General features: G+C 46.5%; 1 pseudogene; it reads right to left on the bottom strand.

Moving 5' to 3' along the window:
• Positions 1-16,034: 16,034 nt before the first annotated feature.
• On the bottom strand, positions 16,035-85,158 carry LOC135554434 (palmitoyltransferase ZDHHC1-like; annotated as a pseudogene).
• Positions 85,159-130,367: the final 45,209 nt, after the last annotated feature.

Genomic DNA, 130,367 nt, shown 5'->3' with positions numbered 1-130,367 from the left:
CAGACAGGATCATTATATTACAACTCTACCACCCAGACAGGATCAACCACCCAGACAGGATCATTATATTACAACTCTACCACCCAGACAGGATCAACCACCCAGACAGGATCATTATATTACAACTCTACCACCCAGACAGGATCAACCACCCAGACAGGATCATTATATTACAACTCTACCACCCAGACAGGATCAACCACCCAGACAGGATCATTATATTACAACTCTACCACCCAGACAGGATCATATTACAACTCTACCACAGACAGGATCATTATATTACAACTCTACCACCCAGACAGGATCATTATATTACAACTCTACCACCCAGACAGGATCATTATATTACAACTCTACCACCCAGACAGGATCATTATATTACAACTCTACCACCCAGACAGGATCATTATATTACAACTCTACCACCCAGACAGGATCATTATATTACAACTCTACCACCCAGACAGGATCATTATATTACATCTACCACCCAGACAGGATCATTATATTACAACTCTACCACCCAGACAGGATCATTATATTACCACCCAGACAGGATCATTATATTACAACTCTACCACCCAGACAGGATCATTATATTACAACTCTACCACCCAGACAGGATCATTATATTACAACTCTACCACCCAGACAGGATCATTTATATTACAACTCTACCACCCAGACAGGATTATATTACAACTCTACCACCCAGACAGGATCAATATTACAACTCTACCACCCAGACAGGATCATTATATTACAACTCTACCACCCAGACAGGATCATTATATTACAACTCTACCACCCAGACAGGATCATTATATTACCACCACAGACAGGATCATTATATTACAACTCTACACCCAGACAGGATCATTATATTACAACTCTACCACCCAGACAGGATCATTATATTACAACTCACCCAGACAGGATCATTATATTACAACTCTACCACCCAGACAGGATCATTATATTACAACTCTACCACCCAGACACCACCCAGACAGGATCATTATATTACAACTCTACCACCCAGACAGGATCATTATCATTATATTACAACTCTACCACCCAGACTGGATCATTATATTACAACTCTACCACCCAGACAGGATCATTATATTACAACTCTACCACCCAGACAGGATCAACCACCCAGACAGGATCATTATATTACAACTCTACCACCCAGACAGGATCATTATATTACAACTCTACCACCCAGACAGGATCATTATATTACAACTCTACCACCCAGACAGGATCATACAACACCCAGACAGGATCATTATATTACAATCTACCACCCAGACAGGATCATTATATTACAACTCTACCACCCAGACCATCCCAGACAGGATCATTATATTACAACTCTACCACCCAGACAGGATCATTATATTACAACTCTACCACCCAGACAGGATCATTATATTACAACTCTACAGGATCAACCACCCAGACAGGATCATTATATTACAACTCTACCACCCAGACAGGATCATTATATTCATTATATTACACAACTCTACCACCCAGACAGGATCATTATATTACAACTCTACCACCCAGACAGGATCAACCACCCAGACAGGATCATTATATTACAACTCTACCACCCAGACAGGATCATTATATTACAACTCTACCACCCAGACAGGATCATTATATTACAACTCTACCACCCAGACAGGATCAACCACCCAGACAGGATCATTATATTACAACTCTACCACCCAGACAGGATCATTATATTACAACTCTACCACCCAGACAGGATCATTATATTACAACTCTACCACCCAGACAGGATCTACCACCCAGACAGGATCATTATATTACAACTCTACCACCCAGACAGGATCAACCACCCAGACAGGATCATTATATTACAACTCTACCACCCAGACAGGATCATTATATTACAACTCTACCACCCAGACAGGATCAACCACCCAGACAGGATCATTATATTACAACTCTACCACCCAGACAGGATCAACCACCCAGACAGGATCATTATATTACAACTCTACCACCCAGACAGGATCATTATATTACAACTCTACCACCCAGACAGGATCATTATATTACAACTCTACCACCCAGACAGGATCAACCACCCAGACAGGATCATTATATTACAACTCTACCATCATTATATTACAACTCTACCACCCAGACAGGATCATTATATTACAACTCTACCACCCAGACAGGATCAACCACCCAGGATCATTATATTACAACTCTACCACCCAGACAGGATCATTATATTACAACACCCACCCAGACAGGATCATTATATTACAACTCTACCACCCAGACAGGATCATTATATTACCACCACCCAGACAGGATCATTATATTACAACTCTACCACCCAGACAGGATCATTATATTACAACTCTACCACCCAGACAGGATCATTATATTACAACTCTACCACCCAGACAGGATCAACCACCCAGACAGGATCAACCACCCAGACAGGATCATTATATTACAACTCTACCACCCAGACAGGATCAACCACCCAGACAGGATCATTATATTACAACTCTACCACCCAGACAGGATCATTATATTACAACTCTACCACCCAGACAGGATCATTATATTACAACTCTACCACCCAGACAGGATCATTATATTACAACTCTACCACCCAGACAGGATCATTATATTACAACTCTACCACCCAGACAGGATCATTATATTACAACTCTACCACCCAGACAGGATCAACCACCCAGACAGGATCATTATATTACAACTCTACCACCCAGACAGGATCATTATATTACAACTCTACCACAGACAGGATCATTATATTACAACTCTACCACCCAGACAGGATCATTATATTACAACTCTACCACCCAGACAGGATCATTATATTACAACTCTACCACCCAGACAGGATCATTATATTACAACTCTACCACCCAGACAGGATCAACCACCCAGACAGGATCATTATATTACAACTCTACCACCCAGACAGGATCAACCACCCAGACAGGATCATTATATTACAACTCTACCACCCAGACAGGATCATTATATTACAACTCTACCACCCAGACAGGATCATTATATTACAACTCTACCACCCAGACAGGATCATTATATTACAACTCTACCACCCAGACAGGATCAACCACCCAGACAGGATCATTATATTACAACTCTACCACCCAGACAGGATCATTATATTACAACTCTACCACCCAGACAGGATCATTATATTACAACTCTACCACCCAGACAGGATCATTATATTACAACTCTACCACCCAGACAGGATCATTATATTACAACTCTACCACCCAGACAGACAGGATCATTATATTACAACTCTACCACCCAGACAGGATCATTATATTACAACTCTACCACCCAGACAGGATCATTATATTACAACTCTACCACCCAGACAGGATCATTATATTACAACTCTACCACCCAGACAGGATCATTATATTACAACTCTACCACCCAGACAGGATCATTATATTACAACTCTACCACCCAGACAGGATCAACCACACAGACAGGATCATTATATTACAACTCTACCACCCAGACAGGATCATTATATTACAACTCTACCACCCAGACAGGATCAACCACCCAGACAGGATCATTATATTACAACTCTACCACCCAGACAGGATCATCATATATTACAACTCTACCACCCAGACAGGATCATTATATTACAACTCTACCACCCAGACAGGATCATTATATTACAACTCAACCACCCAGACAGGATCATTATATTACAACTCTACCACCCAGACAGGATCAACCACCCAGACAGGATCATTATATTACAACTCTACCACCCAGACAGGCTCATTATATTACAACTCTACCACCCAGACAGGATCATTATATTACAACTCTACCACCCAGACAGGATCATTATATTACAACTCTACCACCCAGACAGGATCATCATATTACAACTCTACCACCCAGACAGGATCATTATATTACAACTCTACCACCCAGACAGGATCATTATATTACAACTCTACCACCCAGACAGGATCATTATATTACAACTCTACCACCCAGACAGGATCATTATATTACAACTCTACCACCCAGACAGGATCATTATATTACAACTCTACCACCCAGACAGGATCATTATATTACAACTCTACCACCCAGACAGGATCAACCACCCAGACAGGATCATTATATTACAACTCTACCACCCAGACAGGATCATTATATTACAACTCTACCACCCAGACAGGATCAACCACCCAGACAGGATCATTATATTACAACTCTACCACCCAGACAGGATCATTATATTACAACTCTACCACCCAGACAGGATCATTATATTACAACTCTACCACCCAGACAGGATCAACCACCCAGACAGGATCATTATATTACAACTCTACCACCCAGACAGGATCATTATATTACAACTCTACCACCCAGACAGGATCAACCACCACCCAGACAGGATCATTATATTACAACTCTACCACCCAGACATGATCATTATATTACCACCCAGACAGGATCTACCACCCAGACAGGATCATTATATTACAACTCTACCACCCAGACAGGATCATTATATTACAACTCTACCACCCAGACTCATTATATTACAACTCTACCACCCAGATCATTATATTACAACTCTACCACCCAGACAGGATCAACCACCCAGACAGGATCATTATATTACAACTCTACCACCCAGACAGGATCATTATATATACAACTCTACCACCCAGACAGGGATCATTATATTACAACTCTCTACCACCCAGACAGGATCATTATATTACAACTCTACCACCCAGACAGGATCATTATATTACAACTCTACCACCCAGACAGGATCATTATATTACAACTCTACCACCCAGACAGGATCATTATATTACAACTCTACCACCCAGACAGGATCATTATATTACAACTCTACCACCCAGACAGGATCACAACACCCAGACAGGATCATTATATTACAACTCTACCACCCAGACAGGATCATTATATTACAACTCTACCACCCAGACAGGATATTAACTCTACCACCCAGACAGGATCATTATATTACAACTCTACCACCCAGACAGGATCATTATATTACAACTCCACCACCCAGACAGGATCATTATATTACAACTCTACCACCCAGACAGGATCATTATATTACAACTCTACCACCCAGACAGACAGATCATTATATTACAACTCTACCACCCAGACAGGATCATTATATTACAACTCAACCACCCAGACAGGATCATTATATTACAACTCTACCACCCAGACAGGATCAACCACCCAGACAGGATCATTATATTACAACTCCACCACCCAGACAGGATCATTATATTACAACTCTACCACCCAGACAGGATCAACCACCACCCAGACAGGATCATTATATTACTTACACTACCACCCAGACAGGATCATTATATTACAACTCTACCACCCAGACAGGAGAAATCATTATATTACAACTCCCACCCAGTAGTGGATCATTATATTACAACTCTACCACCCAGACAGGATCATTATATTACAACTCTACCACCCAGACTACACCCCAGACAGGATCATTATATTACAACTCTACCACCCAGACAGGATCCAACTCTACCACCCAGACAGGATCATTATATTACAACTCTACCACCCAGACAGGATCAGACAGGATATTATATTACAACTCTACCACCCAGACAGGATCATTATATTACATCTACCACCCAGACAGATCAATCCTGACCCAGACAGGATCATTATATTACAACTCTACCACCCAGACAGGATCATTATATTACAACTGACAGGACAGTAGTGTACACTACCACCCAGACAGGATCATCAACAGACCCAGACAGGAAATCCTGACTACACCACCCAGACAGTGTTATATTACAACTCTACCACCCAGACAGAATTATATTACAACTCTACCACCCAGACTCACCACCCAGTAGTGTACACTACCATCCAGACAGGATCAAATTACCTCTACCACCCAGACTACAGTAGTGTACACTACATCCAGAGAGAAATCCTACTACACCCAGACAGGATCATTATACACTACTTCCAGACAGTAGTGTACACTACATCCAGAGAAATCCTGACTACAGTAGTGTACACTACATCCAGAGAGAAATCCTGACTACAGTAGTGTACACTACATCCAGAGAGAAATCAACTCTACATCCAGACAAATCTACAGTAGTGTACACTACATCCAGAGAGAAATCCTGACTACAGTAGTGTACACTACAACTCCAGAGAGAAATCCTGACTACAGTAGTGTACACTACATCCAGAGAGAAATCCTGACTACAGTAGTGTACACTACATCCAGAGAGAAATCCTGACTACAGTAGTGTACACTACATCCAGAGAGAAATCCTGACTACAGTACCACTTCCAGAGAGAAATCCTGACTACAGTAGTGTACACTACATCCAGAGAGAAATCCTGACTACAGTAGTGTACACTACATCCAGAGAGAAATCCTGCCTACAGTAGTGTACACTACATCCAGAGAGAAATCCTGACTACAGTAGTGTACACTACTTCCAGAGAGAAATCCTGACTACAGTAGTGTACACTACAGAGAGAAATCCTAGTGTACACTACTTCCAGAGAGAAATCCTGACAACTACAGTAGTGTACACTACTTCCAGAGAGAAATCCTGACTACAGTAGTGTACACTACATCCAGAGAGAAATCCTGACAACTACAGTAGTGTACACTACATCCAGAGAGAAATCCTGACTACAGTAGTGTACACTACTTCCAGAGAGAAATCCTGCCTACAGTAGTGTACACTACTTCCAGAGAGAAATCCTGACTACAGTAGTGTACACTACATCCAGAGAGAAATCCTGACTACAGTAGTGTACACTACATCCAGAGAGAAATCCTGACTACAGTAGTGTACACTACTTCCAGAGAGAAATCCTGCCTACAGTAGTGTACACTACTTCCAGAGAGAAATCCTGCCTACAGTAGTGTACACTACTTCCAGAGAGAAATCCTGACAACTACAGTAGTGTACACTACATCCAGAGAGAAATCCTGACTACAGTAGTGTACACTACATCCAGAGAGAAATCCTGACTACAGTAGTGTACACTACTCCAGAGAGAAATCCTGACTACAGTAGTGTACACTACTTCCAGAGAGAAATCCTGCCTACAGTAGTGTACACTACTTCCAGAGAGAATGTTGCCTACAGTAGTGTACACTACATCCAGAGAGAAATCCTGCCTACAGTAGTGTACACTACTTCCAGAGAGAAATCCTGACAACTACAGTAGTGTACACTACATCCAGAGAGAAATCCTGACTACAGTAGTGTACACTACATCCAGAGAGAAATCCTGCCTACAGTAGTGTACACTACATCCAGAGAGAAATCCTGACTACAGTAGTGTACACTACATCCAGAGAGAAATCCTGACTACAGTAGTGTACACTACATCCAGAGAGAAATCCTGACTACAGTAGTGTACACTACATCCAGAGAGAAATCCTGCCTACAGTAGTGTACACTACTTCCAGAGAGAAATCCTGACTACAGTAGTGTACACTACATCCAGAGAGAAATCCTGACTACAGTAGTGTACACTACATCCAGAGAGAAATCCTGACTACAGTAGTGTACACTACTTCCAGAGAGAAATCCTGCCTACAGTAGTGTACACTACATCCAGAGAGAAATCCTGCCTACAGTAGTGTACACTACTTCCAGAGAGAAATCCTGACTACAGTAGTGTACACTACATCCAGAGAGAAATCCTGACTACAGTAGTGTACACTACTTCCAGAGAGAAATCCTGCCTACAGTAGTGTACACTACATCCAGAGAGAAATCCTGACTACAGTAGTGTACACTACATCCAGAGAGAAATCCTGCCTACAGTAGTGTACACTACTTCCAGAGAGAAATCCTGACAACTACAGTAGTGTACACTACATCCAGAGAGAAATCCTGCCTACAGTAGTGTACACTACTTCCAGAGAGAAATCCTGCCTACAGTAGTGTACACTACATCCAGAGAGAAATCCTGACTACAGTAGTGTACACTACATCCAGAGAGAAATCCTGACCTGACTACAGTAGTGTACACTACTTCCAGAGAGAAATCCTGACTACAGTAGTGTACACTACATCCAGAGAGAAATCCTGCCTACAGTAGTGTACACTACATCCAGAGAGAAATCCTGACTACAGTAGTGTACACTACATCCAGAGAGAAATCCTGACAACTACAGTAGTGTACACTACTTCCAGAGAGAAATCCTGCCTACAGTAGTGTACACTACATCCAGAGAGAAATCCTGCCTACAGTAGTGTACACTACTTCCAGAGAGAAATCCTGCCTACAGTAGTGTACACTACATCCAGAGAGAAATCCTGACTACAGTAGTGTACACTACATCCAGAGAGAAATCCTGACAACTACAGTAGTGTACACTACTTCCAGAGAGAAATCCTGCCTACAGTAGTGTACACTACATCCAGAGAGAAATCCTGACTACAGTAGTGTACACTACATCCAGAGAGAAATCCTGACTACAGTAGTGTACACTACATCCAGAGAGAAATCCTGACTACAGTAGTGTACACTACATCCAGAGAGAAATCCTGCCTACAGTAGTGTACACTACATCCAGAGAGAAATCCTGACTACAGTAGTGTACACTACATCCAGAGAGAAATCCTGACTACAGTAGTGTACACTACTTCCAGAGAGAAATCCTGCCTACAGTAGTGTACACTACATCCAGAGAGACTACAGTAGTGTACACTACATCCAGAGAGAAATCCTGACTACAGTAGTGTACACTACATCCAGAGAGAAATCCTGACTACAGTAGTGTACACTACATCCAGAGAGAAATCCTGACTACAGTAGTGTACACTACATCCAGAGAGAAATCCTGACTACAGTAGTGTACACTACATCCAGAGAGAAATCCTGACTACAGTAGTGTACACTACATCCAGAGAGAAATCCTGACTACAGTAGTGTACACTACATCCAGAGAGAAATCCTGACTACAGTAGTGTACACTACATCCAGAGAGAAACTACATCCAGAGAGAAATCCTGCCTACAGTAGTGTACACTACTTCCAGAGAGAAATCCTGACTACAGTAGTGTACACTACATCCAGAGAGAAATCCTGCCTACAGTAGTGTACACTACTTCCAGAGAGAAATCCTGACAACTACAGTAGTGTACACTACTTCCAGAGAGAAATCCTGCCTACAGTAGTGTACACTACATCCAGAGAGAAATCCTGCCTACAGTAGTGTACACTACATCCAGAGAGAAATCCTGACTACAGTAGTGTACACTACTTCCAGAGAGAATGTTGCCTACAGTAGTGTACACTACATCCAGAGAGAAATCCTGCCTACAGTAGTGTACACTACATCCAGAGAGAAATCCTGCCTACAGTAGTGTACACTACTTCCAGAGAGAAATCCTGACTACAGTAGTGTACACTACATCCAGAGAGAAATCCTGACTACAGTAGTGTACACTACATCCAGAGAGAAATCCTGACAACTACAGTAGTGTACACTACTTCCAGAGAGAAATCCTGACAACTACAGTAGTGTACACTACTTCCAGAGAGAAATCCTGACAACTACAGTAGTGTACACTACTTCCAGAGAGAAATCCTGACTACAGTAGTGTACACTACATCCAGAGAGAAATCCTGCCTACAGTAGTGTACACTACTTCCAGAGAGAAATCCTGCCTACAGTAGTGTACACTACATCCAGAGAGAAATCCTGACTACAGTAGTGTACACTACTTCCAGAGAGAAATCCTGACTACAGTAGTGTACACTACTTCCAGAGAGAAATCCTGCCTACAGTAGTGTACACTACATCCAGAGAGAAATCCTGACTACAGTAGTGTACACTACATCCAGAGAGAAATCCTGACTACAGTAGTGTACACTACATCCAGAGAGAAATCCTGACTACAGTAGTGTACACTACTTCCAGAGAGAAATCCTGACAACTACAGTAGTGTACACTACATCCAGAGAGAAATCCTGACTACAGTAGTGTACACTACATCCAGAGAGAAATCCTGCCTACAGTAGTGTACACTACATCCAGAGAGAAATCCTGCCTACAGTAGTGTACACTACATCCAGAGAGAAATCCTGACTACAGTAGTGTACACTACTTCCAGAGAGAAATCCTGCCTACAGTAGTGTACACTACATCCAGAGAGAAATCCTGACTACAGTAGTGTACACTACATCCAGAGAGAAATCCTGCCTACAGTAGTGTACACTACTTCCAGAGAGAAATCCTGACTAAAGTAGTGTACACTACTTCCAGAGAGAAATCCTGCCTACAGTAGTGTACACTACTTCCAGAGAGAAATCCTGACAACAGTAGTGTACACTACTTCCAGAGAGAATGTTGCCTACAGTAGTGTACACTACTTCCAGAGAGAAATCCTGCCTACAGTAGTGTACACTACATCCAGAGAGAAATCCTGCCTACAGTAGTGTACACTACTTCCAGAGAGAAATCCTGCCTACAGTAGTGTACACTACTTCCAGAGAGAAATCCTGACTACAGTAGTGTACACTACTTCCAGAGAGAAATCCTGACTACAGTAGTGTACACTACTTCCAGAGAGAAATCCTGACTACAGTAGTGTACACTACTTCCAGAGAGAAATCCTGACAACAGTAGTGTACACTACTTCCAGAGAGAATGTTGCCTACAGTAGTGTACACTACTTCCAGAGAGAAATCCTGCCTACAGTAGTGTACACTACATCCAGAGAGAAATCCTGCCTACAGTAGTGTACACTACTTCCAGAGAGAATGTTGCCTACAGTAGTGTACACTACTTCCAGAGAGAAATCCTGCCTACAGTAGTGTACACTACATCCAGAGAGACTGTTGCCTACAGTAGTGTACACTACTTCCAGAGAGAATGTTGCCTACAGTAGTGTACACTACTTCCAGAGAGAAATCCTGCCTACAGTAGTGTACACTACTTCCAGAGAGAAATCCTGCCTACAGTAGTGTACACTACTTCCAGAGAGAAATCCTGCCTACAGTAGTGTACACTACATCCAGAGAGAAATCCTGCCTACAGTAGTGTACACTACGTCCAGAGAGAAATCCTGACTACAGTAGTGTACACTACATCCAGAGAGAAATCCTGCCTACAGTAGTGTACACTACTTCCAGAGAGAATGTTGCCTACAGTAGTGTACACTACATCCAGAGAGAAATCCTGCCTACAGTAGTGTACACTACTTCCAGAGAGAAATCCTGACTACAGTAGTGTACACTACATCCAGAGAGAAATCCTGACTACAGTAGTGTACACTACATCCAGAGAGAAATCCTGCCTACAGTAGTGTACACTACATCCAGAGAGAAATCCTGACTACAGTAGTGTACACTACTTCCAGAGAGAAATCCTGCCTACAGTAGTGTACACTACATCCAGAGAGAAATCCTGCCTACAGTAGTGTACACTACTTCCAGAGAGAAATCCTGACTACAGTAGTGTACACTACATCCAGAGAGAAATCCTGACTACAGTAGTGTACACTACATCCAGAGAGAAATCCTGCCTACAGTAGTGTACACTACATCCAGAGAGAAATCCTGCCTACAGTAGTGTACACTACTTCCAGAGAGAAATCCTGACTACAGTAGTGTACACTACATCCAGAGAGAAATCCTGACTACAGTAGTGTACACTACATCCAGAGAGAAATCCTGCCTACAGTAGTGTACACTACATCCAGAGAGAAATCCTGACTACAGTAGTGTACACTACTTCCAGAGAGAAATCCTGCCTACAGTAGTGTACACTACATCCAGAGAGAAATCCTGCCTACAGTAGTGTACACTACTTCCAGAGAGAATGTTGCCTACAGTAGTGTACACTACATCCAGAGAGAAATCCTGACTACAGTAGTGTACACTACATCCAGAGAGAAATCCTGCCTACAGTAGTGTACACTACTTCCAGAGAGAATGTTGCCTACAGTAGTGTACACTACATCCAGAGAGAAATCCTGCCTACAGTAGTGTACACTACTTCCAGAGAGAAATCCTGCCTACAGTAGTGTACACTACATCCAGAGAGAAATCCTGCCTACAGTAGTGTACACTACATCCAGAGAGAAATCCTGCCTACAGTAGTGTACACTACGTCCAGAGAGAAATCCTGACTACAGTAGTGTACACTACATCCAGAGAGAAATCCTGCCTACAGTAGTGTACACTACTTCCAGAGAGAATGTTGCCTACAGTAGTGTACACTACATCCAGAGAGAAATCCTGCCTACAGTAGTGTACACTACTTCCAGAGAGAAATCCTGCCTACAGTAGTGTACACTACTTCCAGAGAGAAATCCTGCCTACAGTAGTGTACACTACATCCAGAGAGAAATCCTGCCTACAGTAGTGTACACTACTTCCAGAGAGAATGTTGCCTACAGTAGTGTACACTACATCCAGAGAGAAATCCTGACTACAGTAGTGTACACTACATCCAGAGAGAAATCCTGCCTACAGTAGTGTACACTACTTCCAGAGAGAATGTTGCCTACAGTAGTGTACACTACATCCAGAGAGAAATCCTGACTACAGTAGTGTACACTACTTCTAGAGAGAAATCCTGCCTACAGTAGTGTACACTACATCCAGAGAGAAATCCTGCCTACAGTAGTGTACACTACTTCCAGAGAGAATGTTGCCTACAGTAGTGTACACTACATCCAGAGAGAAATCCTGCCTACAGTAGTGTACACTACTTCCAGAGAGAAATCCTGCCTACAGTAGTGTACACTACATCCAGAGAGAAATCCTGCCTACAGTAGTGTACACTACTTCCAGAGAGAAATCCTTACTACAGTAGTGTACACTACATCCAGAGAGACTGTTGCCTTTCAGAACTAAAGAAACGCCAGTTGACGAGGCGCCGTTCCTTCCAGTTGCCACATTAAAGCAGTAGATTACAGGAGAATAGAATGAGGAGTGACTCTGTCTGTGTCCCAAAACGGACAAACATATTCCCTACATAGTGCACTACTTTAGCATGGGCCCTGTTCATATGGAGAGACGTTTGGGATGCACATCCCTCCCTCTCCTGTCGACACATTCGGCCACATGCTTCCCCTCTGTCGGGGTCGGGCATTGATTGACACTGTTGTGATGTCGTAGTGTTCCGTTGCCGAGGTAACCCCCTCGGCTTCCCGCTGGGGGGGGGGGGCAGGGTGACTGTGCAGCAGGAGCCAGCAACCAGTTACCCCAACACAACAATATACACGCTGTAAATAGATAGCACAGCAACGAGCAGGAAGGAAGAGAGAGAGAGGGAGGGAGGAAGAGAGAGAGAGGGAGGGAGGAAGAGAGAGGGAGGGAGGGAGAGGGAGGGAGAGAGAGAGAGGGAGGAAGAGAGAGAGAGAGAGGGAGGAAGAGAGGGAGAAAGTGAGAAGGGTAGTGTGTACGGCCCAGTACATCACTGGGGTCAAGCTTCCTGCCATCCAGGACCTCTATTCCAGGCGGTGTCAGAGGAAGGCCCTAAAAATGATCACAGACTCCAGCCACCCCAGTCATAGACTGTTCTCTCTGCTAGCGCACAGAAAGCGGTACCAGAGCACCAAGTCTCGGTCCAAGAGGCTTCTGAACAACTTCCCCAATCCACAAGACTCCTGAACATCTAGTCAAATGGCTACCCAGACTATTTGCATTGCCCCCCCCCCCTCTTTTACACCACTGCTACTCTGTTGTCATCTATGCATAGTCACTTTAATAACTCTACCTACATGTACATATTACCTCGAGGTCTACTACACCTGTTGTATTCAGCATTTCACTGTAAGGTCTACTACACCTGTTGTATTCAGCATTTCAAGGTGAGGTCTACTACACCAGTTGTATTCAGCATTTCACTGTAAGGTCTACTACACCTGTTGTATTCAGCATTTCACTGTGAGGTCTACTATACCTGTTGTATTCATCATTTCACTGTAAGGTCTACTACACCTGTTGTATTCAGCATTTCACTGTGAGGTCTACTACACCTGTTGTATTCAGCATTTCACTGTGAGGTCTACTACACCTGTTGTATTCAGCATTTCACTGTGAGGTCTACTACACCTGTTGTATTCAGCATTTCACTGTAAGGTCTACTACACCTGTTGTACTCAGCATTTCACTGTGAGGTCTACTACACCTGTTGTACTCATCATTTCACTGTGAGGTCTACTACACCTGTTGTATTCAGCATTTCACTGTGAGGTCTACTACACCTGTTGTATTCAGCATTTCACTGTGAGGTCTACTACACCTGTTGTATTCAGCATTTCACTGTGAGGTCTACTACACCTGTTGTATTCAGCATTTCACTGTAAAGTCTACTACACCTGTTGTATTCAGCATTTCACTGTAAGGTCTACTACACCTGTTGTATTCAGCATTTCACTGTGAGGTCTACTACACCTGTTGTATTCAGCATTTCACTGTAAGGTCTACTACACCTGTTGTATTCAGCATTTCACTGTGAGGTCTACTACACCTGTTGTATTCAGCATTTCACTGTGAGGTCTACTACACCTGTTGTATTCAGCATTTCACTGTGAGGTCTACTACACCTGTTGTATTAATCATTTCACTGTGAGGTCTACTACACCTGTTGTATTCAGCATTTCACTGTAAGGTCTACTACACCTGTTGTATTCAGCATTTCACTGTGAGGTCTACTACACCTGTTGTATTCAGCATTTCACTGTAAGGTCTACTACACCTGTTGTATTCATCATTTCACTGTGAGGTCTACTACACCTGTTGTATTCATCATTTCACTGTGAGGTCTACCTACACCTGTTGTATTCAGCATTTCACTGTGAGGTCTACTACACCTGTTGTATTCAGCATTTCACTGTGAGGTCTACTACACCTGTTGTATTCAGCATTTCACTGTGAGGTCTACTACACCTGTTGTATTCAGCATTTCACTGTGAGGTCTACTACACCTGTTGTATTCAGCATTTCACTGTGAGGTCTACTACACCTGTTGTATTCAGCACATGTGACTAATAACATCTGATTTGAGGAGTGGGGAGACAAAGAAAAAAGGGGGAAGTACGTTGTTTAATTACTATCAAATAACCTATAATGTCCGTTCTCAGAACGTTGTTTAATTACTATCAAATAACCCATAATGTCCGTTCTCAGAACGTTGTTTAATTACTATCAAATAACCTATAATGTCCGTTCTCAGAACGTTGTTTAATTACTATCAAATAACCCATAATGTCCGTTCTCAGAACGTTGTTTAATTACTATCAAATAACCCATAATGTCCGTTCTCAGAACGTTGTTTAATTACTATCAAATAACCTATAATGTCCGTTCTCAGAACGTTGTTTAATTACTATCAAATAACCTATAATGTCCGTTCTCAGAACGTTGCTTAATTACTATCAAATAACCCATAATGTCCGTTCTCAGAACGTTGTTTAATTACTATCAAATAACCTATAATGTCCGTTCTCAGAACGTTGTTTAATTACTATCAAATAACCTATAATGTCCGTTCTCAGAACGTTGCTTAATTACTATCAAATAACCCATAATGTCCGTTCTCAGAACGTTGTTTAATTACTATCAAATAACCCATAATGTCCGTTCTCAGAACGTTGTTTAATTACTATCAAATAACCTATAATGTCCGTTCTCAGAACGTTAATCTTTCAGGGAACCCTAGTAAAATATTCTCATTACCTCCATGAAACCTACAAATGTACATTTCCAGAACCAGAACCGGGAGAAATGTTCACTTCCGTTCTCAGAACATTTAAAAAAACGTTCCGTTTTACCCGGTCAGGGAACGTATGGAATCGTTCCCAGGACTTCCAAGGAACAACATGTGCTAGCTGGGTTGTCTGTTCACACTTATCAGATCAAATCACAATCAATAGTGGCTAATATTTATTAACAAGATACAAATTGTCAAATAACATTGAGTAAGGCACAGATCTTCAAATGTCATCCTTACAGATCATGAACCATTCGGACACAGTAAAAATGCTGAATAATTATAGCCGACGTCACTGTGGAAAAGGGGGTCAATTGGATGTTGATATGAGTTTCAGTTTGCTTCCATACAGTGGTGGGAAACACTATCCATGTAGTGAGTAACCAGGCAGACAGACAGGCAGGCAGACAGACAGACAGGCATACATAGGCAGACAGGCACACAGACAGACATGCATACAGGCAGACAGACAGACAGGCATACAGACAGACAGGCATACAGACAGACAGGCATACACAGACAGACAGGCATACAGACAGGCATACAGACAGGCATACAGACAGACAGACAGACAGGCATACACAGGCAGTCAGGCATACAGACAGACAGGCATACACAGGCATACAGACAGACAGGCATACAGACAGGCAAACAGACAGGAATATAGACAGGCAGGCAAACACAGGCAAACAGACAGACAAGCAGACAGGCAAACAGACAGACAGACAGCAATAGACAGGCAGGCAAACAGACAGGCAGACAAAAAGACTATCAAACTGTTCTGGTGGACATCCCTGCACTCTGTGGCATTGTGTTGTGTGACAGAACTGCACATTGTAGAGTGGCCTTTTATAGTCCCCAGCACAAGGTGCACCTGTGTAATGTTTAATCAGTTTCTTCATATGCCACACCTGTCAGGTGGATAGATTCTCTTGGCAAAGAAGAAATGCTCATTAACAGGGCTGTAAACACATTTGTGCACAATATTTGAGAGAAATGAGCTTTTTGTGCGTATGAAACATTTCTGGGACCTTTTATTTATTTTATAAACACTTTACATGTCGCGTTGATATTTTCAGTATAAATGGAATTCAAATAATTGAACCGATGTCATCAATTAGCAGGCAGACAGACAGACAGACGGTCACCATAGCAGTCAGACAGGACAGACAGACGGTCACCATAGCAGTCAGACAGGACAGACAGACGGTCACCATAGCAGTCAGACAGGACAGACAGTCACCATAGCAGTCAGACAGACAGGCAGACAGACGGTCACCATAGCAGTCAGACAGACAGGACAGACAGTCACCATAGCAGTCAGACAGACAGACAGTCAGTCACCATAGCAGACAGTCAGACAGACAGTCAGACAGACAGACAGACAGTCAGACAGTCAGACAGACAGTCAGACAGACAGTCAGACAGTCAACATAGCAGACAGACAGTCAGACAGTCAGACAGACAGTCACCATAGCAGACAGTCAGACAGGTAAGCAATAACAATAAACAAACTAAAAGATTCAGGTAGAAAACACACCAACACGATAAATGGTGTCTCCATGAAAAAGGTTACCAGGTAACATTAGTTTCCAAAGAGTCGACCTGGGAAGGCAGAACGTTAAGGTTCCTTCCCTCCAGTATAAACCACCAGGGATTCTTCATTCAGGAAGGAATTACAACAAGTAGAATCAAACTAAAAGCTGTGTGTTTTATGATAAAGGATATGTGATTATTAACCAGAAGACGTGAACACAGGTAACACTTAGCATTGTGGGGATTATAATCATATAGGGCGCATTACAAATGGAACCCTATGAGCTAAGGGCTCTGGTCTAAAGTAGTGTACTATATAGGGAACAGGGTGCCATTCGGCCCTGGTCTAAAGTAGTGCACTACATAGGGAACAGGGTTCCATAAGGCTCTGGTCTAAAGTAGTACACTACATAGGGAACAGGGTGCCATAGGGCTCTGGTCTAAAGTAGTGCACTACATAGGGAACAGGGTGCCATAGGGCTCTGGTCTAAAGTAGTGCACTACATAGGGAACAGGGTGCCATTGGGCTCTGGTCTAAAGTAGTGCACTACATAGGGAACAGGGTTCCATAAGGCTCTGGTCTAAAGTAGTACACTACATAGGGAACAGGGTGCCATAGGGCTCTGGTCTAAAGTAGTGCACTACATAGGGAACAGGGTGCCATTGGGCTCTGGTCTAAAGTAGTGCACTACATAGGGAACAGGGTGCCATAGGGCTCTGGTCTAAAGTAGTGCACTACATAGGGAACAGGGTGCCATTGGGCCCTGGTCTAAAGTAGTGCACTACATAGGGAACAGGGTGCCATTGGGCCCTGGTCTAAAGTAGTACACTACATATGGAACAGGGTGCCATTGGGCCCTGGTCTAAAGTAGTGTACAATATAGGGAACAGGGTGCCATTGGGCTCTGGTCTAAAGTAGTGCACTACATAGGGAACAGGGTGCCATTGGGCCCTGGTCTAAAGTAGTGTACTATATAGGGAACAGGGTGCCATTGGGCCCTGGTCTAAAGTAGTGTACAATATAGGGAACAGGGTGCCATTGGGCCCTGGTCTAAAGTAGTGTACTATATAGGGAACAGGGTGCCATTGGGCCCTGGTCTAAAGTAGTGTACAATATAGGGAACAGGGTGCCATTGGGCTCTGGTCTAAAGTAGTGCACTACATAGGGAACAGGGTGCCATTGGGCCCTGGTCTAAAGTAGTGTACTATATAGGGAACAGGGTGCCATAGGGCTCTGGTCTAAAGTAGTGCACTACATAGGGAACAGGGTGCCATTGGGCCCTGGTCTAAAGTAGTGTACTATATAGGGAACAGGGTGCCATTGGGCCCTGGTCTAAAGTAGTGTACAATATAGGGAACAGGGTGCCATTGGGCCCTGGTCTAAAGTAGTGCACTATATATAGGGAACAGGGTGCCATTGGGTCCTGGTCTAAAGTAGTGCACTATATATAGGGAACAGGGTGCCATTGGGCCGTGGTCTAAAGAAGTGCACTACATAGGGAACAGGGTGCCATTGGGGATGTAATCATAGTTGAAAAGTGGAGACTGTGGTATCAAGGCTCTTCCAGGCAGAACAGACAGTCAGACAGACAGTCAGTCAGTCAGTCAGAGAGACAATCAGTCAGAGAGACAGTCAGTCAGTCAGAGAGACAGTCAGTCAGTCAGAGAGTCAGTCAGTCAGTCAGTCAGTCAGAGAGTCAGTCAGTCAGTCAGTCAGTCAGTCAGTCAGAGAGTCAGTCAGTCAGTCAGTCAGTCAGTCAGTCAGTCAGTCAGAGAGTCAGTCAGTCAGTCCGTCAGAGTCAGTCAGTCAGTCAGTCAGTCAGTCAGTCAGTGAGTCAGACAGTCCATTCTGTTCTGCTGAGTTATTTAGTTTCATAGGTTGTATCGACACAACGCTACATCAGGGATTGTCTCTCTCTATCAAAAGCAGTGTATCCTAGTCATCAAGGTAACAATGTGACAGTCAGACAGACAATCAGCCAGCCAGCCAGCTAGTCAGCCAGCCAGCCAGCCAGCTACACAGCCAGCTAGTCAGCCAGCCAGCCAGTTACACAGCCAGCTAGTCAGCCAGTTACACAGCCAGCTAGTCATCCAGCCAGCTAGTCAGCTAGTCAGCCAGTTACACAGCCAGCGAGTCAGCCAGTCAGCCAGCCAGCCAGTTACACAGCCAGCGAGTCAGCCAGTCAGCCAGTTACACAGCCAGCGAGTCAGCCAGCCAGCCAGCCAGTTACACAGCCAGCCAGCCAGCCAGTCATCCAGCCAGTCATCCAGCCAGCTAGTCAGCCAGCCAGCCAGCCAGCTAGTTAGCCAGCCAGCCAGTTACACAGCCAGCACGTCAGCCAGCTAGTCAGCCAGTTACACAGCCAGCTAGTCAGCCAGCCAGCTAGTCAGCCAGCCAACCAGCCAGCCAGTCAGGCAGCCAACCAGTCAGACAGCCAGCCAGCCCAGGGTGCAGTGGTCCATCCTGGGGGAGCTAGTCTACGCCATTGGGGTGCCTGCCCTGGAGCTATGGTTGGAGCTGGACCCAGGACCAGGCTGCTCCAGGCCTCTCCTACTGGCCTGTCTGCTGCTGTGTTTGTTGTCCCGGTGCGGGGCTCCTCCCCCCGGCTGTCCACTACTCCTACTGACGTAGACCGTAGGAGGCTGGGTGGCCATCTCAAACCTCTGCTCCCCCCCTCCCCCTGTCCTGCTGCTGTGTGCGGAGGACTTCCTCTTGGTCCGGGGCTGGGGCGAGGGATGGGGTCGGGCTGCAGGCAGCAGTAGAGAGCGTTGAGAAGACGACCGAGACGCTGCAGTCCTACCCGCGGACGTTCCTGCCGCGGCGGAGGTGCCCAGTCGTGCCAACGCCACGGGGATCTCCTCCAGGGACTCTGCAGAGTCAGAGTGATACTCAGCAGGGGGCCCGGAGGGCAGCACGGGGTCAGGTTGGAGACCAGGCTGTAGGGAGCTAGTGGGGGGCTGGGAGGCCCGCAGGGGGAAGGAGAGGTGCTGGCTCAGGGAGCTGGACAGGTGGGACACGGACGTGGGGACTGGAGTTACACTGCAGGAGTCTACTGGAGAACAGGACAGGAGGACGACAGAGAGGAGGAGGACAGAGAGGAGAGGAGGAGGACAGAGAGGAGAGGAGGAGGACAGCAGGGGAGAGGAGGAGGACAGAGGAGGAGGACAGAGAGGAGAGGAGGAGGACAGCAGAGGAGAGGAGGAGGACAGCAGAGGAGAAGAGAAAAGAGGACAGAGAGGAGTAGAGGTGAGAGGAGGAGGACAGAGAGGAGGAGGACAGCAGAGAAGAGAAAAGAGGACAGAGAGGAGGAGAGGTGAGAGGAGGAGGACAGAGAGGAGGAGGACAGCAGAGGAGAAGAGAAAAGAGGACAGAGAGGAGGAGAGGTGAGAGGAGGAGGACAGAGAGGAGAAGAGGGGAGAGGAGGAGGACAGAGAGGAGAAGAGGGGAGAGGAGGAGGACAGCAGAGGAGAAGAGAAAAGAGGACAGAGAGGAGTAGAGGAGAGGACAGCAGAGGAGAAGAGGGGAGAGGAGGAGGACAGAGAGGAGAAGAGGACAGCAGAGGAGAAGAGAAAAGAGGACAGAGAGGAGTAGAGGAGAGGACAGCAGAGGAGAAGAGGGGAGAGGAGGAGGACAGAGAGGAGAAGAGAAAAGAGGACAGAGACGAGTAGAGAGGAGAGGACAGCAGAGGAGAAGAGGGGAGAGGAGGACAGAGGAGAGGAGGACAGCAGAGGAGAAGAGAAAAGAGGACAGAGAGGAGTAGAGAGGAGAGGACAGCAGAGGAGGACAGGAAAGGGACAGACATTCACATCACAGAGCTGCTACTCAATATACATGAGCATAGAAATAGAATCAATAGAACAGGTCTCCAACCTCTCACCATGGCGATTTGTGGGTACACTAAAAATGTCTGTCCATTATGACATCATTGACTTGAAAGAGGAAGCCTGTTCTATTCCTTCTAGTTCTGTAGTATGACCTCGTTATAATGTCTTAGAATGGTGGACAATTCTATGCATTGAGAGAGACGACATACTAAGCCGTGTCACAAGACATTATAAAGGCTCATACATGCTTATAACACGTTCTAAAGCATTCCTTTTAACAACACAGGCTTTGTGTTTACCAACAGATACACTCATGTCACTTCAAGTAGCAGAGGACTGACTAATGCTATATCAGCATGTCAAGTAGCAGAGGACTGACTAATGCTATATCAGCATGTCAAGTAGCAGAGGACTGACTAATGCTATATCAGCATGTCAAGTAGCAGAGGACTAATGCTATATCAGCATGTCAAGTAGCAGAGGACTGACTAATGCTATATCAGCATGTCAAGTAGCAGAGGACTAATGCTATATCAGCATGTCAAGTAGCAGAGGACTGACTAATGTTATATCAGCATGTCAAGTAGCAGAGGACTAATGCTATATCAGCATGTCAAGTAGAGGACTGACTAGTGTTATATCAGCATGTCAAGTAGCAGAGGACTGACTAATGCTATATCAGCATGTCAAGTAGCAGAGGACTGAATAATGTTATATCAGCATGTCAAGTAGGAGAGGACTAATGCTAGATCAGCATGTCAAGTAGCAGAGGACTGACTAATGCTATATCAGCATGTCAAGTAGCAGAGGACTGACTAATGCTATATCAGCATGTCAAGTAGCAGAGGACTGACTAATGCTATATCAGCATGTCAAGTAGCAGAGACTGACTAATGTTATATCAGCATGTCAAGTAGAGGAGGACTAATGCTATATCAGCATGTCAAGTAGCAGAGACTGACTAATGTTATATCAGCACGTCAAGTAGCAGAGACTGACTAATGTTATATCAGCATGTCAAGTAGAGGAGGACTAATGTTATATCAGCATGTCAAGTAGCAGAGGACTGACTAATGTTATATCAGCATGTCAAGTAGCAGAGACTGACTAATGTTATATCAGCATGTCAAGTAGAGGACTAATGCTATATCAGCACGTCAAGTAGCAGAGACTGACTAATGTTATATCAGCATGTCAAGTAGAGGAGGACTAATGTTATATCAGCATGTCTAGTAGCAGAGGACTGACTAATGCTATATCAGCATGTCAAGTAGAGGAGGACTAATGTTATATCAGCATGTCAAGTAGCAGAGGACTGACTAATGCTACATCAGCATGTCAAGTAGAGGAATGACTAATGTTATATCGGCACGTCAAGTAGCAGAGGACTGACTAATGCTATATCAGCATGTCAAGTAGCAGAGGACTGACTAATGTTATATCAGCATGTCAAGTAGCAGAGGACTAATGTTAAATCAGCATGTCAAGTAGCAGAGGACTGACTAATGCTATATCAGCATGTCAAGTAGCAGAGGACTGACTAATGTTATATCAGCATGTCAAGTAGAGGAGGACTGACTAATGTTATATCAGCATGTCAAGTAGCAGAGGACTGACTAATGTTATATCAGCATGTCAAGTAGCAGAGGACTGACTAATGCTATATCAGCATGTCAAGTAGCAGAGGACTGACTAATGCTATATCAGCATGTCAAGTAGAGGAGGACTGACTAATGTTATATCAGCATGTCAAGTAGAGGAGGACTGACTAATGTTATATCAGCATGTCAAGTAGCAGAGGACTGACTAATGCTATATCAGCATGTCAAGTAGCAGAGGACTAATGTTATATCAGCATGGCAAGTAGCAGAGGACTGACTAATGCTATATCAGCATGTCAAGTAGCAGAGGACTGACTAATGCTATATCAGCATGTCAAGTAGCAGAGGACTGACTAATGCCATATCAGCATGTCAAGTAGCAGAGGACTAATGTTATATCAGCATGTCAAGTAGCAGAGGACTGACTAATGCTATATCAGCATGTCAAGTAGCAGAGGACTGACTAATGCTATATCAGCATGTCAAGTAGCAGAGGACTAATGTTATATCAGCACGTCAAGTAGCAGAGGACTGACTAATGCTATATCAGCATGTCAAGTAGCAGAGGACTGACTAATGTTATATCAGCATGTCAAGTAGAGGACTGACTAATGCTATATCAGCATGTCAAGTAGCAGAGGACTGACTAGTGTTATATCAGCATGTCAAGTAGCAGAGGACTGACTAATGCTATATCAGCATGTCAAGTAGCAGAGGACTGACTAGTGTTATATCAGCATGTCAAGTAGCAGAGGACTGACTAATGTTATATCAGCATGTCAAGTAGCAGAGGACTGACTAATGCTATATCAGCATGTCAAGTAGCAGAGACTGACTAATGTTTGATAATTTTTTTATTATGCAAACTAGATTTCTGCTGGGACACGGACATCGACCTTAGGGGGGTAAGGTTAGGGGGGGTAAGGTTACAATTAGGGTTATGTTTAGGTTTACGGGTTAGGGTTATGTTTACGGTTAGAGGTTAGGGTTATGGTTAGGTTTACGGTTAGAGGTTAGGGTTATGGGTTATGTTTACGGTTAGAGGTTAGGGTTATGGGTTAGGTTTACGGTTAGAGGTTAGGGTTATGGGTTAGGTTTACGGTTAGAGGTTAGGGTTATGGGTTAGGTTTACGGTTAGAGGTTAGGTTTATGGGTTAGGTTTACGGTTAGAGGTTAGGGTTATGGGTTAGGTTTACGGTTAGAGGTTAGGGTTATGGGTTAGGTTTACGGTTAGAGGTTAGGGTTATGGGTTAGGTTTACGGTTAGGGTTATGGGTTAGGTTTACGGTTAGAGGTTAGGGTTATGGGTTAGCTTTACGGTTAGAGGTTAGGGTTATGGGTTAGGTTTACGGTTAGAGGTTAGGGTTATGGGTTAGGTTTACGGTTAGAGGTTAGGGTTAGGTTTACGGTTAGAGGTTAGGGTTATGGGTTAGGTTTACGGTTAGAGGTTAGGGTTATGGGTTAGGTTTACGATTAGAGGTTAGGGTTATGGTTAGGTTTACGGTTAGAGGTTAGGGTTATGGTTAGGTTTACGGTTAGAGGTTAGGGTTATGGGTTAGGTTTACGGTTAGAGGTTAGGGTTATGGGTTAGGTTTACGGTTAGAGGTTAGGGTTAGGGTTAGGTTTATGGTTAGAGGTTAGGGTTATGGGTTAGGTTTACAGTTAGAGGTTAGGGTTAGGTTTACGGTTAGAGGTTAGGGTTATGGGTTAGGTTTACGGTTAGAGGTTAGGGTTATGGGTTAGGTTTACGGTTAGGTTTACGGTTAGGTTTACGGTTAGAGGTTAGGGTTATGGGTTAGGTTTACGGTTAGAGGTTAGGGTTATGGGTTAGGTTTACGGTTAGAGGTTAGGGTTATGGGTTAGGTTTACGGTTAGAGGTTAGGGTTATGGGTTATGTTTACGGTTAGGGTTATGGGTTAGGTTTACGGTTAGAGGTTAGGTTTGACTGGGTTATGGGGCGGCAGGGTAGCCTAGTGGTTAGAGCGTTGGACTAGTAACCGAAAGGTTGCAAGTTCGAATCCCCGAGCTGACAAGGTACAAATCTGTCGTTCTGCCCCTGAACAGGCAGTTAACCCACTGTTCCTAGGCCGTCATTGTAAATAAGAATTTGTTCTTTACTGACTTGCCTAGTAAAATAAAGGTACAATAAATAAAAAACGTTACGGTTAGGGTTAGAGGTTAGGGTTATGGCAAGAGTTAGGTTATGTTTAGGATTACGATTAGAGGTTAGGGTTATGTTTAGGATTACGATTAGAGGTTAGGGTTATGTTTAGGATTACGATTAGAGGTTAGGGTTATGTTTAGGATTACGATTAGAGGTTAGGGTTAGGTTTAGGATTACGATTAGAGGTTAGGGTTATGTTTAGGATTACGATTAGAGGTTAGGGTTATGTTTAGGATTACGATTAGAGGTTAGGGTTATGTTTAGGATTACGATTAGAGGTTATGGTTATGTTTAGGATTACGATTAGAGGTTAGGGTTATGTTTAGGATTACGATTAGAGGTTAGGGTTATGTTTAGGATTACGATTAGAGGTTAGGGTTATGTTTAGGATTACGATTAGAGGTTATGGTTAGGTTTAGGATTACGATTAGAGGTTAGGGTTAGGTTTACGGTTATGGTTAGGTTTACGGTTATGGGTTATGGTTAGGTTAGAGGTTAGGGTTAGGTTTACGGTGGGAGGTTAGGTGTGTGTGGTTCTGTAGTGTTGAAGGTCGGGGCTTTGTGTGTGTGTGGTCTCACCAGGTTCTGTAGTGTTGAAGGCCAGGGCTTTGTGTGTGTGGTCTCACCAGGTTCTGTAGTGTTGAAGTCTGGGGCTTTGTGCGTGTGTGGTTCTGTAATGTTGAAGGCCAGGGTTTTGTGTGTGTGTGGTTCTGTAGTGTTGAAGGCCGGGGCTTTGTGTGTGTGTGGTTCTGTAATGTTGAAGGCCAGGGTTTTGTGTGTGTGTGTGGTTCTGTAGTGTTGAAGGCTGGGGCTTTGTGTGTGTGGTCTCACCAGGTTCTGTAGTGTTGAAGTCTGGGGCTTTGTGCGTGTGTGGTTCTGTAATGTTGAAGGCCAGGGTTTTGTGTGTGTGTGGTTCTGTAGTGTTGAAGGCCGGGGCTTTGTGTGTGTGTGGTTCTGTAATGTTGAAGGCCAGGGTTTTGTGTGTGTGTGTGGTTCTGTAGTGTTGAAGGCTGGGGCTTTGTGTGTGTGGTCTCACCAGGTTCTGTAGTGTTGAAGGCCAGGGCTTTGTGTGTGTGGTCTCACCAGGTTCTGTAGTGTTGAAGGCCGGGTCTCTGTTGCTGCTGGTCTCAGTGGAACGGTCGTTGATCACCTCCGCTGGCACTTTGTGGACTTTCTTCTTTTTCTTCTGCAAACACACAGAGACCAGAAAGCATCATTCAACACACAGAGACCAGGAAGCATCATTCAACACACAGAGACCAGGAAGCATCATTCAACACACAGAGACCAGGAAGCATCATTCAACACACAGAGACCAGGAAGCATCATTCAACACACAGAGACCAGGAAGCATCATTCAACACACAGAGACCAGGAAGCATCATTCAACACACAGAGACCAGGAAGCATCTTTCAACACACAGAGACCAGGAAGCATCATTCAACACACAGAGACCAGGAAGCATCAGTCAACACACAGAGACCAGGAAGCATCATTCAACACACAGAGACCAGGAAGCATCATTCAACACACAGAGACCAGGAAGCATCATTCAACACACAGAGACCAGGAAGCATCATTCAACACACAGAGACCAGGAAGCATCATTCAACACACAGAGACCAGGAAGCATCATTCAACACACAGAGACCAGGAAGCATCATTCAACACACAGAGACCAGGAAGCATCATTCAACACACAGAGACCAGGAAGCATCATTCAACACACAGAGACCAGGAAGCGTCATTCAACACACAGAGACCAGGAAGCGTCATTCAACACACAGAGACCAGGAAGCGTCATTCAACACACAGAGACCAGGAAGCATCATTCAACACACAGAGACCAGGAAGCATCATTCAACACACAGAGACCAGGAAGCATCATTCAACACACAGAGACCAGGAAGCATCATTCAACACACAGAGACCAGGAAGCATCATTCAACACACAGAGACCAGGAAGCATCATTCAACACACAGAGACCAGGAAGCATCATTCAACACACAGAGACCAGGAAGCATCATTCAACACACAGAGACCAGGAAGCATCATTCAACACACAGAGACCAGGAAGCATCATTCAACACACAGAGACCAGGAAGCATCATTCAACACACAGAGACCAGGAAGCATCATTCAACACACAGAGACCAGGAAGCGTCATTCAACACACACATGGTTCACATGAAGGTCAGAATGAAGGTTATAGCTTTGGTTCCATGATTGCCTTCATTTCTTACCCTTGTTTATGTGTTCTCTCACACATGTGTGTGTGTGTGTGTGTGTGTGTGTGTGTGTGTGTGTGTGTGTGTGTGTGTGTTTGTACCTGGATGTGTTTCCGCGGTGCAGCTCTGTGCTCAGTAGAGACGGTGGGTAACTGCTCCTCTTCGACCATCCTGCTGGATGAACTATGAACTCTGCCGTTGCCATAGTACCTGACCCGCAACACACAACACAGACACGAAGTTACAACACCCACTACAACAGTCACCTCTCACTGTGCCTTAGTTACAACACCCACTACAACAGTCCCCTCTCACTGTGCCTTAGTTACAACACCCACTACAACGGTCCCCTCCCCTCTCACTGTGCCTTAGTTACAACACCCACTACAACAGTCCCCTCTCACTGTGCCTTAGTTACAACACCCACTACAACAGTCCCCTCTCACTGTGCCTTAGTTACAACACCCACTACAACAGTCCCCTCTCACTGTGCCTTAGTTACAACACCCACTACAACAGTCCCCTCTCACTGTGCCTTAGTTACAACACCCACTACAACAGTCCCCTCTCACTGTGCCTTAGTTACAAAACCCACTACAACAGTCACCTCTCACCTCGCCTTAGTTACAACACCCACTACAACAGTCCCCTCCCCTCTCACTGTGCCTTAGTTACAACACCCACTACAACAGTCCCCTCTCACTGTGCCTTAGTTACAACACCCACTACAACAGTCCCCTCCCCTCTCACTGTGCCTTAGTTACAACACCCACTACAACAGTCCCCTCCCCTCTCACTGTGCCTTAGTTACAACACCCACTACAACAGTCCCCTCTCACTGTGCCTTAGTTACAACACCCACTACAACAGTCCCCTCCCCTCTCACTGTGCCTTAGTTACAACACCCACTACAACAGTCCCCTCCCCTCTCACGGCCAACTGTGCCAAGGACAGAGACAACGTAAAAGCCCGGGCGTGTTAGCAGTTTGACAACAGGCTTTTAATGTAGATTTGGCCCGTTTTAAGCGAACAAATTGGCCAATCCTATTCTAAAATGTCTGCCTGGTCCCATGTGCCAAAACCTTTTGCCTCCAGCCAGGGTTGGCCAGTAGTAACTCTGTCAGGGACCCCTCTGAGTCTGTTGTTCTGTTAGTTGTGGCTGGCTGGTCTTTGTTTAGTCCATTTTTGAAGACTGTGCTAGCTGCACCTTCCCAGCTTTTAGAGCTTTTAATGTCGCTAGCTAAGTGACTGGAGCACAGCTCCTACAAGGCAAAACAGGAATGTTGTGGTTAAAGCGCTCAGGTTCCCATTCTGTTAGCGTAGCGGTGGTAGGAACACATTCTGTTAGCGTAGCAGCGGTAGGAACACAGCACATTCTGTTAGCGTAGCAGCGGTAGGAACACATTCTGTTAGCGTAGCGGTGGTAGGAACACATTCTGTTAGCGTAGCAGCGGTAGGAACACAACACATTCTGTTAGCGTAGCAGCGGTAGGAACACATTCTGTTAGCGTAGCGGTGGTAGGAACACATTCTGTTAGCGTAGCAGCGGTAGGAACACAACACATTCTGTTAGCGTAGCAGCGGTAGGAACACATTCTGTTAGCGTAGCGGTGGTAGGAACACATTCTGTTAGCGTAGCAGCGGTAGGAACACAACACATTCTGTTAGCGTAGCAGCGGTAGGAACACAACACATTCTGTTAGCGTAGCAGCGGTAGGAACACAACACATTCTGTTAGCGTAGCAGCGGTAGGAACACAACACATTCTGTTAGCGTAGCAGCGGTAGGAACACATTCTGTTAGCGTAGCAGCGGTAGGAACACAACACATTCTGTTAGCGTAGCAGCGGTAGGAACACAACACATTCTGTTAGCGTAGCAGCGGTAGGAACACAACACATTCTGTTAGCGTAGCAGCGGTAGGAACACAACACATTCTGTTAGCATAGCAGCGGTAGGAACAAAAACATTCTGAGACAGAGAGAGAGATATTATGGAACTGTCAAACAACACTAATTGTATTAGTCACCATGACACATCACCCAAACCTCATACAGCCTGTTCTGTTGTCTGTCTCACTAGTGTAGGTCCAAGCCTCATAAAACCAGTTCTGTTGTCTCTCTCACTAGTGTAGGTCCAAACCTCATAAAACCAGTTCTGTTGTCTCTCTCACTAGTGTCGGTCCAAGCCTCATAAAACCAGTTCTGTTGTCTCTCCCACTCTCTCTTAACCAGTTCAGTCCAAACCTCATACAACCTGTTCTGTTGTCTCTCTCACTAGTGTCGGTCCAATCCTCATTTAACCAGTTCTGTTGTCTGTCTCACTAGTGTAGGTCAAAACCTCATTTAACCAGTTCAGTCCAAACCTCATTTAACCAGATGTTGTCTCTCGCACGAGTGTAGGTCCAAACCTCATTTAACCAGTTCTGTTGTCTCTCTCACTAGTGTAGGTCCAAACCTCATTTAACCAGTTCTGTTGTCTCTCTCACTAGTGTAGGTCCAAACCTCATAAAACCAGTTCTGTTGTAGGACCATGCCCCAGGACTACCTGACATGATGACTCCTTGCTGTCCCCAGTACACCTGGCCGTGCTGCTGCTCCAGTTTCAACTGTTCTGCCTTATTATTATTCGACCATGCTGGTCATTTATGAACATTTGAACATCTTGGCCATGTTCTGTTATAATCTCTACCCGGCACAGCCAGAAGAGGACTGGCCACCCCACATAGCCTGGTTCCTCTCTAGGTTTCTTCCTAGGTTTTGGCCTTTATAGGGAGTTTTTCCTAACCACCGTGCTTCTACACCTGCATTGCTTGCTGTTTGGGGTTTTAGGCTGGGTTTCTGTACAGCACTTTGAGATATCAGCTGATGTACGAAGGGCTATATAAATAAATTTGATTTGATTTGGATGAAACTCCCAGCAGCCAGTTAAAGGAGGATTTTACCATTCAGCACCGCCACTAGTGTTGCCACATTCTGGTAACTTTCCACAAATTCTCAGGTTTTCTAGAAATCGCTGTCAGGAGGGAATACGCAGGAAATTCAGGAGTCCTCCACGCAGGAAAACCAGCAGGGGAATTATGGTAAATTTTGCAACTTTAACCACAAGAGAACAGAATAACAACTCACTCTAGCCCCCCCCGCGCTGCAGTCATGGTGGTAGGATCCTCCACCTCCATCTCAGGGTTGGTATAGCCCAGAGTCCCCGAGTAGCTTACATCCTGAGAGGGAGAAAGAGAGAGAGGTAGGGAGAGTTAGAGAAGGAGAGAGAAAGAGAGAGAGAGGTAGGGAAAGTTAAAGAGGAGAGAGAGAGAGAGAAAGAGAGGTAGGGAGAAGGAGAGAGAGAAAGAGGTAGGGAGAGAGGGGTAGGGAGAAGGAGAGAGAGAAAGAGGTAGGGAGAGAGGGGTAGGGAGAAGGAGAGAGAGAAAGAGGTAGAGAGAGGTAGGGAGAAGGAGAGAGAGAAAGAGGTAGAGAGAGGGGTAGGGAGAAGGAGAGAGAGAAAGAGGTAGAGAGAGGTAGGGAGAGTTAGAGAAGGAGAGAGAAAGAGAGAGAGAGGTAGGGAAAGTTAAAGAGGAGAGAGAGAGAGAGAGAGAGAGAGAGAGAGAGAGAGAGAGAGAGAAAGAGAGAAAGAGAGGTAGGGAGAAGGAGAGAGAGAAAGAGGTAGGGAGAGAGGGGTAGGGAGAAGGAGAGAGAGAAAGAGGTAGGGAGAGAGGGGTAGGGAGAAGGAGAGAGAGAAAGAGGTAGAGAGAGGTAGGGAGAAGGAGAGAGAGAAAGAGGTAGAGAGAGGGGTAGGGAGAAGGAGAGAGAGAAAGAGGTAGAGAGAGGTAGGGAGAAGGAGAGAGAGAAAGAGGTAGAGAGAGGGGTAGGGAGAAGGAGAGAGAGAAAGAGGTAGAAAGAGGGGTAGGGAGAAGAAGAGAGAGAGAAGGAGAGAGAGAGAGGTAGGGAGAAGAAGAGAGAGAGAGGTAGGGAGAAGAAGGGAGAGAGAATGAGAGAGAGAGAGAGAGAGAGGTAGAGAGAGAGGTAGGGAGAAGAAGAGAGAGAGATGGAGAGAGAGAGGGGTAGTGATGGAACAGAGAGAGAGAAAGAGGTAGAGAGAGGTAGGGAGAAGGAGAGAGAGAAGGAGAGACAGCACCCTGTAGAGATGAAACAGAGAGAGAGGACGGAGAGAGAGAGAGGGTAGGGAGAAAGAGAGAAGCACCCTGTAGTGATGGAGAGAGGGAGAGGTAGGGAGAGTTAAAGAGAGAGAGGGGGAGAGAGAGAGAGAGAAAGTGAGAGAGGGATTATGGAGTGAAATGGCTAAATGAGGGCATCACTGACTGGACAGAGTACAGGAGGAATTGAAGAGACCTGAGCCAGTCCAGATGGAACAGACAGACAGCACCCTGTAGTGATGGAACAGACAGACAGCACCCTGTAGTGATGGAACAGACAGACAGCACCCTGTAGTGATGGAACAGACAGACAGACAGACAGACAGCACCCTGTAGTGATGGAACAGACAGACAGACAGACAGCACCCTGTAGTGATGGAACAGACAGACAGACAGACAGACAGACAGCACCCTGTAGTGATGGAACAGACAGACAGACAGCACCCTGTAGTGATGGAACAGACAGACAGACAGACAGCACCCTGTAGTGATGGAACAGACAGACAGACAGACAGACAGCACCCTGTAGTGATGGAACAGACAGACAGACAGACAGCACCCTGTAGTGATGGAACAGACAGACAGACAGACAGACAGCACCCTGTAGTGATGGAACAGACAGACAGCACCCTGTAGTGATGGAACAGACAGACAGCACCCTGTAGTGATGGAACAGACAGACAGCACCCTGTAGTGATCAGACAGAGAGACAGACTTGCTCTGGTACCTACCAGTGTAGAACCAGAGTCTGGTCAGGGTACGAACTTGTTCTGGTAACTACCAGTGTAGAACCAGAGTCTGGTCAGGGTACTAACTTGTTCTGGTAACTACCAGTGTAGAACCAGAGTCTGGTCAGGGTACTAACTTGTTCTGGTAACTACCAGTGTAGAACCAGTCAGGGTACTAACTTGTTCTGGTAACTACCAGTGTAGAACCAGAGTCTGGTCAGGGTACGAACTTGTTCTGGTAACTACCAGTGTAGAACCAGAGTCTGGTCAGGGTACTAACTTGTTCTGGTAACTACCAGTGTAGAACCAGAGTCTGGTCAGGGTACTAACTTGTTCTGGTAACTACCAGTGTAGAACCAGTCAGGGTACTAACTTGTTCTGGTAACTACCAGTGTAGAACCAGGCAGGGTACTAACTTGTTCTGGTAACTACCAGTGTAGAACCAGAGTCTGGTCAGGGTACTAACTTGTTCTGGTAACTACCAGTGTAGAACCAGAGTCTGGTCAGGGTACTAACTTGTTCTGGTAACTACCAGTGTAGAACCAGGCAGGGTACTAACTTGTTCTGGTAACTACCAGTGTAGAACCAGGCAGGGTACTAACTTGTTCTGGTAACTACCAGTGTAGAACCAGAGTCTGGTCAGGGTACTAACTTGTTCTGGTAACTACCAGTGTAGAACCAGTCTGGTCAGGGTACTAACTTGTTCTGGTAACTACCAGTGTAGAACCAGAGTCTGGTCCGGATTAGTATTAGTAAGTGCTACTAGAAGGGAGTTGGTATCAGCTTGTGTTCAGCTTGTGTCAGGAACAGGGTCTGTCTGGCAGGGTGAGGTTTCAGTGAGGTGGTTAGAGTCTGGGTGAGGTGAGGTTTCAGTGAGATGGTTAGAGTCTGGTTGAGGTTTCAGTGAGATGGTTGGAGTCTGGGTGAGGTTTCAGTGAGGTGGTTAGAGTCTGGGTGAGGTTTCAGTGAGGTGGTTAGAGTCTGGTTGAGGTTTCAGTGAGGTGGTTAGAGTCTGGGTGAGGTTTCAGTGAGATGGTTGGAGTCTGGTTGAGGTTTCAGTGAGGTGGTTAGAGTCTGGGTGAGGTTTCAGTGAGATGGTTGGAGTCTGGGTGAGGTGAGGTTTCAGTGAGATGGTTAGGGTCTGGGTGAGGTTTCAGTGAGTTGGTTAGAGTCTGGTTGAGGTTTCAGTGAGGTGGTTAGAGTCTGGGTGAGGTTTCAGTGAGGTGGTTGGAGTCTGGTTGAGGTTTCAGTGAGGTGGTTAGAGTCTGGGTGAGGTTTCAGTGAGGTGGTTAGAGTCTGGGTGAGGTGAGGTTTCAGTGAGATGGTTAGGGTCTGGGTGAGGTTTCAGTGAGTTGGTTAGAGTCTGGGTGAGGTTTCAGTGAGATGGTTGGAGTCTGGGTGAGGTGAGGTTTCAGTGAGATGGTTAGGGTCTGGGTGAGATTTCAGTGAGGTGGTTAGAGTCTGGGTGAGGTTTCAGTGAGATGGTTGGAGTCTGGGTGAGGTTTCAGTGAGGTGGTTGGAGTCTGGGTGAGGTTTCAGTGAGATGGTTGGAGTCTGGGTGAGATTTCAGTGAGGTGGTTAGAGTCTGGCAGGGTGAGGTTTCAGTGAGGTGGTTGGATGTCAGAAGGTGAATTCACCAATTTGTAAGTCGCTCTGGATAAGAGCGTCTGCTAAATGACTTAAATGTTAAATGTTAGAGTCTGGTTGAGGTTTCAGTGAGGTGGTTAGAATCTGGGTGAGGTTTCAGTGAGATGGTTAGAGTCTGGGTGAGATTTCAGTGAGGTGGTTAGAGTCTGGGTGAGATGAGGTTTCAGTAAGATGGTTAGAATCTGGGTGAGGTTTCAGTGAGGTGGTTAGAGTCTGGCAGGGTGAGGTTTCAGTGAGGTGGTTAGAGTCTGGTTGAGGTTTCAGTGAGGTGGTTAGAGTCTGGGTGAGATGAGGTTTCAGTAAGATGGTTAGAATCTGGGTGAGGTTTCAGTGAGGTGGTTAGAGTCTGGCAGGGTGAGGTTTCAGTGAGGTGGTTAGAGTCTGGTTGAGGTTTCAGTGAGGTGGTTAGAATCTGGGTGAGGTTTCAGTGAGATGGTTAGAGTCTGGGTGAGGTGAGGTTTCAGTGAGATGGTTGGAGTCTGGGTGAGGTTTCAGTGAGATGGTTGAAGTCTGGGTGAGGTGAGGTTTCAGTGAGGTGGTTAGAGTCTGGGTGAGATTTCAGTGAGGTGGTTAGAGTCTGGGTGAGGTTTCAGTGAGGTGGTTAGAGTCTGGGTGAGGTGAGGTTTCAGTGAGATGGTTGGAGTCTGGGTGAGGTTTCAGTGAGGTGGTTGGAGTCTGGGTGAGGTTTCAGTGAGATGGTTAGAGTTTGGGTGAGATTTCAGTGAGATGGTTAGAGTCTGGGTGAGGTGAGGTTTCAGTGAGGTGGTTAGAGTCTGGGTGAGGTTTCAGTGAGATGGTTAGAGTCTGGGTGAGGTGAGGTTTCAGTGAGATGGTTAGAGTCTGGGTGAGGTTTCAGTGAGATGGTTAGAGTCTGGGTGAGGTTTCAGTGAGATGGTTAGAGTCTGGGTGAGGTTTCAGTGAGGTGGTTAGAGTCTGGGTGAGGTGAGGTTTCAGTGAGGTGGTTAGAGTCTGGGTGAGGTTTCAGTGAGATGGTTAGAGTCTGGGTGAGGTTTCAGTGAGGTGGTTAGAGTCTGGGTGAGGTGAGGTTTCAGTGAGGTGGTTAGAGTCTGGGTGATGTTTCAGTGAGATGGTAAGAGTCTGGGTGAGGTTTCAGTGAGCCTCAGGGCTCAGCTTAGTATTGGTTATGAGGAATCCTTGTGGTTTTGTCAGCCTGCTGTGAGTTATAGGAGAGCACTGTGTTTTATAAGGTGGGTTATAGTTTGGTTAGATAGAGAGCGTATGTCCCAAATGGCACCCTATTCCCTATATAGTGGTACTACTTTAGACCAGAGCCCTATTCCCTATATAGTGGTACTACTGTAGACCAGAGCCCTATTCCCTATATAGTGGTACTACTTAAGACCAGAGCCCTATTCCCTATATAGTGGTACTACTTTAGACCAGAGCCCTATTCCCTATATAGTGGTACTACTATAGACCAGAGCCCTATTCCCTATATAGTGGTACTACTATAGACCAGAGCCCTATTCCCTATATAGTGGTACTACTATAGACCAGAGCCCTATATATTGGTACTACTATAGACCAGAGCCCTATTCCCTATATAGTGGTACTCCTATAGACTAGAGCCCTATTCCCTATATAGTGGTACTACTTTAGACCAGAGCCCTATTCCCTATATAGTGGTACTACTTTAGACCAGAGCCCTATTCCCTATATAGTGGTACTACTATAGACCAGAACCCTATTCCCTATATAGTGCACTACGTTAGACCAGTGCCTTATTCCCTATATAGGGCACTACTTTCAACCAGAGCCTTATTCCCTATATAGGGCACTACTTTCAACTAGAGCCTTATTCCCTATATAGTGGCACTACTTTCAACCAGAGCCCTATTCCCTATATAGTGGCACTACTTTCAACCAGAGCCCTATTCCCTATATAGTGGCACTACTTTCAACCAGAGCCCTATTCCCTATATAGGGCACTACTTTCAACCAGAGCCCATGTGGACTGGGCCAGGGCCAGAGCTGGGGTTTGACGGGACTACTGTGTGTGTGTGTGTGTGTGTGTGCTGCACGGCGGGGTTCTTTGTGAGTGTGCCAGGTGCAGCTGGTGGGTCGATGTCCGTCCCGTCAGCTGCTGGGTTTTGGTCACAGCCAGACAACCCAGGCCAAACCTAACAGAGCGTCACCATGGTTACCCAAACCCAGCATGCAGCCCAGACTGGGAGAGCAGCCAACGATCACAGGGCAGGGAGGTGTGTGTGTGTGTGTGTGTGTGTGTGTGTGTGTGTGTGTACCTGGATGTGTTTCCGCGGTGCAGCTCTGTGCTCTGTGAGTATTCATTTGACGTCGTGATTGTGGACGGGTGTGTCTGTGTGAAGCCAGGGTCAGTAACTATCAGGACAGGTGAAAAGCCAGAGTCAGTAACTATATCAGGACAGGTGTGAAGCCAGAGTCAGTAACTATCAGGACAGGTGTGAAGCCAGAGTCAGTAACTGTCAGGACAGGTGAGAGCCAGGGTCAGTAACTATCAGGACAGGTGTGAAGCCAGAGTCAGTAACTATATCAGGACAGGTGTAAAGTCAGAGTCAGTAACTATATCAGGACAGGTGTGAAGCCAGAGTCAGTAACTATCAGGACAGGTGAGAGCCAGGGTCAGTAACTATCAGGACAGGTGTGAAGCCAGAGTCAGTAACTACCAGGACAGGTGTGAAGCCAGAGTCAGTAACTATCAGGACAGGTGTGAAGCCAGAGTCAGTAACTATCAGGACAGGTGTGAAGCCAGAGTCAGTAATTATATCAGGACAGGTGTGAAGCCAGAGTCAGTAACTGTCAGGACAGGTGTGAAGCCAGAGTCAGTAACTGTCAGGACAGGTGTGAAGCCAGAGTCAGTAACTACCAGGACAGGTGTGAAGCCAGGGTCAGTAACTATATCAGGACAGGTGGGTGGCAGTGTCAGTAATTATATCAGGACAGGTGAGAGCCAGGGTCAGTAACTGTCAGGACAGGTGAGAGCCGGGGTCAGTAACTGTCAGGACAGGTGAGAGGCAGGGTCAGTAATTATATCAGGACAGGTAAGAGGCAGGGTCTGTAACTGTCAGGACAGGTGAGAGCCAGGGTCAGTAACTGTCAGGACAGGTATGAAGCCAGGGTCAGTAACTGTCAGGACAGGTGAGAGCCAGGGTCTGACGTGTTCTGACCCACCAGGGCTGTCCACGTTGTGGGTCCCAAGTCCTTTCCACCAAAGTGGATAACCTATGATGTATTCACGGCCACACCTCGTCTTGACAAGAGACTGGCAAGTGTCTTCAATGCCATTTTCAACCTCTCCCAGACCCAGTCTGTAATACCAACATGTTTCAAGCTGACCACCATAGTCTCTGTGCCCAAGAACACCAAGGTAACCTGCCTAAATGACTACCGACCCGTAGCACTCAAGTCTGTAGCCATGAAATGCTTTGAAATGCTACTCATGGCTCACATCAACACCATTATCCCAGAAACCCTAGATCCACTCCAATTTGCATACCGCCCAAATAGATCCACAGATGATGCAATCTCTATTGCACTCCACACTGCCCTTTCACACCTGGACAAAAGGAACACCTATGTGAGAATGCTATTCATTGACTACAGCTCAGCGTTCAACACCATAGTGCCCTCAAAGCTCATCACTAAGGTAAGGACCCTGGGATTAAACACCTCCCTCTACAACTAGATCCTGGATTTTCTGACGGGCTGCCCCCAGGTGGTGAGGGTAGGTAACAACACATCCACCACGCTGATCCTCAACACAGGGGCCCCTCAGGGGTGTGTGCTCCGTCCCCTCCTGTACTCCCTGTTCACTCATGAATGCACGGCCAGGCACGACTCCAACACCATCATTAAGTCTGCCGACACACGATGAGACAGCCTATAGGGTCGGAGGTCAGAGACCTGGCCGTCAGAGACCTGTCCTAGTGGTGTAGTCAGCCGAGGGAGGTCAGTATGTACCACTGTCCTAGTGGTGTAGTCAGCCGAGGGAGGTCAGTATGTACCACTGTCCTAGTGGTGTAGTCAGCCCAGGGAGGTCAGTATGTACCACTGTCCTAGTGGTGTAGTCAGCCTGGGGAGGTCTGTTTGTACCACTGTCCTGGTGGTGTAGTCAGCCCAGGGAGGTCAGTATGTACCACTGTCCTGGTGGTGTATTCAGCCCGGGGAGGTCAGTATGTACCACTGTCCTAGTGGTGTAGTCAGCCGAGGGGGCCGAGGGAGGCCAGTATGTACCACTGTCCTGGTGGTGTAGTCAGCCCAGGGAGGTCAGTATGTACCACTGTCCTAGTGGTGTAGTCAGCCCGGGGAGGTCAGTATGTACCACTGTCCTAGTGGTGTAGTCAGCCCAGGGAGGTCAGTATGTACCACTGTCCTAGTGGTGTAGTCAGCCCAGGGAGGTCAGTATGTACCACTGTCCTAGTGGTGTAGTCAGCCGAGAGGCCGAGGGAGGTCAGTATGTACCACTGTCCTAGTGGTGTAGTCAGCCGAGGGAGGTCAGTATGTACCACTGTCCTAGTGGTGTAGTCAGCCCAGGGAGGTCAGTATGTACCACTGTCCTAGTGGTGTAGTCAGCCTGGGGAGGTCAGTATGTACCACTGTCCTAGTGGTGTAGTCAGCCCAGGGAGGTCAGTATGTACCACTGTCCTAGTGGTGTAGTCAGCCGAGGGAGGTCAGTATGTACCACTGTCCTAGTGGTGTAGTCAGCCCAGGGAGGTCAGTATGTACCACTGTCCTAGTGGTGTAGTCAGCCCAGGGAGGTCAGTATGTACCACTGTCCTAGTGGTGTAGTCAGCCGAGGGAGGTCAGTATGTACCACTGTCCTAGTGGTGTAGTCAGCCCAGGGAGGTCAGTATGTACCACTGTCCTAGTGGTGTAGTCAGCCCAGGGAGGTCAGTATGTACCACTGTCCTAGTGGTGTAGTCAGCCCAGGGAGGTCAGTATGTACCACTGTCCTAGTGGTGTAGTCAGCCCAGGGAGGTCAGTATGTACTACTGTCCTAGTGGTGTAGTCAGCCGGGAGGCCGAGGGAGGTCAGTATGTACCACTGTCCTAGTGGTGTAGTCAGCCCAGGGAGGTCAGTACGTACCACTGTCCTGGTGGTGTAGTCAGCCGAGGGAGGTCAGTATGTACCACTGTCCTAGTGCTGTAGACCCTCCAGAGGAACGCTTTAAATCACCCACAATACAACACTCAGGTCGCCATGGGTTACCGTGCACAAGCTGTAAGGTCTGTGGCCGTGGCTGGGCGACCTCCCGGCGTGTGTGTGTGTGATGATCAGTTCCCTGGCGTGTCACATGGGCTGAGGTGTGTGTGTGTGTGTGTGATCAGTTCCCTGGCGTGTCACATGGGCTGAGGTGTGTGTGTGTGTGTGTGTGTGTGTGACGATCTGTTCCCTGGCGTGTCACATGGGCTGAGGGCGAGCGTTGGCTGTAAGGTGAGTGTGTTGCATGCTCTCTCTCTCTCTCTCTCTCTCTCTCTCTCTAAGAACGATAGATACCGTGTCCCCTTTAATAGTTGTCACCAAATCTGTTCCGCCCACGAGGCGTCAGAGAGTTCAGAGACATTATGTTCATCCCCAAATGGCACCCTATTCCCTACGTAGTGGACTAGTTCTGACCTAGAGCCCTATGAGTAGTGCACTAGTACTGACCTGGAGCCCTATGAGTAGTGCACTAGTTCTGACCTGGAGCCCTATGAGTAGTGCACTAGTTCTGACCTAGAGCCCTATGAGTAGTGCACTAGTTCTGACCTGGAGCCTTATGAGTAGTGCACTAGTTCTGACCTAGAGCCCTATGAGTAGTGCACTAGTTCTGACCTAGAGCCCTATGAGTAGGGCACTAGTTCTGACCTAGAGCCCTATGAGTAGTGCACTAGTTCTGACCTAGAGCCTTATGAGTAGTGCACTAGTTCTGACCTAGAGCCCTATGAGTAGTGCACTATATAGGGGAATAAGGGTGCCATTGGGGACTACTCTGTGTTTGAATGGACGTGATCATTAGTAACTGATGTCACTATGATACGCAGCATGTTTACAAAACACACCAAGGGCACTGGGCGAGAGGAGATGATGACATTACCACATGAATGCAGCGCCTGTGTGTTTGGGAGAGGGGGAGTGTGTGAACATATGAGAGAGAGAGAGAGAGACAGAGAGACAGAGAGACAGAGAGACAGAGAGACAGAGAGACAGAGAGACAGAGAGACAGAGAGACAGAGAGACAGACAGACAGACAGACAGACAGACAGACAGACAGACAGACAGACAGACAGACAGACAGACAGACAGACAGACAGACAGACAGACAGACAGACAGAGAGAGCAAGAGACAGACAGAAAGAGAGACAGACAGACAGAGCGAGAGACAGAGAGAGAGAACATGTGAGACAGAGAGGGTGTGCTCTGAAGTGTTTGTGTTCGAAGGAAACAGGTGGAAGCCAACACAAAGAAGCAGGACAGAAATCTGAGAGTGGAGGGGTGTGTGTGTGGACACTGACACCACAGAGATTAATAGCTAATAAAGCAACATCATCGTTTTCTATTTTGGTGAGTCTGGTCTGAGGTAGAACAGACAGTTAGTGAGTCTGGTCTGAGGTAGAACGGACAGTTAGTGAGTCTGGTCTGAGGTAGAACAGACAGTTAGTGAGTCTGGTCTGAGGTAGAACAGACAGTTAGTGAGTCTGGTCTGAGGTAGAACAGACAGTTAGTGAGTCTGGTCTGAGGTAGAACAGACAGTTAGTGAGTCTGGTCTGAGGTAGAACAGACAGTTAGTGAGTCTGGTCTGAGGTAGAACAGACAGTTAGTGAGTCTGGTCTGAGGTAGAACAGACAGTTAGTGAGTCTGGTCTGAGGTAGAACAGACAGTTAGTGAGTCTGGTCTGAGGTAGAACAGACAGTTAGTGAGTCTGGACAGACAGAACGGACAGTTAGTGAGTCTGGACAGACAGAACGGACAGTTAGTGAGTCTGGACAGACAGAACGGACAGTTAGTGAGTCTGGACAGACAGAACGGACAGTTAGTGAGTCTGGACAGACAGAACAGACAGTTAGTGAGTCTGGTCTGAGGTAGAACAGACAGTTAGTGAGTCTGGTCTGAGGTAGAACAGACAGTTAGTGAGTCTGGTCTGAGGTAGAACAGACAGTTAGTGAGTCTGGTCTGAGGTAGAACAGACAGTTAGTGAGTCTGGTCTGAGGTAGAACAGACAGTTAGTGAGTCTGGTCTGAGGTAGAACAGACAGTTAGTGAGTCTGGTCTGAGGTAGAACACAGTTAGTGAGTCTGGTCTGAGGTAGAACAGACAGTGAGTCTGGTCTGAGGTAGAACGGACAGTTAGTGAGTCTGGTCTGAGGTAGAACAGACAGTTAGTGAGTCTGGTCTGAGGTAGAACGGACAGTTAGTGAGTCTGGTCTGAGGTAGAACGGACAGTTAGTGAGTCTGGTCTGAGGTAGAACGGACAGTTAGTGAGTCTGGTCTGAGGTAGAACAGACAGTTAGTGAGTCTGGTCTGTAGTAGAACGGACAGTTAGTGAGTCTGGTCTGAGGTAGAACAGACAGTTAGTGAGTCTGGTCTGTGGTAGAACGGACAGGTGTCCAGAGACTGAGGTAGTCATTATGTACCTTGGTATCTAGAGACTGAGGTAGTCATTATGTACCTTGGTATCTAGAGACTGAGGTAGTCATTATGTACCTTGGTATCTAGAGAATGAGGTAGTCATTATGTACCTTGGTATCTAGAGACTGAGGTAGTCATTATGTACCTTGGTATCTAGAGACTGGGGTAGTCATTATGTACCTTGGTATCTAGAGACTGAGGTAGTCATTATGTACCTTGGTATCTAGAGACTGAGGTATCTAGAGACTGAGGTAGTCATTATGTACATATAGTGCATATAAATGGCCCCTCCCATTTCCCTGGGCCAGCGTACCTTGATGAGGTAGGATGGTAGGAAAGAGACATTGTTTAGTGCATATAAGTGGCCCCTCCCATTTCCCTGGGCCAGCGTACCTTGATGAGGTAGGATGGTAGGAAAGAGACATTGTTTAGTGCATATAAATGGCCCCTCCCATTTCCCTGGACCAGCGTACCTTGATGAGGTTGGATTTAGGAGGCGCTGCTTGGGTCCCCTGCACTCCTTTACTGATGTCTCTGGGCTCCTGGCGATGCCTCTGTCTGACAATGTACTCATACGTATTCAGACGGTTCCACACTGTAAACGGAGAGAGAGGAGGGTTAGCGACACACACACACACACACACACACACACACACACACACACACACACCTGAATCTCATGAAATCTTACATCAAGGATCATCAACTAGATTCAGCTACAATATGTTTTTCTTTTCTTGTGTGGACGGTCGGAGGCCAGACCATAAGACCAATTCATTTGTCGATTACAAAATGACGCAAAAATCCCAAACAGATTTTATATTTAATAAAAACATAATGATTTCAAATGTTGATTACATTGATACAGAATCACATCTTTCTGTTTATGAGTGGAATTACTTGGGAACAGATTTACTAAATTAAAATCATTGAGGTGAATTATTTTATTTATTATTATTATTATTATTATTATTTATACATCTTTTATGTCCAAAAACAGCTTATTATTTTTATGGCTCAGAAAAACATTTGGCGGGTCAAATAAAATCACCCCCGTGCTGAATCTTCTGCCAGTTGACATCTCAGCCTTCCATCATCAACGAAAGGAAGCTGCCTTTCTCTCTCTATGGACACAGTAGCAGGCTACAACACAGTGGACAGACATCCCTCCTACGCCCCCTTGTGGAACCTCTCTACATTACAGGCCTGGATTCTAAAAGCACATGTGGGACCACTGATCTGGGATCAGGTTCCCGCTCCAATTAGGGCTCTTTCTTTACACCTTGTTGTACTGTGACAGGGCCAATTAGGGCTCATTGTTCCCACTGTGTTGTACTGTGATGGGGCCAATTAGGGCTCGTTGTTCCCACTGTGTTGTACTGTGATGGGGCCAATTAGGGCTTGTTGTTCCCACTGTGTTGTACTGTGGCGGGGCCAATTAGGGCTCGTTGTTCCCACTGTGTTGTACTGTGATGGGGCCAATTAGGGCTCGTTGTTCCCACTGTGTTGTACTGTGATGGGGCCAATTAGGGCTTGTTGTTCCCACTGTGTTGTACTGTGATGGGGCCAATTAGGGCTCGTTGTTCCCACTGTGTTGTACTGTGACAGGGCCAATTAGGGCTCGTTGTTCCCACTGTGTTGTACTGTGATGGGGCCAATTAGGGCTCGTTGTTCCCACTGTGTTGTACTGTGATGGGGCCAATTAGGGCTCGTTGTTCCCACTGTGTTGTACTGTGATGGGGCCAATTAGGGCTCGTTGTTCCCACTGTGTTGTACTGTGACAGGGCCAATTAGGGCTCGTTGTTCCCACTGTGTTGTACTGTGACAGGGCCAATTAGGGCTCGTTGTTCCCACTGTGTTGTACTGTGACAGGGCCAATTAGGGCTCGTTGTTCACACTGTGTTGTACTGTGATGGGGCCAATTAGGGCTCGTTGTTCCCACTGTGTTGTACTGTGACAGGGCCAATTAGGGCTCATTGTTCCCACTGTGTTGTACTGTGACAGGGCCAATTAGTTCATTGTCATCGTGTGGAACAGGAGGCCCCAGTATATTTACACTGAGTATACAAAACATTAAGAACACCTGCTCTTTCCATGATGTAGACTGACCAGGTGATTACAGGTGAAAGATATGATCCCTTATTGATGTCACCTGTTTGTTAAATCCACTTCTATCAGTGTAGATGAATGGGAGGAGTCAGGTTAAAGAAGGACTTTAAAGCTTTGAGACAATTGAGACATGGATTGTGTATGTGTGCCAATCAGAGACAAAATATTGAAGTGCTTTTGAACAGGGTATGGTAGTAGGTGTCAGGTGCACTGGTTTGAGTGTGTCAAGAACTGCAACGCTGCTGGGTTTTTCATACTAAATAGTTTCCCGTGTGCATCAGGAATGGTCCACCACCCAAAGGACATCCAGCCTTCTGGTGCCCAAGGTAACCAGAGCAGCCAAATCCTATTTGACACACACACGCGCACACACGCGCACGCGCACACACACACACAGACACACACACACACACACACACACACACACACACAGACACACAGACACACAGACACACACACACAAACACACACACACACACACACACAAACACACACACAGCAGAGCCTCCACCGATTTGGCCTTCTTCTACCTTCTATCCTACCAAGTCCATGCTGGGACGCGTTTGTGTGTGTGTGTGTGTGTGTGAGAGAGAGAGATAATACAAGCCAGTGTTGTAACATGATGTGATTACTTAGTAGTGGGATGCTTTCTAAGCCCATGTTTTGATGTTGTGAGCTGGTTGTATTCACTGGGGCTAATGCTGTTGTTGCTATGGAGCTGGTTGTATTCACTGGGGCTAATGCTGCTGTTACTATGGAGCTGGTTGTATTCACTGTGGCTAATGCTGCTGTTGCTATGTAGCTTGTTGTATTCACTGTGGCTAATGCTGCTGTTGCTATGGAGCTGGTTGTATTCACTGGGGCTAATGCTGCTGTTACTATGGAGCTGGTTGTATTCACTGGGGCTAATGCTGCTGTTGCTATGGAGCTGGTTGTATTCACTGGGGCTAATGCTGCTGTTACTATGGAGCTGGTTGTATTCACTGGGGCTAATGCTGCTGTTGCTATGGAGCTGGTTGTATTCACTGGGGCTAATGCTGCTGTTACTATGGAGCTGGTTGTTTTCACTGGGGCTAATGCTGCTGTTGCTATGGAGCTGGTTGTATTCACTGTGGCTAATGCTGCTGTTGCTATGGAGCTTGTTGTATTATTCACTGGGGCTAATGCTGCTGTTGCTATGGAGCTTGTTGCATTATTCACTGGGGCTAATGCTGCTGTTGCTATGGAGCTTGTTGTATTCACTGGGGCTAATGCTGCTGTTGCTATGGAGGCACACAGCAGGAGATACAGATCAGAATAGAAGCCTAGACATTTACAGGCATGAATATTTCCCCACAGCATTGACTCTGTATCGTACACACTAAGAGAGGTAAATATTGTTATTTTTTATTTTACCTTTATTTAACATGGCAAGTCAGTTAAGAATAAATTCTTATTTTCAATGACGGCCTTTCGGGGAACAGTTGGTTGACTGCCTTGTTCAGGGGCAGAATGACAGATTTTTACCTTGTCAGCTCAGGGATTCGATCCAACAACCTTTCAGTTACTAGTCCAATGCTCAAACCACTAGGCTACCTGCCGCACCTCCCCTCTAACCACTAGGCTACCTGCCGCCCCTCCACTCTAACCACTAGGCTACCTGCCGCCCCTCCACTCTAACCACTAGTCTACCCTGCCTCCCCTCCACTCTAACCACTAGTCTACCCTGCCGCCCCTCCACTCTAACCACTAGTCTACCCTAAACATTAGATATAAACCCTTAGTTGGGAGGTAAACATTAGATATAAACCCTTAGTTGGTAGGTAAACATTAGATATAAACCCTTAGTTGGGAGGTAAACATTAGATATAAACCCTTAGTTGGTAGGTAAACATTAGATATAAACCCTTAGTTGGTAGGTCAACATTAGATATAAACCCTTAGTTGGTAGGTCAACATTAGATATAAACCCTTAGTTGGGAGGTAAACGTTAGATATAAACCCTTAGTTGGTAGGTAAACATTAGATATAAACCCTTAGTTGGTAGGTAAACATTAGATATAAACCTTAGTTGGGAGGTAAACATTAGATATAAACCCTTAGTTGGGAGGTGAACATTAGATATAAACCCTTAGTTGGTAGGTAAACATTAGATATAAACCCTTAGTTGGTAGGTAAACATTAGATATAAACCCTTAGTTGGTAGGTCAACATTAGATATAAACCCTTAGTTGGTAGGTCAACATTAGATATAAACCCTTAGTTGGTAGGTCAACATTAGATATAAACCCTTAGTTGGTAGATAAACATTAGATATAAACCCTTAGTTGGTAGGTAAACATTAGATATAAACCCTTAGTTGGTAGGTAAACATTAGATATAAACCCTTAGTTGGTAGGTAAACATTAGATATAAACCCTTAGTTGGTAGGTCAACATTAGATATAAACCCTTAGTTGGGAGGTAAACATTAGATATAAACCCTTAGTTGGTAGGTAAACATTAGATATAAACCCTTAGTTGGTAGGTAAACATTAGATATAAACCCTTAGTTGGTAGGTAAACGTTAGATATAAACCCTTAGTTGGGAGGTAAACATTAGATATAAACCCTTAGTTGGGAGGTAAACATTAGATATAAACCCTTAGTTGGGAGGTAAACATTAGATATAAACCCTTAGTTGGTAGGTAAACATTAGATATAAACCCTTAGTTGGTAGGTCAACATTAGATATAAACCCTTAGTTGGTAGGTCAACATTAGATATAAACCCTTAGTTGGTAGGTAAACATTAGATATAAACCCTTAGTTGGTAGGTAAACGTTAGATATAAACCCTTAGTTGGTAGGTGAACATTAGATATAAATGCCCCAGCAGACAGACGGGTTTTAAACTCACTGGAGGTAAACCCTTAGTTGGTAGGTCAACATTAGATATAAACCCTTAGTTGGTAGGTCAACATTAGATATAAACCCTTAGTTGGTAGGTCAACATTAGATATAAACCCTTAGTTGGTAGGTAAACATTAGATATAAACCCTTAGTTGGTAGGTAAACATTAGATATAAACCCTTAGTTGGTAGGTCAACATTAGATATAAACCCTTAGTTGGTAGGTAAACATTAGATATAAACCCTTAGTTGGTAGGTCAACATTAGATATAAACCCTTAGTTGGTAGGTCAACATTAGATATAAACCCTTAGTTGGGAGGTAAACATTAGATATAAACCCTTAGTTGGTAGGTAAACGTTAGATATAAATGTGAGTTATTGGACTGCCCAAAGTGAGCCAGCTAGATAGACTTAATGAGGTACAGTGTACGTGTGGAAACAGAGTAGATGCCCCAGCAGACAGACAGGTGTTTAAACTCACTGAGGTAGAAGTGGAAACAGAGCAGATGCCCCAGCAGACAGACAGGTGTTTAAACTCACTGAGGTAGAAGTGGAAACAGAGTAGATGCCCCAGCAGACAGACAGGTGTTTAAACTCACTGAGGTAGAAGTGGAAGCAGAGTAGATGCCCCAGCAGACAGATAGGTGTTTAAACTCACTGAGGTAGAAGTGGAAGCAGAGTAGATGCCCCAGCAGACAGACAGGTGTTTAAACTCACTGAGGTAGAAGTGGAAGCAGAATAGATGCCCCAGCAGACAGACAGGTGTTTAAACTCACTGAGGTAGAAGTGGAAGCAGAGCAGATGCCCCAGCAGACAGACGGGTGTTTAAACTCACTGAGGTAGAAGTGGAAACAGAATAGATGCCCCAGCAGACAGACGGGTGTTTAAACTCACTGAGGTAGAAGTGGAAGCAGAGCAGATGCCCCAGCAGACAGACAGGTGTTTAAACTCACTGAGGTAGAAGTGGAAGCAGAGTAGATGCCCCAGCAGCAGACCAGAGAGCAGGCCCAGGGCGATGGTGAGGCCAGCCAGGGCAGGGATGGCTGGGCCTGCTGTGGAGACCGGAGCCACGGGCAGGAAAACAAACCACACCACCGTCTCATTCTTCACTGTGAGGGGGGGGGGGACAAGGACATCAGAACAGAATTCAGGAGGGGACACATATAGTAAAATATTTCTCTTTCTCTCTCTAATAATAACGTTGAATGATTGATAGATTGATTGATTGATTTACCCTGGAAGTGTTTATCAGTGCGTAGCTTTGAGGGATCCAAGAAGAACTCGATGAAGATGTAACTGGCGATGACCACCACCAGGCATATACCCAGCAGAGCAGAGATCACACTGTTCAGGAAGAGCCTGGGGTAGAGAGAGAGGTTAGGGTACATGAACACAGAGATCACACTGTTCAGGAAGAGCCTGGGGTAGAGAGGGAGGTTAGGGTACATGAATACAGAGATCACACTGTTCATGAAGAGCCTGGGGTAGAGAGAGAGGTTAGGGTACATGAACACAGAGATCACACTGTTCAGGAAGAGCCTGGGGTAGAGAGAGGATAGGTTAGGGTACATGAACACATCACACTGTTCATGAAGAGCCTGGGGTAGAGAGAGAGGTTAGGTACATGAACACAGAGATCACACTGTTCAGGAAGAGCCTGGGGTAGAGAGGGAGGTTAGGGTACATGAATACAGAGATCACACTGTTCATGAAGAGCCTGGGGTAGAGAGAGAGAGGTTAGGGTACATGAACACAGAGATCACACTGTTCATGAAGAGCCTGGGGTAGAGAGAGAGAGGTTAGGTACATGAACACAGAGATCACACTGTTCAGGAAGAGCCTGGGGTAGAGAGAGAGGTTAGGGTACATGAACACAGAGATCACACTGTTCAAGAACAGCCTGGGGTAGAGAGAGGATAGGTTAGGGTACATGAACACAGAGATCACACTGTTCAGGAAGAGCCTGGGGTAGAGAGAGGATAGGTTAGGGTACATGAACACAGAGATCACACTGTTCATGAAGAGCCTGGGGTAGAGAGAGAGGGTTAGGGTACATGAACACAGAGATCACACTGTTCAGGAAGAGCCTGGGGTAGAGAGAGAGGTTAGGGTACATGAACACAGAGATCACACTGTTCATGGAGAGCCTGGGGTAGAGAGAGAGGTTAGGGTACATGAACACAGAGATCACACTGTTCATGAAGAGCCTGGGGTAGAGAGAGGATAAGTTAGGGTACATGAACACAGAGATCACACTGTTCAGGAAGAGCCTGGGGTAGAGAGAGAGGGGTTAGGGTACATGAACACAGAGATCACACTGTTCATGAAGAGCCTGGGGTAGAGAGAGAGAGGATAGGTACATGAACACAGAGATCACACTGTTCATGAAGAGCCTGGGGTAGAGAGAGGATATGTTAGGGTACATGAACACAGAGATCACACTGTTCAGGAAGAGCCTGGGATAGAGAGAGAGGTTAGGGTACATGAACACAGAGATCACACTGTTCAAGAAGAGCCTGGGGCAGAGAGAGAGGTTAGGGTACATGAACACAGAGATCACACTGTTCAAGAAGAGCCTGGGGCAGAGAGAGAGGTTAGGGTACATGAACACAGAGATCACACTGTTCATGAAGAGCCTGGGGTAGAGAGAGAGGTTAGGGTACATGAACACAGAGATCACACTGTTCAGGAAGAGCCTGGGGTAGAGAGAGATGATAGGTTAGGGTGCATGAACACAGAGATCACACTGTTCAAGAAGTGCCTGGGGTAGAGAGAGGATAGGTTAGGGTACATGAACACAGAGATCACACTGTTCATGAAGAGCCTGGGGTAGAGAGAGAGAGGTTAGGGTACATGAACACAGAGATCACACTGTTCATGAAGAGCCTGGGGTAGAGAGAGAGATGATAGGTTAGGGTGCATGAACACAGAGATCACACTGTTCAAGAAGTGCCTGGGGTAGAGAGAGGATAGGTTAGGGTACATGAACACAGAGATCACACTGTTCATGAAGAGCCTGGGGTAGAGAGAGAGAGGATAGGTTAGGGTACATGAACACAGAGATCACACTGTTCAGGGAGAGCCTGGGGTAGAGAGAGGATAGGTTAGGGTACATGAACACAGAGATCACACTGTTCATGAAGAGCCTGGGGTAGAGAGAGGATAAGTTAGGGTACATGAACACAGAGATCACACTGTTCATGAAGAGCCTGGGGTAGAGAGAGGATAGGTTAGGGTACATGAACACAGAGATCACACTGTTCATGAAGAGCCTGGGGTAGAGAGAGAGGATAGGTTAGGGTACATGAACACAGAGATCACACTGTTCATGAAGAGCCTGGGGTAGAGAGAGGATAAGTTAGGGTACATGAACACAGAGATCACACTGTTCATGAAGAGCCTGGGGTAGAGAGAGGATAGGTTAGGGTACATGAACACAGAGATCACACTGTTCATGAAGAGCCTGGGGTAGAGAGAGAGAGGTTAGGGTACATGAACACAGAGATCACACTGTTCATGACGAGCCTGGGGTAGAGAGAGAGAGGATAGGTTAGGGTGCATGAACACTAACCTTCAGACCTAAAGTCACCAAGGAGAGCATTCTATCCTTCAGACGTAAAGTCACCAAGGAGAGCATTCTAACCTTCAGACCTAAAGTCACCAAGGAGAGCATTCTAACCTTCAGACCTAAAGTCACCAAGGAGAGCATTCTAACCTTCAGACCTAAAGTCACCAAGGAGAGGATTCTAACCTTCAGACCTAAAGTCACCAAGGAGAGCATTCTAACCTTCAGACCTAAAGTCACCAAGGAGAGCATTCTAACCTTCAGACCTAAAGTCACCAAGGAGAGCATGCAGACTAACTCTGGTGTGATGCTGACTGAGGAGCTGGTCTAGGAGACTACGAGAACGAGGGAAAGAGAGAGGCAGAAGGAGGGAAAGAGAGGCAGAACGAGGGAAAGAGAGAGGCAGAACGAGGGAAAGAGAGAGGCAGAATGAGGGAAAGAGAGAGGGAAAGAGAGAGGCAGAACGAGGGAAAGAGAGAGGCAGAATGAGGGAAAGAGAGAGGGAAAGAGAGAGGCAGAACGAGGGAAAGAGAGAGGCAGAACGAGGGAAAGAGAGAGGCAGAATGAGGGAAAGAGAGAGGGAAAGAGAGGCAGAACGAGGGAAAGAGAGAGGCAGAACGAGGGAAAGAGAGAGGCAGAACGAGGGAAAGAGAGAGGCAGAACGAGGGAAAGAGAGAGGCAGAACGAGAGAAAGAGAGAGGCAGAACGAGAGAAAGAGAGAGGCAGAACGAGAGAAAGAGAGAGGCAGAACGAGGGAACGAGAGAGGCAGAACGAGGGAAAGAGAGAGGCAGAACGAGGGAACGAGAGAGGCAGAACGAGGGAAAGGGAGAGGCAGAACGAGGGAAAGAGAGAGGGAGAGCGAGGGAAAGAGAGAGGCAGAACGAGGGAAAGAGAGAGGCAGAACGAGGGAAAGAGAGAGGCAGAACGAGGGAAAGAGAGAGAACGAGGGCAAAGAGGGAAAGAGAGGCAGAACGAGGGAAAGAGAGAGGCAGAACGAGGGAAAGAGAGAGGGAAAGTCACCAGAATAAGGGAAAGAGAGAGGCAGAACAAGGGAACGAGAGAGGCAGAACGAGGGAAAGAGAGGCAGAACGAGGGAAAGGAGAACGAGGGAAAGAGAGAGGCAGAACGAGGGAAAGGAGAGGCAGAATGAGGGAAAGAGAAGGAAATAGCCAGAATGAGAGAAAGAGGCAGAATGAGGGAAAGAGAGAGGGAAAGAGAGGCAGAATGAGAGAAAGAGGCAGAATGAGGGAAAGAGAGAGGGAAAGAGAGAGGCAGAATGAGGGAAAGAGAGAGGGAAAGAGAGAGGGAACGAGAGAGGCAGAACGAGGGAAAGAGAGAGGCAGAACGAGGGAACGAGAGAGGCAGAACGAGGGAACGAGAGAGGCAGAATGAGGGAACGAGAGAGGCAAAATGAGGGAAAGAGAGAGGGAAATAGGCAGAATGAGAGAAAGAGGCAGAATGAGGGAACGAGAGAGGCAGAACGAGGGAAAGAGAGAGGCAGAACAAGGGAACGAGAGAGGCAGAACGAGAGGGCAGAACGAGGGAACGATTCTTCCCCCCGACCAGAAGAGGGCAGAACAGAGGGGAAACGAGAGAGGCAGAACAAGGGAACGAGAGAGGCAGAACGAGGGAAAGAGAGAGGCAGAACGAGGGAAAGAGAGAGGCAGAACGAGGGAAAGGGAGAGGCAGAATGAGGGAAAGAGAGAGGGAAATAGCCAGAATGAGAGAAAGAGGCAGAATGAGGGAAAGAGAGAGGGAAAGAGAGGCAGAATGAGAGAAAGAGGCAGAATGAGGGAAAGAGAGAGGGAAAGAGAGAGGCAGAATGAGGGAAAGAGAGAGGGAACGAGAGAGGCAGAACGAGGGAAAGAGAGAGGCAGAACGAGGGAACGAGAGAGGCAGAACGAGGGAACGAGAGAGGCAGAACGAGGGAACGAGAGAGGCAGAATGAGGGAACGAGAGAGGCAAAATGAGGGAAAGAGAGAGGGAAATAGGCAGAATGAGAGAAAGAGGCAGAATGAGGGAAAGAGAGAGGGAACGAGAGAGGCAGAACGAGGGAAAGAGAGAGGCAGAACAAGGGAACGAGAGAGGCAGAACGAGGGAACGAGAGAGGCAGAACGAGGGAACGAGAGAGGCAGAATGAGGGAAAGAGAGAGGCAGAACGAGGGAACGAGAGAGGCAGAACGAGGGGAAGAGAGGCAGAACGAGGGAACGAGAGAGGCAGAACGAGGGGAAGAGAGAGGCAGAATGAGGGAAAGAGAGAGGGAAAGAGGCAGAATGAGAGAGAGGCAGAATGAGGGAAAGAGGCAGAATGAGGGAAAGAGAGAGGCAGAACGAGGGAAAGAGAGAGGCAGAATGAGGGAAAGAGAGAGGCAGAACGAGGGAAAGAGAGAGGCAGAATGAGGGAAAGAGAGAGGGAAAGAGGCAGAATGAGAGAGAGGCAGAATGAGGGAAAGAGGCAGAATGAGGGAAAGAGAGAGGCAGAACGAGGGAAAGAGAGAGGCAGAACGAGGGAAAGAGAGAGGCAGAACGAGGGAACGAGAGAGGCAGAACGAGGGAACGAGAGAGAACAGGGAAAGAGAGAGAAGAGAGGCAACGAGGGAACGAGAGAGGCAGAACGAGGGAACGAGAGAGGCAGAACGAGGGAACGAGAGAGGCAGAACGAGGGGAAGAGCGAGGCAGAACGAGGGAACGAGAGAGGCAGAACGAGGGAACGAGAGAGGCAGAACGAGGGAACGAGAGAGGCAGAACGAGGGGAAGAGAGAGGCAGAACGAGGGAACGAGGGAACGAGAGAGGCAGAACGAGGGAAAGAGAGAGGCAGAACGAGGGAGAACGAGAAAGAGGCAGAACGAGGGAAAGAAGAGAACGAGGCAGAACGAGGGAACGAGAGAGGCAGAACGAGGGAACGAGAGAGGCAGAACGAGGGAACGAGAGAGGCAGAACGAGGGAACGAGAGAGGCAGAACGAGGGAAAGAGAGAGGCAGAACGAGGGAAAGAGAGAGGCAGAACGAGGGAACGAGAGAGGCAGAACGAGGGGAAGAGAGAGGCAGAACGAGGGAACGAGAGAGGCAGAACGAGGGAACGAGAGAGGCAGAACGAGGGGAAGAGAGAGGCAGAATGAGGGAAAGAGAGAGGCAGAACGAGGGAACGAGAGAGGCAGAACGAGGGGAAGAGCGAGGCAGAAGAACGAGGGAAAGAGGGAACGAGAGAGGCAGAACGAGGGAACGAGAGAGGCAGAACGAGAGAGGCAGAACGAGAGAGGCAGAACGAGGGAAGAGAGAGGCAGAACGAGGGAAAGAGAGAGGCAGAACGAGGGAAAGAGAGAGGCAGAACGAGGGAAAGAGAGAGGCAGAACGAGGGAAAGAGAGAGGCAGAATGAGGGAAAGAGAGAGGCAGAACGAGGGAACGAGAGAGGCAGAACGAGGGAAAGAGAGAGGCAGAGTAGATAAGATAGAAATAAACAATGTAAGGAGAGAGAGAGAGAGAGAGAGAGAGAGAGAGAGAGAGAGAGAGAGAGAGAGAGAGAGAAGAAGAAGAACAAGAGAGATACTGACCAGTAATTCCGGCTCCCGACACAGTTGTTGAGCCACCTGCAGTGATGGTCAAACCTAGCAACACACTTGTTACAGGCACTGCAGTGTTTGGATTTGGGGCCCCTGCAACACACCACACATGTCTCAGTAAAGGATAGAAACACACATTCATACACAATGTGACTGGCCCTGAACATTACAGACCCCCAGGGCAGGGGTCACCATATGAGCTGGTAGTTATAGGCTGTTAGGACTATAGCTGTTTCTCCTCATGACAGATTAAACATTATGTTGACCTGCTGCCTGGCCAGTCTGCCTGATTCTTTTGGTGCCCAGATGACTCCTCCTTAGTCCTACTGACCAGCCTGAGATATAATCAAATATAGATGTGTGCGAGATAGGAGAGGGGCTGCTGGGGGAGAGGCTCTGACTCTCTCTCATCCCCTGACATGTCCCCTCTTCTAGTCTGCTGCCCTCAATCCTCTCCACCCTCCAGTCCTGTCTTCCTCTCAGCCACCCACACAGTCCTGTCCAGTCCTGTCTTCCTCTCAGCCACCCACACAGTCCTGTCCAGTCGTCTCCTCTAATCTGCTAGTATATAACAGTCCAGTCGTCTCCTCTAATCTGCTAGTATATAACAGCCCAGTCGTCTCCCCTAATCTGCTAGTATATAACAGTCCAGTCGTCTCCCCTAATCTGATAGTATATAACAGTCCTGTCCAGTCGTCTCCTCTAATCTGCTAGTATATAACAGCCCTGTCCAGTCGTCTCCTCTAATCTGCTAGTATATAACAGCCCTGTCCAGTCGTCTCCCCTAATCTGCTAGTATATAACAGTCCTGTCCAGTCGTCTCCCCTAATCTGCTAGTATATAACAGTCCAGTCGTCTCCCCTAATCTGCTAGTATATAACAGTCCAGTCGTCTCCTCTAATCTGCTAGTATATAACAGCCCTGTCCAATCTGCTCAGTCCCTCCTCTAATCTGCTAGTATATAACAGCCCTGTCCAGTCGTCTCCTCTAATCTGCTAGTATATAACAGCCCTGTCCAGTCGTCTCCTCTAATCTGCTAGTATATAACAGCCCTGTCCAGTCGTCTCCCCTAATCTGCTAGTATATAACAGTCCTGTCCAGTCGTCTCCCCTAATCTGCTAGTATATAACAGTCCAGTCGTCTCCTCTAATCTGCTAGTATATAACAGTCCAGTCGTCTCCCCTAATCTGCTAGTATATAACAGCCCTGTCCAGTCGTCTCCTCTAATCTGCTAGTATATAACAGCCCTGTCCAGTCGTCTCCTCTAATCTGCTAGTATATAACAGCCCTGTCCAGTCGTCTCCTCTAATCTGCTAGTATATAACAGCCCTGTCCAGTCGTCTCCTCTAATCTGCTAGTATATAACAGTCCTGTCCAGTCGTCTCCTCTAATCTGCTAGTATATAACAGTCCTGTCCAGTCGTCTCCTCTAATCTGCTAGTATATAACAGCCCTGTCCAGTCGTCTCCCTAATCTGCTAGTATATAACAGTCCTGTCCAGTCGTCTCCCTAATCTGCTAGTATATAACAGCCCTGTCCAGTCGTCTCCTCTAATCTGCTAGTATATAACAGTCCAGTCGTCTCCTCTAATCTGCTAGTATATAACAGCCCTGCCCAGTCGTCTCCTCTAATCTGCTAGTATATAACAGCCCTGTCCAGTCGTCTCCTCTAATCTGCTAGTATATAACAGTCCAGTCGTCTCCTCTAATCTGCTAGTATATAACAGCCCTGTCCAGTCGTCTCCTCTAATCTGCTAGTATATAACAGCCCTGTCCAGTCGTCTCCTCTAATCTGCTAGTATATAACAGCCCTGTCCAGTCGTCTCCTCTAATCTGCTAGTATATAACAGTCCAGTCGTCTCCTCTAATCTGCTAGTATATAACAGCCCTGTCCAGTCGTCTCCTCTAATCTGCTAGTATATAACAGTCCTGTCCAGTCGTCTCCTCTAATCTGCTAGTATATAACAGCCCTGTCCAGTCGTCTCCTCTAATCTGCTAGTATATAACAGTCCTGTCCAGTCGTCTCCTCTAATCTGCTAGTATATAACAGCCCTGTCCAGTCGTCTCCTCTAATCTGCTAGTATATAACAGCCCTGTCCAGTCGTCTCCTCTAATCTGCTAGTATATAACAGCCCTGTCCAGTCGTCTCCTCTAATCTGCTAGTATATAACAGCCCTGTCCAGTCGTCTCCTCTAATCTGCTAGTATATAACAGTCCTGTCCAGTCGTCTCCTCTAATCTGCTAGTATATAACAGTCCAGTCGTCTCCTCTAATCTGCTAGTATATAACAGTCCTGTCCAGTCGTCTCCTCTAATCTGCTAGTATATAACAGTCCTGTCCAGTCGTCTCCCCTAATCTGCTAGTATATAACAGCCCTGTCCAGTCGTCTCCTCTAATCTGCTAGTATATAACAGTCCAGTCGTCTCCTCTAATCTGCTAGTATATAACAGTCCTGTCCAGTCGTCTCCTCTAATCTGCTAGTATATAACAGCCCTGTCCAGTCGTCTCCTCTAATCTGCTAGTATATAACAGCCCTGTCCAGTCGTCTCCCCTAATCTGCTAGTATATAACAGTCCAGTCGTCTCCTCTAATCTGCTAGTATATAACAGTCCTGTCCAGTCGTCTCCTCTAATCTGCTAGTATATAACAGTCCTGTCCAGTCGTCTCCTCTAATCTGCTAGTATATAACAGCCCTGTCCAGTCGTCTCCCCTAATCTGCTAGTATATAACAGCCCTGTCCAGTCGTCTCCTCTAATCTGCTAGTATATAACAGCCCTGTCCAGTCGTCTCCTCTAATCTGCTAGTATATAACAGCCCTGTCCAGTCGTCTCCTCTAATCTGCTAGTATATAACAGCCCTGTCCAGTCGTCTCCTCTAATCTGCTAGTATATAACAGTCCTGTCCAGTCGTCTCCTCTAATCTGCTAGTATATAACAGTCCTGTCCAGTCGTCTCCTCTAATCTGCTAGTATATAACAGTCCTGTCCAGTCGTCTCCTCTAATCTGCTAGTATATAACAGTCCTGTCCAGTCGTCTCCTCTAATCTGCTAGTATATAACAGCCCTGTCCAGTCGTCTCCTCTAATCTGCTAGTATATAACAGTCCTGTCCAGTCGTCTCCTCTAATCTGCTAGTATATAACAGTCCAGTCGTCTCCTCTAATCTGCTAGTATATAACAGCCCTGTCCAGTCGTCTCCTCTAATCTGCTAGTATATAACAGTCCTGTCCAGTCGTCTCCTCTAATCTGCTAGTATATAACAGCCCTGTCCAGTCGTCTCCTCTAATCTGCTAGTATATAACAGTCCTGTCCAGTCGTCTCCTCTAATCTGCTAGTATATAACAGTCCAGTCGTCTCCTCTAATCTGCTAGTATATAACAGCCCAGTCGTCTCCTCTAATCTGCTAGTATATAACAGCCCTGTCCAGTCGTCTCCTCTAATCTGCTAGTATATAACAGTCCTGTCCAGTCGTCTCCTCTAATCTGCTAGTATATAACAGTCCTGTCCAGTCGTCTCCTCTAATCTGCTAGTATATAACAGTCCTGTCCAGTCGTCTCCTCTAATCTGCTAGTATATAACAGCCCTGTCCAGTCGTCTCCTCTAATCTGCTAGTATATAACAGTCCAGTCGTCTCCTCTAATCTGCTAGTATATAACAGCCCTGTCCAGTCGTCTCCTCTAATCTGCTAGTATATAACAGTCCTGTCCAGTCGTCTCCTCTAATCTGCTAGTATATAACAGCCCTGTCCAGTCGTCTCCCCTAATCTGCTAGTATATAACAGTCCTGTCCAGTCGTCTCCCCTAATCTGCTAGTATATAACAGCCCTGTCCAGTCGTCTCCTCTAATCTGCTAGTATATAACAGTCCTGTCGTCTCCTCTAATCTGCTAGTATATAACAGCCCTGTCCAGTCGTCTCCTCTAATCTGCTAGTATATAACAGCCCTGTCCAGTCGTCTCCTCTAATCTGCTAGTATATAACAGCCCTGTCCAGTCGTCTCCTCTAATCTGCTAGTATATAACAGCCCTGTCCAGTCGTCTCCTCTAATCTGCTAGTATATAACAGCCCTGTCCAGTCGTCTCCTCTAATCTGCTAGTATATAACAGTCCTGTCCAGTCGTCTCCTCTAATCTGCTAGTATATAACAGTCCTGTCCAGTCGTCTCCTCTAATCTGCTAGTATATAACAGCCCTGTCCAGTCGTCTCCTCTAATCTGCTAGTATATAACAGTCCTGTCCAGTCGTCTCCTCTAATCTGCTAGTATATAACAGTCCTGTCCAGTCGTCTCCTCTAATCTGCTAGTATATAACAGTCCAGTCGTCTCCTCTAATCTGCTAGTATATAACAGCCCTGTCCAGTCGTCTCCCCTAATCTGCTAGTATATAACAGTCCTGTCCAGTCGTCTCCTCTAATCTGCTAGTATATAACAGTCCTGTCCAGTCGTCTCCTCTAATCTGCTAGTATATAACAGCCCTGTCCAGTCGTCTCCTCTAATCTGCTAGTATATAACAGCCCTGTCCAGTCGTCTCCTCTAATCTGCTAGTATATAACAGCCCTGTCCAGTCGTCTCCTCTAATCTGCTAGTATATAACAGCCCTGTCCAGTCGTCTCCTCTAATCTGCTAGTATATAACAGTCCAGTCGTCTCCCCTAATCTGCTAGTATATAACAGCCCTGTCCAGTCGTCTCCTCTAATCTGCTAGTATATAACAGTCCAGTCGTCTCCTCTAATCTGCTAGTATATAACAGCCCTGTCCAGTCGTCTCCTCTAATCTGCTAGTATATAACAGCCCTGTCCAGTCGTCTCCTCTAATCTGCTAGTATATAACAGCCCTGTCCAGTCGTCTCCTCTAATCTGCTAGTATATAACAGCCCTGTCCAGTCGTCCTCCTCTAATCTGCTAGTATATAACAGTCCTGTCCAGTCGTCTCCCTAATCTGCTAGTATATAACAGCCCTGTCCAGTCGTCTCCTCTAATCTGCTAGTATATAACAGTCCTGTCGTCGTCTCCCTAATCTGCTAGTATATAACAGCCCTGTCCAGTCGTCTCCCCTAATCTGCTAGTATATAACAGTCCAGTCGTCTCCTCTAATCTGCTAGTATATAACAGTCCTGTCCAGTCGTCTCCTCTAATCTGCTAGTATATAACAGCCCTGTCCAGTCGTCTCCTCTAATCTGCTAGTATATAACAGTCCTGTCCAGTCGTCTCCTCTAATCTGCTAGTATATAACAGCCCTGTCCAGTCGTCTCCTCTAATCTGCTAGTATATAACAGTCCCTGTCCAGTCGTCTCCTCTAATCTGCTAGTATATAACAGTCCTGTCCAGTCGTCTCCTCTAATCTGCTAGTATATAACAGTCCCTGTCAGCCCTGTCCAGTCGTCTCCTCTAATCTGCTAGTATATAACAGTCCTGTCCAGTCGTCTCCTCTAATCTGCTAGTATATAACAGTCCTGTCCAGTCGTCTCCTCTAATCTGCTAGTATATAACAGCCCTGTCCAGTCTCCTCTAATCTGCTAGTATATAACAGCCCTGTCCAGTCGTCTCCTCTAATCTGCTAGTATATAACAGTCCTGTCCAGTCGTCTCCTCTAATCTGCTAGTATATAACAGCCCTGTCCAGTCGTCTCCTCTAATCTGCTAGTATATAACAGTCCTGTCCAGTCTGCTAGTCTCCTCTAATCTGCTAGTATATAACAGTCCTGTCCAGTCGTCTCCTCTAATCTGCTAGTATATAACAGTCCTGTCCAGTCGTCTCCTCTAATCTGCTAGTATATAACAGTCCTGTCCAGTCGTCTCCTCTAATCTGCTAGTATATAACAGTCCTGTCCAGTCGTCTCCTCTAATCTGCTAGTATATAACAGTCCTGTCCAGTCGTCTCCTCTAATCTGCTAGTATATAACAGCCCTGTCCAGTCGTCTCCTCTAATCTGCTAGTATATAACAGTCCCTGTCCAGTCGTCTCCTCTAATCTGCTAGTATATAACAGTCCTGTCCAGTCGTCTCCTCTAATCTGCTAGTATATAACAGTCCTGTCCAGTCGTCTCCTCTAATCTGCTAGTATATAACAGCCCTGTCCAGTCGTCTCCTCTAATCTGCTAGTATATAACAGTCCTGTCCAGTCGTCTCCTCTAATCTGCTAGTATATAACAGTCCTGTCCAGTCGTCTCCTCTAATCTGCTAGTATATAACAGTCCTGTCAGTCCTGTCCAGTCGTCTCCTCTAATCTGCTAGTATATAACAGCCCTGTCCAGTCGTCTCCTCTAATCTGCTAGTATATAACAGTCCTGTCCAGTCGTCTCCTCTAATCTGCTAGTATATAACAGTCCTGTCCAGTCGTCTCCTCTAATCTGCTAGTATATAACAGCCCTGTCCAGTCGTCTCCTCTAATCTGCTAGTATATAACAGTCCTGTCCAGTCGTCTCCTCTAATCTGCTAGTATATAACAGTCCTGTCCAGTCGTCTCCTCTAATCTGCTAGTATATAACAGTCCTGTCCAGTCGTCTCCTCTAATCTGCTAGTATATAACAGTCCCTGTCCAGTCGTCTCCTCTAATCTGCTAGTATATAACAGTCCTGTCCAGTCGTCTCCTCTAATCTGCTAGTATATAACAGTCCTGTCCAGTCGTCTCCTCTAATCTGCTAGTATATAACAGTCCTGTCCAGTCGTCTCCTCTAATCTGCTAGTATATAACAGTCCTGTCCAGTCGTCTCCTCTAATCTGCTAGTATATAACAGTCCTGTCCAGTCGTCTCCTCTAATCTGCTAGTATATAACAGCCCTGTCCAGTCGTCTCCTCTAATCTGCTAGTATATAACAGCCCTGTCCAGTCGTCTCCTCTAATCTGCTAGTATATAACAGTCCTGTCCAGTCGTCTCCTCTAATCTGCTAGTATATAACAGTCCTGTCCAGTCGTCTCCTCTAATCTGCTAGTATATAACAGTCCTGTCCAGTCGTCTCCTCTAATCTGCTAGTATATAACAGCCCTGTCCAGTCGTCTCCTCTAATCTGCTAGTATATAACAGCCCTGTCCAGTCGTCTCCTCTAATCTGCTAGTATATAACAGTCCTGTCCCTGTCCAGTCGTCTCCTCTAATCTGCTAGTATATAACAGCCCTGTCCAGTCGTCTCCTCTAATCTGCTAGTATATAACAGTCCTGTCCCTGTCGTCTCCTCTAATCTGCTAGTATATAACAGTCCTCCAGTCGTCTCCTCTAATCTGCTAGTATATAACAGTCCTGTCCAGTCGTCTCCTCTAATCTGCTAGTATATAACAGTCCTGTCCAGTCGTCTCCTCTAATCTGCTAGTATATAACAGCCCTGTCCAGTCGTCTCCTCTAATCTGCTAGTATATAACAGACCTGTCCAGTCGTCTCCTCTAATATGCTAGTATATAACAGTCCAGTCGTCGTCTCCTCTAATCTGCTAGTATATAACAGTGTCAGTCGTCTCCTCTAATCTGCTAGTATATAACAGCCCTGTCCAGTCGTCTCCTCTAATCTGCTAGTATATAACAGTCCAGTCGTCTCCTCTAATCTGCTAGTATATAACAGTCCTGTCGTCTCCTCTAATCTGCTAGTATATAACAGCCCTGTCCAGTCGTCTCCTCTAATCTGCTAGTATATAACAGTCCAGTCGTCTCCTCTAATCTGCTAGTATATAACAGCCCTGTCCAGTCGTCTCCTCTAATCTGCTAGTATATAACAGCCCTGTCCAGTCGTCTCCTCTAATCTGCTAGTATATAACAGTCCTGTCCAGTCGTCTCCTCTAATCTGCTAGTATATAACAGTCCCTGTCCAGTCGTCTCCTCTAATCTGCTAGTATATAACAGCCCTGTCCAGTCGTCTCCTCTAATCTGCTAGTATATAACAGTCCTGTCCAGTCGTCTCCCTAATCTGCTAGTATATAACAGCCCTGTCCAGTCGTCTCCTCTAATCTGCTAGTATATAACAGTCCTGTCCAGTCGTCTCCCTAATCTGCTAGTATATAACAGTCCTCTGCTAGTATAACAGTCGTCTCCTCTAATCTGCTAGTATATAACAGTCCTGTCCAGTCGTCTCCTCTAATCTGCTAGTATATAACAGTCCTGTCCAGTCGTCTCCCCTAATCTGCTAGTATATAACAGCCCTGTCCAGTCGTCTCCTCTAATCTGCTAGTATATAACAGTCCTGTCCAGTCTTCTCCTCTAATCTGCTAGTATATAACAGTCCTGTCCAGTCGTCTCCCCTAATCTGCTAGTATATAACAGCCCTGTCCAGTCGTCTCCTCTAATCTGCTAGTATATAACAGTCCCTGTCCAGTCGTCTCCTCTAATCTGCTAGTATATAACAGTCCTGTCCAGTCGTCTCCTCTAATCTGCTAGTATATAACAGTCCTGTCCAGTCGTCTCCTCTAATCTGCTAGTATATAACAGTCCTGTCCAGTCGTCTCCTCTAATCTGCTAGTATATAACAGCCCTGTCCAGTCGTCTCCTCTAATCTGCTAGTATATAACAGCCCTGTCCAGTCGTCTCCTCTAATCTGCTAGTATATAACAGTCCTGTCCAGTCGTCTCCTCTAATCTGCTAGTATATAACAGTCCTGTCCAGTCGTCTCCTCTAATCTGCTAGTATATAACAGCCCTGTCCAGTCGTCTCCTCTAATCTGCTAGTATATAACAGTCCTGTCCAGTCGTCTCCTCTAATCTGCTAGTATATAACAGCCCTGTCCAGTCGTCTCCTCTAATCTGCTAGTATATAACAGTCCTGTCCTCCTCTAATCTGTCAGTCTCCTCCTCTAATCTGCTAGTATATAACAGTCCTGTCCAGTCGTCTCCTCTAATCTGCTAGTATATAACAGCCCTGTCCAGTCGTCTCCTCTAATCTGCTAGTATATAAGTCAGTCCAGTCGTCTCCTCTAATCTGCTAGTATATAACAGCCCTGTCCAGTCGTCTCCTCTAATCTGCTAGTATATAACAGTCCTGTCCAGTCGTCTCCCTAATCTGCTAGTATATAACAGTCCTGTCCAGTCGTCTCCTCTAATCTGCTAGTATATAACAGTCCAGTCGTCTCCTCTAATCTGCTAGTATATAACAGCCCTGTCCAGTCGTCTCCTCTAATCTGCTAGTATATAACAGTCCTGTCCAGTCGTCTCCCTAATCTGCTAGTATATAACAGTCCAGTCGTCTCCCTAATCTGCTAGTATATAACAGCCCTGTCCAGTCGTCTCCTCTAATCTGCTAGTATATAACAGCCCTGTCCAGTCGTCTCCCTAATCTGCTAGTATATAACAGCCCTGTCCAGTCGTCTCCTCTAATCTGCTAGTATATAACAGTCCTGTCCAGTCGTCTCCTCTAATCTGCTAGTATATAACAGTCCTGTCTAATCGTCTCCTCTAATCTGCTAGTATATAACAGTCCTGTCCAGTCGTCTCCTCTAATCTGCTAGTATATAACAGTCCTGTCCAGTCGTCTCCTCTAATCTGCTAGTATATAACAGCCCTGTCCAGTCGTCTCCTCTAATCTGCTAGTATATAACAGCCCTGTCCAGTCGTCTCCTCTAATCTGCTAGTATATAACAGTCCCTGTCCAGTCGTCTCCTCTAATCTGCTAGTATATAACAGTCCTGTCCAGTCGTCTCCTCTAATCTGCTAGTATATAACAGTCCTGTCCAGTCGTCTCCTCTAATCTGCTAGTATATAACAGCCCTGTCCAGTCTCCTGTCCAGTCGTCTCCTCTAATCTGCTAGTATATAACAGTCCTGTCCAGTCGTCTCCTCTAATCTGCTAGTATATAACAGTCCTGTCCAGTCGTCTCCCTAATCTGCTAGTATATAACAGTCCTGTCCAGTCGTCTCCTCTAATCTGCTAGTATATAACAGCCTGTCCAGTCGTCTCCTCTAATCTGCTAGTATATAACAGCCCTGTCCAGTCGTCTCCTCTAATCTGCTAGTATATAACAGTCCTGTCCAGTCGTCTCCTCTAATCTGCTAGTATATAACAGTCCTGTCCAATCTGCTAGTATATAACAGTCTCCTCCTAATCTGCTAGTATATAACAGCCCTGTCCAGTCGTCTCCTCTAATCTGCTAGTATATAACAGCCCTGTCCAGTCGTCTCCTCTAATCTGCTAGTATATAACAGTCCTGTCCAGTCGTCTCCCCTAATCTGCTAGTATATAACAGTCCTGTCCAGTCGTCTCCTCTAATCTGCTAGTATATAACAGCCCTGTCCAGTCGTCTCCTCTAATCTGCTAGTATATAACAGTCCTGTCCAGTCGTCTCCTCTAATCTGCTAGTATATAACAGCCCTGTCCAGTCGTCTCCTCTAATCTGCTAGTATATAACAGTCCTGTCCAGTCGTCTCCTCTAATCTGCTAGTATATAACAGTCCTGTCCAGTCGTCTCCTCTAATCTGCTAGTATATAACAGCCCTGTCCAGTCGTCTCCTCTAATCTGCTAGTATATAACAGCCCTGTCCAGTCGTCTCCTCTAATCTGCTAGTATATAACAGTCCTGTCCAGTCGTCTCCTCTAATCTGCTAGTATATAACAGTCCTGTCCAGTCGTCTCCTCTAATCTGCTAGTATATAACAGTCCTGTCCAGTCGTCTCCTCTAATCTGCTAGTATATAACAGTCCTGTCCAGTCGTCTCCTCTAATCTGCTAGTATATAACAGTCCTGTCCAGTCGTCTCCTCTAATCTGCTAGTATATAACAGCCCTGTCTGCTAGTCGTCTCCTCCTCTAATCTGCTAGTATATAACAGCCCTGTCCAGTCGTCTCCTCTAATCTGCTAGTATATAACAGTCCTGTCTGCTAGTCGTCTCCCCTAATCTGCTAGTATATAACAGCCCTGTCCAGTCGTCTCCTCTAATCTGCTAGTATATAACAGTCCCTGTCCTAGTCGTCTCCTCTAATCTGCTAGTATATAACAGTCCTGTCCAGTCGTCTCCTCTAATCTGCTAGTATATAACAGTCCTGTCCAGTCGTCTCCTCTAATCTGCTAGTATATAACAGTCCTGTCCAGTCGTCTCCTCTAATCTGCTAGTATATAACAGTCCTGTCCAGTCGTCTCCTCTAATCTGCTAGTATATAACAGTGTCCAGTCGTCTCCTCTAATCTGCTAGTATATAACAGCCCTGTCCAGTCGTCTCCTCTAATCTGCTAGTATATAACAGCCCTGTCCAGTCGTCTCCTCTAATCTGCTAGTATATAACAGCCCTGTCCAGTCGTCTCCTCTAATCTGCTAGTATATAACAGTCCTGTCCAGTCGTCTCCTCTAATCTGCTAGTATATAACAGTCCCTGTCCAGTCGTCTCCTCTAATCTGCTAGTATATAACAGTCCTGTCCAGTCGTCTCCTCTAATCTGCTAGTATATAACAGCCCTGTCCAGTCGTCTCCTCTAATCTGCTAGTATATAACAGTCCTGTCCAGTCGTCTCCTCTAATCTGCTAGTATATAACAGTCCTGTCCAGTCGTCTCCTCTAATCTGCTAGTATATAACAGCCCTGTCCAGTATATAACGTCTCCTCTAATCTGCTAGTATATAACAGTCCTGTCCAGTCGTCTCCTCTAATCTGCTAGTATATAACAGTCCAGTCGTCTCCTCTAATCTGCTAGTATATAACAGTCCAGTCCAGTCGTCTCCTCTAATCTGCTAGTATATAACAGCCCTGTCCAGTCGTCTCCTCTAATCTGCTAGTATATAACAGCCCTGTCCAGTCGTCTCCCCTAATCTGCTAGTATATAACAGTCCAGTCGTCTCCTCTAATCTGCTAGTATATAACAGTCCTGTCCAGTCGTCTCCTCTAATCTGCTAGTATATAACAGCCCTGTCCAGTCGTCTCCTCTAATCTGCTAGTATATAACAGTCCTGTCCAGTCGTCTCCTCTAATCTGCTAGTATATAACAGTCCTGTCCAGTCGTCTCCTCTAATCTGCTAGTATATAACAGTCCTGTCCAGTCGTCTCCCCTAATCTGCTAGTATATAACAGTCCAGTCGTCTCCTCTAATCTGCTAGTATATAACAGCCCTGTCTCCTCCTAATCTGCTAGTATATAACAGTCCTGTCCAGTCGTCTCCTCTAATCTGCTAGTATATAACAGTCCTGTCCAGTCGTCTCCTCTAATCTGCTAGTATATAACAGCCCTGTCCAGTCGTCTCCTCTAATCTGCTAGTATATAACAGTCCAGTCGTCTCCTCTAATCTGCTAGTATATAACAGTCCAGTCGTCTCCTCTAATCTGCTAGTATATAACAGTCCTGTCCAGTCGTCTCCTCTAATCTGCTAGTATATAACAGTCCTGTCCAGTCGTCTCCTCTAATCTGCTAGTATATAACAGTCCTGTCCAGTCGTCTCCTCTAATCTGCTAGTATATAACAGTCCTGTCCAGTCGTCTCCTCTAATCTGCTAGTATATAACAGTCCTGTCCAGTCGTCTCCTCTAATCTGCTAGTATATAACAGCCCTGTCCAGTCGTCTCCTCTAATCTGCTAGTATATAACAGCCCTGTCCAGTCGTCTCCTCTAATCTGCTAGTATATAACAGCCCTGTCCAGTCGTCTCCTCTAATCTGCTAGTATATAACAGTCCAGTCCAGTCGTCTCCTCTAATCTGCTAGTATATAACAGTCCAGTCCAGTCGTCTCCCCTAATCTGCTAGTATATAACAGCCCTGTCCAGTCGTCTCCTCTAATCTGCTAGTATATAACAGTCCTGTCCAGTCGTCTCCCCTAATCTGCTAGTATATAACAGTCCTGTCGTCTCCTCTAATCTGCTAGTATATAACAGTCCAGTCGTCTCCTCTAATCTGCTAGTATATAACAGTCCTGTCCAGTCGTCTCCTCTAATCTGCTAGTATATAACAGCCCTGTCCAGTCGTCTCCTCTAATCTGCTAGTATATAACAGCCCTGCCCAGTCGTCTCCTCTAATCTGCTAGTATATAACAGTCCTGTCCAGTCGTCTCCTCTAATCTGCTAGTATATAACAGTCCTGTCCAGTCGTCTCCTCTAATCTGCTAGTATATAACAGTCCAGTCCAGTCGTCTCCTCTAATCTGCTAGTATATAACAGCCCTGTCCAGTCGTCTCCTCTAATCTGCTAGTATATAACAGCCCTGTCCAGTCGTCTCCTCTAATCTGCTAGTATATAACAGTCCAGTCCAGTCGTCTCCTCTAATCTGCTAGTATATAACAGTCCTGTCCAGTCGTCTCCCTAATCTGCTAGTATATAACAGTCCTGTCCAGTCTCCTCTAATCTGCTAGTATATAACAGTCCTGTCCAGTCGTCTCCTCTAATCTGCTAGTATATAACAGCCCTGTCCAGTCGTCTCCTCTAATCTGCTAGTATATAACAGCCCTGTCCAGTCGTCTCCTCTAATCTGCTAGTATATAACAGTCCTGTCCAGTCGTCTCCTCTAATCTGCTAGTATATAACAGTCCTGTCCAGTCGTCTCCTCTAATCTGCTAGTATATAACAGTCCAGTCCAGTCGTCTCCTCTAATCTGCTAGTATATAACAGTCCTGTCCAATCTGCTCAGTCCTCCTCCCTAATCTGCTAGTATATAACAGTCCTGTCCAGTCGTCTCCTCTAATCTGCTAGTATATAACAGCCCTGTCCAGTCGTCTCCTCTAATCTGCTAGTATATAACAGTCCAGTCGTCTCCTCTAATCTGCTAGTATATAACAGCCCAGTCCAGTCGTCTCCTCTAATCTGCTAGTATATAACAGTCCTGTCCAGTCGTCTCCTCTAATCTGCTAGTATATAACAGTCCTGTCGTCTCCTCTAATCTGCTAGTATATAACAGTCCTGTCCAGTCGTCTCCTCTAATCTGCTAGTATATAACAGTCCTGTCCAGTCGTCTCCTCTAATCTGCTAGTATATAACAGTCCTGTCCAGTCGTCTCCCCTAATCTGCTAGTATATAACAGTCCTGTCCAGTCGTCTCCCCTAATCTGCTAGTATATAACAGTCCAGTCGTCTCCTCTAATCTGCTAGTATATAACAGTCCAGTCCAGTCGTCTCCTCTAATCTGCTAGTATATAACAGTCCTGTCCAGTCGTCTCCTCTAATCTGCTAGTATATAACAGTCCTGTCCAGTCGTCTCCTCTAATCTGCTAGTATATAACAGTCCTGTCCAGTCGTCTCCTCTAATCTGCTAGTATATAACAGTCCTGTCCAGTCGTCTCCACTAATCTGCTAGTATATAACAGCCCTGTCCAGTCGTCTCCCCTAATCTGCTAGTATATAACAGCCCTGTCCAGTCGTCTCCTCTAATCTGCTAGTATATAACAGTCCTGTCCAGTCGTCTCCTCTAATCTGCTAGTATATAACAGCCCTGTCCAGTCGTCTCCTCTAATCTGCTAGTATATAACAGCCCTGTCCAGTCGTCTCCTCTAATCTGCTAGTATATAACAGTCCAGTCGTCTCCTCTAATCTGCTAGTATATAACAGCCCTGTCCAGTCGTCTCCTCTAATCTGCTAGTATATAACAGTCCTGTCCAGTCGTCTCCTCTAATCTGCTAGTATATAACAGTCCAGTCGTCTCCTCTAATCTGCTAGTATATAACAGTCCTGTCCAGTCGTCTCCTCTAATCTGCTAGTATATAACAGTCCTGTCCAGTCGTCTCCTCTAATCTGCTAGTATATAACAGTCCAGTCGTCTCCTCTAATCTGCTAGTATATAACAGTCCTGTCCAGTCGTCTCCTCTAATCTGCTAGTATATAACAGTCCAGTCGTCTCCTCTAATCTGCTAGTATATAACAGTCCAGTCGTCTCCTCTAATCTGCTAGTATATAACAGTCCTGTCCAGTCGTCTCCTCTAATCTGCTAGTATATAACAGCCCTGTCCAGTCGTCTCCTCTAATCTGCTAGTATATAACAGTCCTGTCCAGTCGTCTCCCTAATCTGCTAGTATATAACAGTCCAGTCTAATCTGCTAGTATATAACAGTCCTGTCCAGTCGTCTCCTCTAATCTGCTAGTATATAACAGTCCTGTCCAGTCGTCTCCTCTAATCTGCTAGTATATAACAGCCCTGTCCAGTCGTCTCCTCTAATCTGCTAGTATATAACAGCCCTGTCCAGTCGTCTCCTCTAATCTGCTAGTATATAACAGTCCTGTCCAGTCGTCTCCTCTAATCTGCTAGTATATAACAGCCCTGTCCAGTCGTCTCCTCTAATCTGCTAGTATATAACAGTCCTGTCCAGTCGTCTCCTCTAATCTGCTAGTATATAACAGTCCTGTCCAGTCTCTCCTCTAATCTGCTAGTATATAACAGTCCTGTCCAGTCGTCTCCCCTAATCTGCTAGTATATAACAGTCCTGTCCAGTCGTCTCCCCTAATCTGCTAGTATATAACAGTCCTGTCCAGTCGTCTCCTCTAATCTGCTAGTATATAACAGTCCTGTCCAGTCGTCTCCTCTAATCTGCTAGTATATAACAGCCCTGTCCAGTCGTCTCCTCTAATCTGCTAGTATATAACAGCCCAGTCGTCTCCTCTAATCTGCTAGTATATAACAGCCCTGTCCAGTCGTCTCCTCTAATCTGCTAGTATATAACAGTCCTGTCCAGTCGTCTCCTCTAATCTGCTAGTATATAACAGTCCTGTCCAGTCGTCTCCTCTAATCTGCTAGTATATAACAGCCCAGTCGTCTCCTCTAATCTGCTAGTATATAACAGCCTGTCCAGTCGTCTCCTCTAATCTGCTAGTATATAACAGTCCTGTCCAGTCGTCTCCCTAATCTGCTAGTATATAACAGTCCAGTCCAGTCGTCTCCTCTAATCTGCTAGTATATAACAGTCCTGTCCAGTCGTCTCCTCTAATCTGCTAGTATATAACAGTCCCAGTCGTCTCCTCTAATCTGCTAGTATATAACAGTCCAGTCGTCTCCTCTAATCTGCTAGTATATAACAGTCCTGTCCAGTCGTCTCCCTAATCTGCTAGTATATAACAGCCCTGTCCAGTCGTCTCCTCTAATCTGCTAGTATATAACAGCCCTGTCCAGTCGTCTCCTCTAATCTGCTAGTATATAACAGTCCTGTCCAGTCGTCTCCTCTAATCTGCTAGTATATAACAGTCCTGTCCAGTCGTCTCCTCTAATCTGCTAGTATATAACAGTCCTGTCCAGTCGTCTCCTCTAATCTGCTAGTATATAACAGTCCTGTCCAGTCGTCTCCTCTAATCTGCTAGTATATAACAGTCCTGTCCAGTCGTCTCCTCTAATCTGCTAGTATATAACAGCCCTGTCCAGTCGTCTCCTCTAATCTGCTAGTATATAACAGCCCCAGTGTCCAGTCGTCTCCTCTAATCTGCTAGTATATAACAGCCCTGTCCAGTCGTCTCCTCTAATCTGCTAGTATATAACAGCCCTGTCCAGTCGTCTCCTCTAATCTGCTAGTATATAACAGCCCTGTCCAGTCGTCTCCTCTAATCTGCTAGTATATAACAGCCCTGTCCAGTCGTCTCCTCTAATCTGCTAGTATATAACAGTCCTGTCCAGTCGTCTCCTCTAATCTGCTAGTATATAACAGCCCTGTCCAGTCGTCTCCCCTAATCTGCTAGTATATAACAGCCCTGTCCAGTCGTCTCCTCTAATCTGCTAGTATATAACAGTCCTGTCCAGTCGTCTCCTCTAATCTGCTAGTATATAACAGTCCAGTCGTCTCCTCTAATCTGCTAGTATATAACAGCCCTGTCCAGTCGTCTCCTCTAATCTGCTAGTATATAACAGTCCTGTCCAGTCGTCTCCTCTAATCTGCTAGTATATAACAGCCCTGTCCAGTCGTCTCCTCTAATCTGCTAGTATATAACAGCCCTGTCCAGTCGTCTCCTCTAATCTGCTAGTATATAACAGTCCAGTCCAGTCGTCTCCCCTAATCTGCTAGTATATAACAGTCCTGTCCAGTCGTCTCCTCTAATCTGCTAGTATATAACAGTCCTGTCCAGTCGTCTCCTCTAATCTGCTAGTATATAACAGCCCAGTCGTCTCCCCTAATCTGCTAGTATATAACAGTCCTGTCCAGTCGTCTCCCCTAATCTGCTAGTATATAACAGTCCTGTCCAGTCGTCTCCCTTAATCTGCTAGTATATAACAGTCCTCTCTAGTCGTCTCCCCTAATCTGCTAGTATATAACAGTCCAGTCGTCTCCTCTAATCTGCTAGTATATAACAGCCCTGTCCAGTCGTCTCCTCTAATCTGCTAGTATATAACAGCCCTGTCCAGTCTCTCCTCTAATCTGCTAGTATATAACAGCCCTGTCCAGTCGTCTCCCTCTAATCTGCTAGTATATAACAGTCCTCTCTAGTCGTCTCCTCTAATCTGCTAGTATATAACAGCCCTGTCCAGTCGTCTCCCCTAATCTGCTAGTATATAACAGCCCTGTCCAGTCGTCTCCTCTAATCTGCTAGTATATAACAGTCCTGTCCAGTCGTCTCCCCTAATCTGCTAGTATATAACAGCCCTGTCCAGTCGTCTCCTCTAATCTGCTAGTATATAACAGCCCTGTCCAGTCGTCTCCTCTAATCTGCTAGTATATAACAGTCCTGTCCAGTCGTCTCCTCTAATCTGCTAGTATATAACAGCCCTGTCCAGTCGTCTCCTCTAATCTGCTAGTATATAACAGCCCTGTCCAGTCGTCTCCTCTAATCTGCTAGTATATAACAGTCCTGTCCAGTCGTCTCCTCTAATCTGCTAGTATATAACAGCCCAGTCGTCTCCTCTAATCTGCTAGTATATAACAGTCCTGTCCAGTCGTCTCCTCTAATCTGCTAGTATATAACAGCCCAGTCGTCTCCTCTAATCTGCTAGTATATAACAGCCCTGTCCAGTCGTCTCCTCTAATCTGCTAGTATATAACAGTCCTGTCCAGTCGTCTCCTCTAATCTGCTAGTATATAACAGCCCTGTCCAGTCGTCTCCTCTAATCTGCTAGTATATAACAGCCCTGTCCAGTCGTCTCCTCTAATCTGCTAGTATATAACAGCCCTGTCCAGTCGTCTCCTCTAATCTGCTAGTATATAACAGCCCTGTCCAGTCGTCTCCTCTAATCTGCTAGTATATAACAGCCCTGTCCAGTCGTCTCCTCTAATCTGCTAGTAATCCTCCTGTGAGTCGCATTAACAAAGCTAGTATATCACACGTCAACTTCACAGAGGTAGCAGTGGCAATCTCTAGTATATAACAGGGCATGTTTGGTGTCTCCTCTAATCTGCTAGTATATAACAGCCGCGTCCAGCTCTTGGCCCTAACGTTGTAGTCCGCGGGGTCATGGAGACCGCCATCAGGTGGACTGAACAGGTGACACACAAACATGATGCCGGTGCACTGGAGATCTGCAGTTATAACCTGGTCCTGTATTTACGTTACCTTTATTTAACATGGCAAGTCAGTTAATAACAAATTCTTATTTTCCTCTAATCTGCTGGGAACAGTGTGTTAACTGCCTGTATATCTGTGGAAGAACGACAGATTTGTACCTTGTCAGCTCTGCTAGTATATAACAGTCCTGCAGTCCTCCTCTAATCTGCTAGTATACTAACAGTCCAACGCTCTCTACCTGCTAGGCTACCCTGCCGCCCCTCCACTCTAGTATATACTAGGCTACCCTGCCGTCCCCTCCAATCTGCTAGTATATAACACCCTAGGCTCTCTAATCTGCTAGTATATAACAGCCCCGTCCCTCTAACCACTAGGCTATAACAGTGCCTCCTCCTCTAATCACTAGGCTACCCTGCCAGCCCCTCCTCTCTAACCACTAGGCTACCCTGCCGCCCCTCCAATCTCTAACCACTAGGCTACCCTGTCCGCCCCTCCACTCTAACCACTAGGCTACCCTGCCCGGCCCTCCACTCTAACCACTAGGCTATAACCCTGCCGTCCCCTCCAATCTCTAACCACTAACACCCTGTCCGTCCCTCTCCTCTAACCACTAGGCTACCCTGTCCAGCCCCTCTCCTCTAACCACTAGGCTACCCTGCCCACTCTAACCTGTAACCCTCCTCTAATCTCTAACCACTGGGCTACCCTGCCGCCCTCCAATCTCTAACCACTAGGCTACCCTGCCGCCCCTCCACTCTAACCACTAGGCTACCCTGCCGCCCCTCCCTCTAATACTAACAGCCCTGTCCAGTCGTCTCCTCTAACCACTAGGCTACCCTGCCGCCCCTCCACTCTAACCACTAGGCTACCCTGCCCTCCACTCTAACCACTAGGCTACCCTGCCGCCCTCCACTCTAACCACTAGTATACCCTGCCGCCCCTCCACTCTAACCACTAGGCTACCCTGCCCTGCCCCTCCACTCTAACCACTAGTATACCCGCCCCTCCACTCTAACCACTAGGCTACCCTGCCCACCACTCTAACCACTAGGCTACCCTGCCGCCCCTCCCTCTAACCACTAGTATACCCTGCCGCCCCTCCACTCTAACCACTATATACCCTGTCCAGCCCCTCCCTCTAACCACTAGTATACCCTGTCGCCCCTCCACTCTAACCACTAGGCTACCCTGCCGCCCCTCCACTCTAACCACTAGGCTACCCTGTCCCACTCTCCACTCCCTCTAACCACTAGGCTACCCTGTCGCCCCTCCCTCTAACCACTAGTATACCCTGCCCCCTCCACTCTAACCACTAGTATACCCTGTCCAGTCGCCCCTCCACTCTAACCACTAACAGCCCTGTCCACTCTACCCTAATCTGCTAGTATATAACAGCCCCTCCCTCTAACCACTAGTCTACCCTGCCGCCCCTCCACTCTAACCACTAGGCTACCCTGTCGCCCCTCCATCTGCTAATATAGACTACCCTGTCGCCCTCCACTCTAACTAACCACCCTGGCTCCCTGCTAGATATAACAGCCTGTCCAGTCCTCCACTCTAACCACTAGGCTACCCTGTCCAGCCCCTCCACTCTAACCACTAGGCTACCTGCCGCCCCTCCACTCTAACCACTAGGCTACCCTGTCGCCCCTCCACTCTAACCACTAGGCTACCCTGTCACCCCTGTACGCTGTAGTTGTATAACCTCAAAACTAACAGAACAGGATGCAGTATGTACAGTCTGTCAGTAACAGTAGGGTTAGGGTCAGTCTACTCCATCATGTCAGGATGCTGTATGTACAGTCTGTCAGTAACAGTAGGGTTAGGTTCAGTCTACTCCATCATGTCAGGATGCTGTATGTACAGTCTGTCAGTAACAGTAGGGTTAGGTTCAGTCTACTCCATCATGTCAGGATGCTGTATGTAACAGTCTGTCAGTAACAGTAGGGTTAGGTTCAGTCTACTCCATCATGTCAGGATGCTGTATGTACAGTCTGTCAGTAACAGTAGGGTTAGGTTCAGTCTACTCCATCATGTCAGGATGCTGTATGTACAGTCTGTCAGTAACAGTAGGGTTAGGTTCAGTCTACTCCAATCATGTCAGGATGCTGTCCTGTACAGTCTGTCAGTAACAGTAGGGTTAGGTTCAGTCTACTCCATCATGTCAGGATGCTGTATGTACAGTCTGTCAGTAACAGTAGGGTTAGGTTCAGTCTACTCCATCATGTGCTGTATGTAAGTCTGTCAGTAACAGTCTAGGTTCAGTCTACTCCATCATGTCAGGATGCTGTATGTAACAGTCTCTACTCCTCTAATCTGTAGGGTTAACAGTTCAGTCTACTCCATCATGTCAGGATGCTGTATGTACAGTCTGTCAGTAACAGTAGGGTTAGGTTCAGTCTACTCCATCATGTCAGGATGCTGTATGTACAGTCTGTCAGTAACAGTAGGGTTAGGTTCAGTCTACTCCATCATGTCAGGATGCTGTATGTACAGTCTGTCAGTAACAGTAGTCAGTAATGCTGTATCTGCTAGGGTTAGGTTCAGTCTACTCCATCATGTCAGGATGCTGTATATAACAGTCTGTCAGTAACAGTAGGGTTAGGTTCAGTCTACTCCATCATGTCAGGATGCTGTATGTACAGTCTGTCAGTAACAGTAGGGTTAACAGTTCAGTCTACTCCATCATGTCAGGATGCTGTGTGTACAGTCTGTCAGTAACAGTAGGGTTAGGTTCAGTCTCTCCATCATGTCAGGATGCTGTATGTACAGTCTGTCAGTAACAGTAGGGTTAGGTTCAGTCTACTCCATCATGTCAGGATGCTGTATGTACAGTCTGTCAGTAACAGTAGGGTTAATTCAGTCTACTCCATCATGTCAGGATGCTGTATGTACAGTCTGTCAGTAACAGTAGGGTTAGGTTCAGTCTACTCCATCATGTCAGGATGCTGTATGTCTCCTCTAATCAGTAGTATATAACAGTGTCTCGTCTCCATCTAATCAGTGCTAGTATGTAACAGTCCTGTCAGTAGGGTTAGGTTCAGTCTACTCCATCATGTCAGGATGCTGTATGTACAGTCTGTCTAGTAACAGTAGGGTTAGGTTCAGTCTACTCCATCATGTCAGGATGCTGTATGTACAGTCTGTCAGTAACAGTAGGGTTAGGTTCAGTCTACTCCATCATGTCAGGATGCTGTATGTACAGTCTGTCAGTAACAGTAGGGTTAGGTTCAGTCTACTCCATCATGTCAGGATGCTGTATGTACAGTCTGTCAGTCTAATCAGTAGGGTTAACAGGTTCAGTCTACTCCTCATGTCTGCTGTATGTACAGTCTGTCAGTAACAGTAGGGTTAACAGTTCAGTCTACTCCATCATGTCAGGATGCTGTATATACAGTCTGTCAGTAACAGTAGGGTTAGGTTCCAGTCTACTCCATCATGTCAGGATGCTGTATGTACAGTCTGTCAGTAACAGTATTAGGTTCAGTCTACTCCTCTGTCAGGATGCTGTATGTACAGTCTGTCAGTAACAGTAGGGTTACAGTTCAGTCTACTCCAATCTGCTAGTGTCAGGATGCCCTGTCAGTCGTCTCCTCTAATCTGCTAGTATATAACAGTCCTGTCAGTCTACCCAGTAATCTGCAGTAACAGGTCAGTCGGTTCAGTCTACTCCATAGTATATAACAGTCCAGGATGCTCCTACTACATCTGCTAGTAACAGTAGGGTTAGGTCCAGTCTACTCCAATGTCTGCTAGTATATAACAGTCTGTCAGTAAATCAGTAGGGTTAACAGTCTACTCCAATCATCTCAGGATCTGCTGTATGTAACAGTCCTGTCAGTAACAGTAATCTTAGGATATAACTACTCCATCATGTCAGGATGCTGTATATACAGTCTGTCAGTAACAGTAGGGTTAACAGTCAGTCTACCCAATATGTCAGGATGCTGTATATGTACAGTCTGTCAGTAACTGCTAGGGTTAACAGTTCAGTCTACTCCATCATGTCAGGATGCTAGTATATAACAGTCTGTCAGTAACAATCTGCTAGTAGGTTCAGTCTACTCCAGTCAGGATGCTGTATGTACCCAGTCTGTCAGTAACAGTAGGGTTAATTCAGTCTACCCATCATGTCAGGATGCTGTATGTACAGTCTGTCAGTAACAGTAGGGTTATAGTATATAACTCCCTGTCATGTCAGGATGCTGTATGTACAGTCTGTCAGTAACAGTAGGGTGGTTCAGTCTACTCCTAGTATATAACAGTCAGGATGCTGTATGTAATCTGCTAGTAACAGTAGGGTTAGGTTCAGTCTACCCTAGTCATATCAACATGCTGTATGTACAGTCTGTCTAACAGTAGGGTTAGGTTCAGTCCTCCATCATGTCAGGATGCTGTATATACAGTCTGTCAGTAACAGTCTAATCTGCTAGTTACTCCATCATGTCAATGCTAGTATATAACAGTCCTGTCAGTCTGTCAGTCGTCTCAACAGTAGTATATAACAGGTTAGGTTCAGTCTACTCCATCATGTCAGGATGCTCCTGTCCAGTGTAGTATATAACAGCCCTGTCAGTCTGTCTGTATATAACCTGTCCAGTAGTCTCCTCTAATTGCTAGGTTAACAGTCCTACTCCATCATGTCAGGATGCTGTATATAACAGTCTGTCAGTAACAGTAGGGTTAGGTTCAGTCTACTCCATCTAATCTCAGATGCTGTATGTAAGTCTGTCAAACAGTAGGGTTAGGTTCAGTCTACTCCAATCTGTCAGTATGCTGTATGTCCAGTCTGTCCCCTGCTAGTATTAGTTCAGTCTACTCCATAATCTGCTGTATGTACAGTCTGTCAGTAACAGTAATCTTAGGTTCAGTCCCTGTACTCCTCTATGTCAGGATGCTGTATGTACAGTCTGTCAGTAACAGTAGGGTTAGGTTCAGTCTATAACTCCCTCATGTCAGGATGCTGTATATAACAGTCCTGTCCAGTGTCAGTAACAGTAGGGCTTATATAACAGTCCTGTCCAGTCTACCCTTTGTCAGGATGCTCCTCTAATCTGCTGTATATAACAGTAGGGTTAGGTTCAGTCTACTCCATCATGTCAATCTGCTAGTATATAACAGTCCTGTCAGTTGCTACTCCTCCTCTAATCAGGATGCTGTAAAGTCTGTCAGTAATCTGCTAGGGTTAACAGTTCAGTCCTCCATCATGTCAGGATGCTGTATGTACAGTCTGTCAGTAATCTGTAGGGTTAACAGTTCAGTCGTACTCCATCATGTCAGGATGCTGTATATACAGTCCCTGTCAGTAACAGAGGGTTAGGTTCAGTCTGACTCCATCATGTGCAGGATGCTGTCACTGTACCCCTGTCAGTAACAGTAGGGTTCCAGTCGTTCACTGCTACTCCATCATGTCAGGATGCTGTATGTACAGTCTGTCAGTAACAGTAGGGTTAGTATTAACAGTCTGAAATCATGTCAGGATGCTGTATGTAATCTGTCAGTAACAGTTGGGTTCCCTGAATTCAGTATACTCCATCATTCTCCTCCACTAATCTGCTGTATGTACAGTCTGTCAGTAACTGTAGGGTTAACAGTCCTGTTCTGTCTACTCCATCATGTCAGTTGCTGTATGTACAGTCTGTCAGTAACACAGGGTTAGGTTCAGTATATAACTCCATCATGTCAGGATGCTGTATGTACAGTCTGTCAGTAACAGTAGTATATTAGGTTGTCAGTCCTCCATCATCAACCACTAGTATACAGTCTGTCAGTAACAGTGGTTCAGTCTACTCTCAGAATCTGCTAGTATGTACAGTCTGTCAGTAACCAGTAGGGTTACCCTGAGTCCCTCCATCTAATGTCTAGTGCTGTAGTACAGTCTGAGTAATAGGGTTACTGAGTCTACTCCTCATGTCTGCTAGGATGCTATATGAGTCTGTCAGTAACTGCTAGTAGGGTTACAGCCCTGTCAGTCCCTCCATCATGTAGGATGCTGAGAACTGCTAGTATATAACTGAAATCTGGGTTAGGTTCAGTCTGTCAGGATACTGTATGTCAGTCCCTCTAACAGTAGGGTTAGGTTCAGAAATGCCATATAACAGCATGTCTCCCCTGCTAGTATATAACAGTCTGTCAGTAACAGTAGGGTTAGTTCAGTCTAATCCATCATGTCAGGATGCTTATGTACAGTCTGTCAGTAACAGTAGGGTTAGAACTATCATGTCAGTCTGCTGTATTACAGTCTGTCAGTAACAGTATGGGTTAGGTTCAGTCTACTCCATCATGTCAGGATGCTGTATGTACAGTCTGTCAGTAACAGTAGGGTTAGGTTCAGTCTACTCCATTCAGGATGCTAGTTGTCAGTAACAGGTTCAGTCACTCCATCATGTCAGGATGCTGTGTACAGTCTGTCAGTAACAGTAGGGTTAGGTTCAGTCTACTCCATCATGTCTGTATGTACAGTCTGTCAGTAACAGTAGGGTTAGGTTCAGTCTACTCCATCATGTCAGGATGCTGTAGTACAGTCTGTCAGTAACAGTAGGGTTAGGTTCAGTCTACTCCATCATGTCAGGATGCTGTATGTACAGTCTGTCAGTAACAGTAGGGTTAGGTTCAGTCTACTCCATCATGTCAGGATGTCTCTACAGTAGGATGCTGTAGTACAGTCTGTCAGTAATCAGTAGGGTTAGGTCTCAGTCTACTCCATCATGTCAGGATGCTGTATGTACAGTCTGTCAGTAACAGTAGGGTTAGGTTCAGTCTACTCCATCATGTCAGGATGCTGTATGTACAGTCTGTCAGTAACAGTAGGGTTAGGTTCAGTCTACTCCATCATGTCAGGATGCTGTCCATGTACAGTCTGTCAGTAACAGTAGGGTTAGGTTCAGTCTACTCCATCATGTCAGGATGCTGTGTGTACAGTCTGTCAGTAACAGTAGGGTTAGGTTCAAACTACTCCATCATGTCAGGATGCTGTATGTACAGTCTGTCAGTAACAGTAGGGTTAGGTTCAGTCTACTCCATCATGTCAGGATGCTGTATGTACAGTCTGTCAGTAACAGTAGGGTTAGGTTCAGTCTACTCCATCATGTCAGGATGCTGTATGTACAGTCTGTCAGTAACAGTAGGGTTAGGTTCAGTCTACTCCATCATGTCAGGATGCTGTATGTCTGTCAGTAACAGTAGGGTTAGGTTCAGTCTACTCCATCATGTCAGGATGCTGTATGTACAGTCTGTCAGTAACAGTAGGGTTAGGTTCAGTCTACTCCATCATGTCAACCATGCTGTATGGACAGTCTCTGTAACAGTAGGGTTAGGTTCAGTCTAACCATCATGTCAGGATGCTGCCCCTATCTAACAGGGTCCCCTAACAGTAGGGGGAGGTTCAGCTACTCCATCATGTCAGGATCTCTGTAGTAACCAGTCCCTGTCAGTCCACTCTAACCAGTAGGGTTAGGTTCAGTCTACTCCATCATGTCAGGATGCTGTAACCACTGTACAGTCTGTCAGTAACAGTAGGGTTAGGTTCAGTCTACTCCATCATGTCAGGATGCTGTATGTCTGTCAGTAACCAGTAGGGTTAGGTCCTCAGTTAGAACTTCCATCATGTCAGGAACTGTATGTCTGTCAGTAACACTAGGGTTAGGTTCAGTCTACTCCATCATGTCAGGATGCTGTATGTACAGTCTGTCAGTAACAGTAGGGTTAGGTTCAGTCTACTCCATCATGTCAGGATCAGGATGCTGTATGTACAGTCTGTCAGTAACAGTAGGGTTAGGTTCAGTCTACTCCATCATGTCAGGATGCTGTGTGTACAGTCTGTCAGTAACAGTAGGGTTAGGTTCAGTCTCATGTCAGGAACTGTATGACAGTCTGTCAGTAACAGTAGGGTTAGGTTCAGTCTACTCCATCATGTCAGGATGCTGTATGTACAGTCTGTCAGTAACAGTAGGGTTAGGTTCAGTCTACTCCATCATGTCAGGATGCTGTGTACAGTCTGTCAGTAACAGTAGGGTTAGGTTCAGTCTACTCCATCATGTCAGGATGCTGTATGTACAGTCTGTCAGTAACAGTAGAAAAGTCTACTCCATCATGTCAGGATGCTGTATGTACAGTCTGTCAGTAACAGTAGGGTTAGGTTCAGTCTACTCCATCATGTCAGGATGCTGTATGTACAGTCTGTCAGTAAAGTAGGGTTAGGTTCAGTCTACTCCATCATGTCAGGATGATGTACAGTAGCTGTCAGTAACAGTAGGGTTAGGTTCAGTCTACTCCATCATGTCAGGATGCTGTATGTACAGTCTGTCAGTAACAGTAGGGTTAGGTTCAGTCTACTCCATCATGTCAGGATGCTGTACTTCCAGTAACAGTAGGGTTAGGTTCAGTCTACTCCATCATGTCAGGATGCTGTATGTACAGTCTGTCAGTAACAGTAGGGTTAGGTTCAGTCTGGATGCTGTATGTACAGTCTGTCAGTAACAGTAGGGTTAGGTTCAGTCTACTCCATCATGTCAGGATGCTGTGTGTACAGTCTGTCAGTAACAGTAGGGTTAGGTTCAGTACTCCATGTCTGATGGCTTTTAGTTGAAATTGAACTGACCCCATGTAGTTGAGAACAGATGAAATTGAACTGAGTTTTAGTTGAGAACAGTTGAAATGAACTGACCCTTTTAGTTGAGAACTAGCATGAAATTGAACTGACCCCTTTTAGTTGAGAACAGTTGAAATGGAACTGACCCTTTTAGTTGAGAACAGTTGAAATGGAACTGACCCCTTTTAGTTGAGAACAGTTGAAATGGAACTGACCCCTTTAGTTGAGAACAGTTGAAATGGAACTGACCCCTTTTAGTTGAGAACAGTTGAAATGGAACTGACCCCTTTTAGTTGAGAACAGTTGAAATGGAACTGACCCCTTTTAGTTGAGAACAGTTGAAATGGAACTGACCCCTTTTAGTTGAGAACAGTTGAAATGGAACTGACCCCTTTTAGTTGAGAACAGTTGAAATTGAACTGACCCCTTTTAGTTGAGAACAGTTGAAATTGAACTGACCCTTTTAGTTGAGAACAGTTGAAATTCCAACTGACCCCTTTTAGTTGAGAACAGTTGAAATGGAACTGACCCCTTTTAGTTGAGAACAGTTGAAATGGAACTGACCCCTTTTAGTTGATTACAGTTGAAATTGAACTGACCCCTTTTAGTTGAGAACAGTGAAATTGAACTGACCCCTTTTAGTTGACAACAGATGAAATGGAACTGACCCCTTTTAGTTGAGAACAGTTGAAATTGAACATGACCCCTTTTAGTTGAGAACAGTTGAAATTGCCTTCCAGTTGATCAACAGCATTGAAATTGAACTACCCCTTTTAGTTGAGAACAGATGAAATTGAACTGACCCCTTTTAGTTGAATATCTATAACATTGTTAGCTATTGAACTGACCCCTTTTAGTTGAGAACAGTTGAAATTGAACTGACCCCTTTTAGTTGAGAACAGTTGAAATCTGAACTGACCTCTTTTAGTTGAGAACAGTTGAAATGGAACTGACCCCTTTTAGTTGAGCAGTTGAAATTAACTCCCCTTTTAGTTGAGAACAGTTGAAATGGAACTGACCCCAACCCTGTAGATAAGCCTACTTGATTGAACCTCTGATTTGACCACTAGGCTGTTATTCTACTGTGTGTGTTTCTATCATCACCACAACACTGTCACTCTGAGCAAAACCTTTGAACCCATTACAACAGTGGATCCCACATTCCCAGATCATCGATCATATACATTGATTGATTGAGAGGATACGATGTAGCCGGCAGGGATCCAGTGGGAGGGAAGCAAGGGGACAAACACTCCAAACCCGGTGACAGCGAAGATGGCTAGAGGAGCCATGCCAGGAGCTGGAAGGGGTGTGGAGGCCAGCTCCACCCGTTGGTCCTGGAGCACAGAGGCAGGTCCCGCCGGGGCCAGCCTCACTCACTGGGGCATCATTACGGTTGGGGTTGGGTTTACACACGTCCATACGGGAGGGGACACCTTCTGGAGAGGGAGGGAGGGAGGGAGGGGGAGAGAGGGGAGGGATGGGAGAGACAGAAGAGAGAGGAGAGAATGAGACAGAGAGATCAGAGAGAGATTAGAGACTGAGAGAGAGAGAGAGAGAGAGAGAGAAAAGCAAAGCATCAGCACTCTGGTCATTGTTGCATTATTCACATATCATATAACATTGTTATTAGCTACAGTGTTATTGACATTAGATGGTATGATCATGTCTTCCATTTTGAAGGAAGTCATTACCATTTGCATCTTTTGGTTACAGGTCAGATGGCCATGCCTAGTAACCGGAAGGTTGTATTCAAATCCCTGCGCTGACAAGGTACAAATCTGTCGTTCTGCCCCTGAACAGGCAGTTAACCCACTGTTCCTTGGCCGTCATTGAAAATAAGAATTTGTTCTTAACTGACTTGCCTGGTTAAATAAAGGTAAAATTAAAAAAAATACAAATAAAATTCAGGCGAGGGCTGTACTGTATTACATGATTACTAGCTATAACACTAAAACACAATCCAAATGTTTGTGTGCAAGCAGGGTGTTTCTGAAACCAGTCAGCTCATCATCATTACTTTGTACTGTAGCTAGCATGCCTACCATATAATTATCTCTGTACTGTAGCTAGCATGCCAACCATATAATTATCTCTGCTCTGTAGCTAGCATGCCAACCATATCTGCTCTGTAGCTAGATGGCTAGCATGCCTTCCATATCAGCACCATTATCTCTGCTCTGTAGCTAGCTGGCTAGCATGCCTTCCATATCAGCATCATTACCTCTGCTCTGTAGCTAGATGGCTAGCATGCCTTCCATATCAGCATCATTATCTCTGTACTGTAGCTAGATGGCTAGCAAGCCTTCCATATCAGCACCATTATCTCTGCTCTGTAGCTAGATGGCTAGCATGCCTTCCATATCAGCATTTATCTCTGCTCTGTAGCTAGATGGCTAGCAAGCCTTCCATATCAGCATCATTACCTCTGCTCTGTCGCTAGATGGCTAGCAAGCCTTCCATATCAGCATCATTATCTCTGCTCTGTCGCTAGATGGCTAGCATGCCTTCCATATCAGCATCATTACCTCTGCTCTGTCGCTAGATGGCTAGCAAGCCTTCCATATCAGCACCATTATCTCTGTACTGTAGCTAGATGGCTAGCATGCCTTCCATATCAGCATCATTACCTCTGCTCTGTAGCTAGATGGCTAGCATGCCTTCCATATCAGCATCATTACCTCTGCTCTGTCGCTAGATGGCTAGCATGCCTTCCATATCAGCATCATTACCTCTGCTCTGTCGCTAGATGGCTAGCAAGCCTTCCATATCAGCATCATTATCTCTGTACTGTAGCTAGATGGCTAGCATGCCTTCCATATCAGCATCATTACCTCTGCTCTGTCGCTAGATGGCTAGCATGCCTTCCATATCAGCATTTATCTCTGCTCTGTCGCTAGATGGCTAGCATGCCTTCCATATCAGCATCATTACCTCTGCTCTGTCGCTAGATGGCTAGCATGCCTTCCATATCAGCGTCATTACCTCTGCTCTGTAGCTAGATGGCTAGCATGCCTTCCATATCAGCATCATTACCTCTGCTCTGTCGCTAGATGGCTAGCATGCCTTCCATATCAGCATCATTACCTCTGCTCTGTCGCTAGATGGCTAGCATGCCTTCCATATCAGCACCATTATCTCTGTCTGTAGCTAGATGGCTAGCATGCCTTCCATATCAGCATCATTACCTCTGCTCTGTCGCTAGATGGCTAGCATGCCTTCCATATCAGCGTCATTACCTCTGCTCTGTCGCTAGATGGCTAGCATGCCTTCCATATCAGCATCATTACCTCTGCTCTGTCGCTAGATGGCTAGCATGCCTTCCATATCAGCATCATTACCTCTGCTCTGTAGCTAGATGGCTAGCATGCCTTCCATATCAGCATCATTACCTCTGCTCTGTAGCTAGATGGCTAGCATGCCTTCCATATCAGCATCATTACCTCTGCTCTGTCGCTAGATGGCTAGCATGCCTTCCATATCAGCATCATTACCTCTGCTCTGTCGCTAGATGGCTAGCATGCCTTCCATATCAGCATCATTACCTCTGCTCTTTCGCTAGATGGCTAGCATGCCTTCCATATCAGCGTATTACCTCTGCTCTGTAGCTAGATGGCTAGCATGCCTTCCATATCAGCATCATTACCTCTGCTCTGTAGCTAGATGGCTAGCATGCCTTCCATATCAGCATCATTACCTCTGCTCTGTAGCTAGATGGCTAGCAAGCCTTCCATATCAGCATCATTACCTCTGCTCTGTAGCTAGATGGCTAGCAAGCCTTCCATATCAGCAGCATTACCTCTGCTCTGTCGCTAGATGGCTAGCATGCCTTCCATATCAGCATCATTATCTCTGCTCTGTAGCTAGATGGCTAGCATGTCTTCCATATCAGCATCATTACCTCTGCTCTGTAGCTAGATGGCTAGCAAGCCTTCCATATCAGCATCATTACCTCTGCTCTGTAGCTAGATGGCTAGCAAGCCTTCCATATCAGCACCATTATCTTAATTGTAGACAGAAGAACAAAAGCACCATCCCGTTATAAAAGGGAAGCTGGTAATACTTGCAGGTTGTGACTGAGTGACTCACCTTTTCAGTGCGGGTTGAATCGACTGGGGACGCTGCTGCTGCTGAGGGCTGTTCTTCTTAACCAAATCATCTCAGAGTCGGATCACAACAAGGCGGGTCCGCCGTTGTCTTTCCTCCAGGGGTTTCAGCTAAAGTCCAGCAGCAGGGTCCCATGTCTTGCTTCATTCAGCATGAATGCCAGCCATTGTTTTTAACTAGCTAGCTGCACACCACACAGAGGCAATCAGCCAACCCTCCTTCTCCAAGGAATTCAAGTCAGTAGGGCGTAAAAGTATATGCCATGAGGGGGATATAACTTGCTAGTTAAGCTTCCTAGCTTCCAAATCAACACCCCATACGATTTGTTTTAGGCTAGCAAGCTAATTGCTTTTTGCTAGCTTATCTGAAAGCCAGCAAAGGTAACGTTAGCTAACTGTACCAGGATCAGTTGATTGATTAGGAGCTTTTTCTTTATGTCTGGAGATGCTGTCCGGAATCTGTTAGCTCTGTCGCTAACCGCGGTATTAACCTACTGTAACAGCCACTAGCCTGGGCAATGTGGCATCGGTAAACTCAGCCAGCGAGGTTAGCTTGTTAAAAAAAAAAGACCACGATTCAACAAAAAATACCAAATCATGAAATATCAAAAGCTACCACCAATTGAGTTATACTATTTTCATCTTAAATGGTAAGTTATTTTAACCAGATATCGGATAATAACAGTAGACTTGGTTCCTGTAAAACAAAATCCCTTCCGATTTTTCAACTTCCTGGTTTCCCTGGTAACGACCCAGAGCCCCGTTCTGATTGGTCCTAGTAGGAGTCGCCACCACAGTGACCCCTGGTGGTCATGTCGAGCAACACGCCCATGCTGCACCTGTTTCGAATCCCCAATGCTTTCCACAATGTTTTCACAGACGAGCTACAGGTGCCGCCGAGCCAGGTAGCTTAGCGTGGATTCAATGGGAGAGCACTTACACTGCTTGTATGTTGAGTTTCTCCAGATACATAGGAGTCATTTGACGTCTCTTGTTCCACAAATTAATCAGTATCCGACTTACATTACATGTAATGTAATAGAACAAACAGCAGAGGGAAGCAGTGTGTCATATATGTGAATATCCATCAGTAATTTATCCTGACTCAGCAACCTTTGGAGTTATCGGGTTGCAATGGGCACAGTAGTTTATACAGTATATGAATACATACATCATATGAAACGTCATTATATTAGTCAATGTTGTGAGTGAGCGATATCAGGTAATATTCTATATTTCAATGTTTTCTGGAATTGTGATGTCTAGAGTTTAAAGGTTCATGTTCTGAAACTTTGGTTGAAACACCAAGTATTGTTTAAAAACCCAGTGGTGGAGAAAAAGGTTCCCAATTGTGGTACTTGAGTAAATGTCTAGATAACTAAATAGAAAATGACTCAAGTAAAAGTTAAAGTTAAAAAATACTACTTGAGTAAAAGTCAAAAAGTATTTGGTTCTAAATATACTTATGTATCCAAGGTAAATGTAATTGCTAAAATATACTTAAGTATCAAAAGTAAATGTAAAAGTATAAATCATTTTAAATTCCTTAAATTAAGCAAAGCAGATGGCAACACTTTATTGTTTTTAAGATGTACGGAGAGCCAGGGCCCAGTCCAACACAGACATTATTTACAGAAGATGAGAGCCAGGGCCCAGTTACAGAAGATAGAGCCAGGGGCCCAGTCCAACACAGATATTATTTACAGAAGATGAGAGCCAGGGCCCAGTCCAACACAGATATTAGTTACAGAAGATGAGAGCCAGGGCCCAGATCAGAGGCAGTAGGGATGACCAGGGATGTTCTCTGTTTAGTGAGTCCTCCAGATCAGAGGCATTAGGGATGACCAGGGATGTTCTCTGTTTAGTGAGTCCTCCAGATCAGAGGCAGTAGGGATGACCAGGGATGTTCTCTGTTTAGTGAGTCCTCCAGATCAGAGGCAGTAGGGATGACCAGGGATGTTCTCTGTTTAGTGAGTCCTCCAGATCAGAGGCAGTAGGGATGACCAGGGATGTTCTCTGTTTAGTGAGTCCTCCAGATCAGAGGCAGTAGGGATGACCAGGGATGTTCTCTGTTTAGTGAGTCCTCCAGATCAGAGGCAGTAGGGATGACCAGGGATGTTCTCTGTTTAGTGAGTCCTCCAGATCAGAGGCAGTAGGGATGACCGAGGATGTTCTCTTGATGAGTGTGTGAATTGGACCATTTTCCAGTCCTGCTTCTGGGTGTCAGGGGAAAACTTCTGGGTGCCAGGGGAAAACTTCTGGGTGCCAGGGGAAAACTTCTGGGTGCCAGGGGAAAACTTCTGGGTGTCAGGGGAAAACTTCTGGGTGCCAGGGGAAAACTTCTGGGTGCCAGGGGAAAACTTCTGGGTGCCAGGGGAAAACTTCTGGGTGTCAGGGGAAAATGTATGGAGTTAAAAAGTACCTCATTTTCTTTAGGAATGTAGTGAAGTAAAAGTAGTTACACTTTAGGACTTTCAAGTATTTTTAATGAAGTACTTTACACCACTTTTTAAAGCTCCCACTTTGGGCTGGATGTGTCCATGTGTCGTTCATACATGCTGCACACACAGCAGAGACAGAGAGAGGGACAGAGAGAGGGACAGAGAGAGGGACAGAGAGAGGGACAGAGAGGGACAGAGAGACAGAGGGACAGAGAGAGGACAGAGAGAGGGACAGAGAGAGGGACAGAGAGAGGACAGAGAGACAGGGACAGAGAGAGAGACAGAGAGAGAGAGACAGACAGACAGAGACAGGGAGACAGAGAGAGAGACAGACATAGAGAAAGAGAGAGATACAGAGAGAGACAGAGAGAAAGAGAGACAGACAGAGAGAGAGAGAGACAGAGAGACCGAGAGAGAGCATAGCTTTTCCATTGTGTGGCGCTGTGTTCCATTGCTGCATTGGAATGTACGTGTGTGTGCGCGCGTGTGTGTGCGCTTCTGCGCGCGCGTGTGTGTGTGTGTATGTTTCACACTGCACAGCTCATATTGGTCTCTCGGTCCTCCCTCCATGCCTGACTGCAGGTACCCCCCTAACTCTACCACGGAGAAGGTAGGAGACTGCTTGTCTCACCTTGATTTATTAAACCTTGTAATTGCTTTTATGAGTCTCGTATAAGTTGCATAAGGGGAAGCATCGTACGGAAAACCCAAACCTGTTTTTTCTCTGTGTTCAAAATGGCACCCTATTCCCTATATAGTAGACTTCTTCCTTTTTAATCAGAGCTCTATGATTCCTTAACAAAAGTAGTGCACTAAATAAATAAGGAATATAGTGCCATTTGGGACACAGACCCATCTTCCCTTCTGGTTTTCCACGTATGACATTTGGTTGCAGGAGAAGGAGGAGGATTTGCCAGTGGCTCTGAGGTCTGACATGCTGCATGTGTTTCTACTCAGCGCAGCATCTGTCTGTTTCTGGCATCTGAACGCGCTCCGTGGGGTGGGAACAAGGCTATGTCTCAAATGGAACCCTATTCTAGTGCACTACTTTAGACCAGAGCCCTATGGAACCCTATTCCCTACACAGTGCACTACTTTAGACCAGAGCCCTATGGAACCCTATTCCCTACACAGTGCACTACTGTAGACCAGAGCCCTATGGAACCCTATTCCCTACACAGTGCACTGCTTTAGACCAGAGCCCTATGGAACCCTATTCCCTACACAGTGCACTACTTTAGACCAGAGCCCTATGGAACCCTATTCCCTACACAGTGCACTACTGTAGACCAGAGCCCTATGGAACCCTATTCCCTACACAGTGCACTACTGTAGACCAGAGCCCTATGGAACCCTATTCCCTACACAGTGCACTACTTTAGACCAGAGCCCTATGGAACCCTATTCCCCTACACAGTGCACTACTGTAGACCAGAGCCCTATGGAACCCTATTCCCTACACAGTGCACTACTTTAGACCAGAGCCCTATGGAACCCTATTCCCTACACAGTGCACTACTTTAGACCAGAGCCCTATGGAACCCTATTCCCTACACAGTGCACTACTTTAGACCAGAGCCCTATGGAACCCTATTCCCTACACAGTGCACTACTGTAGACCAGAGCCCTATGGAACCCTATGCCCTACACAGTGCACTACTGTAGACCAGAGCCCTATGGGACCCTATTCCCTACACAGTGCACTACTGTAGACCAGAGCCCTATGGAACCCTATTCCTACACAGTGCACTACTTTAGACCAGAGCCCTATGGAACCCTATTCCCTACACAGTGCACTACTGTAGACCAGAGCCCTATGGAATCCTATTCCCTACACAGTGCACTACTTTAGACCAGATCACTATGAGCCTTAGTGCACTACATAGGTACATAGTGTGCCTTTTGGGATGCGGTGCATACACACACACACACACACACACGCACGCACACACACACACACACACACACACACACACACACACACACACACACACACACACACACACACCAGATTCTTACTCCAAGCTAATTGGAGCAGGAGGTCTGAGGGACCTTGGATCCTTTCCTCCAAGGCTCTTTTGAAAGGAACTGAGGAAACAAGGATGCAGGAAACAAGGATTTGACTTCTAGTAATATTTTTTTCCATGTGGTTTCATATGGCAGCAGCAGGGGTGAGCACTATCCCGCTGACACAACGGGAAATGATGCCTTACGACCCGTCTCTCATACCTCTCCTCACTGAGTCGATGGCTGCATCCCAGAGCTCTATGTAGGGAATAGAGAGTCATTTGGGATGTATCTCCAGCCCCAGCTTCAGCCTCTCAGCCCCTAACCTCCCAGACACCCCAGTCCCCTAACCTCCCATCCCCCTAACCTCCCAGTCCCCTAACCTCCCAGCCCCCCTAACCTCCCAGCCACCCCAGCCCCCCTATCCTCCCAGCCACCCCAGCCCCCTAACCTCCCAGTCACCCCAGCCCCCCTATCCTCCCAGCCACCCCAGCCCCCTAACCTCCCAGTCACCCCAGCCCCCTAACCTCCCAGCCACCCCAGCCCCCTAACCTCCCAGTCACCCCAGCCCCCCTAACCCCCCAGTCCCAGCCACCCCAGCCCCCCTAACCTCCCAGTCACCCCAGCCCCCTATCCTCCCAGTCACCCCAGCCCCCCTATCCTCCCAGTCCCCCAGCCCCCTAACCTCCCAGTCACCCCAGCCCCCCTAACCTCCCAGCCCCCCCCTATCCCTCCCAGCCCCCTAACCTCCCAGCCCCCTATCCCCCCAGCCCCCCTATCCCTCCCAGCCCCCTAACCTCCCAGCCCCCAACCCCCAGCCCCCAGCCACCCCAGCCCCCCTAACCTCCCAGTCACCCCAGCCCCCCTAACCTCCCAGCCACCCCAGCCCCCCTAACCTCCCAGTCACCCCAGCCCCCCTAACCTCCCAGCCACCCTCCCAGCCCCCCTAACCTCCCAGTCACCCCAGCCCCCCTAACCTCCCAGTCACCCCAGCCCCCTAACCTCCCAGCCACCCCCAGCCCCCCTAACCTCCCAGTCACCCCAGCCCCCCTATCCTCCCAGCCACCCCAGCCCCCTAACCTCCCAGCCACCCCAGCCCCCCTAACCTCCCAGTCACCCCAGCCCCCCTAACCTCCCAGCCACCCCAGCCCCCCATCCTCCCAGCCACCCCAGCCCCCTAACCTCCCAGTCACCCCAGCCCCCCTATCCTCCCAGCCACCCCAGCCCCCTAACCTCCCAGCCACCCCAGCCCCCCTATCCTCCCAGCCACCCCAGCCCCCTAACCTCCCAGTCACCCCAGCCCCCTATCCTCCCAGCCACCCCAGCCCCCTAACCTCCCAGTCACCCCAGCCCCCTAACCTCCCAGTCACCCCAGCCCCCCTATCCTCCCAGCACCCCAGCCCCCCTAACCTCCCAGTCCACCCCAGCCCCCCTATCCCTCCCAGCCCCTAACCCCCAGTCACCCCAGCCCCCCTAACCTCCCAGTCACCCCAGCCCCCTAACCTCCCAGTCCCCCAGCCCCCTATCCCCCCAGCCCCCCAGTCCCAGTCACCCCAGCCCCCCTAACCTCCCAGTCACCCCAGCCCCCCTAACCTCCCAGTCACCCCAGCCCCCCTAACCTCCCAGTCACCCCAGCCCCCTAACCTCCCAGCCCCCTAGCCCCCCATCCTCCCAGTCACCCCAGCCCCCTAACCTCCCAGCCACCCCAGCCCCCTATCCCTCCCAGCCCCCTAACCTCCCAGTCACCCCAGCCCCCTAACCTCCCAGTCACCCCAGCCCCCCTAACCTCCCAGTCACCCCAGCCCCCCTAACCTCCCAGTCACCCCAGCCCCCTAACCTCCCAGCCACCCCAGCCCCCCTATCCCTCCCAGCCCCCAGTCCTCCCAGCCCCCCAACCCCCCAGTCCCAGCCCCCCTAACCTCCCAGTCACCCCAGCCCCCTAACCTCCCAGTCACCCCCAGCCCCCTAACCTCCCAGTCACCCCAGCCCCCTAACCTCCCAGTCACCCCCAGCCCCCCTAACCTCCCAGTCCCCCAGCCCCCCCCCTATCCCCCCCACCCCCCCCCCTAACCTCCCAGCCACCCCAGCCCCCCTATCCCTCCCAGCCCCCTAACCTCCCAGTCACCCCAGCCCCCCTAACCTCCCAGTCACCCCAGCCCCCCTAACCTCCCAGCCACCCCAGCCCCTAACCTCCCAGTCACCCCAACCTCCCAGTCACCCCAGCCCCCTAACCTCCCAGTCACCCCAGCCCCCTAGCCCCCAACCTCCCAGTCACCCCAGCCCCCCTATCCCCCAGCCCCCCCTCCCAGTCCCCCCAGCCCCCCCCTAACCTCCCAGTCACCCCAGCCCCCCTAACCTCCCAGTCACCCCAGCCCCCCTAACCTCCCAGTCACCCCAGCCCCCTAACCTCCCAGTCACCCCAGCCCCCCTATCCTCCCAGCCCCCTAACCCCCAGCCCCCAGCCCCCCTAACCTCCCAGTCACCCCAGCCCCCCTATCCTCCCAGTCCCTCCCAGCCCCCCCCCTAACCTCCCAGTCACCCCAGCCCCCTAACCTCCCAGTCACCCCAGCCCCTAAGCCTCCCCCTAGTCACCCCAGCCCCCCTAACCTCCCCCAGCACCCCAGCCCCCTAACCTCCCCCAGTCACCCCAGCCCCCCTAACCTCCCAGTCACCCCAGCCCCCCTAACCTCCCAGTCACCCCAGCCCCCTAACCTCCTCCCCCAGCCCCCTAACCTCCCAGCCCCCCAGCCCCCTAACCTCCCAGCCCCCTACCCCCAGCCCCCCTAACCTCCCAGCCCCCCTAACCTCCCAGCCCCCTAACCTCCCAGCCCCCCTCCCAGCCCCCTAACCTCCCAGCCCCCTAACCTCCCAGCCCCCCCCTAACCTCCCAGCCCCCCTAAGCCCCCCTCCCAGCCCCCTAACCTCCCAGTCACCCCAGCCCCCTAACCTCCCAGCCACCCCCAGCCCCCCTAACCTCCCAGCCCCCCAGTAACCCCCAGCCCCCCTAACCTCCCAGCCACCCCAGCCCCCTAACCTCCCAGCCCCCTAACCCCAGCCCCCTAACCTCCCAGCCCTCCTTACCCCCAGCCCCCCTAACCTCCCAGCCCCCCTAACCCCAGCCCCCCTAACCTCCCAGCCACCCCAGCCCCCTAACATCCCAGCCCCCTAACCTCCCAGCCCCCCTACCCCCCAGCCCCCCAGCCCCCCCTCCCAGCCTCCCCAGCCCCCTAACCTCCCAGCCCCCCTAACCTCCCAGCCCCCTAACCTCCCAGCCCCCTAACCTCCCAGCCCCCTACCCCCAACCTCCCAGCCCCCTAACCTCCCAGCCCCCTAACCTCCCAGCCCCCCTAACCTCCCAGCCCCCTAACCTCCCAGCCCCCTAACCTCCCAGCCCCCCTAACCTCCCAGCCCCCCTAACCTCCCCCAGCCCCCTAACCTCCCAGCCCCCCTCCCAGCCCCCTAACCTCCCAGCCCCCTAACCTCCCAGCCCCCCTAACCTCCCAGCCCCCCCTAACCTCCCAGCCCCCTAACCTCCCAGCCCCCAGCCCCCTAACCTCCCAGCCCCCCTAACCTCCCAGCCCCCTACCCTCCCAGCCCCCCTAACCTCCCAGCCCCCCTAACCTCCCAGCCACCCAAGCAACAGAAGTGCTGAGACCCAGGAGAAGACTGGGGCATTTGAGGGAACCAGAACAGACATCAGGAAAGATTGCCCACCATCCATGCCAGGCAGGCAGACAGACAGGCCCGGTCTTATCTTGGCACCTGGGATCCCATCAATCATGATCCCTCAACCTCCAGAACAGGGACACCAGGACACCCCAGGGGCACCAGGACAGGGGCACCAGCCCACCAGGACAGGGACACCAGGGACACCCAGGGACACCAGGACAGGGACACCAGGACAGGGACTCCCAGCACCCCCCAGGACAGGGACACCAGGACAGGGGCCCAGGACAGGCCTCACCAGGACAGGGACACCAGGACAGGGACACCAGGACACACCAGGACAGGGACACCAGGACAGGGACACCAGGACAGGGACCTCAGGGACACCAGGACAGGGGCCCAGGACAGGGAGCACCAGGACAGGGCACCAGGACAGGGACACCAACAGGGACCCAGCCACCCAGGACAGGGGCACCAGGACAGGGACACCAGGACAGGGACACCAGGACAGGGACACCAGGACAGGGACACCAGGACAGGGGCACCAGGACAGGGACACCAGGACAGGGACACCAGGACAGGGACACCAGGACAGGGGCACCAGGACAGGGACACCAGGACAGGGACACCAGGACAGGGGCACCAGGACAGGGACACCAGGACAGGGACACCAGGACAGGGACACCAGGACACCCAGGACAGGGACCTAGGGACACCAGGACAGGGACACCAGGACAGGGACACCAGGGGACAGGCTCACCAGGGGAGGACAGGGACACCAGGGGACACACCAGGACAGGGACACCAGACAGGGACACCAGGACAGGACACCAGGGACACCAGGACAGGGACACCAGGACAGGGACACCAGGACAGGGACACCAGGACAGGACACCAGGACAGGGACACCAGGACACCAGGACAGGGACACCAGGACAGGGACACCAGGACAGGGACACCAGGACAGGGACACCAGGACAGGGACACCAGGACAGGGACACCAGGACAGGGACACCAGGACAGGGACACCAGGACAGGGACACCAGGACAGGGACACCAGGACAGGGACACCAGGACAGGGACACCAGGACAGGGACACCAAGACAGGGACACCAGGACAGGGACACCAGGACACCAGGACAGGGACACCAGGACAGGGACACCAGGACACCAGGACAGGGACACCAGGACAGGAGCACCAGGACAGGGACACCAGGACACCAGGACAGGGACACCAGGACAGGGACACCAGGACAGGGACACCAGGACACCAGGACAGGGACACCAGGACAGGGATGCAGGACAGGGACAGGAACACCAGGACACCATTAGGGACACAGGACAGGACAGGGACACCAGGACAGGGCACCAGGGACACCAGGGGGACACCAGGACAGGGGCACCAGGACAGGAACACCAGGACACCAGGACAGGGACACCAGGACAGGAGCACCAGGACAGGGACACCAGGACAGGGACACCAGGACAGGGACACCAGGACAGGGACACCAGGACAGGGAACCAGGACAGGGACACCAGGACAGGGACACCAGGAGACTTGGACAGGAATTAGGACACCAGGACAGGGACACCAGGACAGGGACACCAGGACAGGGACACCAGGACAGGGACACCAGGACCAGGACAGGGATCCAGGACAGGAGACCAGGACTCACCAGGACAGGGACACCAGGACAGGGAACCAGGACAGGGCACCAGGACAGGGAATAGACAGCCATTTGGGATGGACAGGGACACCAGGACACCAGACAGGGACACCAGGACACATTAGGAGTCCAGGACAGGGACACTGACAGGGACACTAGGACAGGGACATAGAGAGCCATTTGGGATGCACCAGGACAGGGACTTGGACTCATTAGGAGTCAACATGGTTAACTAAGGGCACTAAATAGGGAATAGAGAGCCATTTGGGATGCACTAGGAGACTTGGACTCATTAGGAGTCAACAGGTTAACTGAGGGCACTATATAGGGAATAGAGAGCCATTTGGGATGCACTAGGAGACTTGGACTCACTAGGATTCAGCAGATTGACGGATGGGAAACAAGAGATCGTGTTGTCTCTGCTCTGGACTCTGGACTGGATAGAGGTAAATGAGGTGTGATATCTGCTGAGTGAGTGTTTTTGGGCGTACATTTCATCATGTAATATTAGGATGGATGCTGTGTGTGTGTGTGTGTGTGTGTGTGTGTGTGTGTGTGTGTGTGTGTGTGTGTGTGTGTGTGTGTGTGTGTGTGTGTGTGTGTGTGTGTGTGTATGTGTATATATCTATATATATATATATATATATGTGTGTGTGTGTGTGTGTGTATGAGTCTCTCTTTCACCAACGATTAATCTCAGTGGCACCAGCTGCTAAAATCCCACTGTGCTTTGATCAATGTGAGCTATTTCCACCACTCTGGATGGGTTGAGGCTGGAGCAACAGGCTGGATAGAGCCTGTTGAAAGATCAATGTGAGCTATTTCCACCACTCTGGATGGGTTGAGGCTGGAGCAACAGGCTGGATAGAGCCTGTTGGATGATCAATGTGAGCTATTTCCACCACTCTGGATGGGTTGAGGCTGGAGCAACAGGCTGGATAGAGCCTGTTGGATGATCAATGTGAGCTATTTCCACCACTCTGGATGGGTTGAGGCTGGAGCAACAGGCTGGATAGAGCCTGTTGGATGATCAATGTGAGCTATTTCCACCACTCTGGATGGGTTGAGGCTGGAGCAACAGGCTGGATAGAGCCTGTTGGATGATCAATGTGAGCTATTTCCACCACTCTGGATGGGTTGAGGCTGGAGCAACAGGCTGGATAGAGCCTGTTGGATGATCAATGTGAGCTATTTCCACCACTCTGGATGGGTTGAGGCTGGAGCAACAGGCTGGATAGAGCCTGTTGGATGATCAATGTGAGCTATTTCCACCACTCTGGATGGGTTGAGGCTGGAGCAACAGGCTGGATAGAGCCTGTTGGATGATCAATGTGAGCTATTTCCACCACTCTGGATGGGTTGAGGCTGGAGCAACAGGCTGGATAGAGCCTGTTGGATGATCAATGTGAGCTATTTCCACCACTCTGGATGGGTTGAGGCTGGAGCAACAGGCTGGATAGAGCCTGTTGGATGATCAATGTGAGCTATTTCCACCACTCTGGATGGGTTGAGGCTGGAGCAACAGGCTGGATAGAGCCTGTTGTATGATCAATGTGAGCTATTTACAACACTCTGGATGGGTTGAGGCTGGAGCAACAGGCTGGATAGAGCCTGTTGGATGATCAATGTGAGCTATTTCCACCACTCTGGATGGGTTGAGGCTGGAGCAACAGGCTGGATAGAGCCTGTTGGATGATCAATGTGAGCTATTTACAACACTCTGGATGGGTTGAGGCTGGAGCAACAGGCTGGATAGAGCCTGTTGGATGATCAATGTGAGCTATTTCCACCACTCTGGATGGGTTGAGGCTGGAGCAACAGGCTGGATAGAGCCTGTTGGATGATCAATGTGAGCTATTTACACCACTCTGGATGGGTTGAGGCTGGAGCAACAGGCTGGATAGATTCTGTTGGATGATCAATGTGAGCTATTTACACCACTCTGGATGGGTTGAGGCTGGAGCAACAGGCTGGATAGAGCCTGTTGGATGATCAATGTGAGCTATTTCCACCACTCTGGATGAGTTGAGGCTGGAGCAACAGGCTGGATAGAGCCTGTTGGATGATCAATGTGAGCTATTTCCACCACTCTGGATGGGTTGAGGCTGGAGCAACTGGCTGGATAGAGCCTGTTGGATGGAGGATGGAGGTTGGGGGGGGAGGGGTATCAACAGGCTGCTCAGGGCTGGTCTATGGGTTGAGGCTGGAGCAACAGGCTGGATAGAGCCTGTTGGATGATCAATCATGAGTCCCAAATGGGCAAAAAGAGGCACACTGCTGTATATAGGGAATTGGCAAGATGCTGTATATAGGGAATAGGCACGATGCTGTATATAGGGAATAGACACACTGCTGTACATAGGGAATAGACACGCTGCTGTATATAGGGAATAGACACGATGCTGTATATAGGGAATAGACACGCTGCTCTATATAGGGAATAGGAACACTGCTGTATATAGGGAATAGACACGCTGCTGTATATAGGGAATAGGCACGCTGCTGTACATAGGGAATAGACACACTGCTGTATATAGGGAATAGGCACGCTGCTGTATATAGGGAATAGACACGCTCCTGTACATAGGGAATAGACACACTGCTGTATATAGGGAATAGGCACGCTGCTGTATATAGGGAATAGACACGCTGCTCTATATAGGGAATAGACACGCTGCTCTATATAGGGAATAGACACGCTGCTCTATATAGGGAATAGACACGCTGCTGTATATAGGGAATAGACACACTGCTGTATATAGGGATTAGACACGCTGCTGTATATAGGGAATAGACACGCTGCTGGGGAATAGACACGCTGCTGTATATAGGGAATAGGCATGCTGCTGTATATAGGGAATAGGCACGCTGCTGTATATAGGGAATAGACACGCTGCTGTACTTAGGGAATAGACACGCTGCTGTATATAGGGAATAGGCACGCTGCTGTATATAGGGAATAGGCACGCTGCTGTACATAGGGAATAGACACGCTGCTGTATATAGGGAATAGGCATGCTGCTGTACTTAGGGAATAGACACGCTGCTGTATATAGGGAATAGGCATGCTGCTGTACTTAGGGAATAGACACGCTGCTGTATATAGGGAATAGACACGCTGCTGTACTTAGGGAATAGACACTCTGCTGTATATAGGGAATAGGCACGCTGCTGTATATAGGGAATAGACACTCTGCTGTATATAGGGAATAGACACGCTGCTGTATATAGGGAATAGGCACACTGCTGTATATAGGGAATAGACACGCTGCTGTATATAGGGAATAGACACGCTGCTGTATATAGGGAATAGACACGCTGCTGTACATAGGGAATAGACACGCTGCTGTATATAGGGAATAGACACGCTGCTGTATATAGGGAATAGACACGCTGCTGTACATAGGGAATAGACACGCTGCTGTATATAGGGAATAGACACGCTACTGTATATAGGGAATAGACACGCTGCTGTATATAGGGAATAGACACGCTGCTGTATATAGGGAATATACACGCTGCTGTACTTAGGGAATAGACACGCTGCTGTATATAGGGAATAGACACGCTGCTGTATATAGGGAATAGACACGCTGCTGTATATAGGGAATAGGCACGCTGCTGTATATAGGGAATAGACACGCTGCTGTATATAGGGAATAGACACGCTGCTGTATATAGGGAATAGGACACACTGCTGTATATAGGGAATAGACACGCTGCTGTACTTAGGGAATAGACACGCTGCTGTATATAGGGAATAGACACGCTGCTGTATATAGGGAATAGACACGCTGCTGTATATAGGGAATAGAACACTGCTGTATATAGGGAATAGGCAGCTGCTGTATTAGGGAATAGACACGCTGCTGTATATAGGGAATAGACACGCTGCTGTATATAGGGAATAGGAACACGCTGCTGTATATAGGGAATAGACACGCTGCTGTATATAGGGAATAGGATATAGGGAATAGGCACGCTGCTGTACATAGGGAATAGACACGCTGCTGTATATAGGGAATAGACACGCTGCTGTATATAGGGAATAGCAACGCTGCTGTATATAGGGAATAGGAACACTGCTGTATATAGGGAATAGCAACGCTGCTGTATATAGGGAATAGGAACACTGCTGTATATAGGGAATAGGCACGCTGCTGTACATAGGGAATAGACACGCTGCTGTACATAGGGAATAGACACGCTGCTGTACATAGGGAATAGACACGCTGCTGTACATAGGGAATAGACACACTGCTGTACTTAGGGAATAGACACGCTGCTGTAGGACACGCTTAGGGAATAGGCACGCTGCTGTACATAGGGAATAGACACGCTGCTGTACATAGGGAATAGGCACACTGCTGTATATAGGGAATAGACACTGCTGTATATAGGGAATAGACACGCTGCTGTACATAGGGAATAGACACGCTGCTGTACATAGGGAATAGACACGCTGCTGTATAGGGAATAGACACGCTGCTGTACATAGGGAATAGACACGCTGCTGTACATAGGGAATAGGCACGCTGCTGTACATAGGGAATAGACACGCTGCTGTATATAGGGAATAGGCACGCTGCTGTATATAGGGAATAGACACGCTGCTGTACATAGGGAATAGGCACGCTGCTGTATATAGGGAATAGACACGCTGCTGTATATAGGGAATAGACACGCTGCTGTATATAGGGAATAGACACACTGCTGTATATAGGGAATAGACACGCTGCTGTATATAGGGAATAGACACGCTGCTGTATATAGGGAATAGGCACGATGCTGTATATAGGGAATAGACACGCTGCTGTATATAGGGAATAGACACGCTGCTGTATATAGGGAATAGACACGCTGCTGTATATAGGGAATAGACACGCTGCTGTATATAGGGAATAGACACGCTGCTGTATATAGGGAATAGGCACGCTGCTGTATATAGGGAATAGGCACGCTGCTGTATATAGGGAATAGACACGCTGCTGTATATAGGGAATAGCAACGCTGCTGTATATAGGGAATAGGAACGCTGCTGTATATAGGGAATAGACACACTGCTGTATATAGGGAATAGACACGCTGCTGTATATAGGGAATAGACACGCTGCTGTATATAGGGAATAGACACGCTGCTGTATATAGGGAATAGACACGCTGCTGTATATAGGGAATAGACACGCTGCTGTATATAGGGAATAGGCACACTGCTGTATATAGGGAATAGACACGCTGCTGTATATAGGGAATAGACACGCTGCTGTACTTAGGGAATAGGAACACTGCTGTATATAGGGAATAGACACGCTGCTGTATATAGGGAATAGACACGCTGCTGTATATAGGGAATAGACACGATGCTGTATATAGGGAATAGACACGCTGCTGTATATAGGGAATAGGCACGCTGCTGTATATAGGGAATAGGCACGCTGCTGTATATAGGGAATAGACACGCTGCTGTATATAGGGAATAGACACGCTGCTGTATATAGGGAATAGGCAACTGCTGTATATAGGGAATAGACACGCTGCTGTATATAGGGAATAGGCACACTGCTGTATATAGGGAATAGGCACGCTGCTGTATATAGGGAATAGGCACGCTGCTGTATATAGGGAATAGGCACGCTGCTGTATATAGGGAATAGACACGCTGCTGTATATAGGGAATAGGCACGCTGCTGTATATAGGGAATAGACACGCTGCTGTATATAGGGAATAGGCACGCTGCTGTATATAGGGAATAGACACGCTGCTGTATATAGGGAATAGACACGCTGCTGTATATAGGGAATAGACACGCTGCTGTATATAGGGAATAGACACGATGCTGTATATAGGGAATAGACACGCTGCTGTACATAGGGAATAGGCACGCTGCTGTATATAGGGAATAGACACGCTGCTGTATATAGGGAATAGACACGCTGCTGTATATAGGGAATAGACACGCTGCTGTATATAGGGAATAGACACGCTGCTGTACATATAGGGAATAGACACGCTGCTGTATATAGGGAATAGACACGCTGCTGTATATAGGGAATAGGCACGCTGCTGTATATAGGGAATAGACACGCTGCTGTATATAGGGAATAGAACACTGCTGTACTTAGGGAATAGGCACGCTGCTGTATATAGGGAATAGGCACGCTGCTGTATATAGGGAATAGGCACGCTGCTGTATATAGGGAATAGACACGCTGCTGTATATAGGGAATAGACACGCTGCTGTATATAGGGAATAGGCACGCTGCTGTATATAGGGAATAGACACGCTGCTGTACATAGGGAATAGACACACTGCTGTATATAGGGAATAGGCACGCTGCTGTATATAGGGAATAGACACGCTGCTGTATATAGGGAATAGACACGCTGCTGTATATAGGGAATAGGCACGCTGCTGTATATAGGGAATAGACACGCTGCTGTACATAGGGAATAGGCACGCTGCTGTATATAGGGAATAGACACGCTGCTGTATATAGGGAATAGACACGCTGCTGTATATAGGGAATAGACACGCTGCTGTATATAGGGAATAGGCACGCTGCTGTATATAGGGAATAGACACGCTGCTGTATATAGGGAATAGACACGCTGCTGTATATAGGGAATAGACACGCTGCTGTATATAGGGAATAGACACGCTGCTGTATATAGGGAATAGACACGCTGCTGTATATAGGGAATAGGAACACTGCTGTACATAGGGAATAGGCACGCTGCTGTACATAGGGAATAGGCACGCTGCTGTATATAGGGAATAGACACTCTGCTGTATATAGGGAATAGACACGCTGCTCTATATAGGGAATAGGGTGATATTTGGGACGTAGCATTAATCTGGAAGGGAATAGAACGCTGCTGTTTCTCTAGGGAATCACTCTCAATTCAATTCACACGGCTTTATTGGCATGGGTAACATGTGTTAACATTGCCTAAGCAGGTGAGGTAGATAATATAAAAAAGTGAAATAAACAATAAAAAATTAACAGTAAACATCACACATAGGGAAGTTTCAAAACAATAAAGACATTACAAATGTCATTGTACGTAGGGTAGGCCATCGGCTAAACTGGATAACATAAGCTCTATCAAAATAAAACGGCTGAACCGCAAAAGTTCTTCTGTGCAAAGGTGTTTATTTACAAGTGATTCCGGAACAAAAAAACAACAGTACTGCCATCAACGACTGCCTTATGGGACATTAAAAACAATGCTGCCCCATCCACAGCTGCACATCCAAATGCCTCTCCATGACTGAAAGAGAGGCTCTTTATGTAGGGCTAGCCACGCTCAACCTCAGAACAATTAAACCCTAATTAATTAATCAATTAACAATACAAACCTACATTTTCCATGAACTAAACATACTAAAGGATATACATTGCAACAGGGTTTTAAACAATATCACAACATAACATTTACAACATTACATCACTACTGACATTATCTTTCAAATGCCCATATGCATTAATGAGCCATTTGGGACAGGCACTATAAAGAACCCAATTCCCTTAGCTCGGGTCCTTTTCCAGCATACCCGGAAGCTACAGAGATTCTAGAGGTACAGAACAAATCAATGCTGCTCATCACAACATTGATAAGTATAATAATTATTGTATCTCTCAAATATGAACATTGACAAGTGTGAAATGCATGCACCAAGACAGAAGTTAATTTGTGTGTTCACCCACATTGTTAACTTATCTTATAATGGTGCAGGGAGGAGTGATGAATATGTGTGTGTGTTAAAGAACCAAATGCTGCCCGTACATAGGGAATAGTGACGGAATAGGCATTCTACGTCACAGTCATATTATGTATATATACAGTGTTGTAACAATGTTCAAATAGTTAAAGCTACACAGGGAAAATAAATAAGCTAAATATGGGTTGTATTTACATGGTGTTTGTTTTTCTCTGGTTGCCCTTTTCTTGTGATATGTTGATATTTATGTTACTTTTGATGGCATCAAGGCCCTTCTTGCCTTGTCTCTCTGATTGTTCACAGCTTTGTGGAAGTTACCTGTGGCACTGATGTTTAGGCCAAGGTATGTATAGTTTTTTTGTGTGCTCTAGGGCAACAGTGTCTAGTGGAATTTGTATTTGTGGTCCTGCACACCTTTTTGGAACACCATTATTTTGGTCTTACTGAGATTTACTGTCAGGGCCCAGGCGCTACAGTAGGCCCTCTTGTTGGTGATCATCGGCTGCACAGAACTCTTCTAGTGGTCTTCACATCTCTCTCTGTCACTCTGTCTCTCTGTCTCTCTGTCTCTCTGTCTCTCTGAACATTCTAGTGGTGTTCACATCGGCTGCACAGAACATTCTAGTGGTATTCACATCGGCTGCACAGAACATTCTAGTGGTATTCACATCGGCTCAGAACATTCTAGTGGTATTCTGTGCACAGAACATTCTAGTGTCTCTCTCTGCACAGAACATTCTAGTGGTATTCACATCGGCTGCACAGAACATTCTCTGGTATTCTCTCGGCTGCACAGATATGATGGAAAGTTGACATTCTCTCTTATTCACATCGGCTGCACAGAACATTCTCTCTCTCTCTCTCTCTCTCTCTCTGATTCTATGTGGAAATTCACATCGGCTGCACAGAACATTCTAGTGGTATTCACATCGGCTGCACAGAACATTCTAGTGGTATTCACATCGGCTGCACAGAACATTCTAGTGGTATTCACATCGGCTGCACAGAACATTCTAGTGGTATTCACATCGGCTGCACAGAACATTCTAGTGGTATTCACATCGGCTGCACAGAACATTCTAGTGGTATTCACATCGGCTTCTAGTGCACAGAACATTCTAGTGGTATTCACATCGGCTGCACAGAACATTCTAGTGGTGTTCACATCGGCTGCACAGAACATTCTAGTGGTATTCACATCGGCTGCACAGAACATTCTAGTGGTATTCACATCGGCTGCACAGAACATTCTAGTGGTATTCACATCGGCTGCACAGAACATTCTAGTGGTATTCACATCGGCTGCACAGAACATTCTAGTGGTATTCACATCGGCTGCACAGAACATTCTAGTGGTATTCACATCGGCTGCACAGAACATTCTAGTGGTATTCACATCGGCTGCACAGAACATTCTAGTGGTATTCACATTCGGGTGCACAGAACATTCTAGTGGTATTCACATCGGCTGCACAGAACATTCTAGTGGTATTCACATCGGCTGCACAGAACATTCTAGTGGTGTTCACATCGGCTGCACAGAACATTCTAGTGGTATTCACATCGGCTGCACAGAACATTCTAGTGGTATTCACATCGGCTGCACAGAACATTCTAGTGGTATTCACATCGGCTGCACAGAACATTCTAGTGGTATTCACATCGGCTGCACAGAACATTCTAGTGGTGTTCACATCGGCTGCACAGAACATTCTAGTGGTATTCACATCGGCTGCACAGAACATTCTAGTGGTATTCACATCGGCTGCACAGAACATTCTAGTGGTATTCACATCGGCTGCACAGAACATTCTAGTGGTATTCACATCGAACAGAACATTCTAGTGGTATTCACATCGGCTGCACAGAACATTCTAGTGGTATTCACATCGGCTGCACAGAACATTCTAGTGGTATTCACATTCGGCTGCACAGAACATTCTAGTGGTATTCACATCGGCTGCACAGAACATTCTAGTGGTTCTAGTTCACATCGGCTGCACAGAACATTCTAGTGGTATTCACATCGGCTGCACAGAACATTCTAGTGGTATTCACATCGGCTGCACAGAACATTCTAGTGGTATTCACATCGGCTGCACAGAACATTCTATGGTCACATCGGCTGCACAGAACATTCTAGTGGTATTCACATCGGCTGCACAGAACATTCACATCGGCTGCACAGAACATTCTAGTGGTATTCACATCGGCTGCACAGAACATTCTAGTGGTATTCACATCGGCTGCACAGAACATTCTAGTGGTATTCACATCGGTGCACAGAACATTCTACATGGTGTTCATTTTAACATTCTATGTTCACGCAATGTTACACTGCACAGAACATTCTAGTGGTGTTCAACATCGGCTGCACAAACATTCTAGTGGTGTTCACATCGGCTGTCAAGAACATTCTAGTGGTATTCTATCTATGGATTTACACATGAAATTCTAGTGGTATTCACATCTGTTGGTCACAGAACATTCTAGTGGTATTGTGGATCACAGAAAATTCTAGTGGTATTCACATCGGCTGCACAGAACATTCTAGTGGTCACATGCAGCTGCACAGAACATTCTAGTGGTATTCACATCGGCTGGAATGTCAGAACATTCTAGTGGTATTCACATCGGCTGCTGGATATTGGCAACATTCTAGTGGTATTCACATCGGCTGCACAGAACATTCTAGTGGAATCATATTCATCGGCTGCACAGAACATTCTAGTGGTATTCATCGGCTGCACAGAACATTCTAGTGGTATCACATCGGCTGCACAGAACATTCTAGTGGTATTCATCATGCAATTGCAGTTCAGAACATTCTAGTGGTATTCACATCGGCTGCACAGAACATTCTAGTGGTATTCACATCGGCTGCTCTGACAGAACATTCTAGTGGTATTCACATCGGCTGCACAGAACATTCTAGTGGTATTCACATCGGCTGCACAGAACATTCTAGTGGTATTCACATCGGCTGCACAGAACATTCTAGTGGTATTCACATCGGCTGCACAGAACATTCTAGTGGTATTCACATCGGCTGCACAGAACATTCTAGTGGTATTCACATCCACTGCACAGAACATTCTAGTGGTATTCACATCGGCTGCACAGAACATTCTAGTGGTATTCACATCGGCTGCACAGAACATTCTAGTGGTATTCACATCGGCTGCACAGAACATTCTAGTGGTATTCACATCGGCTGCACAGAACATTCTAGTGGTATTCACATCGGCTGCACAGAACATTCTAGTGGTATTCACATCGGCTTCAGAACATTCTAGTGGTATTCACATCGGCTGCACAGAACATTCTACAGAACATTCTAGTGGTATTCACATTCTAGTGGTATTCACATCGGCTGCACAGAACATTACATTTACAGAACATTCACCTTATGACATCCAGTGGAACAGTACAATTCTAAATCATTTAAGAGGGGGGTGAGAAGGATTACATCCTATCCTAGGTATTCCTTAAAGAGGTGGGGTTTCAGGTGTCTCCGGAAGGTGGTGATTGACTCCGCTGTCCTGGCGTCGTGAGGGAGTTTGTTCCACCATTGGGGGGCAGAGCAGCGAACAGTTTTGACTGGGCTGAGCGGGAACTGTACTTCCTCAGTGGTAGGGAGGCGAGCAGGCCAGAGGTGGATGAACGCAGTGCCCTTGTTTGGGTGTAGGGCCTGATCAGAGCCTGGAGGTACTGGTATTCCCCTCACAGCTGCGTAGGCAAGCACCATGGTATTGTAGCGGATGCACAGAACATTCTGGAAGCCAGTGGAGAGAGCGGAGAACATTCTAGTGGTAGAACTTGGGAAGGTTGAACACCAGACGGGCTTCTAGTGGTATTCACATAGGCTGCACAGAACATTCTAGTGGTATTCACATCGGGTGCACAGAACATTCCCTCAAAGGTCCACAATTTCCAAAAAATACTATTTTTAGAACCTTCAATAGCATATTTATTTTAGGTTTAACATAATATTACATTGATGTTCACGCAATGTTACACTGAACAAAAACATTTAAACGCAATGTGCAACAATTTCAAAGATTTTACCTAGTTATAGTTCAAAGAAGGAAATCAGTCAATTGAAATGAATTAGTTAGGCTCTAATCTATGGATTTTCACATGACTGGGAATACAGATATACATCTGTTGGTCACAGATAGAGGGTTCTGGATCAGAAAACCAGTCAGTATCTGCTGTGACCCCGGTTTGCCTCATGCAGCGTGACACATCTCCTTCGCATCGTGTTGATTGCGGCCGGCTGGAATGTCGAACCACTCCTCTTCAACGGGAAGTGGCTGGATATTGGCGGGAACTGGAACACGTTATCGGACATGTTGATCCTGAGCATTCCAAACATACTCAATGGGTGACATGTCTGGTGACTATTCAGAAAGAATATGTTCCGATTCCAGGAATTGAGTACAGATCCTTACGACATTGGGGCCGTGTATCATCATACTACATTGTGTCACGACTTCTGCTGAAGTCGTTGCCTCTCCTTGTTCGGGCGGTGCTCGGCGTTCGACGTCACCGGTCTTCTTGCCATCATTGATCCATTTTTCATTTTCCATTGGTTTTGTCTTGTCTTCCCACACATCTGTTTTCATCTCATTCATTACCTGTTGTGTATTTAACCCTCTGTTTCCCCTCATGTCTTTGTCAGAGATTGTTTTATTGTCAGTGTAGTGTGTTTGTTGTATAGGTGCGCGTCGGGTCCTTATACCCATGTTTGTTGATGTATGTGCCTTTTAGTGTTATGGAGCATACTCCGTGGACTTTATTAAAAGACTCCATTTTACACTCCGTTTGACTCTCCTGCGCCTGACTTCTCTGCCACCTATACACCTATGCCTGACAGAATCTCTGACCGAAATATGAAGTCAGCAGGAGAGGACTCTATGCCCATTGATCCTGAGCATTCCAAACATACTCAATGGGTGACATGTCTGGTGACTATTCAGACCGTGGAAGAATATGTTCCGATTCCAGGAATTGAGTTCAGATCCTTACGACATTGGGGCCGTGTATCGTCATACTGAAACATTGGGTAAGGGCAGTGGATGAACGGCACGACAGCGGACCCTCAGGATCTCGTTACAGTGTCTCTGTGCATTCAAATTGCCATCGATAAAACACAATTGTGTTCACTGTCCGTAGCTTATACCTGCCCCATACCATAACCATGGGGCACTCTGTTCACAACGTTGACATCAGCAAACCACTCACCCTCACGACGCCTACCATTTGCCCCGGTACAGTGGATACAAGGGATTAATCCGTGAAAAGCACACTTCTGAAGCGTGCCAGTGGCCATCGAAGGTGAGCACTTGCCCATTGAAATAGGTTACAACGTCGAATTGCAGTCAGGTCAATACTCTGTTGAGGGCGACAAGCATCCCTGAGAAGGTTTGTGACAGTTTGTGCAGAAATTCATTGGTTGGGAAAACCTATAGTTTCATCAGCTGTCAGGGTGGCTGGTTTCGCAGATGAAGAAGCCAGATGTGGAGGTCCTGGGCTAATTGAGGGCCTCTCTTCAGCCCTGGATGTCTGCCTAGTTCAGGGCCTCTCTCTCTCTCTCTCTCTCTCTCTCTCTCTCTCTCTCTCTCTCTCTCTCTCTCTCTTTCTCTCTTGATGAGTGATTCTTGCTGTGTTTGTATTATCATTATTTAGTTTAATATAATTTATTCATTATGTAGTAATGCTTTATATGATTGTGATGTGTTGGCTACATATCTTAGATCGCCCGGCTGTGTTTTCTCTCATGTTATTTGATGGGGCGATAAATGAACATGCTGCTGTTGCTCATGTTGCTGATGTCTACCTTTTAGCTTTTACGATGTTGGACCAACTTCTTAGAGCCCGTTGCTCTGTTGAACGAGGAACTGTAGATCTGTTTCTCTCTCGTGTGTTGGGAGAAACCACACGCGTGGTCTGTAAGTGCGAGAACACGGCATAATTTTTCAACAAACAACATGGGAGAAAATCGAGACCTCTTTCGCTGACATGTCAGGACTGTTCTCTTGATACTTCACAGTCCCTCTGGACTTTACACATGTGAAATATGTGGCATTAAAGTCTCTGGTGGCTGTCGATTGTCGTTCAAGTGCTTGTCTGTAAATCCATGTTGTAACCCCCCCCCCCCCTCCGATCTAGACTTGCCGTTGTCTTGCTGCTTCTGCTGTCTGGAAATGTGACCTCTGACCCAGGGTCCTGACATTATTACCCCTGCCGAATTAATATGAATGTCTGTAGTTTTGTGTAATGTTGTGTTAGTGTGTGTAGTAAGTTGTTTTGTCTGAAACTTTGTTCCCTCTGCTGCTGTTGTACCAGGTCTCTCTTGAAAAATAGATTTTTATCTCAATGAGGAAAAACCTGTATAAGTCAAGGTAAAAAAAACAAAAAAAACAAACGCCTTTAAAAAAAAACCACATAGCTGACTTGGTTAAACGAATGGGGTTTCTACTGGCAATTGAGATGTACAAACTATGGCATAAGGGGACGACAAGCGGATAAGAGGCAATCCGTAATTTTGATGACGACATTAATCAGCGAGATAGGACGGACGTAGTTAATATAACTATTTGTTCAGCACTTTTGAAGTGTACTGCGACAGAATTCAGAACATGGGCCGTTCTTACAGTGTTCTCCGTGTACACCAAGTCAGAACCATAGGATAAATAACGGGGGCATATAAAGCAGACAATGAAAGCTCTTACAATATTCGATGATTACATTTCTCAAAAAACAGGTTATAGGCTACATGTTCACCACAAAGTCACAACAGTAGGCGAACAGTGCTTTCGTTGACAACTGAGAAAAAAAACAAGGTTGAATCATGATGACGTCAATGATCTTCAGGTCGTAGCTCTAGAAAGAGGCCAGAGTTCCCGACTTACAATTCCGAGTTGGATGACCGTTCAAAACATATTTTCCCCGTCGGAACTCCAGCGTTCCCAGTTCACCGAGGTCATATCCCAGTTCACTGAGGTCATATCCCAGTTCACTGAGGTCATATCCCAGTTCACTGAGGTCATATCCCAGTTCACTGAGGTCATATCCCAGTTCACTGAGGTCATATCCCAGTTCACTGAGGTCATATCCCAGTTCACTGAGGTCATATCCCAGTTCACCGAGGTCATATCCCAGTTCACCGAGGTCATATCCCAGTTCACCGAGGTCATATCCCAGTTCACTGGTCATATCCCAGTTCACCGAGGTCATATCCCAGTTCACTGAGGTCATATCCCAGTTCACCGAGGTCATATCCCAGTTCACCGAACTGGGATCCCAGTTCACCCAGGTCATATCCCAGTTCACCGAGGTCATATCCCAGTTCACCGAGGTCATATCCCAGTTCACCGAGGTCATATCCCAGTTCACCGAGGTCATATCCCAGTTCACCGAGGTCATATCCCAGTTCACCGAGGTCATATCCCAGTTCACCGAGGTCATATCCCAGTTCACCGAGGTCATATTTCCCAGTTCCAAATGAACAGTTGTTTTGAGGCAGAAATCATGCTGGATTAGTAACTGCATGGACAATGTTAAATGTTTTAAATCATTTTATGTTTGGAAAAGAGACCCAAGAACCCAGAACTTGGACCGCACACCCACTCCACTGAATAGCAGGCTAGTGAGAGACCCAAGAACCCAGAACTGGGACCACACTCCCACTACACTGAATAGCAGGCTAGTGAGAGACCCATGAACACAGAACTGGGACCACACACCCACTCCACTGAATAGCAGGCTAGTGAGAGACCCAAGAACCCAGAACTGGGACCACACACCCACTACACTGAATAGCAGGCGAGTGAGAGACCCAAGAACCCAGAACTGGGTTACTTATAGAATGTTACTTATTGTCCTATACCCTGATGCTGTTCAATGCATCCTTATTGTCCTATACCCTGATGCTGTTCAATGTATCCTTATTGTCCTATACCCTGATGCTGTTCAATGCATCCTTATTGTCCTATACCCTGATGCTGTTCAATGCATCCTTATTGTCCTATACCCTGATGCTGTTCAATGCATCCTTATTGTCCTATACCCTGATGCTGTTCAATGCATCCTTATTGTCCTATACCCTGATGCTGTTCAATGCATCCTTATTGTCCTATACCCTGATGCTGTTCAATGTATCCTTATTGTCCTATACCCTGATGCTGTTCAATGCATCCTTATTGTCCTATACCCTGATGCTGTTCAATGCATCCTTATTGTCCTATACCCTGATGCTGTTCAATGCATCCTTATTGTCCTATACCCTGATGCTGTTCAATGTTACTTATTGTCCTATACCCTGATGCTGTTCAATGTTACTTATTGTCCTATACCCTGATGCTGTTCAATGCATCCTTATTGTCCTATACCCTGATGCTGTTCAATGCATCCTTATTGTCCTATACCCTGATGCTGTTCAATGCATCCTTATTGTCCTATACCCTGATGCTGTTCAATGTTACTTATTGTCCTATACCCTGATGCTGTTCAATGTATCCTTATTGTCCTATACCCTGATGCTGTTCAATGCATCCTTATTGTCCTATACCCTGATGCTGTTCAATGTATCCTTATTGTCCTATACCCTGATGCTGTTCAATGCATCCTTATTGTCCTATACCCTGATGCTGTTCAATGCATCCTTATTGTCCTATACCCTGATGCTGTTCAATGCATCCTTATTGTCCTATACCCTGATGCTGTTCAATGCATCCTTATTGTCCTATACCCTGATGCTGTTCAATGCATCCTTATTGTCCTATACCCTGATGCTGTTCAATGCATCCTTATTGTCCTATACCCTGATGCTGTTCAATGCATCCTTATTGTCCTATACCCTGATGCTGTTCAATGCATCCTTATTGTCCTATACCCTGATGCTGTTCAATGCATCCTTATTGTCCTATACCCTGATGCTGTTCAATGCATCCTTATTGTCCTATACCCTGATGCTGTTCAATGCATCCTTATTGTCCTATACCCTGATGCTGTTCAATGCATCCTTATTGTCCTATACCCTGATGCTGTTCAATGCATCCTTATTGTCCTATAACCTGATGCTGTTAAATGCATCCTTATTGTCCTATACCCTGATGCTGTTCAATGTATCCTTATTGTCCTATACCCTGATGCTGTTCAATGTATCCTTATTGTCCTATACCCTGATGCTGTTCAATGCATCCTTATTGTCCTATACCCTGATGCTGTTCAATGCATCCTTATTGTCCTATACCCTGATGCTGTTCAATGCATCCTTATTGTCCTATACCCTGATGCTGTTCAATGCATCCTTATTGTCCTATACCCTGATGCTGTTCAATGCATCCTTATTGTCCTATACCCTGATGCTGTTCAATGTATCCTTATTGTCCTATACCCTGATGCTGGTCAATGCATCCTTATTGTCCTATACCCTGATGCTGTTCAATGCATCCTTATTGTCCTATACCCTGATGCTGGTCAATATATCCTTATTGTCCTATACCCTGATGCTGTTCAATGCATCCTTATTGTCCTATACCCTGATGCTGTTCAATGCATCCTTATTGTCCTATACCCTGATGCTGTTCAATGCATCCTTATTGTCCTATACCCTGATGCTGTTCAATGCATCCTTATTGTCCTATACCCTGATGCTGTTCAATGCATCCTTATTGTCCTATACCCTGATGCTGTTCAATGCATCCTTAATGTCCTATACCCTGATGCTGTTCAATGCATCCTTATTGTCCTATACCCTGATGCTGTTCAATGCATCCTTATTGTCCTATACCCTGATGCTGTTCAATGTATCCTTATCCATTTGTTTAGGTCTGTTAGTGATCAGAGACAGGTCCTGTCCCACCTCCCCATGTCCCCTATTGGCTAGAGACAGGCCCTGTCCCACCTCCCCATGTCCCCTATTGGTTAGAGACAGGCCCTGTCCCACCTCCCCATGTCCCCTATTGATTAGAGACAGATCCTGTCCCACCTCCCCATGTCCCCTATTGGTTAGAGACAGGCCCTGTCCCACCTCCCCATGTCCCCTATTGATTAGAGACAGGTCCTGTCCCACCTCCCCATGTCCCCTATTGATTAGAGACAGGCCCTGTCCCACCTCCCCACGTCCCCTAGTGATCAGAGACAGACTAGGGACACCTCCCCACGTCCCCTAGTGATCAGAGACAGACTAGGGACAAGGTAAGTTTGGGAAAGCCCCAATGCTGGGGCCCAAAACCCCAGAGGAAGGAAGAGGGTGGACCTGAGGGATTTTAACAAACAATGTTTGGATCACTCCTGCATTCCAACACAAACCCTCTGTGATGATTTGCTCCGGTTGATCCCAGATACACAAGGACAGGTCTCGGTGTGTCAGGGTGTGTTTGTCGGTGTGTGTGTGTGTGTGTTCCCACAGGTGATTTGATCTGGGATGATTTCCAAACTCAAAGCCCCCCTTTTCATTGTTAGGCAGGAAGTTCCTGCCTAACATCTCAACATCTCAACTCAAACCCCTGCGTTGATGATTCAGACTCAACGGTAAGCACGTGTAACAGTGTTCAGAACGTACCGCAATCTCACTCCACAGCTCGCTTTGAAATGTTACCGATTGAGTCATCCAAGTGGTGTCGTGTGTATACGCACAGTTGGAGTCAGAAGTTTGCGTACACCTCAGCCAAATACATTTAAACTCAGTTTTTCAGGTAGGCCTTGAAGTACATCCACAGGTACACCTCCAATTGACTCAAATTATGTCAATTTGCCTATCAGAAGCTTGTAAAGCCATGACATCATTTTCTGGAATTTTCCAAGCTGTTTAAAGGCACAGTCAACTTAGTGTATGTAAACTTCTGACCCACTGGAATTGTGATACAGTGAATTATAAGTGAAATAATCTGTCTGTAAACAATTGTTGGAAAAAGGACTTGAGTCATGCACAAAGTAGATGTCCTAACCGACTTCCCAAAACTAGAGGTTGTTAACAAATTTGTGGAGTGGTTGAAAAACAAGTTTTAATGACTCCAACCAAAGTGTATGTAAACTTCTGACTCTGATTCTATTCAACTGTCTATTATACTGTATCTGTATTCTATTCTACTGTATTCTATTCAACTGTATTCTATTATACTGTATTCTATTCTACTGTATTCTATTCAACTGTATTCTATTCTACTGTATTCTATTCAACTGTATTCTATTCATACTGTATTCAGTTGGTTCTGTATTCTGTCAACTGTATTCTATTCAGTGGAGGAAGCTGTATTCCATTTTCATACTGTCCCTTCTCATGTCAACTGTAGCTCAATCCTGTTATGTAACATATGAGTGGTACAGGTCTCAAGGACATGACGGTGTTGGCAGGTCCATATAGAGGATGACAGGTCCATATAGAGACATGTGGGGGCATGACAGGTCCATAGAAGAGACATGTAGGGGGGTGCATGACAGGTCCATATAGAGACATGTAGGGGGGTGGGGGGGTGCATGACAGGTCCATATAGAGACATGTAGGGGGTCATGACAGGTCCATACAGAGACATGTGACAGGTCCATGTAGAGACATGTAGGGGGGGGTCATGACAGGTCCATACAGAGACATGTAGGGGGGTGCATGACAGGTCCATATAGAGACATGTAGGGGGGTGCATGACAGGTCCATATGAGACATGTAGGGGGGTGCATGACAGGTCCATATAGAGACATGTAGGGGGGGGTGCATGACAGGTCCATATAGAGACATGTAGGGGGGTGCATGACAGGTCCATATAGAGACATGTAGGGGGGGGGCATGACAGGTCCATATAGAGACATGTAGGGGGGGGTGCATGACAGGTCCATATAGAGACATGTAGGGGGGTGCATGACAGGTCCATATAGAGACATGTAGGGGGGTGGGGGTGCATGACAGGTCCATATAGAGACATGTAGGGGGGTGCATGACAGGTCCATAAAGAGACATGTAGGGGGGGACAGGTCCATATAGAGACATGTAGGGGGGTGCATGACAGGTCCATATAGAGACATGTAGGGGGGGTGCATGACAGGTCCATATAGAGACATGCATGACAGGTCCATATAGAGACATGTAGGGGGGGGTGCATGACAGGTCCATATAGAGACATGTAGGGGGGTGCATGACAGGTCCATATAGAGACATGTAGGGGGGACAGGCATGACAGGTCCATATAGAGACATGTAGGGGGGGGGGTGCATGACAGGTCCATATAGAGACATGTAGGGGGGACATGTGGGGGGTGCATGACAGGTCCATATAGAGACATGTAGGGGGGGTGCATGACAGGTCCATATAGAGACATGTAGGGGGGGTGCATGACAGGTCCATATAGAGACATGTAGGGGGGACAGGTGCATGACAGGTCCATATAGAGACATGTAGGGGGGGGGGTGCATGACAGGTCCATATAGAGACATGTAGGGGGGGGGTGCATGACAGGTCCATACAGAGACATGTAGGGGGGGGGGGGTGCATGACAGGTCCATACAGAGACATGTAGGGGGGACAGGTCCATACAGAGACATGTAGGGGGGTGCATGACAGGTCCATACAGAGACATGTAGGGGGGTGCATGACAGGTCCATATAGAGACATGTAGGGGGGGGGCATGACAGGTCCATACAGAGACATGTAGGGACAGGTCCATATAGAGACATGTAGGGGGGGCATGACAGGTCCATACAGAGACATGTAGGGGGTGCATGACAGGTCCATACAGAGACATGTAGGGGGTGCATGACAGGTCCATATAGAGACATGTAGGGGGGGGGGTGCATGACAGGTCCATACAGAGACATGTAGGGGGGGGGTCCATGCATGACAGGTCCATACAGAGACATGTAGGGGGGGGGGGTGCATGACAGGTCCATACAGAGACATGTAGGGGGGTGACAGGTCCATAGGACATGCATGACAGGTCCATATAGAGACATGTAGGGGGGTGCATGACAGGTCCATATAGAGACATGTAGGGGGGGGGTGCATGACAGGTCCATATAGAGACATGTAGGAGGGGGGTGCATGACAGGTCCATACAGAGACATGTAGGGGGGGGGGTGCATGACAGGTCCATACAGAGACATGTAGGGGGGGGATATGTAGGGGGGTGCATGACAGGTCCATACAGAGACATGTAGGGGGGACAGGTCCATACAGACATACAGAGACATGTCCATACAGAGACATGTAGGGGGAGACTGCATGACAGGTCCATACAGAGACATGTAGGGGGGGTCATGACAGGTGAGACATGTACCTGTCTGGTCCATACAGAGACATGTACATGTACAGAGACATGTAGGGGGAGACTGCATGACAGGTGTTTTGCCATATAGAGACATGTGGGGGGGTGCATGACAGGTCCATATAGAGACATGTAGGGGGGGACTCATGACAGGTCCATACAGAGACATGTAGGGACTGGAGACTGTCCCAGGGAGTCATGACAGGTCCATACAGAGACATGTAGGGGGGGGACAGCATGACAGGTCCATATAGAGACATGCAGGGAGGGATGGAGACTGTCCCAGGACAGGTCCATATACAGACATGTATGGGGGAGACATGTCATGAGAGGTCCATATACAGACATGTAGAGGGGTGTCCCATGACAGGTCCATACAGAGACATGTAGGGGGAGACTGTCCCATGACCTTGTCCATACAGAGACATGTAGGGGGGGGTGTGTGTGCTCAGAGTCTAAAAAGGGAACATACAGTATGTTGCCATCTGATATCTGAAAACTCTATCAGATAAATCTTATCTCAAGGGCCACTTCCACAGAGGGGGCACGTTTGGGCGGTTGTATACCCCTTATCAGTTCACCTGTCTGGTGCAAGTCTGGAAGGACTCAGAGAACGTAGAGCTTGGTTTTTCTATCACACCACTGAGGTATGTAGAGGACTGGAGACTGTCCCAGGGAGTCTGACCTTGTGTTTTCTATCACACCACTGAGGTATGTAGAGGACTGGAGACTGTCCCAGGGAGTCTGACCTTGTGTTTTCTATCACACCACTGGGGTATGTAGAGGACTGGAGACTGTCCCAGGGAGTCTGACCTTGTGTTTTCTATCACACCACTGGGGTATGTAGAGGACTGGAGACTGTCCCAGGGAGTCTGACCTTGTGTTTTCTATCACACCACTGAGGTATGTAGAGGACTGGAGACTGTCCCAGGGAGTCTTGTGTTTTCTATCACACCACTGAGGTATGTAGAGGACTGGAGACTGTCCCAGGGAGTCTGACCTTGTGTTTTCTATCACACCACTGAGGTATGTAGAGGACTGGAGACTGTCCCAGGGAGTCTGACCTTGTGTTTTCTATCACACCACTGAGGTATGTAGAGGACTGGAGACTGTCCCAGGGAGTCTGACCTTGTGTTTTCTATCACACCACTGAGGTATGTAGAGGACTGGAGACTGTCCCAGGGAGTCTGACCTTGTGTTTTCTATCACACCACTGAGGTATGTAGAGGACTGGAGACTGTCCCAGGGAGTCTGACCTTGTGTTTTCTATCACACCACTGAGGTATGTAGAGGACTGGAGACTGTCCCAGGGAGTCTGACCTTGTGTTTTCTATCACACCACTGAGGTATGTAGAGGACTGGAGACTGTCCCAGGGAGTCTGACCTTGTGTTTTCTATCACACCACTGAGGTATGTAGAGGACTGGAGACTGTCCCAGGGAGTCTGACCTTGTGTTTTCTATCACACCACTGAGGTATGAGAGGACTGGAGACTGTCCCAGGGAGTCTGACCTTGTGTTTTCTATCACACCACTGAGGTATGTAGAGGACTGGAGACTGTCCCAGGGAGTCTGACCTTGTGTTTTCTATCACACCACTGAGGTATGTAGAGGACTGGAGACTGTCCCAGGGAGTCTGACCTTGTGTTTTCTATCACACCACTGAGGTATGTAGAGGACTGGAGACTGTCCCAGGGAGTCTGACCTTGTGTTTTCTATCACACCACTGAGGTATGTAGAGGACTGGAGACTGTCCCAGGGAGTCTGACCTTGTGTTTTCTATCACACCACTGAGGTATGTAGAGGACTGGAGACTGTCCCAGGGAGTCTGACCTTGTGTTTTCTATCACACCACTGAGGTATGTAGAGGACTGGAGACTGTCCCAGGGAGTCTGACCTTGTGTTTTCTATCACACCACTGAGGTATGTAGAGGACTGGAGACTGTCCCAGGGAGTCTGACCTTGTGTTTTCTATCACACCACTGAGGTATGTAGAGGACTGGAGACTGTCCCAGGGAGTCTGACCTTGTGTTTTCTATCACACCACTGAGGTATGTAGAGGACTGGAGACTGTCCCAGGGAGTCTGACCTTGTGTTTTCTATCACACCACTGAGGTATGTAGAGGACTGGAGACTGTCCCAGGGAGTCTGACCTTGTGTTTTCTATCACACCACTGAGGTATGTAGAGGACTGGAGACTGTCCCAGGGAGTCTGACCTTGTGTTTTCTATCACACCACTGAGGTATGTAGAGGACTGGAGACTGTCCCAGGGAGTCTGACCTTGTGTTTTCTATCACACCACTGAGGTATGTAGAGGACTGGAGACTGTCCCAGGGAGTCTGACCTTGTGTTTTCTATCACACCACTGAGGTATGTAGAGGACTGGAGACTGTCCCAGGGAGTCTGACCTTGTGTTTTCTATCACACCACTGAGGTATGTAGAGGACTGGAGACTGTCCCAGGGAGTCTGACCTTGTGTTTTCTATCACACCACTGAGGTATGTAGAGGACTGGAGACTGTCCCAGGGAGTCTGACCTTGTGTTTTCTATCACACCACTGGGGTATGTAGAGGACTGGAGACTGTCCCAGGGAGTCTGACCTTGTGTTTTCTATCACACCACTGAGGTATGTAGAGGACTGGAGACTGTCCCAGGGAGTCTGACCTTGTGTTTTCTATCACACCACTGAGGTATGTAGAGGACTGGAGACTGTCCCAGGGAGTCTGACCTTGTGTTTTCTATCACACCACTGAGGTATGTAGAGGACTGGAGACTGTCCCAGGGAGTCTGACCTTGTGTTTTCTATCACACCACTGAGGTATGTAGAGGACTGGAGACTGTCCCAGGGAGTCTGACCTTGTGTTTTCTATCACACCACTGAGGTATGTAGAGGACTGGAGACTGTCCCAGGGAGTCTGACCTTGTGTTTTCTATCACACCACTGGGGTATGTAGAGGACTGGAGACTGTCCCAGGGAGTCTGACCTTGTGTTTTCTATCACACCACTGAGGTATGTAGAGGACTGGAGACTGTCCCAGGGAGTCTGACCTTGTGTTTTCTATCACACCACTGGGGTATGTAGAGGACTGGAGACTGTCCCAGGGAGTCTGACCTTGTGTTTTCTATCACACCACTGAGGTATGTAGAGGACTGGAGACTGTCCCAGGGAGTCTGACCTTGTGTTTTCTATCACACCACTGAGGTATGTAGAGGACTGGAGACTGTCCCAGGGAGTCTGACCTTGTGTTTTCTATCACACCACTGAGGTATGTAGAGGACTGGAGACTGTCCCAGGGAGTCTGACCTTGTGTTTTCTATCACACCACTGAGGTATGTAGAGGACTGGAGACTGTCCCAGGGAGTCTGACCTTGTGTTTTCTATCACACCACTGAGGTATGTAGAGGACTGGAGACTGTCCCAGGGAGTCTGACCTTGTGTTTTCTATCACACCACTGAGGTATGTAGAGGACTGGAGACTGTCCCAGGGAGTCTGACCTTGTGTTTTCTATCACACCACTGAGGTATGTAGAGGACTGGAGACTGTCCCAGGGAGTCTGACCTTGTGTTTTCTATCACACCACTGGGGTATGTAGAGGACTGGAGACTGTCCCAGGGAGTCTGACCTTGTGTTTTCTATCACACCACTGAGGTATGTAGAGGACTGGAGACTGTCCCAGGGAGTCTGACCTTGTGTTTTCTATCACACCACTGAGGTATGTAGAGGACTGGAGACTGTCCCAGGGAGTCTGACCTTGTGTTTTCTATCACACCACTGAGGTATGTAGAGGACTGGAGACTGTCCCAGGGAGTCTGACCTTGTGTTTTCTATCACACCACTGAGGTATGTAGAGGACTGGAGACTGTCCCAGGGAGTCTGACCTTGTGTTTTCTATCACACCACTGAGGTATGTAGAGGACTGGAGACTGTCCCAGGGAGTCTGACCTTGTGTTTTCTATCACACCACTGAGGTATGTAGAGGACTGGAGACTGTCCCAGGGAGTCTGACCTTGTGTTTTCTATCACACCACTGAGGTATGTAGAGGACTGGAGACTGTCCCAGGGAGTCTGACCTTGTGTTTTCTATCACACCACTGAGGTATGTAGAGGACTGGAGACTGTCCCAGGGAGTCTGACCTTGTGTTTTCTATCACACCACTGAGGTATGTAGAGGACTGGAGACTGTCCCAGGGAGTCTGACCTTGTGTTTTCTATCACACCACTGAGGTATGTAGAGGACTGGAGACTGTCCCAGGGAGTCTGACCTTGTGTTTTCTATCACACCACTGAGGTATGTAGAGGACTGGAGACTGTCCCAGGGAGTCTGACCTTGTGTTTTCTATCACACCACTGAGGTATGTAGAGGACTGGAGACTGTCCCAGGGAGTCTGACCTTGTGTTTTCTATCACACCACTGGGGTATGTAGAGGACTGGAGACGTAACATCATCATTTATTAAGTCCCAGGGAGTCTGACCTTGTGTTTTCTATCACACCACTGAGGTATGTAGAGGACTGGAGACTGTCCCAGGGAGTCTGACCTTGTGTTTTCTATCACACCACTGAGGTATGTAGAGGACTGGAGACTGTCCCAGGGAGTCTGACCTTGTGTTTTCTATCACACCACTGAGGTATGTAGAGGACTGGAGACTGTCCCAGGGAGTCTGACCTTGTGTTTTCTATCACACCACTGAGGTATGTAGAGGACTGGAGACTGTCCCAGGGAGTCTGACCTTGTGTTTTCTATCACACCACTGAGGTATGTAGAGGACTGGAGACTGTCCCAGGGAGTCTGACCTTGTGTTTTCTATCACACCACTGAGGTATGTAGAGGACTGTCCCAGAGACTGTCCCAGGGAGTCTGACCTTGTGTTTTCTATCACACCACTGAGGTATGTAGAGGACTGGAGACTGTCCCAGGGAGTCTGACCTTGTGTTTTCTATCACACCACTGAGGTATGTAGAGGACTGGAGACTGTCCCAGGGAGTCTGACCTTGTGTTTTCTATCACACCACTGAGGTATGAGAGGACTGGAGACTGTCCCAGGGAGTCTGACCTTGTGTTTTCTATCACACCACTGAGGTATGTAGAGGACTGGAGACTGTCCCAGGGAGTCTGACCTTGTGTTTTCTATCACACCACTGAGGTATGTAGAGGACTGGAGACTGTCCCAGGGAGTCTGACCTTGTGTTTTCTATCACACCACTGGGGTATGTAGAGGACTGGAGACTGTCCCAGGGAGTCTGACCTTGTGTTTTCTATCACACCACTGAGGTATGTAGAGGACTGGAGACTGTCCCAGGGAGTCTGACCGTGTGTTTTCTATCACACCACTGGGGTATGTAGAGGACTGGAGACTGTCCCAGGGAGTCTGACCTTGTGTTTTCTATCACACCACTGGGGTATGTAGAGGACTGGAGACTGTCTCAGGGAGTCTGACCTTGTGTTTTCACCGTAACCTGCTCATGTCGGCGTATCCTATGATTAGAACATCATCCTTTATTAAGGTAACCTAGTGGTTTGGACATCATTATTTATTAAGGTAACCTAGTGGTTAAGGTAAACTATCATGGTTAAGGTAACCTAGTGGGGCCAGTAACATCATCATTTATTAAGGTAACCTAGTGGGGCCTAGTGGGGTTAGTAACATCATCATTTATTAGGTAACCTAGTGGGGCCAGTAACATCATCATTTATTAAGGTAACCTAGTGGGGCCAGTAACATCATCATTTATTAAGGTAACCTAGTGGGGCCAGTAACATCATCATTTATTAAGGTAACCTAGTGGGGCCAGTAACATCATCATTTATTAAGGTAACCTAGTGGGGCCAGTAACATCATCATTTATTAAGGTAACCTAGTGGAGCCAGTAACATCATCATTTATTAAGGTAACCTAGTGGGGCCAGTAACATCATCATTTATTAAGGTAACCTAGTGGAGCCAGTAACATCATCATTTATTAAGGTAACCTAGTGGGGCCAGTAACATCATCATTTATTAAGGTAACCTAGTGGGGCCAGTAACATCATCATTTATTAAGGTAACCAGTGGGGCCAAACATCATCATTTATTAAGGTAACCTAGTGGGGCCAGTAACATCATCATTTATTAAGGTAACCTAGTGTAACCTAGTGGGGCCAGTAACATCATCATTTATTAAGGTAACCTAGTGGGGCCAGTAACATCATCATTTATTAAAGGTAACCTAGTGGGGCCAGTAACATCATCATTTATTAAGGTAACCTAGTGGGGCCAGTAACATCATCATTTATTAAGGTAACCTAGTGGTTAAGGTAACCTAGTGGGGCCAGTAACATCATCATTTATTAAGGTAACCTAGTGGGGCCAGTAACATCATCATTTATTAAGGTAACCTAGTGGGGCCAGTAACATCATCATTTATTAAGGTAACCTAGTGGGGCCAGTAACATCATCATTTATTAAGGTAACCTAGTGGGGCCAGTAACATCATCATTTATTAAGGTAACCTAGTGGTTAAGGTAACCTAGTGGACATAAAGGTATCATCATTTATTAAGGTAACCTAGTGGGGCCAGTAACATCATCATTTATTAAGGTAACCTAGTGGGGCCAGTAACATCATCATTTATTAAGGTAACCTAGTGGGGCCAGTAACATCATCATTTATTAAGGTAACCTAGTGGGGCCAGTAACATCATCATTTATTAAGGTAACCTAGTGGGGCCAGTAACATCATCATTTATTAAGGTAACCTAGTGGTTAAGGTAACCTAGTGGGGCCAGTAACATCATCATTTATTAAGGTAACCTAGTGGGGCCAGTAACATCATCATTTATTAAGGTAACCTAGTGGGGCCAGTAACATCATCATTTATTAAGGTAACCTAGTGGGGCCAGTAACATCATCATTTATTAAGGTAACCTAGTGGGGCCAGTAACATCATCATTTATTAAGGTAACCTAGTGGGGCCATAACATCATCATTTATTAAGGTAACCTAGTGGGGCCAGTAACATCATCATTTATTAAGGTAACCTAGTGGGGCCAGTAACATCATCATTTATTAAGGTAACCTAGTGGGGCCAGTAACATCATCATTTATTAAGGTAACCTAGTGGGGCCAGTAACATCATCATTTATTAAGGTAACCTAGTGGGGCCAGTAACATCATCATTTATTAAGGTAACCTAGTGGTTAAGGTAACCTAGTGGGGCCAGTAACATCATCATTTATTAAGGTAACCTAGTGGGGCCAGTAACATCATCATTTATTAAGGTAACCTAGTGGGGCCAGTAACATCATCATTTATTAAGGTAACCTAGTGGGGCCAGTAACATCATCATTTATTAAGGTAACCTAGTGGGGCCAGTAACATCATCATTTATTAAGGTAACCTAGTGGTTAAGGTAACCTAGTAAACATCATCATTTATTAAGGTAACCTAGTGGGGTAACCATCAGTTTAACCTAGTGGGGCCAGTAACATCATCATTTATTAAGGTAACCTAGTGGGGCCAGTAACATCATCATTTATTAAGGTAACCTAGTGGGGCCAGTAACATCATCATTTATTAAGGTAACCTAGTGGGGCCAGTAACATCATCATTTATTAAGGTAACCTAGTGGGGCCAGTAACATCATCATTTATTAAGGTAACCTAGTGGGGCCAGTAACATCATCATTTATTAAGGTAACCTAGTGGGGCCAGTAACATCATCATTTATTAAGGTAACCTAGTGGGGCCAGTAACATCATCATTTATTAAGGTAACCTAGTGGGGCCAGTAACATCATCATTTATTAAGGTAACCTAGTGGGGCCAGTAACATCATCATTTATTAAGGTAACCTAGTGGGGCCAGTAACATCATCATTTATTAAGGTAACCTAGTGGGGCCAGTAACATCATCATTTATTAAGGTAACCTAGTGGGGCCAGTAACATCATCATTTATTAAGGTAACCTAGTGGGGCCAGTAACATCATCATTTATTAAGGTAACCTAGTGGGGCCAGTAACATCATCATTTATTAAGGTAACCTAGTGGGGCCAGTAACATCATCATTTATTAAGGTAACCTAGTGGGGCCAGTAACATCATCATTTATTAAGGTAACCTAGTGGGGCCAGTAACATCATCATTTATTAAGGTAACCTAGTGGGGCCAGTAACATCATCATTTATTAAGGTAACCTAGTGGGGTAACCTAGTGGGGCCAGGTAACATCATCATTTATTAAGGTAACCTGTGGGGCCAGTAACATCATCATTTATTAAGGTAACCTAGTGGGGCCAGTAACATCATCATTTATTAAGGTAACCTAGTGGGGCCAGTAACATCATCATTTATTAAGGTAACCTAGTGGGGCCAGTAACATCATCATTTATTAAGGTAACCTAGTGGGGCCAGTAACATCATCATTTATTAAGGTAACCTAGTGGGGCCAGTAACATCATCATTTATTAAGGTAACCTAGTGGGGCCAGTAACATCATCATTTATTAAGGTAACCTAGTGGGGCCAGTAACATCATCATTTATTAAGGTAACCTAGTGGGGCCAGTAACATCATCATTTATTAAGGTAACCTAGTGGTTAAGGTAACCTAGTGGGGCCAGTAACATCATCATTTATTAAGGTAACCTAGTGGTTAAGGCCAGTAACATCATCATTTATTAAGGTAACCTAGTGGGGCCAGTAACATCATCATTTATTAAGGTAACCTAGTGGGGCCAGTAACATCATCATTTATTAAGGTAACCTAGTGGGGCCAGTAACATCATCATTTATTAAGGTAACCTAGTGGGGCCAATAACATCATCATTTATTAAGGTAACCTAGTGGGGCCAGTAACATCATCATTTATTAAGGTAACCTAGTGGGGCCAGTAACATCATCATTTATTAAGGTAACCTAGTGGGGCCAGTAACATCATCATTTATTAAGGTAACCTAGTGGGGCCATCATTTATTAACATCATCATTTATTAAGGTAACCTAGTGGGGCCAGTAACATCATCATTTATTAAGGTAACCTAGTGGGGCCAGTAACATCATCATTTATTAAGGTAACCTAGTGGGGCCAGTAACATCATCATTTATTAAGGTAACCTAGTGGGGCCAGTAACATCATCATTTATTAAGGTAACCTAGTGGGGCCAGTAACATCATCATTTATTAAGGTAACCTAGTGGGGTAACCTAGTGGTTAAGGTAACCTAATAAGGTCATCATTTATTAAGGTAACCTAGTGGGGCCAGTGACATCATCATTTATTAAGGTAACCTAGTGGGGCCAGTAACATCATCATTTATTAAGGTAACCTAGTGGGGCCAGTAACATCATCATTTATTAAGGTAACCTAGTGGGGCCAGTAACATCATCATTTATTAAGGTAACCTAGTGGGGCCAGTAACATCATCATTTATTAAGGTAACCTAGTGGTTAAGGTAACCTAGTGGGGCCAGTAACATCATCATTTATTAAGGTAACCTAGTGGGGCCAGTAACATCATCATTTATTAAGGTAACCTAGTGGGGCCAGTAACATCATCATTTATTAAGGTAACCTAGTGGGGCCAGTAACATCATCATTTATTAATAACCTAAGGTAACATCATCATTTATTAAGGTAACCTAGTGGGGCCAGTAACATCATCATTTATTAAGGTAACCTAGTGGGGTAACCAGTGGGGCCAAACATCATCATTTATTAAGGTAACCTAGTGGGGCCAGTAACATCATCATTTATTAAGGTAACCTAGTGGGGCCAGTAACATCATCATTTATTAAGGTAACCTAGTGGGGCCAGTAACATCATCATTTATTAAGGTAACCTAGTGGATAAGGTAACCAGTAAACATCATCATTTATTAAGGTAACCTAGTGGGGTAACCAGTAGTAACATCATCATTTATTAAGGTAACCTAGTGGGGCCAGTAACATCATCATTTATTAAGGTAACCTAGTGGGGCCAGTAACATCATCATTTATTAAGGTAACCTAGTGGTAACATAAGGTAACCTAGTGGGGCCAGTAACATCATCATTTATTAAGGTAACCTAGTGGGGTAACCTAGTAACATCATCATTTATTAAGGTAACCTAGTGGGGCCAGTAACATCATCATTTATTAAGGTAACCTAGTGGTTAAGGTAACCTAGTGGTTAAGGTAACCTAGTGGGGCCAGTAACATCATCATTTATTAAGGTAACCTAGTGGGGCCAGTAACATCATCATTTATTAAGGTAACCTAGTGGGGCCAGTAACATCATCATTTATTAAGGTAACCTAGTGGGGCCAGTAACATCATCATTTATTAAGGTAACCTAGTGGGGCCAGTAACATCATCATTTATTAAGGTAACCTAGTGGTTAAGGTAACCTAGTGGGGCCAGTAACATCATCATTTATTAAGGTAACCTAGTGGGGTAACCAGTAAACATCATCATTTATTAAGGTAACCTAGTGGGGCCAGTAACATCATCATTTATTAAGGTAACCTAGTGGGGCCAGTAACATCATCATTTATTAAGGTAACCTAGTGGATAAGGTAACCTAGTGGGGCCAGTAACATCATCATTTATTAAGGTAACCTAGTGGATAAGGTAACCTAGTGGGGCCAGTAACATCATCATTTATTAAGGTAACCTAGTGGGGCCAGTAACATCATCATTTATTAAGGTAACCTAGTGGGGCCAGTAACATCATCATTTATTAAGGTAACCTAGTGGGGCCAGTAACATCATCATTTATTAAGGTAACCTAGTGGGGCCAGTAACATCATCATTTATTAAGGTAACCTAGTGGTTAACATCATCATTTATTAAGGTAACCTAGTGGGGCCAGTAACATCATCATTTATTAAGGTAACCTAGTGGGGCCAGTAACATCATCATTTATTAAGGTAACCTAGTGGGGCCAGTAACATCATCATTTATTAAGGTAACCTAGTGGTTAAGGTAACCTAGTGGGGCCAGTAACATCATCATTTATTAAGGTAACCTAGTGGGGCCAGTAACATCATCATTTATTAAGGTAACCTAGTGGGGCCAGTAACATCATCATTTATTAAGGTAACCTAGTGGATAAGGTAACCTAGTGGGGCCAGTAACATCATCTAGTGGATAAGGTAACCTAGTGGGGCCAGTAACATCATCATTTATTAAGGTAACCTAGTGGGGCCAGTAACATCATCATTTATTAAGGTAACCTAGTGGGGCCAGTAACATCATCATTTATTAAGGTAACCTAGTGGTTAAGGCCAGTAACATCATCATTTATTAAGGTAACCTAGTGGGGCCAGTAACATCATCATTTATTAAGGTAACCTAGTGGGGCCAGTAACATCATCATTTATTAAGGTAACCTAGTGGGGCCAGTAACCATCATTTATTAACATGGGGCCAGTAACATCATCATTTATTAAGGTAACCTAGTGGGGCCATTCATCATTTATTAAGGTAACCTAGTGGGGCCAGTAACATCATCATTTATTAAGGTAACCTAGTGGGGCCAGTAACATCATCATTTATTAAGGTAACCTAGTGGGGCCAGTAACATCATCATTTATTAAGGTAACCTAGTGGGGCCAGTAACATCATCATTTATTAAGGTAACCTAGTGGGGCCAGTAACATCATCATTTATTAAGGTAACCTAGTGGGGCCAGTAACATCATCATTTATTAAGGTAACCTAGTGGAGCCAGTAACATCATCATTTATTAAGGTAACCTAGTGGGGCCAGTAACATCATCATTTATTAAGGTAACCTAGTGGGGCCAGTAACATCATCATTTATTAAGGTAACCTAGTGGGGCATCATCATTTATTAAGGTAACCTAGTGGGGCCAGTAACATCATCATTTATTAAGGTAACCTAGTGGGGCCAGTAACATCATCATTTATTAAGGTAACCTAGTGGGGCCAGTAACATCATCATTTATTAAGGTAACCTAGTGGGGCCAGTAACATCATCATTTATTAAGGTAACCTAGTGGGGCCAGTAACATCATCATTTATTAAGGTAACCTAGTGGTTAAGGTAACCTAGTGGATAAGGTAACCTAGTGGGGCCAGTAACATCATCATTTATTAAGGTAACCTAGTGGGGCCAGTAACATCATCATTTATTAAGGTAACCTAGTGGGGCCAGTAACATCATCATTTATTAAGGTAACCTAGTGGGGCCAGTAACATCATCATTTATTAAGGTAACCTAGTGGTTAAGGTAACCTAGTGGTTAAGGTAACCTAGTGGGGCCAGTAACATCATCATTTATTAAGGTAACCTAGTGGGGCCAGTAACATCATCATTTATTAAGGTAACCTAGTGGATAAGGTAACCTAGTGGTTAAGGTAACCTAGTGGGGCCAGTAACATCATCATTTATTAAGGTAACCTAGTGGTTAAGGTAACCTAGTGGGGCCAGTAACATCATCATTTATTAAGGTAACCTAGTGGGGCCAGTAACATCATCATTTATTAAGGTAACCTAGTGGGGCCAGTAACATCATCATTTATTAAGGTAACCTAGTGGGGCCAGTAACATCATCATTTATTAAGGTAACCTAGTGGGGCCAGTAACATCATCATTTATTAAGGTAACCTAGTGGGGCCAGTAACATCATCATTTATTAAGGTAACCTAGTGGGGCCAGTAACATCATCATTTATTAAGGTAACCTAGTGGGGCCAGTAACATCATCATTTATTAAGGTAACCTAGTGGGGCCAGTAACATCATCATTTATTAAGGTAACCTAGTGGGGCCAGTAACATCATCATTTATTAAGGTAACCTAGTGGTTAAGGTAACCTAGTGGTTAAGGTAACCTAGTGGTTAAGGTAACCTAGTGGTTAAGGTAACCTAGTGGTTAAGGTAACCTAGTGGGGGTAACCTAGTGGTTAAGGTAACCTAGTGGTTAAGGTAACCTAGTGGTTAAGGTAACATCATCATTTAAGGTAACCTAGTGGTTAAGGTAACCTAGTGGTTAAGGTAACCTAGTGGTTAAGGTAACCTAGTGGTTAAGGTAACCTAGTGGTTAAGGTAACCTAGTGGTTAAGGTAACCTAGTGGTTAAGGACTCTGAAACAGAAAGGTTGCTGGTTCGAATCCCCTGCTCCGGATATTATATTTGTTTTATTTGATAACTTTATTAATTCATTCCAAATCATCATCTCATCTCTACAGAGCTGCTGTCTGACAAAAATGACTGTTTTAGTCTTCAGAGTAAATAAGACTTACTTTTATGACGGTTGAAATCCATCTGTATTCCAACTATCAATCACTTGTGTATTTTCAGGTAGAGATACCTGGAAGAAACTGCTCTCTATGTATCCCCTGTTGATCGTGAGTTCTTCTTCTGTCTCTTATCTAGCAGGGGGAAAAAAATTGTAGTTCATTATCACGTTTTCTGAGCTAAACTATGTAGAACATTGTCCTGTTGGAAACTACAACTCCCTAGTACATCGCAATGTTCTGGCATCGTCTGATTTATCTCCTGATAAACTGCAGCCCGTTAAATGTGCGCACTGTTGTCACAGAAGAAAAAAACAACGAATCAAAATAATTTAACTGACAATTAGTTGTTTAAAAATCATCGGAAAAATAACCAACATTTCGGTTAATCGCTCGGCGATAGCATACGGCGATTTAAATTCTTTGGCTGTGAGTGATGGGGGGGGGGGAAGCCTCAGCGACAATTATTTGAATAATTCAACGACTGTTTGGTGCACAAAAGTGTTTTATTAGTAATTTATCAGTAATCTGATTTCTCTATTGCGGTCGTGTAATGAGACCCTGGCCCGTCAGTACAACTGCAGTACCGACACGAGCCTGTAGGAGCAGTGAAGACCGCTCTTATAGACCCGGAACCCTGACCTCGACATCACTCCCCACTTCTCTCCTCTGGGCCAAAGTGATCACAATGAATGGCACACTATTCACCTATGTAGTGCGCTACTTTTTGACATGCCATTTTCAACAGTGGCGCACTGTATAGGGAATAGGGTGACAGTTTTGGGACGCACTTTGCACAATAGCAGCGTGTGGCTCCCTGAAATGATTATTTTCTTGGCAACATCCTGAACAGTCCAGGGAAAACCCCATTGGTCCATGCCAGCTCCCTGCGGGTGAGCAGGCCGAGCAGGTTAGGACCGGGGCCGACGGTACCGGTACACACACTGGGGCCCCGGACAATGACTCATTTCTGGGCCCCATGGGGTTTTGGGAAGTGGACAGCAGAGAGAGAGAGAGGGGGGTGGCACGGGGGCGCTGCAGTGTCCTGAGGTTTCTTGTGTTGCAGCCGGAAGGAATCCCCTAATGGATGTGTCTGTGTCTACTGGATGCCGTTTGTACACTGTCTTGTCTGTGGTGGCGAAATGATAGTTCTCAGAACACAGCGGGGGGGGGGGGGGGGGGGACAAGCTTCTCTACATGCAACTATTCGGTTGTAATAAACAAAGGGCTCGACTACAGATTGAATGGAGACTGAAGTGGGTTTGGAAACGGGCGTCAGGGGGAGGGAGACCTTGTGTGCCCAGACAGATTGTACCCAAGAGTACAAGGACAGAGGGCACAGGGACAATGCCTTCCCAAAAAGGGACATTTGGTGCTCCACAGAGAAATGTACTGAGGGTTTTACAGAGGTGGAATGTAACTATAGTCAAAATACAAAGTACGACTTAAGTTGTTTTTTGGGGGGTATCTGCACTTTACTATTTATAGTCTTGACAACTTTTACTTTTACTTCACTACATTCCTAAAGAAAATAGTTTAGTTTTACTCCATACATTTTCCCCTGACACCCAGAAGTACGAGTTACATTTTGAATGGTCAGCAGGACAGGAAAATGGTCCAATTCACACACTTAACAGAGAACATCCCGGGTCTTCCCTACTGCCTCTGATCTGGTGGACTCACTAAACAGAGAACATCCCTGGTCATCCCTACTGCCTCTGATCTGGAGGACTCACTAAACAGAGAACATCCCTGGTCTTCCCTACTGCCTCTGATCTGGAGGACTCACTAAACAGAGAACATCCCTGGTCATCCCTACTGCCTCTGATCTGGAGGACTCACTAAACAGAGAACATCCCTGGTCTTCCCTACTGCCTCTGATCTGGTGGACTCACTAAACAGAGAACATCCCTGGTCATCCCTACTGCCTCTGATCTGGAGGACTCACTAAACACAGAACATCCCTG

The sequence above is a fragment of the Oncorhynchus masou genome, chromosome 2 (genome assembly GCF_036934945.1).
Source record: "Oncorhynchus masou masou isolate Uvic2021 chromosome 2, UVic_Omas_1.1, whole genome shotgun sequence".
NCBI lineage: Eukaryota > Metazoa > Chordata > Actinopteri > Salmoniformes > Salmonidae > Oncorhynchus > Oncorhynchus masou.
Note: the sequence above shows the minus strand (reverse complement) of the source record. Positions and strands in the feature narration are given on the sequence as shown.